This window comes from Myxine glutinosa, chromosome 1 (genome assembly GCF_964187855.1).
Source record: "Myxine glutinosa chromosome 1, kmMyxGlut1.1, whole genome shotgun sequence".
Lineage (NCBI taxonomy): Eukaryota > Metazoa > Chordata > Myxini > Myxiniformes > Myxinidae > Myxine > Myxine glutinosa.
The window spans coordinates 163234287-163365669 of record NC_136261.1 but is presented as its reverse complement, the minus strand read 5'-3'; the positions used below and the strand labels follow the sequence as shown (position 1 = coordinate 163365669).

At 46.2% G+C, this 131383-nt stretch overlaps 1 long non-coding RNA gene across 1 annotated transcript; it reads right to left on the bottom strand.

The window, feature by feature from the left end:
• Positions 1 to 15565: 15565 nt before the first annotated feature.
• LOC137431353 (uncharacterized) lies at positions 15566 to 75292 on the bottom strand. Its single transcript, XR_013622054.1, has 3 exons — positions 75249 to 75292; positions 18275 to 18440; positions 15566 to 15696 (listed from the first exon to the last, which is right to left on the bottom strand). It is a non-coding gene; the product is annotated as an uncharacterized LOC137431353 (long non-coding RNA).
• Between the last annotated feature and the right edge of the window lie 56091 nt (positions 75293 to 131383).

Here is a 131383-nt window from a genome sequence, read left to right as displayed (position 1 = left end):
AAGGGGGCAAGTGGAAAGAATGCAAAGAATGGGAAGAGTGGGAAGAGGATATAGGCTGGTGATGGCACTCAGCTTCACGACTGTCTCTCCTGGATTTTGTGAAATCTGAAGATCTCAAAAATATTGGTATCTCCCATGATAAGGCCAAAGTCAACAGGTTCTGTTGCTCTCATCACCAGGCAGGTCCCCAGCATTATTCCCTCTGCTCTCTCAGTACTTGGTCCTCCGATGCTCCCCAGCAACCCCAGAATGCACACATTGTTCTAGTAACCCCCTCCTGGTTAAACTTCCAAAATCAGGCTGACTGCACACCTCAACTGCTTTGTTACTCACTTCCACTATCTATGGAACCAAATTCCAGAGGCTGTTCTATATCACTCTTTCCTCAAACACTTCAAGCAACCAGAACGCCTCCATCTTTTGTCATCCACAATTATGACCCATGATCATTATTACCCCCATTAACCTTCCCTAACTCACCCATTTTACTTGCTCGTTTCAGTTTTTCCTCCCCTCCTTCCTCTCCTTTTTCCTGTTTGTTCAATCCCATGATGTTTATCCTACTGTTAATTTTAACCTTGCTCTTCCATGAGCCTTGTTCCTGTAAAAACCTATATTATAAAAGGAGCCGTGTCTGTTTGTTTGTTTGCCGTGTTATAACTTGAGAACAGATGAACGGATTTCAATAAATCCAACTACGGTGGATTCAGGTAACTTCCAGGAATGTTTGTGATCCAAAAAAAAAAAGGTTTTTAAAAAGTTTTTTTTATGGGTACATGGACACGCGTGTCAAAACTGCAAATGCCAACATGTGACATTGGTTATCCCTGCACTGAGAGCAGGATCTCCCAGGAATCCTTCTTTGTTAACTTGAGATCGGATTTCAATAAAACCATTCTCAGGAAGTAAACATAATAGGCCATGGGCCACATATGGTCCACGAGCATCCCCCCCACCTCTAAACCAAACCAACTTTTTTTGAAGCCCAGAGGCATACTAAACACGATTCCAAATGTTACCAAGAAAAATTTAGGGATGCAATGCCCATTTCGGCTCAACAAAGTAGGGTACCCTCATAATTATGCCGACGCTCTCCGACGTCGACCGAACTTTGACTACTGATTATAATCTTCCACCAGAGGCCTCAAATAGCTCCTATTTCAATATATGATATACCAAATGAAAGATTATGAGCTGTTCTTTTTGAATATGTGGTAAATGAAACTATTGGGACAACTAGTTAAATAAACAGCTCTGCGGAACACAATAATTCAACCCGCGACTGCTTCTTCAATGAAATATTGGTATTTATTTCACAATCAGATTTTTTAACATTTATTTACATGGAAACTTTTCAATGTTGTATTAATCTCTTCATCGTGTATTACATTTGCTTTCAGGCGATACCTTCATATTTTTTCTAACAAGAGCCAATCTGAAATAACAGCCATTTGAATGTTTTAGATTCAACGTTGTGGAACGTTAACATGCACTATATTGAATCCAGTTATGCAGGCAATACCCATCGGCATGATCCCGTAATGTTTTTATATGCATTGTAATTAATTGATTCACTTTTTAGATCACAAGAAAAATTGTCACTAGCTAGCAAAATCCAAATTTGCCACCAAAAGTGACATGACAGTGCCCTCTCCTACAACTATGGGGATTGTCACTAAAAGAAATGAATATGTAACCCATGCCTATTTTAGTTGCATTTCAGATTCATTTTCCACAAATGAATGTTTTAAATACATAGTTAAGATCTCTCCTCAATATGGAAGAAAACAGGTAACAACCATTTGAATTAATTAAGTTTAACTGCTGTCAATTTACATATTTAAGTTTTCTATTTGCAGATTATACTAATTATAAATAATGGATATCTTGATATATGGATAAATAACCCCTGTTATTAACTTAAGCAAAATAGTAACTGCTTTTTTAATTCTTATTTTATGTGTACTTTCAGATGCGAGTAGGACTTAGACTGCGATGCTGACATCTATACTTGGAGAACCGTGCATCTAACCATGGCTTCGACATCCCACAAGAAGCGAAAGCATTGTACATCTGACACGGAACCCATTTGCATCATACACGTACCAGGGCTGAAGTATGGACCAATACAGCTGATGACGAATGTAAAGGATCCGGAACTGAAGATGGAAAAGTTGAAGGAGATCAAGCGTAGAAGAATGGCTGAACCTCAAGATTCACCCTATCGACTTGAAGAATCATGCAGAAAACTACCTGACATTATTGAAGAAGTGCATGGTTTTCACCGGGAATGCTATCAACGTTTTACGATGAATCTGAACCGCTTAAAAGAAGCAGAAACATCATCTTTGCCAGAATCCCGATCAACCCGCCGATCATCTAGTGATCACATTATCTTCCATGCTGATTGTATCTTCTGCAGATCAGAAGCAAGAAAGAAAGTAAAAATCCAAGGCAGCTGGACAACCGAAGGCCTCATAGACTTTGAACGGGAAGGCTGGAAACATGTCATTGATGTAGCAGAGGTGCGAAATGATGAAACTCTCCTTTTACGCATCAGGGGGCATGACCTCTTTGCATGTGAAGCAAAGTTTCACAGGTCATGTCGAAACAGATACACACAGAACCCTGAAAAATGGCGAAGTGATCGACTTGATGAACAAGAGAGACAGCGTGAAGTAGAAAAAGCTCACCAGATGGCAATGGCAGAAGTGACAAAAGTGGTTGGCAAAGAAATTATTGCTGAGAAGAAAATTATGAAGCTATCTGTCTTGCTGAAGGTCTACACCAATAGGCTTCAGGACAGTCCACACCCGAATCCCAACTTCAGGAGCACCAACCTCAAGAAGAAGCTCGAGAAATATGATGCTTACCAAAGGAGCCTGGGATTTTGTCAAATGGGAGATTTCCAATCATACTTGGTATACAATACTCAAATTAATGTCGATTCAGCTGTTCGAAAAGCCTATCAATTAGCTTCAGAAGACACAGTTGCACTTGTCGGCACACAAATGCACCAGTCAATACAAGAGGCATACAATAACTCTACAGAGGTCAAATGGCCACCAACAGCTCAAGACCTTACCAACAACCAGATAGTAATTCCAGCAGAAATTGAACGTTTCTTACTCTATGCGATAACTGGCAAAGCAGTTCATACATCAGCAAGAGTTCATAGACTTGTTCAGTCAATAGGTCAAGACCTCTGTCGAGCGGCAACAAATGGATCATGGAAGCACCCAAAGCACATACTTCTGTGTATGACTCTTCGGCACCTGTTTCGGAGTGAGAAGCTAGTAACACTCTTAAATCGTCTTGGTCATTGTGAGAGTTACAGCTTTTCTTTGGAGCTCGAGACAGCATTGGCTGAGGCTGTGACTGAAACATCCTCAATGCTGTCAAGTCAGATCGTAAGGTCACCCACAGCACCCAGTGTATTTCACTCAGAATTCGACAACTTTGACCAATTGCTTAATGATATGACTGGCAAGTCCTCTGTCCACACTGCTCATGGGATCATGCTCCAAGATATCGAAGGATCTGAGACAGGTGGTTCAAAACCAGAAATCCCAGCACTACCAAAGAACAAGCAACGATCAATGACGCTGAAGAAACAGGATTCTCTTGCAGACTGTTACGTGGTTAAGCGATTTTTGGCACTATGTGATGGCCATATTGGATAGAGTCACAACTATTGATTAAAATAAATAAACATGTTTGCTTAGTATCTTGTATTCTCAACAAAAGAAATTTAAAATCAGTTTAGTATATATGCATATAAAAACGTTATGTAATATAGGTATTGCTGTGCAACTGGATTGTTAATATAGTACATGTTAACGTTCCAAAACGTTGAATCTAAAACATTCAAATGGCTGTTATTTCAGATTGGCTCTTGTTAGAAAAAATATGAAGGTATCGCCTGAAAGCAAATGTAATACACGATGAAGAGATTAATACAACATTGAAAAGTTTCCATGTAAATAAATGTTAAAAAATCTGATTGTGAAATAAATACCAATATTTCATTGAAGAAGCAGTCGCGGGTTGAATTATTGTGTTCCGCAGAGCTGTTTATTTAACTAGTTGTCCCAATAGTTTCATTTACCACATATTCAAAAAGAACAGCTCATAATCTTTCATTTGGTATATCATATATTGAAATAGGAGCTATTTGAGGCCTCTGGTGGAAGATTATAATCAGTAGTCAAAGTTCGGTCGACGTCGGAGAGCGTCGGCATAATTATGAGGGTACCCTACTTTGTTGAGCCGAAATGGGCATTGCATCCCTAAATTTTTCTTGGTAACATTTGGAATCGTGTTTAGTATGCCTCTGGGCTTCAAAAAAAGTTGGTTTGGTTTAGAGGTGGGGGGGATGCTCGTGGACCATATGTGGCCCATGGCCTAATAACCACTTATCCCTCTCCCTACAAAGATGTTTTATCCACCATGTTGATTCCAAATCGACATGAATCTCCACGAATCCAAATCATACAAATTTACATTAAAATAAAAAAAATCCTCCTCCTTCATCATCTTCCTCACATATAATAATGCCGAGCCTCATTCAATCCCATTTCGCATATCGATTAGATTCAGCAAACGCTTTCTATATTCAATAGTTTTTCTTTCAACATTTCCATTTTAATATCGCCCTATGAAACACCTTTTACGAATATACACCGCCTATGAAAGCATCACAAAGCAGGTCGCTCTACACTCTACAGTCAACTTGCAACACAGGTGAGAAAAACATACGAACAAAAAAGCAGCTCTGATATCTCCTCGAATCCAAACCATACGAATCATACGCATTTACTAGCTGAGAATTGGGAGTGCTCGAGATACGAGAAACCAGAGAGCACACAGACACAAGGGGCCATCAGAGATTGTTTCCTGGCCTGGCGCGTGCCTAATACGTACGGAGACTATTTATCTATCTATAATTCCAGTAATCTCTGTCTGTCTGTCTGTACGTCTGTACGTTTGTCTGTGACCGCTGTTTCTCGACAACCACGGGTCCGATATACTTTTAACTTGCCAGGTATATTGCTGGGGACCCGAGGATGTGCCTTTTCAAGGTTTCATATTAATCGGACAATTACTTACCGAGCTATGTCCAAAAAACGATTCAACCAATCAGAGAGCAGCGAACGATCGCGTGTGCCGAACGTGGCGGGCACACTCTGCCTCGGATGGCACATTTGAGAGCGTATTCATTTATTTCACGTTTGCAAACTATGTTGGCGTTAAACTATGTTTTACAACTAATAAAAACGCATTTGCGATTCATTCGCTTTCCTGCGCGTTTGTGCACGCGATGGCGATTTCTTTACCAAACTCCGGAAGCCGTTCGCTTTGGACCAAACCATTGCATGTAAATAGAGGGGGGGGATTGTCACCACTCGCAAGCCGTTCGCTTTGGACCAAACCATTTCATGTAAATAGAGGGGGGGGATATAATTTTAGATATAGATATAGTACGGGCATGCCCTAGTTTATTCAAAAGAAAGAAACGAGGGGAGAGAGAGGGTGAGAATTTTTTTCATTTTGATCTTCCTCTTAGTGTGTTGTATAGTATATTATTTGCAAATCAGCATCTAAAAAGGCTGTGATGAATATTTCTTTAACACTCTCCCTATACACGTCCTAGTTTTATTTTTTCCAATTTCTTTCATTTAATGTCTTTTTGAACAACAAACAACCACAACCTTCTTTTTTTTCAATTACGCAAAGATTGGTGTTCCCGTCAGCGAAGCGACGGACCTTATATCCTGGTAACAATGAAAGAGGGAGTCGAGTGGGGAAGAGGATGTGAACAGGAGGAAAAGAGGAAGAAAATAGTGGATGAGGAGAAAAAGAGGGGGAAAGAAGGAAAGAGGAGGGAAAAGAGAGGGGGAAAGAAAGAGATCAGAGAGAGGAGGGTAGAGGGAGAATGGCCTGCACAATATCCAACAATATGGCACAAGTAACCCTAAATAAATGCCAATGCAGTACATGAGGTATGACGGGAAAAATCTGGGCACCTCAACAGGAGGATTGTACGGGCCACACAATCGTTGAACGGTCTCCATCACATCTTTTGCATGCAGTTCTCTTCGCTCCGTCCTTAAACCACTCTCTCTCTCATACAAGAGGTTTGTCACTCTCAGAGACCGATGCTCTGCAAGCACGACACATCGACAGTTCTTCACGGCTCACATAGCAAGTTTCGGCCGACATTGAAGGAAATCATATTCCACAACAGCTCTAAACACAGTTGTTTTATACAATACAAGCAGAAGTACCCGGCGTTGCCCGGCGGGGGATGGGAGGGGGGTGGGTGGTGGAGGGGGAAGGGGAGGGGGAAAGGGTAGGGGTAGGCCGGGGTTGGAGGGAGGGAGGGGTTGGAGGAGGGGAAAGGGGAGCAAGGGGGAGAAGGAGGGGGAAGGGGAGGGGGGGAGGGTAGGCAGGAGAGGAAGGGGGTTCATATATCTGCTGGTGGGTGAATGTGGCGTTCATCACGTTTCTGAGTTAAGTGTGTTGCCGATCAGGAAGAGGAAGAAGCCATACTACCAACTTCGTACACTTCCGGAATTGTTTGATTTATTTGTATTCAAATGTCTGGTGATTGTTTTGTATTTATTTATGTGAATGTGTACTCGTATATAACTGTCATTAATTTTTAAAATCTTAGGCACTATCGAGCGATCTTTTTTTTTTAACTCCAAAAAAAGGATCTTTTTTTTTCGGGGAAAGATTTATTTTGCCTAAAACACTCCCAGGCACTCACTGATGAACCTCTGAAAGTTTGACGAAGATCCGTTCAGCCATCTCTGAGAAAAATGGCGACACACAGACAGACAGACATCTCTCTTATGTAGAAGGTTACTAAATGCTACAATTGAAAAGTTGATTCAATCACATTCATGATAAATGGAATGTAAATAACTTTCTAGATTTCGTTTTCTTTTTAAATGTTTTTTTTTTAGAAAACTTTAAGGATAAGGGAATTTTATGCAACTGGGCCAAATATTTTTGGCATTGCATCAAAATGTGCTCATGTATGTTTTTAGGATTGACATCTGTCCATGTGGGGTCTAAGCAAGAAGGATTGAACAGGTATATTTGTAAGGAATGAGAGTCTTCCAAAAAGTTTGAGAACCTCTTTCATGAAATATGCCTTAATTCTACTTTTTGCCATTTAAAACCGTAAATAAAGGCCTTAAGAAGCATCGACTGAGCCCTGGCTATAAATCAATCGATTAAATAAACTTGGTTTGGAAAACCATTGTGAAACGATCAGTATTTATTTTAAATATTTATAGTGTAATAAGTTTAAGTAAGGTGGTGTAAAAGACACTGCATCAATGGCGGTAAACTTCCGGATTTTTTTTTTTGACTTTTAAAATCCTTATTTTATTTAAATTGAATTTTATACTTGAACACTGTCGAACACAAATCACCTTTTTACTGCTTCCAAAAACCTCCAGTTTTGCAGTACTTGCATATCTATGGTAATAAAAGAGAATGTGCGTCAGTCAGTCAGTCAGTTAGTTAGTGTGTATGTCTCCTACATAACTCCAAAACCATGAAACCTAGTGGCCCAAAAATTTGCATGCATAATAAGGAAACTTCAAGGGAGCGCATGAAAGAAAACTGGATGTTTGTGTAAATTTAAACATGCCTTTTGGAGATAATTAACCAGCTTGTTAAATTAAAACAAAAGCAGGCTTTATCCTTGGTCAGCGTGCTATCCCTCCCAGGGGTCTTAAGCTTTATTTCGGCCTGTTCAAAATTGCCTTGCCTTGGAACAGGCCGCAGTGGTTTCTACATGATTAAACTCTCAAATTTTTTTTTTTCACTTTCTCACACATCATTGAATGTCTGATCTTCATCCTTACAAATGACTGCATACATCACTTTTGTCGGTGCTATAGTTTTCAAATTAGGAGCATGGAGTGCTTTTATGCATTATTTGATGCAATTTTCCACAATGACCTCCCACAGACTAATTAAAGTTCACAATCATAATCTGTGTTCTGATTTGAGGATTGGAGCTGGTAGTATGGCAGATAGGTGCAGGAATTGTGCCTTTGATGATACAAGCATGGCATTTGGCACACAGAGTATGTCCTAAGAAAAGTATTTGGCTCTTGGGCCATCGCAGATTTGTCCTTTTTTGAAAAATGGCCGCCATTGTTGTCACAGGACAAATCTGCAATGGCCCTAGAGCCAAATATCTTCCTTAGGGCATACTCTAACTGTGTGCCAACTCTCGTGCTTGTATCATCAAAGTCACAATTCTCCCAAATATTTCACCTATCTGCCGTACTATGGTGGACTAAATAACCTAGAAAATCTGGAGTGAAATCTGTAAAAGTTAAGAAATTAGCGATTCTTATAACTATAGGTGTATTTATGTAAGCAAGGTTGTCATCCCTCATTCTGCACTGTCGTCTTAATTAATACCTCCATAGAATAGGGTGTCATTCTACTGAGACCTGCAATACTTGTGATTAATATTTGAAGTCTTTAATTTAAAAAACCGTCCTTTTTATGACATTTTGTATTTATACTGTATACTGCCAATGTATCCAGGGGTATGTTCAGTTACCAAGCAGCTAGCTAGCCCTTACCATGCCAGCCGTTCCTTATCAACGGTTTTGAATGGAGTGCTTGCTTGAGTACTTTCGCCACTTGGCGAATAAGAAAAAAAAAAGAACCACCTTTGGAGGCCATTTTCCCCCGCAGAGCAGGGGATGGCCTTTTTCGGGCACCGTGATCCCCTTTTTGAAGCAATGTTTTATGTCCGGATGCCCTTCCTGCCACCAACCCTGTTGGTCATCTCTTGCGACACACAGGGAATTATCAGCAAGCTGGTACTCAATTTGCCGACCTTGGAAGGATGACAGGCTGAGTCAACCCCCCTGGTGTTAATTCAGCGATCGACCAAGATTCGAACCCAGGATCCTAGGATCCCAAGCCAGCCCCCCCAACCGCTAAGCCAACACCAGGCCAGCGAGTGCTCGACAATAAACTTGGGAACTGAGCACACCCCATATTCATTACATGGCGACAAGGATAAACATTTATACCATGACTTATTTTGGCCACATTGATGAATTTGACCCTTAGTAGGGAAGATTTCGACATGACACGAGGCAATGACGCAACTTGGGTTGGTCGGATTCAAAAGGTGACTTTAGATAGTCATAGAAACTATTTTGGTGTTAATGGATGTGTGCCTTTCGTCATAATTTGAATATTCCTGCATAATTTATCCAAACATCAGCAAATTTGGTCTGTGGACAATTAAAACATTGCAGAATCACTCTCAGAACTGGACAGATGCAGAGAGTGCAACTGTTTTTTATACAATCCTAAAGGGAAAAGTAGGCCCTCTATCCAATAAAAAAAAACAAAGTCGTATGCCATCATCAGCTTTCGTCTTACAAGGATTGCACATTGAATTCAAATTTGTAGGTAATTGTATAAGGTGTGCCCAAAGACCTGGTTTGATAGTGATGCTTCGCCTGCTTCCTTTAAGGTTTAATGTAACTTCCACTCTGCTTCGCACTCCTTGTCCATCCTCTGAGAAAGGTCGGAATGAGAGGATCTCAGAGCAGTTAACATGATTCAAAACACCTTCATGGTAGTTCTGGGTGCATTCTAACCGTCCTTGAAGGAGCTGCGTCTGCAAATGACATATTTCACACTTTAATAGGACTACCAACTCGATGTAAGAAATAGAATAATACAACATCAATTAACTTCAGTTGAACATACCAATAATGACAAAATACTTCTCCAATTATCCAATGGCACATAAACAAAATTTGCATCACAAATACCATGAGCAACCTCATCTTATAAAGCCAAAGCTAGTTTCTGTTCAATATTAAACTATTGACAAACATTTCCGGAAAAGAAAAGGAAAAAGGTAGTTTCACAGTTTCCACACCACAATCTCCCCCTTCCCACCCTCTTGTCCCGGCCTTCCCCAATGAACAAAAAGATTACCTGAGGTATTTGCCTTAAAAAAACAAACAAAAAAGCTTCCTCTGCTACATTCACAGCACTATTTCTGATCAACACTGACCATTAAACACAAAAGTCATTTCTCCACCTTGACACGAATTTCCACAAATATATATATTTTTCCTTGAGTAATTTTCAAAATCGATGTGTGAAAAGCAAGTCTCTCTTGTTACAATTTTTTCCACTCCTAAAAATGTATTTATGGAATTTACTTCTCATAATAGTGAAGCTCTGAGGTTTGTAACATTCTGCAATCAGAGAAGGTATCTTAATACAACAACAACAACAACAGGCATTTTAAGGCCATTTGCCCTGCAAGAGCGGGGGTTAGCCTTGCGGTCCCCATGACAATGTTCTCCATTTTGCCCTATTTTCTGCATCTCCCCTTGTTAACCCCCTTGCCCGCATTTCTTCTTCGACCATCTTTAGCCAAGTCTTTCTCGGTCTTCCCCGTCCTCTACTTCCTTCGACATTCATTTCCATCACTCTGCTCAACCAGTCACTTTCATCCTTCCTCAACACATGACCAAACCATCTCAACCTGTTCTCTTCACAGCATCCATCACAGGCTCTATTCCCATCATCTTTCGCAATACATCATTTGTCTTCCTCTCTCTCAACGATACTCCACACATCCACCGAACCATTCGCATTTCCACCCTTTCCAGCCTTCGTTGCTGCTATACGTTCATGACTCATGTCCCTCTCCCATAAATCATAACACTTCTCACACATGCAGCATACACCTTTCCCTTCAGCTTCAGCTTCAACGACACTCCCCTCCTCGTCAGCACGCCACTCAGTTCCCGAAACGTCTTCCATGCACATCTCACTCAAGCAACCGTTGCCGAGTCTGATCCACCTTCTCCATTCAGCATGTCTCCTAGGTAACAAAATGTTTTCACACCTTCCAGCTTCATGCCGTCTCCAAGATCCAACTCAACATTTCCTCCATCTGCAGCTCCCTCTGTGCACACCTTACACTTGAATGTAGCTGCCACACTGGTTAATGACCCTCTCAAACCACTACATTTTTGATGAACCCACTCAGCGCACATTGGACATTGAATGAAATTCACTCCGACACCCTTCCTGCACACAGCACATGGCCACTTCCCAGTTCTTTCCACCTCACCACATGCTTTACCACTTGCCATCACCTTCGTTTTTCCGATATTCACCTTCAGACCTTTTGTCTCCATACATTCCTTCGACTTGTTCATTTTCTCCTTCAGTCCATCCATACTTTCTGCAATCAACACCAGATCATCTGCATACAACAACTCCCACGGTAAACCCTCCTTTACGTTCTGAGCAAGCACCTCCATGACAGCTACAAATAGTAGCGGACTTAGTACCGACCCCTGATGCACTCCCACCTTCACCTCAAACTCACCATTGTTCCCGTGCTTCGTCCTTACAGCTGTGCACGCTCTTTTGTACATTGCCATCACTACTCTGATCAAGCATTCCTCCACTCCTAACTTCCTCAATGCTCATGTCACTACTCCACGTGGAACCCTATCGAATGCTTTCTCCAGATCAACAAACCCAAGAAACAACTTCTTCCTCTTCTCATTGAGACAGAAGGTATCTCAATGAAGCAAACAATTCAGAAAATGATGTTCCGAAATGTTATTTTATCAGTCAAGTAGTTTTACATGAAAATTCCCATTCACGTCATCACCAAGCAAGAGGGTGGATTAGGTTGATCAATGAAAATATGAAAGAAACTTTACAATCACTTACCCTGAAATGGCATGTCTTCCATTGTTTTTTTGCAAAAACGGTATTGCAAAAACGGTATTTTTTGTTTTTTGATTAATCAATTATTTGAGGAGTTATTTAATTATTAGCGATTAATTAAGTACTTATCTAATTAATCAAATTTCCTTTCTCTTCTGACCATTAACTCAGGCACCTTTTGAGTTAGGAAGCTGATATTTGGACATGCCAATGACCAGGTGATTTAGCTGCAAAGGCTATTTTTGATTTATTGTACACCGCACCTTTCCTATGCCATCTCCAGGCATTGCAAATCGTCATTGCTGGGCACCGAAGGGGGCTCAGCAGTGACGCACGCTGAAAGGGAGTACTCAGTTTTCACTCTGTTTGTTTGTTGTACACCGCACCTTTCCTATGCCATCTCCAGGCATTGCAAATCGTCATTGCTGGGCAACGAAGGGGGCTCAGCAGTGACGCACGCTGAAAGGGAGTACTCAGTTTTCACTCTGTTTGTTTGTTTGTTTGTTTTCTTGTTTGTTTGTCCGGACGATATCTCAGCCATCCTTTGAGCTAGGAAGCTGAAATTTCGGCACAGTAGTGAGCAAGTCCTTTGTCAAAAACAGTATTTTTGTTTTTGGAATAATCAATTAATTGAGGAGTTATTTAATTATTAGCGATTAATTAAGTACTTATTTAATTAATGAAATTTCCTTTCTCTTCTGACCATTAACTCAGGCACCTTTTGAGTTAGGAAGCTGATATTTGGACATGCCAATGATCAGGTGATTTGGCTGCAAAGGCTATTTTTGATTTATTAATTAATCAATTAATCAATTAATCGATTAATTAATTTAATTATTCGATTAATGACTGAATTTTTTTTTTTTTTAAGTTACAGATTCTGATGAAATGGTGGTGGATGATGTGTTCTCTGACCGAATTGATGAATAATTTAATTTTTTTATGATTATTATTTATTCATTTTCATTATTAATCATTTATTTATTTTCTTTCTCATTTGGCCAATATCTCAGGCACCTTTTGAGCTCAGAAGCTAATATTTGGACATGAGTGACCAAGTGATGTGACTATCAAGGATATTTTTGATTTATTGATTAATCATTTAATCGATTAATTATTTATTGATTAATCGATTAATTGTTTATTGATTAATCAATTAATTATTTAATTTTTTGATAATGACTTATTTAATTAAATTTCTAAAAGATACATCTTCGGATGAAGCACTAGTGGTTTAGTTATGCTATTAGCCAATTGATGAAGAAAATATTTTGTGATAATGTTTTATTGATTGTAATTATACAATTAATCAATCAATTGGTGTACACCTTCCCCCCCCCCCCCCCCCCCAATGCAGCCTCTACGAGCTGCTTTGCGGTATTGCCGGGCGCTCGCGCGCCCCAGCAATGCCGCGCTAGAGGATACTTAATTATTTGGCATGGGGGCAGTGTACTTTGAATGTGTTTGTACTTGTTGTACACCACTCCTTTCCTATGCCATCTCCAGGCGCTGCATAACGTCATTGCTGGGCACCGAAGGATGCTCGGCAGTGATGCACGCTGAAAGGGAGTACTCAGTTTTCACTCTGGTTGTTTTCTTTATTGCTATCTTGTTTTCTTGCTTGATGGCCGGGCGATATCTCAGCGATCCTGCGAGCAATGAAGCTAAAATTTCGGCACAATAGTGAGCAAGGCCCCCCCCCCCCCCCAAAGCCCTCGCCCTCTCTCAGATCTCTCGATGTCTCCATGTCTCTCGGTCCCTGCTCTCAAATGTTGTGTTTGTGTCCTTCCCCCTCTCTCCCCATCTTGTCTACCACTCCCGATGTTATATGTTTTGTGTCGGTTTGTCTTTCTGTTTGATTAATGTTCGCTCTTTCACGAGCCTCGATCTTGTATACAAAAAGTACTTTGTCAAAAACGATATTTTTTGTTTTTGGATTCATCAATTAATTGATTTAATTTTGTTTTTTTGTTTTTTTTTTATAATTATTATTTATTTATTTTCATTATTAATTATTTATTTATTTTATTTCTCATCTGGGAAATATCTCAGGCACCTTTTGACCGAGGAAGCTGATATTTGGACATGACAATGACCAAGTGATCTGGCTGCAAAGGCTATTTTTGATTTATTGATTAATGAATTAATCGATTAATTATTTTTATTCGATGAATAACTTAATTAATTAATTTTTTTTAAGTTACAGATTCGGATGAAATGGTGGTGGTTTATGTATTATATTAGCCAATTGATTAACTATTTAATTTTTTATGATGGTTATTTATTTATTTTCATTATTAATTCTTTATTTATTTTACTTCTCATCTGGGCAATATCTCAGGCACCTTTTGAGCTGGGAAGCTAATATTTGGACATGACAGTGTCCAAGTGATGTGGCTATAAAGGATATTTTTGATTTATTGATTAATCATTTCATTGATTAATTATTCATCGATTAATAGATTAATTATTCAATTTTTTATTCAAGACTTTTTAAATTATATTTCTAAAAGACAATCTTTGGATGAAGCACAAGTGGTTTAGTTATGCTATTAGCCAATTGATGAAGAAAATATTTTATGATTATCTTTTATTGATTTTAATTATGCAATTAATCAATCATTCATTCATTCATTCTCCCTCCCAACAGAGTACATTTGAGCTGCACTGCGGTATTGCCGGGCGCCGGAGGTGCCCCGGCAATGCCGCGCTGGGGGATATTTAATTATTTGGCATGGGGGAGGTGTACTATGAATGTATCTTTACTTGTTTTCTTTCGTGTTTGTTTGTCCGGGCGATATCTCAGCAATCCTTTGAGCTAGGAAGCTGAAATTTCAGCACAAGAGTAAGCAAGTACTTTGTCAAAAACTGTAATTTTTGTTTTTTGATTAATCGATTAATTGATGAGTTATTTAATTATCAGCGATTATTTAAGTACTTCGACATTTCCTTTCTTTTCTTGCCATTATCTCAGGCACCTTTTGAGTTAGGAAGCTGATATTTGGACATGCCAATGACCAAGTGATTTGGCTGTAAAGGATATTTTTGATTTATTGAGTAATCAATTAATCGATTCATTCCTTTTTGATTGATCAATTAATCAAATAATTATTTAATTTTTGATTGATGAATTTAATTAATTTTGAAAAGGTTACAGCTTTGGATGAAACACTGGTTGTTGAGGTATGCTATTAGCCAATTGATTAAGAAATTAATTTATGATCATTATTTATTGATTTTAATTACTCAATTAATCAATCAATTATTGTACACCTACCTCTCCCTCCCAATATCATCTCGTTGTGCTGCATGGCGGTATCACTGGGCGCCGAAGGCAAGAGAGCGAAGGCGCCCCGGCAATATCGTGCTGGATGATGTTATTTAGTTATTTGGCATGGGGGCGGTGTACTTTGAATGTATCTACTTGTTTCTTTTTTTTCAAAATCAAAAAGCAACATTTCTGATAAATCAACACCTCACTTTAACTATTTATTATCAGAAATAACTCTTGTTTCATGATCAAAAGAACACAAAGTATCACAAGCAAATGTGCAATTATTTGCAAGATGTCAGTGGTTAGGCAATGTGCTGAAGCCAAAGACAGAAGCAGTTCAGCATTAAAAGGAGGATCATATTCAAGTTATAGTCGTAACTTTAAGAGATTATAATTGATGCAAAATCGGTGAATAGCTTTCAGTCTAAATAAAAAAGAGCGTTTCACTCTTTAACTACCAAAAGCAAAATCATGTCTTGTCTTGGATATGCTTCCCTTATCAAGGAATGACTTACAGATTTTGTGTCTTGTAGTGAGGCCATCTGCAGGAACGTGTTGGGTAAAGCTCTGGATGAACAGTTCTCCAAGTCTTTTGTCTTCAAAAGTGAATCTCCTTTCTTCTGATAAACGGTTGGGCAAACACCAGAAATATCGACCTGCAGAAATGAGATCACCTTTTGATTTAGCATAGAATGCTTTACAATGGCTGTAGAGTAACTCCTTTCAATCATAATATTGGAGTTTAATTATAAATGGGTGTCATAGTAGAAAAAGCAAATAATAACAACTGTGCTTTCTTTCATTAAAGGCCGTTTTGCAGCTTCAATTACGAATGTATACCCTCCACTTCCTCTGCATTATCCCGACAATCTTTATCTTATTTTACAATAACCGTGTGTATGTGGATGTGTATGTGTATGTGTATGTGTATGTGTATGTGTATATATATATATATATATATATATATATATATATATATATATATATATATATATATATATATATATATAATATATATATACACATACAAACATATATGCAAGCCAACATTCCACACAAATGAGGGCAAATAAAATGTTAATCTACAAGCCAGGTCTATGACTTTTGCAATAAAACACAACATGCTTCAGCTATCTTCATAATCTCTGCTTACCTGATGTTTTCCCCCTGCTCCACCAGGACACGAATGATAATAATGAATGATCGTTTTAAGCCCATTTTCCCCGCTAGAGCAGGAGTTAGCCATGCGGGCCCCATGACAATCATGGTTTCCTGTTTGAGGCAATGTTTTTATGGCCGGATGCCCTTCCTGACACCAACCCTTAGTCGCCTCTTACGATGCGCAGGGATACGGTGTACCTATTCTAAATCGGGGTACACACCGTGATCATTCATCCCAGAAAGCTGGTACTCAATTTGCCGACCTCGGAAGGATAACAGGCTGAGTCAACCCCCCTGGCGTTAATTCAGCGATCGACCGGTATTCGAACCCAGTAGTCTAGTAGGAAGACTAGGTCCCCCTGCACCCCCCGGAGATATACTTCTAATCAGTGTTTCTAGATTGGAAAAAATGTGTAGAAAATGACTAGCTATGGCCCCAAGCTGAAAAAATGTCCCACATACCATTTTTATGCAAATTACTGCTGCAAATTTTATGCAAAATTATGCAAATTTTATGCAAATTTTTGATGAGGAGTAGAGTTGAGGGGTCTTTGAGGGCTTCATCGAGGTGCTCTCGGTTGCAAGACTGGGTCATTCTGAGAAGCACAGCAGGGTCAGAGATCATGATGTTCTCCTCCTCAGTGAATCTCTCCATCAACAGCCTCTCCATTGCCTCACACACTGTTTTGAGGCAAAAGAGGGACTTTGCGTAGGCCTTTCCACTGAGAACACCTTTGAGAGATCCACTTGTTACTAGTTGTGCCTCAAAGAGAATCTCTGCATATCCAGAACCACGCATCTTGTGTCCAGTGAGCATCCCGATGTAGTTCATGGATGTGTGGAAGGGTCCAATCGTTACTACATGACTAGCAAATTCATTTGGCCAGCGCCAGATGATGGGAAGGGCTTTCATGCAGACACCCAGATCAAATGTATTCAGGACCCATCTCTGACCCACCTCAGCAGTTGCTGCCTCGGAACGCTTCAGTAGCTCACGAACAACTGCGTTGTCTGTGATCGGTCTGTGCCTGGTGCCTGCATGGCATGGCAATGGCCTGCAGCCTGTGCCTGGGCTAGGGGGTTTCACCTCTGCAACTGGTTCTCCCCCACCCAGCAAATCAACAGTCGACTACTGCACGCCTATCCACCAACCGATCACAGACAACGCAGTTGTTCGTGAGCTACTGAAGCGTTCCGAGGCAGCAACTGCTGAGGTGGGTCAGAGATGGGTCCTGAATACATTTGATCTGGGTGTCTGCATGAAAGCCCTTCCCATCATCTGGCGCTGGCCAAATGAATTTGCTAGTCATGTAGTAACGATTGGACCCTTCCACACATCCATGAACTACATCGGGATGCTCACTGGACACAAGATGCGTGGTTCTGGATATGCAGAGATTCTCTTTGAGGCACAACTAGTAACAAGTGGATCTCTCAAAGGTGTTCTCAGTGGAAAGGCCTACGCAAAGTCCCTCTTTTGCCTCAAAACAGTGTGTGAGGCAATGGAGAGGCTGTTGATGGAGAGATTCACTGAGGAGGAGAACATCATGATCTCTGACCCTGCTGTGCTTCTCAGAATGACCCAGTCTTGCAACCGAGAGCACCTCGATGAAGCCCTCAAAGACCCCTCAACTCTACTCCTCATCAAAAATTTGCATAAAATTTGCATAATTTTGCATAAAATTTGCAGCAGTAATTTGCATAAAAATGGTATGTGGGACATTTTTTCAGCTTGGGGCCATAGCTAGTCATTTTCTACACATTTTTTCCAATCTAGAAACACTGATTAGAAGTATATCTCCGGGGGGTGCAGGGGGACCTAGTCTTCCTACTAGACTACAGGATCCGAGCATCCCAAGCCGGCACCCTAACCGCTCAGCCAACACCAGGCTTCCACCAGGACACGAATCACAATTAACTCTTCTGACATTATTTCAATACATTCTCCCTTCATAAAAGGTGATTTATGATCCATTTCAATCAACCCATCTGTCACATGATTCACATAAGAGGTCCATCTGTAAGTACAGTCGTAAGATTGTATGGTATGTTTCACTGTGTGGTAAAGTTTACCTCGTCCAGCTTCTCCTGGCCTGTGAAAGGCAGAGAGTTCTGCAATGCACTCAGCAATCCACGTTTCACGTTCAGCACCCAAAAAGGCTCATCCATCAATGGGCAAAGATGTGAAACAACTCCATCTTGGAATGAGAAGTGCAGGGGAAAGTGCTCCAAAGCCTCACTGCAGAAATTGAAAAACAATGCCTCTTTCAGTCATCATATTAATCAGACTAGCAATGGTACCCGCCCTATGGGTGGGGCTTCAATTGGGAAGCCCAAATGAAAAGGAAAAATATGAGAAATTGAAGGCTTTTTTTTATTTTAAACGATTCATATAAACATCCGTTGAATCATATCACACGCAAATCATCAAAATCTAACGAGTACATGGCGCCCATTTTGAAAAAAGATTGAATTCTGCAAAACGGAAGCGGCCGCTACACTCATTCTCAGTCGCACGTTTATGTGTGAAGAGTGCGCGCCGAATCTGTAACACGGAAGCGGCCGCTACACCTGTTTCTCAGTCGCTTTGCACACGCTGCCATGTTACTTCGGAGCCGCACGTTTATATCAGAAGAGTTTGTCAGGAGTCGATCTACTCTATCCTGGTACGTAGAATAAACAGTATTTGTAGAATTTCAACAAAAGCCACATCACTGTTCATATCGGTAAATATTATTCCATCGTGTTTGGAAAAATTGGAAAATTTGGAAAAATAATATAGCCAATTTTACTCCCAGAGGTCCCAGGAATACCCACCCAAAATATCGTTGCGATAGGTTGAGCCGTTTTTGCGGTACCTTCGAACGGACGGACGGACATTTGGTGAATTATCGTAAGATATCTCAGGAGTAAAAATTAAAATGTTTAATTCCAAATATATTACTCAAATTTAATCTTCGTCCCCCCCCCCCCCCCCTACCCTCTACGATCCATTCGTCTTTGCTACTGTTCCACTTTCCTCCCTTCCCTCCTCCTCACTCTCCATATGACACTCGATAAAAGCTGTTTCTCTTGCAGATCAGAGGCAGAAGTGCATTCATGGATTGGCCATTACTCAGAATATATGTCATCACTGAGCTGGTTCACTGCTTCTCCACAACTTTATGTCTCGCTTCTCTTGAAAGCTCCTCATCTCACCATACTCCAAGGGATAATGTGTGACATTAAAATCTTATTTTAACCCGCTCCTGAACGGTGCTTCTCCACCACATTATGTCTGATTTCTTTGCAAAGCTCCTTGGTCTTCATGTTTGCCTTGTGGGTTGATCAAGTCTGTTTCTGGTGTTTGTTCCCCCCTCAATCCCCTCCCTGAAATCAAACGGCGACACAGCTGACACCGCACGTGAAAAAGCCGAATGCCTCAACTCTGTGTTTGCATCAAAATCTTGTGTCCCGAACCCATCTCTCTCTCTGTACCCACCTTTCCCAGTCGAACTCAGCTGCTCCAGGACTCTGTGTCCTTCTCTCCTGACAAGGTGGAGAAGTTTTTGTGAAACCTCGACTCTGATTCTGCAACTGGACCAGACGGCATCAGCCCACCGGTCGTAAAATCCTGTTCTTCTACTCTATCTCACCTTCTCTCTGTTCTCTTTGCCCTCTCTTTTGCTCAAGGTCATCTGCCATCAGCTTGGAAATCAGCCAACATTACAGCTTTACACAAAAAGGTGCAAAAACAGATCCTTGCAACGACAGACCAATCAGCTTGCTCCCAATAATCAGCAAGGTTATGGAATCGATCATCGCTTCTGACATCAAATCCTTCCTCTTCTCCAATGGCTTGATCTCGGAGCATCAATTTGGATTCATACCAGGTCATTCTACTCTGGACATGCCTATTCTGCTGTCTCAACAATGGATGGAGGTCCTTAATGCCAAACAGGAAATCAGAGCTGTCTCCCTTGACATATCATGTGCCTTTGATACAGTCTGGCACCCCGTTCTGCTCTCCAAACTCTCCTCCTATGGTATCCATGGAAATCTCCAAGCATGGCTTGCGGACTTCCTCTCTGGTCGTAGTCAACATGTGGCCCTGAATGGATTTCTCTCATCTCCCCTTCCTGTTCAGGCTGAAGTTCCGCAAGGCAGTGTCCTGGGCCCTGTGCTTTTTCTGGTCTTCATCAATGATCCCTCCGTCTCTCTGGAAAATCCTCTCTATCTCTTTGCTGATGACTCCACTCTATGCCGCTCCATTCCTCAACCCTCAGATCGGCAGTCTGCAGCCTCCTCACTCCCTGCAGACCTGGACAAAATCACAGACTGGTCAAACAAGTGGGACATGTCTTTCAATCCTGACAAATCTCACACTCTATGTCTCTCCGAAAATATTGTCTGGAAAACCCTCCCATCTACTTTCTGAACAATCCTCTCCAAGAAGTTCTGTCACTCAAGCTTTTGGGTCTCACTATCTGCCTTGATCTTTCCGAGGAAAACCACATTTCCACGCTAGCCTCCAAAGCCAGTCGCCGACTGGGCATCCTCCGTCGTGCGAAGTCCTTCCTTGGCACACCTGCGCTCCTCACCACATACAAGGCTTTCATCCCCAACTCAATGGAATACTGCTCTCCCCTCTGGGCTGGTGCTCCTGCCTCACACCTAGCTCGTCTTCACGCTGTTGAAACCAAAGCGTTCAGAATCATTGGAATCTCCCGCGATGAAGCTAACTCCAAGGGCCTTTCACTCACTCACCGCAGGCAGGTTGGTGGTCTTTCCGTCTTCTACCGACTGCTCTCTGGCCTTGCCCCCCCCCCCCCCCCAGCTCTCTCTGGGCTCTGTCCCCCAAATATTCCTGCAGGTCGCACAAGATCTGCCTGCAACCCTCTTATGGTTAAACTGCCAAAATCAAGGCACTCTGCTCACCTTCACTCCTTCATTCCTCTTTTCTCCCACCTCTGGAACAATCTCCCTCACTCTCTTCAATCCCAATCCACCCTCCAGGTCTTTAAAACAGCTGTTCACCACCATCTCTTATCTTCCCCCATCCAAAACCTTGATCTTTCTACCCCTGCTAATTTCACCCCAAATCCACTTTTTTGAAATACCAACTTCTGTCCTGGAAGTCCTTGGTGTCCTTGTGTTTTATACTTCTCCCACCCCCCCCCCCCCTTCCCACGCCTCCTCCCCCCAAGCCCTCTCCCTCCCACATATCTCCCTGCCCTCAAATGTTATGTTTGTGTGCTTCCCCTTCTCTGCCCATCTTGCCTTCCGCTCCCTCTTTTTATATATCTTGTTTGTCTGGTTGATTTGTTTGTGAAATAAGTGTTAGCTCTTTCGCGAGCTTTCTCGATTTCTCGATTCAGTATACAAAAAAAAAAAACATGAATCTTGAACTTGTTCTGTAACTTATCAAAATAAAGTGAAGTACCAAGTTTCAGTTGAATATGTTAAAGGGTATGGGGAAAAAGTTTGGAAAACCACAGGTGGGATGGATGGAGACAGACAGACATATGAACAGACAGAGAGCAAACCTATAGTCCTTTCCGGTGAAACTGGTAGGAGCTAATAATAGGTGCGCATGGGGCCCAACATGATTCTTCCATTTCATGTATGTACAACCTATGATGATAAGGAAAATGATGATGTGACCGACCAGTAAAGCCTGATAGAGGATTATACGAATTCTGCTCTCATGAAAACAAAAGCTTTCTACCATCACAGTTACAATTTGGGAAGGTACAATTCATGGAAGACAATCAAACCAGATTTTGCCTGCCAAAAAAAAAATACATAAAGGAAGATAAAAAATAAATAAACAAGAAGACGTCATGCGTAGCACGATACTTGCAAAATCCACCCCCCCCCCCCCCCAAAAGTTATTTCATGAAGATTAAAATTTACAATCTCGATCAAAGCTCGGGTCAACAGGATGAAAAGTGACGATTTTTCAGATGAAAAATGATGATTTTAGAAGTTTGACCTTGAGTTGACCTTTGACATTTTGACCTCATAAATAATTGGTTTCCCAATTCAGTGAGGCAAAGCACAAATGCAAAAAGGTCAAAACCTTTTGACCTCAAAAATAGTTCATTTCCCAATGTATTGACTCAATATACAAATGTTATTGAATTTTCAACTCAGTCGGATTTAAAATGGCGATTTTAGAAATTTGACCTCCAGATGACCTTTGACCTTTTGACCTCAAAAATATTTCATTTCGCAATGTATTGACTCAATATATAAATGTTATTCAATTTTCAACTCATTCGGATTTAAAATGGCGATTTTAGAAATTTGACCTCCAGATAACCTTTGTCCATTGACCTCAAAATCAATAGGCTTATCAATTGGGACGACCTAGACAACTTGGTGAAGTTTCGTGACGATCGGTTTAGAATTGTGACCTGTAGGCCAGTGACAAACAGACAAACAGACAAGACAGAACCACAAAAGCAATCGACCAATATACTTGAAAAATCTTCGTTTTGCAAGTAACAAATTTCTACCCAAGAATAATCCATTGGTGTTGATGTTGTGATTCCGGACGTGCTGCTATCATCATCGTGCATGCGTGTCGTGCTGCAATGTCTTTTGCGGAATATTCCTCTCAAGTCCTAAAAATCTGAAAAATTATTTACCAAATGAGTGCATAGTAAATATTGCCAAGATTAATTTGTAGCTCAGAGTGAGAAAACTCAAGCAAACAGGTATGCAATACTCTCCAAAAGGTGTGTCCAGCCTGACATGAGACTCTCCAAAAGGTATTTCCAGGCAACGACAGCATTCCTCAGGCATAATGACAAGTCTGAACAATTCAGTTAAACTGCTGCACAATCGGTTATTATTGTGTGAATAGGACAAACAGGTGATGGCTGTTTCAAAAACAAACTGTTCCATAAAAGGTTACGGAGACATAAAATTTAGAAATCGCTCAGATTGATGTACAATCTACTGCAAAAATGGATAACTCCACATCCACATCCTGCTTATTGCGTTAGTTATCTCATTCCATCAAGTCATGTCCAACTTCTGGTGACATTCGTGATCAGATTTCTCCAAACATCCATATCCTGCACTGCTTCCTGAAGCTTTGGGAGAGAGAGCTCGTTTGCAGCCTTGACCCCATCCATCCAGCATGTTCAAGGTCTGCTTCTTCCTCTTCTTCCCTCAACCATAAACAGCATGGTTGACTTATCCAGACTTTCCTTTTCTGCACACATGATGTGTCCAAAGTGCGGCAGTTTCTGTTTTAGCATCAGCGCTTCCAATGCACATGGTGGTCTCATTTCTTCAAGCACCGATTTGTTTGTTGTTCTTGCAATCCATGGGATTTTTAACATTCGTCTCCAAAACCATATTCCAAAACTCTCAATCTTCTTCTTTCCTTTATTTTTCACTGCCTAAGACTCACATTTGTACATCGTCTATGACTGCAATAAATACATTGCAACTGGGATTGAATACCAGAGCATTCGCCTGGCCCAACCTCCTCTTGGTTTGTATTGTCACATCTTTGTTTTTCCAGATCTTTGTCAATCCTGACATTGCTATTCTTCCCAACATTAACCATCTTATGAATTTCTCTTCCACATTCTCTGCTCGCTTCAATCTTAGAACCAAGGAAGATGAAACTTTTCATTATTTCCACACGATTGTCTCCCAATCTTCTCACATCGATCTTCTCAGTTGACAAGATTTTAGTCTTTTCAGGTTTAAATAAAGACCAGCCTTTCCACTTTTCTTCTTCATTGTCTGCAAAAGTTATTTTTACTTTCCGCCAACAGAGTGCTGAGTGGGTATCATAAGCATATCTTACATTGATGCTTAATACATCTTCCTCCAATCCTGACTCCCCCCTCTATGTCATCCAAGTTAGATTTCCCCATGATGTACTCACCATACAGATTGAACAAGTAAGAGGAGAGAATGAACACCTGTCTGACTTCTTTCCCAACTCCAAACCATCCTGTCTCTCCATACTCTGTTCTTACTGTAGATTATTGTTTAATGTACAAGCTCTTATCAGACATATCAGGTGTTCCGTCTGACATCTCCATTTCTCTCAACATAATCCACATCAATTCATGATGAACACAATTGAAAGCTTTGCTGTCTATACTACAAGAAAGATGTCTGTTTGTCTGTCTGTGTGTCGCCATTTTTCTCATAGATGCCCAAACTGATCTTCGTCAAACTTTCAGTGGTTCATCTGTGAGTGCCAGGGAGTGCCAGGGAGTGCTGTAGGCAAAAAAATAAATAATTGCTCCATCGTGCCTAAAGTTTAGGCCCCTAAACCTTTGTGGCGATGTAAACGGTAATGTTAAATGATCCCCTTCCCCATATTCCTTAGTGAGGGGTAGGGACGTGTTTTAGGCACCTGCAAAAATAGAATGTTTTTGTTTATTTCTTCAAAATTCTTTCTCGTATTCTCGTTCTTCAAAGGTAGCCACATATTAATTACTATGTCATTTGTATAGTTTTTATTTTATGTTATTTTTTTGTATACAAGATCGAGGCTCGTGTAAGAGCTAACATTGATCACAAAAAGACAAACCGACATAAAACATGATAAAGGGAACGGGAGACAATATGGAGAGCAGGGACATCGGGAGATCTGTGGGAGGGAGAGGTCTTTGGGGGAGGAGGCATGGAAAGGGGGGGCGGGGGGGGTGGGAGAGGTGAAAAACACATGGACACTGCAAGGACTTCCAGGAAAGAAGTCGGTATTTCAAAAAAGTGGATCTGGGGTGAATTAACGAGAAGACCTTCCATCTTTCTTTCACTTGTGTTTATTATGTCAGATATTTTCCCGTTCTACTCCTAAGGACCCCATTCCTTGACAAAAACCTTCCTGTGTCTCTCTTATCGTTTCGAAAAGATATCTTGTTTTTCCCGCTCTGTTGTCACTTTCTATCCCTATGCACGCCTCTTTGAAATGTTTCTCTGTCCTTCCTAGCTTGTCGTAGGAAGTTGGCATTTATTTGGCAACTTTGGTTTTCATCTCTTCTGTCTGCAATATTTATTGCCTCTTCAGCCATTTATATATTTTTAATAATAATTTTTTTTACAACAGCCATTTAGCTTTTTTCTTTCTGCTTGCTTTTGGGAAGGAGGATTGAGTTTATAATGTATTTTCGCCCCTGTATATTTGTGAACAGGATGTCTCAAAAAGTTGTGCATGGATTCGGACGAAATTTGGTGGAGAGGTTGGGTGTGTGATCAAAAATAATTGACTCGATTTTGGTGAAGATTTGAATCCTGATCCGGTTCAGACAATTTTATGAAGTGATTATTCACCATCGAGTGATCGGGTTAAAACCGATATACAGCAGTATATCGCAAAAAGGTATGGACGGATTCAGAGGAAACTTGGTGGACAGGTTGGGTGTGTGACAAGGACGAATCGATTTGATTTGGGTGAAGATCCGAATCCAGATCTGGATACGAGAATTTTTTGATTTTCACGTGATTTTTCACCATTGACCGAGAAAAGGGTTTAAGATTAATTTGTGTGATTTTTGCTATAAATTCATTCTAAAGCTTGGAAGCTCAATATGACAACTCTTCTCGTGAAAGCCAGACAGTTAATTTTGCATATTTCTTCAGAAATGGCCCAAATTGCTCGTTACCGCTGCCATCCAAATGAAAACTTGCCCCATCACCGACCAAGACATGATCACGAAAAATCTCATCCGATATGATCATCTTCGGGATTTATTGAGCAAATTTATTGCGAGCAGTTTGTTCCAACTCAGTAAACTCATGGAGGAGTTTGTAAGAATGCAGCTTTGCTTCTTTCAAAATCCTAAGGCAAGCATTCTTTGACATGTCCCCGTCGGCAAAGATGCCTGCAGCACTGACATTTTTGAGATGTTCCAAAAGCTCCAAGGATTTGGGTAACTGCCTCGCCAGTGCAAACTGTTTTGGAATAAAGCATTTGCGGTGCAAATCACGATTAATCTTGGAAATTGTTTATATTCAGTGCGAACATATTTATGTCATATTCCTGTCTGAAACAGCACTGAACAACCACAACTGAGTGGATCTCTTCCAATGAAGTGGACAAGCATGGATTTGTCGATCTATGGAAAGAAAAAAATGCAAAATAATGAAATACAAATGCAATCAAGTATTAAGATCTACATTTTAAAGTTATAAAGTTTTGTGGAGTGGAGTGGAGTCTTGTTCTTGTTCTTAAAGTTGAGTCTTGTTCTTGTTCTTAAAGTTGAGTCTTGTTCTTAAAGTTGTTCAAAAATATAATTTGTCCAGTGTTATCTGGGATACCTTTATAGTTTCGTCCAGTGTTATCTGGGACACCTATATAGCTTTGTCCAGTGTTATCTGGAACACCTTAATAGTTTTGTGTAGTGTTATCTGGGATAACTTTGTAGCTGTATATCAAACATATTATTTTCAGGGTTGGCCCGATTGCCTCGAGGTACAGTATGTGCCTCAAAGCTCTCTGTCTCCAAAGGTCTCCAAAGAAGCTCTGTCTCACTCTTTCTCGCTGGACACTTCATGGCTGCACAGTTTCTGCTCGCCCTCCCCCTACGATTACTGTGCCTGAGTCTCGCAAATGGTGGAGGAAGTCGACACCCAACTGCATGCTAAACTGTGACCCTTCCACAGTCAAGGGCAATGTTATCCTGCAAAGGTCAGCCTGCTTCCATGTGAACAATCAATGTGTGTGGGTTTTAGTTCATCTCCTGCCTAAGTTTAAGTTCTAAGTCTTTAAGTTTAAGTTCTAAGTCTAAGTTTTTGGGCTGTCTAAGTTTTTTTTTGGGGGGGGGGGGGGGGGGGGGAGGGGGGGGGATTAATGTTAGCTTTTACACGAGCCTCGATCTTGTATACAAAAAAAAAAGTTTCGTGAATATCTGTCCGTCTGTCTGTTGTCCTGAGAATCAGTCCATTTGTGTTCTGTCCTGTGAAAATAAATCCCTTACTTTATCAAGACGACATGTCTCCCTTGCCTCATCTCGCTGCACTTAAATGTTTCAGTTCATTGGGCTTTCCCTGGAGGAAGAAATCAAATTAAGGGGATGGTCTTCATCTGATAATTACCTGTTCCTTTAGAGGTTGCAAAGGTGGACCATATAAGCGTTCGTTATCATGACCTGCTAATCATCGGCCATCCACATGACCCTCGGGTGACTGGCGTGCATGGACCTATCTATTGGGTGCTAACCCTGGCCCCAGCAGGCCACGCACATATGACACTATTATTTATGTCAAAGTATTACAATATTACTCATGAAGGAAATGCATATGTACTTCCAAATTAATGATGCAGTAAGCTGCCTTGATGCTGTAGACTTAAAGAAAGCCAATTGGAAAAAGCAAAAGCAAACCAAGGGATTGAATAACTCCAGGTGTTGAACTTTGAAGTAATTTTTTTAAACTGTTCCACTCTGAAGTACATGGAATAAAATAATGATAATGTTTCAAATACAACAAGCAAAACATTGTTACTATAACAAATAACTATATAAAAACTATAACAAAACATTGTTATAGTTGACTCTATTATACGAGTAAAAGTTTTACATTTAAAATTGTGGATTACCCTGTTTATATGAAATATTGTCCAGATATATACAGTACATAGATGGATGCATACCAACAAAATAGAGCTAAACCACATTTATTGCAAGATGGAACCTGCTGAAGGTTAGTGGACTGCGGTTTGAAAAGTATGCCAGAAACTCAGGTGGAAGAATTCATGTTAATCCCTGCAGATAAACGGTGAAATACCTGATTCATACAAAAGACAACAAAAAGTTTGAAACTTTATAAAGGGCAACAACAAAATGTTACGACCATCAATATTTTTTAGATTGTGAATGACCCTCTTCATATAAAATGTTGATTAATCGTTGGGTTACAAACACATTTTCCATTTGTTCAAAAATATACTCCAAAAACATAAATATTATTTTTTGTCTTCCAAGAATTGTGTTTTTTGTTTCATTTTTTTAGGAGAGTGTTTCTTAAACCCCCAAGGGAGTGAACCCAAAGGGGGCAATGAGTGGGTTTCAAGAGGAGCCGCGAGCTGTCTGCGCTAATTAGTAACACAAGTCCTAGTCATGTTCCCAACGACTTACCGACTTGCATTCTCAAGCTTAGTAGTGATCAAAACTAAAGGCAGAAACAGGCTGATCGATGTAGACAGTGAGCTACGATGTTCACCGAGTAAGACAAGTCCTCAAATTTACATGTTGTGTGCAAAAAGGAAATAAAAATGGCCAAGGTTCCAGCCTTTTTGTTATTGATCCTGTAGTCCGGGTTGGCACGAATGGGCCCAGTCCAGTTTTCCCAACCTAGTTAAAACCCCCCAACTGAATAAACCCAGTATTTTTCCAGGAAAGTCATGGGTTTTTGTACACCGCACCTTTCATATGCCATCTCCAGGCATTGCAAATCGTCATTGCTGGGCACCGAAGGGGGCTCGGCAGTGACGCACGCTGAAAGGGAGTACTCAGTTTTCACTCTGTTTGTTGTACACCGCACCTTTCCTATGCCATCTCCAGGCATTGCAAATCGTCATTGCTGGGCACCGAAGGGGGGCTCGGCAGTGACGCACGCTGAAAGGGAGTACTCAGTTTTCACTCTGGTTGTTTGTTTGTTTGTTGTACACCGCACCTTTCCTATGCCATCTCCAGGCATTGCAAATCGTCATTGCTGGGCACCGAAAGGGGCTCGGCAGTGACGCACGCTGAAAGGGAGTACTCAGTTTTCACTCTGGTTGTTTATTTGTTTGTTTGTTTGTTTGTTTGTTTTCTTCCTTGTTTGTTTGTTTGTTTGTTTGTCCGGGCGATATCTCAGCCATCCTTTGAGTTAGGAAGCTGAAATTTCGGCACAATAGTGAGCAAGTCCTTTGTCAAAAACGCTATTTTTTGTTTTTCGATTCATCAATTAATTGAGGAGTTATTTAATTATTAGTGATTAATTAAGTACTTATTTAATTAATCATATTTCCTTTCTCTTCTGACCATTAACTCAGGCACCTTTTGAGTTAGGAAGCTGATATTTGGACATGCCAATGACCAGGTGATTTCGCTGCAAAGGCCATTTTTGATTTATTAATTAATCAATTAATCGATTAATTATTTAATTATTCGATTAATGACAACATTTTTTTTTTTTTAAGTTACAGATTCTGATGAAATTGCAGTGGTTTATGTGTTCTATTACCGAATTGATTAATAATTTAATTTTTTAATGATTACTTTTGATTTATTTTCATTATTAATCATTTATTTATTTTCTTTCTCATTTGGCCAATATCTCAGGCACCTTTTGAGCTCGGAAGCTAATATTTAGACATGAGTGACCAAGTGATGCGGCTATCAAGGATATTTTTGATTTATTGATTAATCAATTAATCAATTAATCGATTAATTTTTTAATTATTCGATTAATTACGAAAAAAAAAAATTAAAAATTTCAGTTACAGATTCTGATGAAATGGTGGTGGTTTATGTGTTCTGTGACCGAATTGATTAATAATTTAATTTTTTAATGATTATTATTTATTTATTTTCATTATTAATCATTTATTTATTTTCTTTCTCATTTGGCCAATATCCCAGGCACCTTTTGAGCTTGGAAGCTAATATTTGGACATGACAGTGACCAAATGATGTGGCTATCAAGGATATTTTTGATTTATTGATTAATCATTTGATCGATTAATTATTTATTGATTAATTGATTAATTATTTATTGCTTAATCAAATAATTATTTAATTTTTTATTAATGACTTATTTAATTACATTTCTAAAAGATACATCTTCGGATGAAGCACTAGTGGTTTAGTTATGCTATTAGCCAATTGATTAAGAAAATATTTTGTGATAATCTTTTATTGATTTTAATTATACAATTAATCAATCAATTAGTGTGCACCTCTCCCTCCCAATGCAGCCTCTATGAGCTGCACTGCGGTATTGCCGGGCGCCTGAGGTGCCCCGGCAATGCCGCGCTGTAGGATATTTAATTATTTGGCATGGGGGCGGTGTACTTTGAATGTATCTGTACTTGTTTCTTGTCCTTTTAAAATACTCAATCCTTGTAGGGGATAACATAGGGTCGCGGCGAACAAATACCATTACGTGTGAGTTGTTTGGTAAATCCAGCTGAGAAACACTGTTTTAGTATACCTGTCACATTTCATTTATTTTTTAAACAATATACCAATTTTATTATTTCCAAAATTTATGTATCATCCTCAACCTCTCATTAAGATCACACTCTAAAATTTCCCTTTTTTCAATGCAAGCTATCTTGTTCTCAATCTTAGAACAAAGAGCAAAGCCCAGCTAGGCACAGAAGCATCCTATAAACCGACACTATATCTACTGCATCAATATTTTTACGACAAACGGGTGACCACAACCGATTGAAGCAAGCAATACAAGCAAGGCCTGAATAGATGGATATAAATATCTACAATGCTTATTTTCACTGATCACTTTACAGATGTCTGTCCCCCTTAATAAGGACGATTTCAGTTGGGTTTTAAAGACCAATCTTAAAGACAAAAATGTGTATTCATTATGGTCTATTTTTGAGGATAAAAGAAACTCAAAAAGCATTTTCCATAAAAAGATTAATTATGTCTCTTCCATTGGAATTGTAAACGGTGAATTTCAAACTGAACCTACAGGGCGGTGCACAGAAGCGGTTTTTTTTAATCATAATAAATACAAGGCGCAGGGAGGTTAAATTTGCTGCACATGATGTGCAACGCATGCAGAGTAAAACAAGTGTTCATTTATGTCCGTATGATGTCTAATAAATAAATAAGATATAAGCACACCTGACACTAGGCCGAGGCTTCAGACTTTGGCACGCTCACGAGGCTGCACCGTCGAATAAACTGTTCCAATCCGTCATTTTTGACGGGCTTTTTACTAGTGTGTGTGTATGTACATATATATATATATATATATATATATATATATATATATATATATATATATATATATATATATATACAGACTTGGCATTTAATATGGAATATTTTTTTGTGGGGGTGAACTTACTTTTCAAGATGACTTAGAACCAAAAGTTCATTGGAATTATGTTGAAATTATTCTAGATTTTGTTAATGTGACCTTTAAAAGAAACAAAAACCACATTTGACATTTCGAAGCAAATAAATTGATCCTTGAAAGTGATGTAAACTGATATCGAACTCAATTCATGGACAGTACTGTGTTAAACTTCTGTACCTTTTCCAGAAGTATCTCTTTATTTTGCACATTAGCGAAATTTTTTTTTAACAAAAACAAAAGTTAAATTACGACTGGGATTACGGACAGTAAAATTACAGTTCAGTACTTCGTGTAACCCCCACGAGCATTCAGGAGAGCACGTACACGTTGAGCCATGCTGTTCACGAGATTTGCCAAGGTTTGGACAGGAATCTCTTGCCATGCAGTGACAATAGCCTGCTGCAATTCACGTACAGAGGTCGGCTGCTGGTCCAAGTGGTCAATTTGACGCGTTAATTCTGCCCACAAGTTCTCCATCGGATTCATATCCGGGGACATGGCAGGCCACTCCATATGCTCTACACCACGGTCAGCAAGAAAGTGTTGGATCATGCGAGCACGATGAGGCCGTGCATTGTCATCTTGGAAGACAAAGTTTCCTCGAAAGGCTGCACGAGCAAATGGAAGCAATGTTTCTTCCAGAATGGCCCTGTACTTGAACTGGTTCAGGTTTCCATTCAGAACAACCAGGTCAGTTTTGCCCCCTGCATGAAAAGCAGCCCAAACGGTCACCCCACCACCTCCAGCTTGGACTCTTGGCACAATACAATCTTTGTTGTAGGCTTCATGCACTTGTCTGCACACTCGGATGCGGCCATCTTGATGATTGACCAGAAATCTAGACTCGTCACTGAAGAGCACGTGATTCGAGTGTCCTGGCTGCCATTGACGATGCTCTCTGGCCCACTGCAATCGGCGCTGGCGGTGTTTTCTGGTCAGGCGTGGCTTTCTCAGGGGACGCCTGGCACGATAGCCTGCTTGAACCAGTCGTTGGTTGACTAGCCTTCTGGATGCAGGCACATTTGTCAGTTGCTGCCACTCAGCCCTAAGCCGATTAGCTGACTTGGTACGGCCATTGCGGACTAACCGGTGCAGCTGGCGATCATCCCTCCTTGTGGTTCTGTGGGGACGTCCTGGCCTCGGTATTGGAGTTGGGACACCCCTCTGAGCATTTCGTTTCAGGATCTTTGACACCTGACCTTGAGTGATGCCATACTGCCGAGCAATAGCACGCTGTTTCATGCCGTAATTTCGTAAAGCCACCACTCCATGACAAACAGCATTGTCGAGTTGACAGACCATCTCCAGAGGAAGCGGCAATAACTTTTGGAGACGTGCAGCAGTTGTTTTCCACTAATACAGAACGCAACAACCCTTGTATACCCGACTGTGAAGTCAATCATCAAATGCACCTGTCCGTACATTTTGCCATGCCACCTGTGATATAATCCTGTTGTTGACTTCTTGCTGCGACAGACAATCAGTGACATAGTTCTTTTAACAAATAAATCACCAAAGTGTAAAAGAAACTCACCAGATTGATATACTGAGTTAAGAAAATAAACCCGTCAAGAAAAAAAAAATATTCCATATTAAATGCCAAGTCTGTATATATATATATAATATATATATATGTGTGTGTGTGTGTGTGTGTGTGTGTGTGTGTGTGTGTGTGTGTGTGTGTGTGTGTGTGTGTGTGTGTGTATATATATATATATATATATATATACAGTCACGTGAAAAAGTAAGTACACCCCATGTAAAGTTTTGACTTTTTCAACATATTTCAACATACAGCTATTTGATCTTCATTTCAACAATATTGATAGATAAAGGTGATATAATATAACAAATATAATGAAACATTTACATTTTGTAGTCCATTGTACAATTAAAAATAAACAAAAATGCAAATTTTGCATTTGGAAAAAGTAAGCACACCCCTACATTTATCACTACTTCAAATACCTAAAATTAGATTCAGGTTCACCAGCTCAGGTGCAAATGATGAGAACATCGTTGGAGAGGATCTTGAAGGAACCTGTCTTATTTAAACCTCAGACATTTAGTTTGGTTTGCTCTTTGTTGTTGACGTGTGTGGCGTCACCATACCGAGATCAAAAGAGCTCTCTGAGGCCTTCAGAAAGAAGGTTATAGATGCCTACGAGTCTGGGAAGGGATTTAAAAAGATCTCCAAACAATTTGAAATCAATCATTCGACTGTCCGGAAGATCATCTACAAGTGGAGAAGATTCCAAACAACTGCCAACTTGTTCAGGCCAGGCCGCCCCAGCAAGTTCAGTCCGAGAGCAGACCGCAAGATGCTAAAATAAGTCTCTAAGAACCACAGAATGTCATCACGGGACCTACAGGTAGCTTTTGCCACTGTTGATGTCAAAGTGCACGAGTCTACCATTAGAAAGAGGCTGCACAAATTTGATCGACATGGGAGGTGTGCCAGGAGGAAACCTTTGCTGTCCAGAAAGAACATCAGGGCAAGACTAAATTTGCCAATGAACACCTAGGCAAAAACCAGCACTTCTGGAACAATGTGCTCTTGACAGATGAGTCAAAGGTAGAGCTATTTGGCCACAGTACCAGAAGACGTGTTTGGCGAAAACCAAAGACAGCATTTGACCACAATAACCTGATACCAACTGTAAAGCATGGTGGTGGAAATATTATGGTTTGGGGCAGCTTTGCTGCATCAGGGCCTGGGCAGATCACCATCATAGAATCCACTATGAATTCTTCATTGTACCAGAGGGTGCTTGAGGATAATGTGAGGCCATCTGTTGGAGAGGTGAGGCTCAACCGAAGGTGGACCTTGCAACATGACAATGACCCTAAACATACCAGTAAATCCACCAAGGAATGGCTGAAAAGAAAGAAATGGAGGGTTCTGGAATGGCAGAGTCAAAACCCGGATCTAAATCCCATCGAAATGTTGTGGGGGGATTTGAAACGAGCTGTGCATGCAAGAAACCCCTCAAACATCGCACAGGTGAAAGAATTCTGCATGGAGGAGTGGGCAAAAATTTCTCCCAGTCGATGTCAGAGACTGGTAGACAGTTCTAAGAAATGCCTACTTGAGGTTGTTTCTGCCAAAGGGGGCAACACCACCTATTAGAGCCAAGGGTGTACTTACTTTTTCCACATGCGAAATTTGCATTTATGTTTATTTAAATTATACAATGGACTTCAAAATGTAAATGTTTCATGATATTTGTTATATTATATCACCTTTATCTATCAATATTGTTGAAATGAAGATCAAATAGCTGTATGTTGATATATGTTGAAAAAGTCAAAACTTTACATGGGGTGTACCTACTTCTTCACGTGAATGTGTGTGTGTGTGTGTGTGTGTGTGTGTGTGTGTGTGTGTGTGTGTGTGTGTGTGTGTGTGTGTGTGTGTATATATATATATATATATATATATATATATATATATATATATTTATATATATATATATATATATATATATATATATATATATATATATATATATATATATATATATATACAGATATATATATATATATACATACAGACTTGGCATTTAATATGGAATATGTTTTTGTGGGGGTGAACTTACTTTTCAAGTTGACTTAGAACCAAAAGTTCATTGGAATTATGTTGAAATTATTCTAGATTTTGTTAATGTGACCTTTAAAAGAAACAAAAACTACATTTGACATTTCGAAGCAAATAAATTGATCCTTGAAAGTGATGGAAACTGATATTGAACTCAATTCACGGACAGTACTGTGTTAAACTTCTGTACGTTTTCCAGAAGTATTTCTTTATTTTGCACATTACCCAAAAAAAATTTTTTTTAAACAAAAGTTAAATTACAACTGGGATTACGGACAGTAAAATTACAGTTCAGTACGTCGTGTAACCCCCACGAGCATTCAGGAGAGCACGTACACGTTGAGGCATGCTGTTCACGAGATTTGCCAAGGTTTGGACAGGAATCGCTTGCCATGCAGTGACAATAGCCTGCTGCAATTCATGCACAGAGGTAGGCTGCTGGTCCAAGTTGTCGATTTCACGCGTTAATTCTATCCACAACTTCTCTATCGGATTCATATCCGGGGACATGGCAGGCCACTCCTTATGCTCTACACCACGGTCAGCAAGAAAGTGTTGGATAATGCGAGCACGATGAGGCCATGCATTGTCATCTTGGAAGACAAAGTTTCCTCGAAAGGCTACACGAGCAAATGGAAGCAATGTTTCTTCCAGAATGGCCCTGTACTTGAACTGGTTCAGATTTCCATTCAGAACAACCAGGTCCGTTTTGCCCCCTGCATGAAAAGCAGCCCAAACGGTCACCTCACCACCTCCAGCTTGGACTCTTGGCACTATACAATCTTCGTTGAAGGCTTCATGCACTTGTCTGTGCACTCGGACATGGGCATCTTGACGATAGACCAGAAATCAAGACTCGTCACTGAAGATCACGTGATTCCGGTGTCCTGGCTGCCATTGACGGTGCTCTCTGGCCCACTGCAATCAGCGCTGGCGGTGTTGTCTTGTCAGGCATGGCTTTCTCAGGGGACGCCTGGCACGATAGCTTGCTTGAACCAGTCGTTGGTTGACTCGCCTTCTGGATGCAGGCACATTTGTCAGTTGCTGCCACTCAGCCCTAAGCCGATTAGCTGACTTGGTACGGCCATTGCGGACTAACCGGTGCAGCTGGCGATCATCCCTCCTTGTGGTTCTGCGGGGACGTCCTGGCCTCGATATTGGAGGAGGGTCACCCCTCTGAGCATTTCGTTTCGGGATCTTTGACACCTGACCTTGAGTGATGCCATACTGCCGAGCAATAGCACGCTGTTTCATGCCGTAATTTCGTAAAGCCACCACTCCATGACAAACAGCATTGTCGAGTTGACGGACCATCTCCAGAGGAAGCGGCAATAACTTTTGTAGACGTGCAGCAGTTGTTTTCCACTAATACAGAACGCAACAACCCTTATATACCCGATTGTGAAGCCAATCGTCAAATGTACCTGTCCGTACATTTTGTGACGCCACCTGTGATATAATCCTGTTATTGACTTCTTGCTGTGACAGACAATCAGTGACATGGTTCTTTTAACAAAGAAATCACCGAAGCGTAAAATAAACTCACCAGATTGATATTCTGACTTCAGAAAGGAAACCCAAGTCAAGAAAAAAAATATATTCCATATTAAATGCCAAGTCTGTATATATTGTTGCGGATCTTGACGTCGGCCCTCCCTTATACAAGGGGGGGGTTAATCCCCTTGTCCTTTGATCTGGCCGACAAGAGTCCTGGAAGTTATAACGTCCTTCCCGGCGCGGCATTAGGTAGGGTTTTGTTCGGCCTCGGGATTCACTACTACCTAACTACTAACGCCGACCGGAAACGAGGGAATAACTCCCGCTCGAACCACGGATATGATGGGATATGCTGAGCGGATAGCAATCTGCGATCCGAGCTGTTAACAGGTGACTAAACCCGATTATAGCGGTTCCGAATCGTGCCACACTTACCCAATGAGAGAAAAGACATGCGATCGGATAAGAGGAAACCCGGGAAATAGGAAGAACAAAGCAATTTATTACAAACGTACAGAAGGAAGAGGAAACGAAAGAAATGTACAAGATAGAAAGAGGAAGGAGAAGTACACAGGGCAGTCTTAATTGCAGGCTTAACTTATTCCCTGGACAAACGGGCCTGTCTCACACACACAGACACTTACACGGGGATTGCTGAGATGGTAGGTTGATGGTCACCAGCGCGTCCAGGCTCCAGGCCGGCTCCGGTCCAGCGGATGAAACCCGGCAGGCAGCTCCACGTGTAGTGTGATGCGAACGGATAGTTATAATGACGGGGGGGGGGGCGGGGGTGAGGCTGGTACTAGCGTACGTAATAGGCGCACCACCTGCGTCAAACGCCCCCTCTCCAATGTCCTTCTTTGAACTCCCAATGCCAGCGAGCCGAGCCCTCTTTGATCAAGCTCATATACTCTCGCATTCTTCGTAATCACGACAGTCCTTGGCCGTCCTTCTTTAATCAGCGCCAGCGAGTAAGTCCTCTCAAATGTGCACTCCCAATAAGTCCTTTACCAAGCGCATCCCAAGAAGTCCTCTTTTAATCAATCTTTCACTCGAGTGCTTAGCGAGAGTCCTCTCAAAGCCAACCTTCCAACGAGTCCTCTTTAACGAGCGCTCTTCTCATCAGTCCTGTAAAAGGGCTTTGTGTGCTCGCCTTTATAATCCAGCCAGAGATCGCTCTGCATGCCCAAAAGCCATGCCTGTCAGGCGATGTCCCTCCAGCCCTGGTTGGCTGGTTCTTGCTTACCAGCCCCGCCCTGATGGCTGGGTGACGTGGCCACACCTTCTTCCTGGCGCTCCACCCCCTTTTTCCGGGCCTCACCTCGTGGCTTATGGCGGCGTTGAGCGAGCTTACGGGCAGCTGAGGCTGCTGCTGCTGGCCAAGGAGCGCACCAAATTGGAAAGGGCCATGGGGCACAGACTGGGGAGTGCGCTTAATGGCGTCGATTGGAGGGAGGCTGGCAAAATGGACGGAATGAACGCAAGGGGGGCTATTCTTATTTGATTGACGCAACGCAGATTCAACTATTGGAAAATGCCTTATCTAAACACGTACTAAGGAATAACTGACGTCCTATGGTGGCCTACGTGTTGCTTGTAGCCTATCTATGGGGTGCTACCTTTAACCTTTAATGATGTGATATTTACCAGAAAGTGTGGGTTTTCAAAACCGCAACACTGCACCCCTCCTTTTGCCAGCCTCTATCCGAGCCGAAACATCAGGACTATCTTTTACATCTACATGTGACACTTAGGTGTAGTTACCCTCTACTTTTAACCTCACCCCGAGTGCGACAGTTTTAACACTAGATATGTCCCCCCTGCTGCGTTGTGTCCTACCTAACTGACTCACACCGACAATTAACCGAATTACGGAATGGTTTTCAAACTACACATTTAAGCCGGTGGGGAGCATTATTTACATTACACTACTAATTATTTACACTGTAACCCAGGACCTGTCTTTTGTGGGAAAAAGAAAAGACTTTTTGAAAAGACGAAATGCCAATTGCAATGCACTGCACCGATACACCATACACCCATATGCACAATAAATGCACCATAATAATTTTAAAAATGCATGAAAAGCACAAGCATGAAAATGCACAAAAACAAACATTTTAAAATAATAAATGATGTCTTCTGGTGCTTCTCTGCTAGGCTGATGTATCCTGGCTTGATCTTCTTGCTTGATGTTCTGATTAATAAAAAGGGCACAGACCGCGTCCGCTTTTTTATTTATGGCCAGCAGGGCCAACTCAGGTGGTCCGACTGCTGGGGATTGATGCCACTTAAAACAGTGGTCTGCAAGCCAGATACTGCTGGCAACAATGGTCTGTCCCAGCAGAGGTGCCAGGCCACAGAACGTGTGGTCCATAGGTGCCAGGCCACAGATCGTGTGGTTCAAAGGTGCCAGGCCACAGAACGTGTGGTCCAAAGGTGCCAGGCCACAGAACGTGTGGTCCATATGGTGTACCGGTGCAGGCAGGCATGCAGGCAGCAAGGTGCAGGCAGCAGGAGTGCGGCCGCACAATTCAGGACACCTGCACACTCCCCTCACACAAAAGACAATGGTCCATGAGTGGGGAGGCAGACAAAGCAGAGGGGCAAGGGTACACATCAAAACAAGGCAATGCGACATGAAGGGCATGGGAGAGCGAGCTGGGAAAGCTTGTCCCTAGCCGTACGTCACCCCCCATGTCAGCCTACTCTACCCTTGCCCTTCCCCGTATTTACACTTTTTACAAATCCGTCTCTACTGTCTCGTCCCCCATATCTCCCCTAATGCCAAATTCATTACCAATCCCTCCCAAGAAGGAAGGGATGGAATCACATACAATGTCTCACCCACGTCAAGATCATGCGTCTTTTCCATTCAAACATTTGCCAAAACCTGGTGTGGAGTCCTATCACCTCGGTGAGTGGATGCGGATGGTGTGAAGAGATTTTCTCCTAACTATACTCTAATTGACATTAACACAGTTACACTACCCGGGGTCTTGCCCTGCCAATCCATTGGCCATCATTACACTATGTGGTTCTAAAAACCAATTCCCATTGCCCATACTGTGGTGCTCTCCCAATTTGGGGTCTCACTCCCCCCATTTTTCTCTCTGTGCCCTCGCACAATTTCGGGGCTCGGTCGTGTGGCTCTCCCAGCAGGTCTACTTACCTGCGCACCTCCGCCACTGAACGTCGCCACCCGAGCTTGCCTAGCTCCTCACCCTAATCTACCTGGGGAAGGCCCTCCCTGGCGCTTACCCCCTAGATGCCCTCTCTGGCATTGGGCTACCCGGGTCCTCTCTTTAGGATTCTCGGGCCCCGCTGAACTCTACACAACTCTACCTGGCTCCCAGAGCCGACCTGCGGCCTCACCTGGCTGACAGACTACCAGTGGCGGAGTGCTCATTTAACCATACATTCCTACAGGCTCACATGCCCAGCCATTCCACTTCACTTATGCACCCCTCTAAGCACTTCATTGCTACTACACGCACCACAGATGTCAATATCCAACCAATTTACCTACTCCCTCTACCTAACTTTAAACTACCCTCCCCGGGTATTCGTGAAGGGGTCCCTCCTCCCCCCATCCACTCCTTCGCATCATACACTCCACGCCACGTATTCCACACTACTCACTCCACACCATTCATTCCAGACCATTTATTCCAGACCACCATTCTCCCCTTGCACACCATGCAAGTCAATCACTCAACACAATGACACACATCCTCAATACTCCATTCATACACTTTCACACACACACACATCCTTCTCGAGCATTGCCTCTCAATTCCTCATTTCAAGCCCATGCACACGGTGGTTCCCACAATTACACACACACATCCTTCTCAAGCATTGCCTCTCAATTCCTCATTTCAAGCCCATGCACACGGTATTTCCCACAATTACACACACACAGCATCATCTGACTAGCTATTTCCCCTAATATTAGTGCTTCCCTGTCATCCCTTATACAAGCACATCCCTCGTCATTATCATCCATCTCATCTCTCTACGTCCCCACGACTTGTACAATGTCACTACTTAAATCACAAGTCTCCTAAAGTCATTTCTCTAGATTCTAACATTATCCTAACCCGCCCTCGGCGAGCTTACACTGCCAAACCCCATAAAACTACTGCTCCTTTGCCCAAATATGAGGGATGGTAGAGCTATCATCCCTCTACATCACTATTTCTCTTTGTCCACTACTCTGAGCCTCTCGTGCGGGAATACATTGTCCTTGCAGCTCGGCTTCGCAAAGCCGAGCAATGTATATGGTGGTCTGTCTCCTGTAGGTTGGGTCTGTCCGGCATTTTCGATTCTGGGGAGGAGGCATACTCGGACCGAGGTTCCAGGTGCCATCCCGGTGTGGAGCCCTTCGGTCTCCGGCCCGATGACCCAACCTTTCCCGGTCGGAGCACCGCGCCCTCCAGGGGGCGAAGGTCCGACCTGGCCTTTCTCCCCTGGAATCGTGCCGGTCGCCGCTACGGCGCGGCACCGACCATACAGTGCGGAGCCCGGCCCGAATCGTGCACGGCGCTCCTTGCAAGGGCGCCGCGGCAACGATCCCCGCCGTCCCCCGCAGCACACAAAGCGCACAACGCCCCGAGAGCTCGCGTCGGCTATACGTCGGCCTAAGCGCTGCCCCGGTCAGCGTCGATGCTCGAGTCGCATGCTCACACCACATGTTCCTTTTCTCACTCGCACAGCCCATACACTCCCTTATCACACACTCCTCTGTTACACACCTTTCGTCCACGCACTCCTCCTGTGCACTCTCCCCCGTTACGTACTCCGTAACCACCATGGGTGTGCACTCTTGCATCCACCCACTCAGCGTACACCTACCCACGGGTGTGCAATCTCCTACACACCCCATTATGCGCTCTGGTATGCATCCTCGCACACTCTCCTCATCCATCTCCGGTGTGCATCCTCGCACACTCTCTCCATCCATCTCACTCTCTGTATCACACTCACTCCCACACATACACTCCATTGTGCATTCTCCCTCGCTTCCACACTCTGTAACACACCCGCGCTTCGGTGCACATTTTGTTCTTACACGTGCGCCATTTCCATTCACACAGCGCACCACGGACCTTCCACAAGCGCCCGGGTGTCGCCGGGATACCAAGCGCGCGAAAAATCCTTTCACGCCAAACCGTTTCGCACCATATACAGCCCGGCTTACCTTCGGGATCCTTTTCTCCACACACACCTGCAAACTTTCATTTTGGTTAGGAAGTACGGCATCATGATGTGAATACAGACTTTGTGCATACTACATCTTTTCCTCCTGCGAATGCTCTTCTAAGTCCGCCGTCTTCTGAACCCTGATTTCCATTATAATTAATTCATTTTCCTTTCCCTCGACGACCGCTGGCGCTAATAAAATTTTATTTTCTACTTCGGTGGTCGTCGGCTTCTCCATACCCCGAGTCGCGATTTCTATACCAGTCCACGTGACTTCGCTTTGCTCCAACTCGCTCTCCCCGCGCTTCTCAAGTTGCGCTACCCCGTCGCATACCATTGTGCCCCGCTCGACATGCGGTCAATGTCTCTCCCAAATTTTTGTATGCGGTCGCTCATTCTGCTTCCAAATTTATTTAATTCTCCTTTCCTTTGGTTACTTTGCGCATCCATCTCAATTTTCAATCCCCCTAATTTGGTTTTCCAATCATTTCTCAATCCCCCAATTTGGTTTTCCATATTACTTAACCCTTCTTTCATTTCTTCCCTTGATTTGTCCATCTTTTCATCTATTTCTTTACTTTACACCATGAAGCATGCCCTGATTTGCGCCATGAAGGCTTGCATGTCGCCCACCCCCATTTGCGCAGCGGGCACGGCCCTCGCCGCCATCTTGCTTGCCTGCAACCCCCACTGCTGCATCCTCTTCAGTCTCCTCTTCCATCTCTCCCAATTGTCCCACTTCTTCCCGGGGGTCCTGGATTGCCTCTAACCATTCCTCTTCTTCTACCCCCACCGGCATCCGATCGCCTTGGCTATCCATGGCACGATTCAAATTTGGGTGTTAATAAAAATTTCCGCCGCTCGTAATTTTGACCAAATTTTGTCCAAAAGATGAAAAGATTTGGTTCGGGTCCCAAATCCCACTCCCCGACACCAATTGTTACGGCCAATATGCACAATTGGTGTCCAAAATTTGGTCTAACAAACTTAGTCCCAGGTTACAAATCCCCACTCCTGACTACTAATTGTTGCGGATCTCGATGTCGGCTCTCCCCTTATCAAGGGGGGGTTAATCCCCTTGTCCTTTGATTTGGCCGACGCGAGTCCTGGAAGTTATAACGTCCTTCCCGGCACGGCGTTAGGTAGGGTTTGTTAGGCCTAGGGATTCACTACTACCTAATTACTAACGCCGACCGGAAACGAGGGAATAACTCCCGCTTGAACCACGGATATGATGGGATATGCCGAGCGGATAGCAATCCGCGATCCGAGCTGTTAACAGGTGACTAGACCCGATTATAGCGGTTCCGAATCGTGCCACGCTTACCCAATGAGAGAAAAGACTGATGCGATCGGATAAGAGGAAACCCGGAAAATAGGAAGAACAAAGCAATTTATTACAAATGTACAGAAGGAAGAGGAAACGAAAGAAATGCACAAGATAGAAAGAAGAAGGAGAAGTACACAGGGCAGTCTTAATTACAGGCTTAACTTATTCCCTGGACAAACGGGCCCGTCTCACACACACAGACACTCACACGGGGATTGCTGAGATGGTAGGTTGATGGTCACCAGCGTGTCCAGGCTCCAGGCCGGCTCCGGTCCAGGCTCCGGTCCAGCGGACGAAACCCGGCAGGCAGCTCCGCGTGTAGCGGGACGAGAACGGACATTTATAATGATGGGGGGGGGAAGGCTGGTACTAGCGTACGTAATAGGCGCACGACCCGCGCCAAACGCCCCCTCTCCAATGTCCTTCTTTGAACTCCCAATGCCAGCGAGCCCTCTTTGATCAAGCGCATATACTCTCGCGTTCTTCGTAATCACGACAGTCCTTGGCCATCCTTCTTTAATCAGCGCCAGCGAGTAAGTCCTCTCAAATGTGCGCTCCCAATAAGTCCTTTACCAAGCGCCTCCCAACAAGTCCTCTTTTAATCAATCTTTCACTTGAGTGCTTAGCGAGAGTCCTCTCAAAGCCAACCTTCCAACGAGTCCTCTTTAACGAGCGCTCTTCTCATCAGTCCTGTAAAAGGGCTTTGTGCGCTCGCTTTTATAATCCAGCCAGAGATCGCTCCGCAAGCCCAAAAGCCACGCCTGTCGGGCGATGTCCCTCCAACCCTGGTTGGCTGGTTCTTGCTTACCGGCCCCGCCCTGACGGCTGGGTGACGTGGCCACACCTTCTTCCTGGTGCTCCAACCCCTTTTTCCAGGCCTCACCTCGTGGCTTATGGCGGCATTGAGCGAGCTTACGGGCAGCTGAGGCTGCTGCTGCTGGCCAAGGAGCGCACCAAATTGGAAAGGGCCATGGGGCACAGACTGGGGAGCCCGCTTAAAGGCGTCGATTGGAGGGAGGCTGGCAAAATGGACAGAATGAACGCAAGGGGCCTATTCTTATTTGATTGACGCAACGCAGATTCAACTATTGGAAAATGCCTTATCTAAACACATACTAAGGAATAACTGACGTCCTATTTTGGCCTACGTGTTGCTTGTGGCCTATCTATGGGGTGCTACCTTTAATGATGTGATATTTACAAGAAAGTGTGGGTTCTCAAAACCGCAACAATATATATATATATATATATATATATATATATATATATATATATATATGTATATATATATATATATATATATATATATATATATATATATATATATATATATATATATATATATATATATATAGATATATATATATATATATATATATATATATATATATATATATATATATATATATATATATATAATATATATATATATATATATATATATATATGTATATATATATATATACATATATATATATATATATATAAAGCAGTAAAGTATGTTTGTTTGTTTGTCCTCTTATAACTCGAGAACTACTCATCGCAGAGCAAAACCAAAGGCAAATTCGGAATCAATACGTCTCAGAGCAACTACAGCACACCTTTAAATTTTAAAAACTTCGCGTTTTAAAATTATGACGTCATCAGCGTATTTCAGAACGTTAATTTTTCAACTTCATATTCGGAATCAGTACGTCCCAGAGAAACTTTGTAACGTTAATTTTTCAACTTCATCCGATTGACATGGGACCAACGGATTGTGACAGAGAGTGAAACATTTATTTGACGACAATGACTTCCGACTTTTGGGTTTGGAATGCGGGACCAATGCCATTTGACAGGGAATAAAAAATAAATGCGACATTCAATTGACGACAATGACTTCCGACTTGACTCCCCCCTCCCCCTCGCCAAACGGGGTGCTACCTTTAATGCCAAACGGGCCCAGCCAAGCTCGCCATGGCAAAGGCCGAATTCGACGCGTTGGAGCACCTCGGCATCGTGCGGCACTCCGATAGCGCGTGGGCCTCGCCACTGCACATCGTGCCAAAGCCGGGGGGTGGATGGCGCCCGTGTGGTGACTACCGCCGTCTCAATGACGCTACCACCCCCGACAGGTGCCCGATCCCGCATATTCAGGACTTTTCCACCCGTTTGGCGGGACGGGTCATCTTTTCGAAAATTGACCTGATACGGGGCTACCACCAGGTACCTGTCCGGGCGGCCGACGTCCCGAAGACGGCCGTCATCACGCCGTTCGGCCTGTTCGAATTTTTGCGGATGCCGTTTGGCCTCAAAAACGCGGCCCAGGCGTTCCAGCGCTTGATGGACGGCGTGCTGCGCGACCTGCCGTTTCTTTTTGTCTATCTGGACGACATCCTCGTCGCCAGCACGTCCCGCGCCGAGCACCTCCTCCACCTCCGAACACTGTTCGGTCGCCTCAGCGAGCACGGCTTAATTGTCAACCCGGTCAAATGCCACTTCGGCGCGACGACCGTTGAATTTTTGGGCCACCGCATCACCAAGACCGGGGCCGTGCCGCTGCCGACCAAGGTCGAGGCCATCACCACGTTCCCGTGTCCCCGTTCCATCAAGGCCCTCCAAGAGTTCCTCGGCATGGTGAATTTTTATTACCGATTCGTGCCCCGCGCTGCTCAGCTCATGCGGCCCCTTTACGAGGCCCTCCAGGGCAAGCCGGCCAAGCATGACATTGTTTGGTCCGCGGCCATGGACGCGGCCTTCGCCAGTGCCAAACGGGCCCTCGCCGACGCAACGCTGCTGGCTCACCCGGTGCTCAACGCGCCCATCGCCCTCACTACGGACGCCTCCAACTACGCGGTGGGCGCCGTCCATGAGCAATGGGTGGACGGGGTTTGGCAGCCACTCGCTTTTTTCAGCCGGCAACTCCGGCCGAACGAGTTAAACTACAGCACGTTCGACCGCGAGCTGCTCGGGCTATTCCTGGCCGTTCGCCATTTCCGACACCTCCTGGAGGGCCGCCCGTTCACGGCTTTCGTCGACCACAAGCCGTTGGTCTACGCAATGGCTAAGGTCACGGAGCCGTGGTCGGCCCGCCAGCAGCGCCACCTCTCCGCCGTGTCGGAGTTCACCACGGACATCCAGCACGTCGCCGGCAAAGACAACGCCGTGGCCGACTGCCTTTCGCGGGCCAGCGCGAACGCGGTCCACCTCGGCGTGGACTTCACGCTCATGGCGGCCGACCAGACCACCGACGCCTCGGTGCAGGCACTCCGCATGGCGGACACGGGCCTCCGCCTAGCCGTCATCCCCTTCGCGGGCACTGTCCTGCTCTGCGACGTCTCCCAGGGCCAGCCTCGCCCCATCGTGCCCGTTTCCTGGCAGCGCCGCATCTTCGCCTCCATCCACGGCCTTTCTCACCCGGGCCAGAAAGCTTCTCAGAAGCTGGTGTCGGCGCGTTTCGTCTGGCACGGCCTTCGACGAAACATCCGCGACTGGGCCAATGCCTGCACGGCCTGCCAGCGAGCCAAGGTCCACCGCCACACCCAGGCCCCGCTGGCACCTTTCGCCGTGCCTGAACGGCGTTTCGACCATGTCCACGTGGACCTGGTGGGTCCCCTGCCCCCCTCGCGGGGGTTCACCCACCTGCTCACCATGGTGGACAGGACCACCAGGTGGCCGGAGGCCGTGCCCCTCACCTCCACCACCACCGCCGACGTGGCGCAGGCGTTCATCGCCACCTGGGTCGCGCGCTTCGGCGCACCAGCGGACATCTCGTCCGACCGCGGCCCACAGTTCACGTCTGAGCTTTGGGGCGCGGTCGCCCGTTCGTTGGGGGTCACGCTGCACCGCACCACGGCCTACCACCCCCAAGCCAATGGGTTGTGCGAGCGGTTTCACCGCTCCATGAAGGCCGCACTCATGGCCGGCCTTCAGGACGACGGTTGGGCCGACCGGCTGCCGTGGGTCCTTTTGGGCCTTCGCACGGCCCCCAAGGAAGACCTCCAGGCGTCCGCCGCCGAGCTCGTCTACGGCCAGCCACTCCGCGTCCCGGGCGAATTCGTGCCTGACGCTACCAGTCCCTGGTCCGCCGCTCGCCAGCGCTCGGACCTCCAGGAGGCCGCCCGACGATTTGCCCCCGTGCCGACGTCCCGCCACGGTGGCCCCCAGTCCTACATCCCCCCGGCGCTTCGCACAGCGGAGTACGTCTTTGTGCGTCATGACGCGCACCGGGGGCCACTCCGGCCGCCGTACGACGGGCCCTTCCGGGTCCTGCGACGGGGCGACAAGTCTTTCATCGTCGACTTCGGCGGCCGGCCGGACCGGATTTCTGTGGACCGCCTCAAACCGGCGCACATGGACGTCGACCGACCACCACGGTTGGCCCTTCCTCCGCGGCGAGGCTGCCCCCCGTCCACAGTTCCCCCCGCTCGACCATCCACCACCACGTCAGACCCCTCCCCACGACCCTCCAGGGGTCGCTTCGGCCGGGTCATCCGGACCCCCCTTAAATTGACCCTGCCGGTGCAGGTCGATTCTGGAGGGGTGTGTGTAGCGGTTACCGCTGGATGTACATAATCGCCTTGCACCGGCCAGAACACGGCCAGACGCGCCTCTCCCGGGCATGCCCGGACTCACTGTTCCCGGGCACGCCCGAACCTCCCGGGCACGCCCGGTCTCGTCTTTCCCGGGCATGCCCGCTCTCGCCTTTCCAGGGCTCGCCCAGAGCGTCCGGGCATGCCCGCTATCGCCTTTCCAGTGCTCGCCCAGAGCGCCCGGGCACGCCCAGCCTCGACTTGCCAGGCCGCAGCCAAACACGCCCGGGCAGGTCCAGACTCGCCTTTCCAAGGCTCGCCCTTGATACCCGGGCATGCCCGGTATAGCTTTTGCCGGGCAAACTTCCCGACATAAATGTGTATATATATTGTTGCCCGAAAAACGGGCTTGTCAGAATACCTGAGCTGTTTGGTTTCAATAAAGCAACTCGGACGAATTCCGTCTTTGGTCGCGTCAATTCTTTCGACTCGCGTTGGAGCGCAGTTCCTTCACTGTCACACATGACCGAGTACATGTTCATTGAAAATGACAAGTTCAAATCGCATTTTTACAAGCTTGGCTAATCGATGCGGGTCGGGATAATTGGTGCAAAATGAACGTCAGATGTGAACTTTTCTCAGGAATGATTGGCCTTTATGCAACCACACCTTCAACATGTCCACCTCCCCTTTCAACACAAAGCTCACAGCGGCGGAGCATGCCCTGAACTGCTCGTCTCACCATAGCTGGGTCATTGCGCAAAGCATCCACTTCATGTCGAATACGGCCCTGCAATTCGTCAAGATCACGGGGAGGAGTTACGAACACCTTGTTCTTTAAATGTCCCCAAAGGAAATAACCACATGGTGTGAGGTCAGGTGATCTTGGCGGCCATTCCACTGCATGGTTGAGGGCGATGACTCGGTCTTTAAAGAGTTCCCTCAGTCGATCTCGGAAACGATAAGACGATGTGCTGGGGCGCCGTCTTGGGCCCACCAGAGATATCTGAAGACACCACGAACCTGTCGCTCAAAGTTCTCCTCCAGCTGCGGTAAAACTTCATTATTGATCATCTGCAGATACCTGTTACCATTGACATTCCTTTGAAAGAAAAATGGTCCGATCACCTGACTACTTCCACAAAGTCCCAACCAAACAGTCCACTTTTGTCAAATCATGTTGGTGTTTAAATTAAATTCTGGGGGTTGTCCTGTCGGTGCATATTCAAGAACATTATGGGTATTGACCTTGCCGTCCATGGCGAAAGCAGCTTCATCGCCGATAACGAGATACCGCAGGAAATTGACATCTGCTTTGCAACATGCTATCAACCATCTGGCAAGCACCAGCCTCCTGCCAAAATCCCCTGGTGTAAGTTGATGCCGGATGTGAATCCAATATGGATGTTGGTGGAGGTCCAGTCTTGTGATTCGGTTGAATGTTGCCGAAGGCAATCCCGTCCCATTTCGTCTTGTGCTGATATCCCTAGGATGCTCCAAAACTTGCTGCCTTACTGCTGCCATGTTCATTTCCGATCGCCCAGTGCGCCTCCTTCCAGAATTCCCCTTGTTGCGGTTGAGGCTAATGCCATGCTCTTGGTATTTTCTAACATTCGCCCAGATGGTTTTTGCTGCTGGAGGCTCCCGTTCTGGGAAACGTTCCCTGAACGCATCAAGAGTTCGCTGCAAACTTCCAGTTTGGTGAAAGGTTGTAACCACGAAGGTCCGCTGTTCAGTCGTAAGTTGAACCATCTTTTCAATGACTCAGACTGTCTCTAAACCCATACACTGTAGGCCCATCTTAAATACCCATCTTAAATACCCATCTTAAACAAAGGATGATGCAACCGACGATTACCAGACCAGCTTAACAATTTTACATTATCAACTTGGCAGTCGACAAGTAATGCCTCCATTTAAAACGGTCTTGCACCGATTAGCCAAACTTGTAAAAATGCGATTTGAACTTGTCATTTTCAATGAACATGTACTCGGTCATGTGTGACAGCAATGATGCATGAAAGGCATCAATGGAAAGCTGAGGATCTCCTCATAATTGGTAACCCACATGTAAATTGTCAAACTAAATAACCTTTGCATATTAACCCCTTGAATTCGGATTGCCTTTTTTTGATACGCACTGTATATATATATATATATATATATATATATATATATATGTACATATATACATACATACATACATACATACATACATACATACATACATACATATATCTATCGAAAGCCCGTCCTTATGGACAGAAGGAAAAGTAAGCAGGACTTGGAGTCCGTGTTTGCAATTGTGCCACTGTAAACACAAACAATCTCTTCCCTCTCAAGGATAGTGTGGTGCTAATTCGTTAGGAGTTAGAAAGGAAGGTAAGTTGATGAGAGGAAGCGTACAAGTAGAAAGAAGGTAAGATGAGGTGAAAAGTATGTTTCAATGAAAATATGGTGTCGAGCATTAGAAACAACATCAGAATAGAAATAAGTATATTTTTAAAATGACGATTAAAAATCAGGTTTAAATTCTCATGTTGGGCCTGAGGCTGCTAATGTATAGGCAGTAGTTGTTTTTGGTGAAATATCCGATGTACCTTCATGCAATCTGTTTATGATGATGATACTTTTGATGATGTTTATGGACCCTGTTATGTTCTGTTTACACATGAGCAGATGGTAGCTGCTCCCATGTGTTTTGCGCAAATTTTCTTCACTCAGCACAAGGACAGTTTGGGTTGTGGCCAAAAGCCAATAATAGTGAGCATGTCAGAGCAGCTGTCAAGCAACCCATGCAGGGATTCCAACATAAAATGCACCAAGAGTGGAAAACCTCTACCCAAGCCCCTGTTCTGTACCCTAAGCATGAAATGACTTAAGATTTGCTGTGATCATGTTTGTGGCTCAGGAAGTTCTGGGACATTGTTCACTATTTGTTCACTCTTGCACAAACACAGATGCAGCTGAACAAAGAAGTGAATGAGACATGAAAGAATTTCAAAGTAACCAACCAGACTACAGCGAGCAAGAAGCTGACTCTGAGAAGGCTAATTGACTGGAGATTCCATTAATTCCTAGGAGACATGTTGAATGGAGAAGGTGGATCAGACTCGGCAACAGTTGCTTGAGTGAGATGTGCATGGAAGAAGTTTCGGGAACTGAGTGGCGTGCTGACGAGGAGGGGAGTGTCGTTGAAGCTGAAGGGAAAGGTGTATGCTGCATGTGTGAGAAGTGTTATGATTTATGGGAGCGAGACATGGGTAATGAACATAGAGCAGCAACGAAGGCTGGAAAGGGTGGAAATGCGAATGGTTCGGTGGATGTGTGGAGTATCGTTGAGAGAGAGGAAGACAAATGATGAATTGCAAAAGATGATGGGAATGGAGTCTGTGATGGATGCTGTGAAGAGAAACAGGTTGAGATGGTTTGGTCACGTGTTGAGGAAAGATGAAAGTGACTGGTTGAGAAGAGTGATGGAAATGAATGCAGAAGGACGTAGAGGACGATGAAGACCGAGAACGACTTGGCTAAAGGTGGTGGAAGAAGAAATGCGGGCAAGGGGGTTAACAAGAGGAGACGTAGAAGATAGGGCAAAATGGAAAACATTGTCATGGGGCCCACAAGGCTAACCCCCACTCTTGCAGGCAAAATGGCCTTAAAAGGCCTGTTGTTGTTGTTGTTGTTGTACAGGACCTTCCATTGAGGGAGCAAGAAATACAGTAAAGCACCTATAACACACCAGAAATGAAAACCATACTCCATTGGCCTCAGATGCCTTAGCCTGGTGTTGGGCTAGCGGCTAGGGTGCCAGCTTAGGATCCCAGGATCCTGGGTTCGAATCCCGGTCGATCGCTGAATTAACGCCAGGGGGTTGACTCAGCCTGTCATCCTTCCGAGGTCGGCTAATTGAGTACCAGTTCACTGGTAATTCCCCGCTTGTCGTAAAAGGCGACAAAAAGGGTTGGCGGCAGGAAGAGCATCCAGCCGTAAAACATTGCTTCAAAAAGGGGACCGAAAAACAACAACAACCACGGTCCCCGAAAAAGGCCAACCCCCGCTTTGCGGGGAAAAATGGCTTCTAAATGTGGTTTTTAAAATTTTTTTATTGGCCTCAGATGAAGGCTTTTTGCCAAAGATCAACTCCACACATTTCAGAATGGACTCGTCTCTGTGGAGATTAGCAATGTGTCAACCATGCAACCATAGAGGCTAACTTGTCGAATGTGTTTGCCCAAGATGGGTTCTGGCTTGTTGGGAGAATGACGAGCTCTACACACTGAATGTCACCCAGAAATTATTTCCCCAAGTAAACTTGGGGTCTCAAGGTGATCGTTATGCTGGAAGAGTGTGAAAGATACATTTCAGCTAATTACAGCAGACAGATGTGTAACTATATGAACCTCAATTTTGGCTGAACTACTTCTATAGACTGCAATGGAGAAAAACAGAACGTGCCATCCATGTCAAAAGAATGAGCATTGATACAGTAGTCATGTTTCTGTAGATCTTCCTTCCCTCGTAGATATATGAGAAGTCCCAAGCAATTGTTAAACAAATAGTGTCAGAAAATCCTGGGAATTTTGCTAAATATACGAAAGCTAAACAGAATAGCTTGAAGCCTTTCCACTCACACCCACAAAACCATAAAGGATGAATAGTTGGTGCATGAGGCTGTTAACAACATGTTGGTTGACGTGAAGGCGACACTGCCAAATAAAGAGACAAAAACAAACAAGGCTGATAGTCTAACAATGGCGTAGCCAGGCTTGGATCTGCTGAGTGGAGGATCTGATGAGGGGCGTACATGCAAACACCAGACAGATAGACAAACACTGTTCCAGACAGCATTGCCCTACGGGCTACACCGTAAAAATATGACTGCCAAAACACGTGACTAATGGCATCATCAATTTTTTTTCTTGACCAATTTATCCCGAGATCCCGCTCAAGAAAATTCATACTGATCGGATTAAGCGTTCTACTTGTCGATTAATGACGTCATAATGAAGGAACCTATGACATCATCATAACATATTGTTATGTTTGTAGGGGTTAGGCAATGATTACCTTAGAGCAAGGTAGAATTGTATCGGTAGTGTGTTCCGACTGTCGTGAAGAAGAAGAAACCCCATGTATCATAAGTAGGAAATTAATTTAGACCGGATGTCGTGTCAGTGTATCTTTGTTCCCATCACGAGGGGTGGGGTTATGTTACTTAGTTAGGGATTATGGGTAATTAATCCCCTGTATGTAATGGCCTCTGTTATTTTTCCTCTGTTCATTATGACAATGCAGCACACACACATAGCAAGAAATTGTGCATTTATAACACTAAATAAAAGCGACCGGAACCGGAACGTTGAACCACCGATGATACCGCCGACCTGGTGATCCCAAAGGCACAGCATGTCCGTAAGGCCACACCCTGAAGAGCAGTGATTGGTCCGGGATTGGTTCGAGCAAGGACTGCTAAGATGGGACTATTGGATTGGTGGACCAGGCACTGGCGGCGTCAGATGATGTCAGAGCCTAGAATACAAAGGAGTTGGAGGGCCGACATTTTCTCTCTCTTTTTCTGCGTTTGGTGGCGAACAGTCACATATACAGTGCGCTCTTGAGCGAGGGACATTCATTGAGAACGGTCATGATTTTATATATCTCTCTGCTTCAGGATTTCACAACGAAAGGTCAAAGTTCACGAGCGCTCTTGGCTTTGTCTCGGATTGTGGACCAGAGGTGAACAGTCGCCGATAAGCTCTTGCGTTGGAACATTGCTGCCGCGTAGCCACAGTTCATAGTGCTCTTGCGCTGGGAGACGTGGGTGCTGGTGAGGCGTACGACGAGGACAAGCGTGGCTGAGTGAACAAGGGTGTGCTGAGGCCTACTTCCAGCCAGGGCCTGTGCCGCGCCAGGATTGCGCGCTCGGGGCCTGGACGATCACCGATGAGGTTCAAGAGCCGCTCAGAGCTAAGTGCCTGACAAAAACGCTTTGTTTTCACAGTTATTTTTCCCATTGTGTGTATACGGGTCTGTGTGGGGACGTCCCATTTAGGAATATTATTTTGCCGTGTTTTATTTTGTTTCCGGTATTTCTTCAATAAAGCCGGTATTTTTGTACATTTTAAATCCGTGTCGGTTTTGAGTTAATTGTCGCAGGTGCGAAGACATCCGGTGGACCCATGCAGGTGAGCGCTAACGGCCCTTCCCCCACGCATATAAAGAAGGTCTGCCATTGGATTGAACGCCTCAGAGTTAAAGCTCATTTGGTTATCCGTCACCCTGCAGTGTTCACTACAGGGTAGACACACGACAATATGTTATTCCCCATGGGTAGTACTTTACAATGAGCCACCTTTCAATTTTTTCGATGTGGCAGTTTCAGAGATAGAGGTGAAAAGTTTTTTGGTTTTTCCAAGATGGCGCCCATACCATGTAACCTATGATGTCATAATTATCAATAAAAATTGCACAACAGGAGTCGCTCCTATGGTGAAAATTTTGTGTCAATCTGACTAACGGTTGAGAGAAAACGACTTTTACAGGGAATAAACCCGCAAACTTCGGGCAGAAGCGACATACATACATACATACATACATACATACATACACCAGATGGGCAGTCAAACACTGTTCCAGACGGCATTGCTCTATGGGCTACGCCGTAAAAAAAACTGAATGAAGTCTACTTTCAGACTTGGCTTGATGAAAGAGGAAATTGGAATAACATGACAATTATATCCTCCAATTAAGTTTAGGAAATGAAAACAATGATACGTTCTTGCCCAGTAGTTGACATTGTATTAAAGTCAAGAGCAAAGTTTGTTGGACATTGTTTGATGCAGGGTCATACAGTAGATAACAATACTACCTCAGAACTTTGTGAAAAGCCTCCACCGGGTTCGTCTCTCAAAATCCATGGTTTCATCCCACCTCCACTCATGTGCTCTTTTTTTCTCCTGTTGGTGGAAGTGTCTTCCGAAGAAGATTCAATTGTACTCTTCCCTACGGGACTTCAAGCTAGAGTTGCACCACCATTCCAAGCCATCCCACATCCCCTACCTGCAATGTTTTCTACCCCCATTAAACCTACATAATTGAACTATAACGTCATCAAAACTTCAAACCAATGTATATTATCTCAAACCACTGGTAGTCAACGACGAGATTATTACCTCTGCCACCAAAGGTGGATGGAGGTTATGTTTTCACCCCTGTCTGTTTGATTGTTTGTGAACAAAATATCTCAAAAAGTTGTGGACGGATTCGGACAAAATTTGGGAGAGATGTACCGTATGTGATGTGGAAGTGTAACTCAGTGTAACGTATTGATTGGCCCTGGTAACTCATTGATTAAATCTGGTAACGAAGCAGAATGTGCATGAACATGATAATCCTTTGGAAACACCTGGTCAAGGCCCCAGGCTAGAGCACCCTCCTACTGTGTAAATGGAAAATCACAGCAGGAGGGGAGCGAGTTGATGCCAGGGCTTGGTGCAATACATGACCTCGGGGCATCAGCGGAAGAAGGATTAACGTTTCAGCGGACAGAGGATTAAGTCCAGTTTGTGGATATAAACGAGAGAAAACGTTGAGAAAAGGGGACTTGTCCTCAGAAGCCCTGCCCGACGGAACGATGGAATGAACGAGTACGGCGCTGCGGAAGAACATCAGCCGAACGAAAAGGACCATGGAAAAGAGTTAATCTCAGCCATTGAATAATGCGGTATTATTTGGTAAATGGAATGAAGTGAATAATAAACCAGACCTTTTGTAAACCTGAGTTCGGTCATTGGAGTCCTGTGAGTCATACACGAAATTCTTCCACAATATGGAGGCACCGCTGAAATCAATTGTACAAGCAAGTAAAAGGTGAGTGTGTCTTGTTTAGTCCAATATGATTTACGAACTTGGAAGTTATGTGTACATACATGGGGGAGCAGGTGGTCTGGGGCTTCTTTGCGCACCGATGCCGCGATATAGGTGGCGTGAGCCATCACGAATGGGATTTCGATAAACGACTGTAGCAATTTATTCGTTTTTTTACTAAATGATTTCTGTAAATACGTATTTTTGCGCTGGTTATTAAAGGGCCTTACTGTGACCTGGAAGCAAACGGAGCAAGTGTGCACCTTGCGACCGCTTGCTTCCAGGACGTGTAAGGCCGGTACACTCGTTTACCCACCCGCACACGTATAAAGTACTACTTTTTTTTTTGCACTTGTTCGAAGCACTTGACTTGCTCGGCGCTCGGCGAGCGACAGGGAACCGGGAAACGGAATTATATTTATATATATATATATTTCCAATATGGTACACCGGCCACAACGATTTTAGCGATTATCCGAGTTTTTTTTTTAACGATTTCTGTAAATACGTATTTTTCCTGCGCTGTGTAATTCTTCTGACACGCGCCACGAAGAAACGCACCACTGATGTGCATGAAGCGACTTGTTTGCCGGTTCGGTAAGGTCCGTCCGTACACGTGTACAATCGTGTACACCCGTTTTAAATAAATATTTTTTTTCAGTTTTCCCGCCATGCCTATAAATTCATGACAGACAACCCCCCCTCATGCCGGTCCAGAATTATGATGAAAGATGGCGATGGAGAAAAAAAAATTGCATAAAATATAAAAAATTGATCTGCTTGATGTTAGTTTAAGGGCTGTTCCAAATTTATCCTGATTATGAGAGATAATTACAGGAAATGTGTACTGTTCTTGTTTGGAGATTATAAGACAAAAACAGCAGAGTGGGAATCGGCAGACAATGGAACAGCTAGCGACGAGTGTTTTGTGAGTAGCAACCACTCTCTGGTCGAGGCTCATAGAAAAAAAAAAAATTGATACTTATTGATTTGGCACGCTTACAATAGATATTAATTGCGAGGGTTCTGTGGTCGTTCGCTTTGGCTCTGCGGATGGACCGAACCATTGCATGTAAATAGAAGGGGGGTTCTGTGGTCGTTCGCTTTGGCTTTGCGAATGGACCAAACCATTGCATGTAAATAGAAGGGGGGGTTCTGTGGTCGTTACTGCCACGTGGTTTCAAAGTTTTGTTGTTGTTGTTTGCACGCATGTTTTTTGCAAGCACGTACGGGCGAGCACGTACGTGCGGGCACGCGCTAGTATATATAAATTGAGGTAATATTAAGTTATGGAATTAATTGCTTTCAACAATGCAAAGGGTGACAAAATATGGGATTTTTAATGGGATTTTTTAATGGGATATTGGTTTAGGAATGTTTAGAGGTCATTGCAATGTGATAATGACTTGTGACCATTTGCTGTTGGAACTTGTTGGAACTTGTTGTTGGAACTTGCTGTTGGAACTTGTTGGAACTTGTTGGAACTTGTTGTTGGAACTTGTTGGAACTTGTTGTTGGAACTTGCTGTTGGAACTTGTTGGAACTTGTTGTTGGAACTTGTTGTTGGAACTTGCTGTTGGAACTTGCTGTTGGAACTTGTTGTTGGAACTTGTTGTTGGAACTTGCTGTTGGAACTTGTTGTTGGAACTTGTTGGAACTTGTTGTTGGAACTTGTTGTTGGAACTTGCTGTTGGAACTTGCTGTTGGAACTTGTTGTTGGAACTTGTTGTTGGAACTTGCTGTTGGAACTTGCTGTTGGAACTTGTTGGAACTTGTTGTTGGAACTTGCTGTTGGAACTTGTTGGAACTTGTTGTTGGAACTTGTTGTTGGAACTTGCTGTTGGCACTTGTTGGAACTTGTTGGAACTTGTTGTTGGAACTTGTTGTTGGAACTTGTTGTTGGAACTTGCTGTTGGAACTTGCTGTTGGAACTTGTTGGAACTTGTTGTTGGAACTTGTTGTTGGAACTTGTTGTTGGAACTTGCTGTTGGAACTTGTTGTTGGAACTTGTTGTTGGAACTTGTTGTTGGAACTTGCTGTTGGAACTTGCTGTTGGAACTTGCTGTTGGAACTTGTTGGAACTTGTTGTTGGAACTTGTTGTTGGAACTTGTTGGAACTTGTTGTTGGAACTTGTTGTTGGAACTTGTTGTTGGAACTTGCTGTTGGAACTTGTTGTTGGAACTTGTTGGAACTTGTTGTTGGAACTTGTTGTTGGAACTTGCTGTTGGAACTTGCTGTTGGAACTTGTTGTTGGAACTTGCTGTTGGAACTTGCTGTTGGAACTTGTTGGAACTTGTTGTTGGAACTTGCTGTTGGAACTTGTTGGAACTTGTTGGAACTTGTTGTTGGAACTTGTTGGAACTTGTTGTTGGAACTTGCTGTTGGAACTTGTTGGAACTTGTTGTTGGAACTTGTTGTTGGAACTTGTTGTTGGAACTTGCTGTTGGCACTTGTTGGAACTTGTTGGAACTTGTTGTTGGAACTTGCTGTTGGAACTTGCTGTTGGAACTTGTTGGAACTTGTTGTTGGAACTTGCTGTTGGAACTTGTTGGAACTTGTTGTTGGAACTTGTTGTTGGAACTTGTTGTTGGAACTTGCTGTTGGAACTTGCTGTTGGAACTTGTTGTTGGAACTTGTTGTTGGAACTTGTTGGAACTTGTTGTTGGAACTTGCTGTTGGAACTTGCTGTTGGAACTTGTTGGAACTTGTTGTTGGAACTTGTTGTTGGAACTTGTTGTTGGAACTTGCTGTTGGAACTTGTTGTTGGAACTTGTTGGAACTTGTTGTTGGAACTTGTTGTTGGAACTTGTTGTTGGAACTTGTTGTTGGAATGTTTTGGGAACATTCAAATGTTGGGTTTTGCTAACGTTTCCACAACGTCGCCACAACGTTTCACTTTCGTTGTTGCAACGTTTTGCTCCAACGTTTTGGGAACATTCAAATGTTGGGTTTTGCTAACGTTTCCACAACGTCGCCACAACGTTTCACTTTCGTTGTTGCAACGTTTTGCTCCAACGTTTTGGGAACATTCAAATGTTGGGTTTTGCTAACGTTTCCACAACGTCGCCACAACGTTTCACTTTCGTTGTTGCAACGTTTTGCTCCAACGTTTTGGGAACATTCAAATGTTGGGTTTTGCTAACGTTTCCACAACGTCGCTACAACGTTTCACTTTCGTTGTTGCAACGTTTTGCTCCAACGTTTTGGGAACATTCAAATGTTGTGTTTTGCTGACGTTTCCACAACGTCGCTACAACGTTTCACTTTCGTTGTTGCAACGTTTTGCTCCAACGTTTTGGGGACATTCGAATGTCAAGTGAATCGAATGAGAAATCAGGAATTATTTCATTATTAACGATTAATGAAGTACTTATTTAATTAATTACATTTCTTATTACATTACAGTAATTACATTACAGTAATTACCTGAGGTAATTACAGTAATTACAGTTCCGGTAATTACAGTAATTACAGTAATCATTACAGTAATTGCAGTAATCTTATTACAGTAATTACATTACATTAACTCAGGCACCTTTTGAGTAAGGAAGCTGATATTTGGACATGACACTGACCAAGTGATGTGGCTGTCAAGGAAAATATTGATTTATTGATTAATCATTTAATAAATTAACTCGTTGATTTATAAATGACTTATTTAATTAAAATTCCTCAGAGATACATCTTCGGATGAAATACTTGCAGATTGGTTATGCTATGAGCCAATTGATTAAGGAAAATATTTTGCGATGGCCATATTGGCAATTTCGTGGCCATATTCGTGGCAACTCAGTTAGTGCCACTGCACCTTTAAAATGCATCCCTGCGTTCATTTTTTCGATCGATTGAGTTGAAATTTTGAACAATCAGATCTGGACTGTCGTTGTTAACGACTCTAGCACGCACTCGTCCAATCAGGATGGAGCGGTATGGTCCCCGGATCATCACTGCCCGCAGTTTTTTAATTAATTTTACCTTTTCTCTTGGTCATATAATGTTGAAGACATGCATGTCATGATAGAGGAAATGTTTGTTCTGTTGAACGGAATAAATGTTGTTTATTTGTGTGGGTGTGTATTTCTTGTGTATTTTGGATATATTTTCACGACTAATTCCAGTTAACATCCTGCAAAATTTGCTCGTTTGCTGGCCGAGTCGAAATTGCGTTGAGTTTCTATGGCATGCGCCATTAAAAGCGCTGTGTAATGGTTGAGCTCCTTTTATTTCGGTTTGGTCATGCGGATGAGCAAACAAAGTGACAAATGCTGCGGCTGGAGCAGTAGAAGCGATGTTTTTTAATGGAAACGATGTAATGAGTAATTAAAAGTGGGAGGGGGCAACACCACGCATACCTCTTTTAAGGTGTGTATAAACCCTGGAATATTTCAGCAATCAATACAATGCTGAAACTATGTAAGTTAAGTTAATGAGTAATTTACTGAGTAATTTAATGAGTAATTTAATGAGTAATTTAATGAGTAATTTAACGAATAATTTAATGAGTAATTTAATGAGTAATTTAATGAGTAATTTAATAAGTAATTTAATAAGTAATTTAATGAGGAATTTAATGAGGAATTAAAAGTGGGAGGGGGCAACACCACGCATACCTCTTTTAAGGTGTGTATAAACCCTGGAATAAACGTGGGAGGGGGCAACACCACGCATACCTCTTTTAAGGTATGTATAAACCCTGGAATATTTCAGCAATCAATACGATGCTGAAATGATGTAATTTACTGTGTAAGAGGGTCGACCTTGGGTTTGTTTGGGTTTGTTGTTTATTTTGTGGATGTGTATTTTTTGTGTATTTTGGATATATTTTCACGACTAATTCCAGTTAACATCCTGCAAAATTTGCTCGTTTTCTGGCTGAGTCGAAATTGCGTTGAGTTTCTATGGCATGCGCCATTAAAAGCGCTGTGTAATGGTTGAGCTCCCTTTATTTCGTTTTGGTCATGCGGATGAGCAAACAAAATGACGAATGCTGCGGCTGGAGCAGTGGAAGCGATTTTTGAATTGTTCAATGATTATTCGATATTGTTATGACTTATTGTCAATAGGTATACTGAGTGGCCATGAGGTAGCCTGTTGCTATGTACAGTTTTATTCTATTGTTGATTATACCACATAATTGTGGTGATAAAGGAAATGTTCGTTTTAAATAGATGATTATGATATGACCATGACTATAAAATCATGATGATTATTATGAATGATATCATAGGGTTCAAATGCAGAATGATTGCATGAACTTGGGAAAGAACTTTCAAGCCCTATGGGATAAATTGGGTGTTACAAGCAATGGAGCTTCAAAATTTAGCATGATTGAAGGAATTTTACAGTCTTATTTCAGTAGTTTTACGAAATTTAAATTGCCAAGAGATTTTGGGTACTATTAAAGGAAAAAATGATGAGATATTTTTTCCAATGAACTTTAATATCTGCCATCCATTTTGGCTGTCTCACGAATGAAGGATGAGTTGCCTTTAGTGGTTGCAAAGAAAATTTGTGGAGACCAGGCAAAATGGGGAAATATGTCAGATATGACCCTAGGACAGGACGGTGATTCATCAATTGACATGAGGTACGAACCAGAGGTGACGACCGATGAGTCGATCTCAGTCAATGGATGGACCTGTCCTGACATCATTGGGGAAAGGGCTTATGCAAGGAGTCATTCAAAATGATTAATTTGATTTATTGATGAATATTGATGAATTAATTGAAATTGAATAATTGATTGAATTGTTAATTGATTGAATCTAATTGATTGAATTTAATTGCATAAATTGAACTGAATAAATTGAATTGAATATATTGATTGTTTGATTGATGAAAATGCGGTCTCAAGAAAGAAGCTTTGATATCTTTGCGAGATATTATCAATGTGGAGACAACCTGGGAAAATTGAGCAAGGTGGTGAGTTTATATACAGATATGTATGTGCGGTTACCATTGTGTGATTTCCCCGTCAAACAGAGCGGACACCTGAGGATTCACCCACTTCATACTGACCCTCCGGCTCATCTGCAAATACTGATCTGTGAGATTGGATTGTGCAAAAGCCACAGCTGAGGGAGATTCTCTGGAAATCACCGTGCGAACAGGTGGAGAGATCCTTCCTGGAGGTACGAGTGAAGCTTTAGAGGAACCTGGAACAAGCTACAACACATCCAACGCTACTTTTATAAAAGGCAGAATGGGAAATGGAGCCTGCAAGAATACACAAGGACAACCAGAAATTCCACAAAAAGGTACTTGTACACATCATATGTACGACCGTTATGGTGCCGAAGCTATAAGGCAGGTCGAGAATTGGTATTTGTGGACAAAGGGACATGATGAGGAGTTTCCAAGAGATGGTACATTTGAGCGAAGTCGATTGGAAAGATTGGAACAAAGATTGAAAGCCAGGAAGAGACAGAATCTAACGGTAGACTGGCTTGCATTCCATCTTTGGGATGGTGAATCCAGACAACGGGAACAGCAAGAACGGATAACGGATCTAGAACTTAAAATAAAAAGGATACAGGATACAGTGGAGGAGACAAATGCACAACTGCCCTCGAAATTAGGAATGAAAGTGACAGTTGTCCCATCAGATTTCCAGTTGTCTCCCCAAAAAGGACGGTACAGAGAATTTTTTCGTGTTTCAGGAGATAACGAGAGATTGCAGTGGCAACTCAGGGATGTAGAGATGCAGCCCAGCAATACAAGTGCACAGGTGCACAGATCAGACAACGACAGAAACCGGTGTTTCAAGTGTGGACGGATGGGACATTGGAAAAGAGGATGTCCGTATACCAAAAGGAAGACAAGTTAATAGGGTAAACCAAGATCAAGGGTACCAGTGCTGACCGATACCTCAGACAATGATTAGGCCTTCATTGCGACAAATCCCAAATGACGATTGGCCTCAACAAATTAGATTACTGGACAAACATGAATAACTGTCGATGATTCTTGGGTCTGAAAAGTTTTCGGAGCAAGAATTATTCATTTTTCTTTTGCTTGTAAGCAAATTAGTAATTAATTGATCAAATGCCAAAATTGGATCTTCTATTTTGGGCACAGCAATTTTAAATTTACAAAGTTTGGAACAATTGCGTTGCAATTGTTGGCAAACCAAGTAACAAGAGTCACATGATGATCAGGTGGGAATTTCGGACTATTGTTCCGCACAATTGATAGGTCAATGGTCGACTGACATGCAAATGGGTGTGTAGTCAAAATTTGGATAGATTATTGTGAAGGCAGAAAGGGTAATTTCAATTTGACATCATAAAGGTTTTCTAAGAATGGACTTTTGGTTCATTTGTCTATAAGCATTTTGAATTTGATTGACAAATTTTATGAAATTGAAATAAAATTGACACCCATCTGATCTGTAAATAATGGTTCCAACGCAAACAAATATGCATAATGCATGTGTGTGTGTGTTTTTGTGTATCAATCTTACAAGATTGTTGACACCGACAGTGTGCCTGTCTGGAAATGGATAGTTATATGTGGATGGGATTGGGATATGTGGATGGGATTGAATATCCAGAGAATCCGTAAAATAAAATAGAAATATAATTTGATTATGAACATTATCTCTTTTGTCAAGGGAAATGGAATATAAAAAATTTGATGTGCTGGGTTATGAGCAGCCATTAATTAATAGTAAAATTGTGAGTAATTTTGGGATTCCATTTTTGATAGAATGTATATGAGAATAACATCTATTTATGGATATGAGCTTCATAAAAGGAAATGAGGAAGTACAAAATCATCCAAATTTGGGAGAGGTCTTACACTGACTTCCCAGAATACTCTGCTCATGGATTTTATATATATAAACTTGAATTTTATCAGCATATAAATTGTGCTGTATGTATGGATGTGTTTTAGGCATAGATGATATGGGAAAAGAGTAAAGAAAATTTTGCTGGTTTGAACTATTGTGGGTTTTCAGTTCTGGAGTTTAAACAAAGTCACTGGTTAACAGATGAGAAAGGATAGTAAATAAATTATTCTCTGCTGGGCAAATTAAGTACGATATTACTAAGACTTATGAGAGCTATTGTTCCGCCTTACAGCAGTGGAAAATTATTGGAAAAAATTAGATCCAACATAATGAATCTATAAAAGAATGTGATAGGGATAATATCCTCAATTTGTACTAATTATTTGATTGTGGGTAAAGGAATTAAGTCATCGTAGTGGATTGTTAACAGCAGCCTGAAAATGTCCTGAGAGTGTGCATCCATGTAATCAGAAATCCCAGATTTGTTTTTACAAACAACATTTTGGTAGAGGTCTTGTGTGGAACACTTCCTTGGTAGATAAAAAACGGTACTGCATGCTGGCAGCCACTTTTGCGGCCAGTTAGGCCAAACAAATTGAGAGGAAATTGTAGTTAAATACGTAAGTTACACATGGCTATTTGTAAAAAAGGAAATTTGTTGAGATGGGAAACATTTTTTCGAAGGTTTATTAAGGTGTTATAATATGACATGTGGCAAGGCAAACTATTGGATGGGAAAATTAGATCTGGCTATAGAATAAATTTATTGACCCCTTGAAGTTAATCCTTCGAATCATTGTTTCACTGGCATTTTTGTTCAAATTGGAAATAGTTTGGTAGAGCTTTGGTTAAAACCTTTGGTTGCGGTATCTTGGAACGAATTGATAAACCATAGGAGATTGATAAGAATAGAAACAAATATGGACCCAAAATAGAAAGTTGGATTCATGCCCCTCATTGCAAACAAGCACATGGGGCTAAGGTGGACGATCCCACAGAAAATGAGGCTGCACCTAGCAGCCCAGCAGAACATTCAGTGGTAGATAAATGATAGTAGTGATTTACAGTCATTTGAATTACATTTTAACACCCCTTGCATTGATAAACACTACATTTTCAACATGTGATATTCCTACTTGGGATAGTGACATTTATTTGCCTACATGACATACAATTACCTGCTGATATTAATACAACATGAGTGAAAAAAATGTATCACAACTACACTCATGATCAGGGGATTGAGTTCAACCCCGGGAGATAGGGGGATCATTTGTAAGACAAATAATCTGATTATGTTACATATTAAGGGATTTTCTTTATTTACCTTTTAGGAAGCTTGTTAGTTTGGTATATAATGTCTACAAAGAGTAGCAGACTTGTTTGTTGGTTTAGTAGTTATATTGGCAATTGTTTTAGTGGTGGCTTGCTTGAAAGCCTTAGTGACGGTGTGTTTGAATAAGGTAACCAACAACACGATGATAACGCATGAAGTGACAAATGAGGAAAGAAATGTGGATCCAGAAAAGGAAGACTTTTATGGCGACATAAACAGTAGAATTAAGATAATGGCATAACGACAATGTTATGAGTTGTGTCAATTACAATATCAGTGAACTCATATCACCACAAGTGCCACACTGTTAAGGGAAAAAGAGGGAAAATAAAAAGTGGAGAGGAATTATGGTAATAATACATTATGCTTAATTTGTTGGTTTGGGAAAATTGTTGTTGGGAATTAGGTATTCCCGTTTGTGATTGTAATCATATACAATTGATTTTCTTAGAGTAGTGCTAAAATACCTGCATGAGTTAATTTTTGAACTATATTAACCTGAAAGCAATTGTGGATGCTATTCTTAGTTTAGTAATAAAATACATACCTGATTGAATATTATTTGTGTGACGCATATAAATGAATATAACTTTTGTGTTAAGGAAAAACAGCAAATTGTTGAATGTGAAACTATCGGAAGATATACATGATTATGCTGATTTCATGGTAAGATGTACCCTATCTGATTCAGTGTGTGCGGAAAGCAGATTCAGATGTGACTGAGCATAAGGATAAGACGAGATCACATTTTGAAGGGAGTGCTAACGGAATTGGGAAGAAGTTCGAGAAAGAAAATTTGTGGCTAAAAATGAAGTTAATCATGGCATACACCCTCTTTCTCAAAGAATGATGAAGACATTCTCCCGTGTAACTTGGAGATGAATGCTTACCTTCACCAAGGAAATTTATGTGACCATTTGCCTGGATCACACTGCAACATATGAAAGAAAGGCGATCACTTACTCTTGTTCGAAGGCTTCGAACATTCATCACATCAGAAGTTGCAGGACAACGACATTTTACCTGCAACCTCTGTGAAATGCGGGGACATATGTTATTACTTCACCAACGCCCGGGGAACCAGCATGGAGCTGCAAAAAAAACGGCTGTGCCCTTGTCACAACAGCTGTGCACGATTCTGCTGGTTGCTCCTGGTAAGGACCATGAATGACCTGAACACCATGGTCCCAACATCATTGTGGATGCATCCGGCATCCCTGTTCCACATCTTGCTGGCCAATCAACGTCACACCAATACTGGCTGCCCACTCATAATGAGGGAGGAGGCAAGTCGACTACAACTGGGCGAAGGCCTTGTTCAAGGAATCATTATGGTTCACAGCAAAAAGTGGCAAGAATGCTACATGGAGAGAAGGGTCAGTCTATGACTCCGCAGTGTTACCACAACAGCGAAATCCTACACGAAGTAGTGCAGGAGCTATGAAGACATTAGGAGAAAATGTTTCATACCTGGATTCAAACACAAGTGATCAGCCCTTCCTTTCAAACAAAGTCAACATGTGTGTGGAGGCAAACGTTTTTCCAGATGGTGCAGATGCTTTACAAAACTTGAAAATGAAGTGAAATTGTTGTATCTTGGTGATGGTGAAGTGTTGTTTTGAAAATATATTTGTGATGCAAATGCAATAGATTGAACAATATGGAAGAAGTCAATGACCAACGAAATGTTTTGTGATCCTTGCAGGATGACGGTGTATGCCTAAGGGAATTTGATTACCAAAGTGATTGATTATTTACTTATACTTGTAATGATGTTTACTAGTAGTGATTGATTATTTACTTATACTTGTAATGATGTTTACTAGTAGTGATTGATTGTTTACTTATATTGATGTTTAGATTAATGGTTAATATAAACAAAAACAAAAAGATGAGGGAATTGTGGAAGTGTAACTCAGTGTAACGTATTGATTGGCCCTGGTAACTCATTGATTAAATCTGGTAACGAAGCAGAATGTGCATGAACATGATAATCCTTTGGAAACACCTGGTCAAGGCCCCAGGCTAGAGCACCCTCCTACTGTGTAAATGGAAAATCACAGCAGGAGGGGAGCGAGTTGATGCCAGGGCTTGGTGCAATACATGACCTCGGGGCATCAGCGGAAGAAGGATTAACGTTTCAGCGGACAGAGGATTAAGTCCAGTTTGTGGATATAAACGAGAGAAAACGTTGAGAAAAGGGGACTTGTCCTCAGAAGCCCTGCCCGACGGAACGATGGAATGAACGAGTACGGCGCTGCGGAAGAACATCAGCCGAACGAAAAGGACCATGGAAAAGAGTTAATCTCAGCCATTGAATAATGCGGTATTATTTGGTAAATGGAATGAAGTGAATAATAAACCAGACCTTTTGTAAACCTGAGTTCGGTCATTGGAGTCCTGTGAGTCATACACGAAATTCTTCCACAGTGACAAGGACGAAATGATTAGATTTTGGTGAAGATCCGGATTCGGATCCAGCTACTAGAATTTTAAAAAGTGATTCTTCAACATTGAGAGACAGGGACAAAAACGATACGGAGCTGGATATCTCAAAACGTTTTATGGACGGATTTGGACGAAACTTGGTGGACCGGTTGGGTGCTTAACAAGGACGACTCCATTCGATTTTGGTGAAGATCTGAATATGGATTCGGATATGATTAAAAAAAAATTTTTAAAGTGATTCTTCACCATTGGGAGATCGGGCCAAAAACGATACATAGCAGGAGCATACAGTCATGTGAAAAAGCAAGTACACCCCATGTAAAGTTTTGACTTTTTCAACATATTTCAACATACAGCTATTTGATCTTCATTTCAACAATATGGATAGATAAAGGTGATATAATATAACAAATATCATGAACATTTACATTTTGTAGTCCATTGTATTATTTAAATAAACATAAATGCAAATTTCGCATGTGGAAAAAGTAAGTACACCCTTGGCTCTAATAGGTGGTATTGCCCCCTTTGGCAGAAACAACCTCAAGTAGGCATTTCTTATAACTGACTACCAGTCTCTGACGTCGACTGGGAGAAATGTTTGCCCACTCCTCCATGCAGAATTCTTTCAGCTGTGCGATGTTTGAGGGGTTTCTTGCATCACAGCTTGTTTCAAATCCCCCCACAACATCTCGATGGGATTTAGATACGGGCTTTGACTTGGCCATTCCAGAACCCTCCATTTCTTTCTTTTAAGCCATTCCTTGGTGGATTTACAGGTATGTTTAGGGTCTTTGTCATGTTGCAAGGTCCACCTTCGGTTGAGCTTCAACTTTCTGACAGATGGCCTCACATTATCCTCAAGCACACTCTGGTACAATGAAGAATTCATAGTGGATTATATGATGGTGAGCTGCCCAGTCCCTGATGCAGCAAAGCTGCCCCAAACCATAATGTTTCCACCACCATGCTTTACAGTTGGTATCAGGTTCTTGTGGTCAAATGCTATCTTTGGTTTTCGCCAAACATGTCTTCTGGTACTGTGGCCAAATAGCTCTACTTTTGACTCATCTGTCCAGAGCACATTGTCCAGAGCACAGAAGTGCTGGTCTTTGCCTAGGTGTTCATTGGCAAACTTTAGTCTTGCCCTGATGTTCTTTCTGGACAGCAAAGTTTCCTCCTGGCACACCTCCCATGTAGATCAAATTTGTGCAGCCTCTTTCTAATGGTAGACTCGTGCACTTTGACATCAACAGTGGCAAGAGCTACCTGTAGGTCCCTTGATGACATTCTGGGGTTCTTAGAGACTTTTTTCAGCATCTTGCGGTCTGCTCTCGGGCTGAACTTGCTGGGGCGGCCTGGCCTGAACAAGTTGGCAGTTGTTTGGAATCTTCTCCACTTGTAGATGATCTTCCGGACAGTCGAATGATTGATTTCAAATTGTTTGGAGATCCTTTTAAATCCCTTCACAGACTCGTAGGCATCTATAACCTTCTTTTTGAAGGCCTCAGAGAGCTCTTTTGATCTGGGCATGGTGACGCCACACACTTCAACAGCAAACCAAACTAAATGTCTGAGGTTTAAATAAGACAGGTTCTTCCAAGATCCTCTCTAACGATGTTCTAATCATTTGCACCTGAGCTGGTGAACCTGATTCTAATTTTAGGTTTTTGTAGTAGTGATAAATGTAGGGGTGTACTTACTTTTTCCACATGCGAAATTTGCATTTATGTTTATTTAAATTATACAATGGACTGCAAAATGTAAATGTTTCATGATATTTGTTATATTATACCACCTTTATCTATAAATATTGTTGAAATGAAGATCAAATAGCTGTATGTTGAAATATGTTGAAAAAGTCAAAACTGTACATGTAGTCCTTGAGCCAACTGGCCATATTTTGAAGTGAATGCTCCGGCGGGGGGAGTAATTCTCATTATGATTTTCCATTAGACCAATGTCTCAAGTGTCAGAAAAGGTGTGATGGACATCTGAGAACGGTAGCTTAGTGCCCGGATGGACGCCATCTTTGAAACCACCCAGCTCGAAAATGCCCATTTGGTGGGGTACATTGTTGCACGTGTATCTGGACTTCTATACTAGCTATCGATGTGCGGTTGACGACTAAATATACGTCCGATGTGTACCGTCTAAATAAAAAATAATATGAAGCATTTTGTTTTAGATTAATTATTATAAAAATCAATTATCGAAAAAAAATCATATATTTTTCAATATTTTATTATTAGACTTGTACTTTTTTTAGTGAAACAACACTGGTATGATTTTCCAAATTATGCATTGTGCTACACCGTTTATCTGTCTATAAAAATAACTCAAAAACTAAAACATATCATCCACCACGAGTTTACACAAAAAATATATGAAAAGGCATGCACTTTCCACAAACCGAAACTATGTCAGTTGGAATTTCCCGCCGATAATCAACCCACAGGACCCAGTGCCGAAAGTGACGTCAGTCTATTCTATATCTATATTCTATATTCTATATCTCAGTCTGAGATTTGTTGCGGTGACCTGATTAATTTCTGAGGGGGGGGGGGGGGGGTGGGTGGCTTAAGAACTAAAAGTGAACATGTTAGATGGCGCCACATACAACTCTATTATAGAGTTGTATTGTGGCGCCATCTAACACGTTCACTGACTTGGATGAGTATGTCTATGTAAGCTGGCGAGCTTTTCGGATATCGGAGTAATCTAACGTCAGTCTTTTTGTTCTTTCAGCTGAGATGGCCGGTGTCGAGGCGAAACGGGCGAAGATTGAACCTGAGTCCGGAACGTGCATCCTGTGCAGCAAGAAGTCGCCACTCTCTGAACTAAGCAAGGCAGCGGGCAACAGTTCTTGGAAGACATTGTGTGACGCAGCCGCAGTTAGAAACTTTTATCCAATTCTAAAGCTAGTCCAAGAAGGCGCAGTTGAACTTCCTAATATTCCAATATTATACCATAGGGCTTGTAGATCAGACTTCACTCACAAAAACCACCTAGCTACTTTGACCAATGCAACTAGAAGTTACAGTACCGGTAATACAGAGGTCATCAGAATATTGAATCGACTCGGGCACGGATGTTCGTACACAGTTCTGGAAGAAATCGAGACAGCGCTATGCATAGACAAATTAGCAAGTGTGGAGAAAGATACAGTACCACTTCCGTCACATGTGCACCCTTCGGTCCCGACTGTATTAGCATTCGATAACATCGACAGGCTAGAGGAATCGCTGAGTGGTGGCGGAACATCGCATCGCGTCAACGGTATCATCGTCCAACCGAAGTCGCAGTCGTGTTTGCCGCCCCAACCTCCATCGGCAGTATCCAAAGCAGATAAGAAGCGATCTATCCCGTCATCCAGCGATTTAGTTCCAATATACAGCGGTGGGAAACGAGAGGGCCCACCTGCAATCAAGCCTGCAGATCTTTCTGACACTCTTGCAGGCGCAACATCCCTTGCGCAGCGCCGAAATCACGTATGGATTATGACTCGCATGCTGGAACCATGCGACCAGACAATCAGTTCGTGGACTGGTTTCAACATCATGACTAGAGATCGTGTTCAGGTGACGGAAGATGTAGTTGGCTACCTGCCGACTATAAACGCGCCTGCCACAGATATGGCAACAGTGCAAGAAATCCTCAGAGAAGCTCTGAACATCATGTCATCACTTCAGCTTGAGCGTATACCGGTGGTGCTAGACCAGGCACTATTTGCTAAGGCGACCGAAATAGCATGGAAAGATGTCGATCGATATGGAAGAATCGTGCTCATGATGGGGAACTTCCATACCATCTGTAACTTCATGTCGAGCATTGGGAAAATGTTTGGAGATGCAGGCCTTCGGGATGTAGCTGTTGAGTCAGGAGTAATCGCTGAAGGTTCCATCAACAGGGTTCTGGAAGGCAAGCAATACAACCGTGCTGTGCGACTCCACAAGTTGATGTACGAGGCACTAATGCGCATCATTTGGAAGGGCTTCCAGGTGTGGATAGAAAGCAATCATCCTGACAAGGAACCCCAGATTCGAAGCACTGACCTCAAAATTCGCAGCATCAAGGAGGATGTTTGCCACGAGACTCTCGCTGCTGCTCTCGATGATGATTCATGTGTACAGAGCTTTGACATGTTCGCGAAATACCTACATTTTCTGCAAACCAAACATGGAGACCTGGCTCGCTTCTGGATGATGTATATTGATATGGTAGAGACCCTGCTGGGGTTGATTCGTGCGGATAGAGAAGGCGACTGGATGCTTCACTTGGCTTGTGTCAGAAGAGTGATCCCTTGGTGTTTCGCAATGAACAAGGTGAACTATGCTAGATATCTACCAGTGTACTATGCACAGATGACGCAACTCCACGAAACATGCCCCGAGTTGTACAGGCATTTCAATCAAGGCTACTTCTCCGTACAGCTTAGACCAGGGAATCCATTTGCCAGAATCGCTGTTGATCAGACAACAGAAGAAACAGTAAACAAAGATACGCAAACAGCTGGAGGAACACGAGGTTTTAGTCTTCGACAAGGGGCTGTGTCACGATACTATCTAACTGCAGAAAATCGGGCTACTGCACTGAGGCAACTACGAGAAACTATCCTTGTGAATGGCAGCGACACATCTCACGCCAAGCACCCTGACTTGTCTACTTCTCGCATCAAACGTGATGAGTCTGGCGTCACAGCTATCTGTGATCTACTGGAAAATGACTGGACCAATCCATTCGCCGATGATCCGTCATGTCTTCTCAGTATATCTACCGGAGCGGCTGCGAGGGAGGACGTTTCTAATGACCTACTCAACACCCTGCAAAAGGGGGAAGCGGCATATCAAAGCTTCCAGAAACGTCTTGAAGAGGGAACAGGCTTTCATGACACATTGAACAAGCTAAACTTGAAGACCTTTGGTAAGATCAAGCAGAAAGTTGTGAAGGGCACAAACAAGGAGATCGTCCTGAGAGCTGACAGACAACTGTTTGCCACCATGATACTCATCGCCAAGACAAGGAACCTCGACATGCAACATGTCCTTTGTCACCCACTAGGGCCGTTACCATGGTCTTTGGCAAACGTTGATGGGTCAATGAAAAAAACGAACAAAGCTGCACTTGCGAAACACATGGAAGGTCTTGTGGAACCAGCCGAGAACGTTGACAAGCGAAGTGCAACAATAATTGATGCGATGGCTCTCATACAAAAGATGCATGGTGAGAACGACACGTTCGAAGAACTATCTGACCGCATCCTTGCTGCAGCGCTTCACGCTGGTCAAGGCAGTGAGCGCATCGATGTTGTCTTTGACACATACACAGAAGAATCCATCAAAGCAGCTGAGCGTGTGAACCGCGGTTCAAATGAAGGCATCAGTTTCAGCGAGATCAGACCCGCACACAAAATCATGAACTGGCGGCGTCTCCTTGCTTGCAGCCAGACAAAGGAGAAACTGGTTGTGTTTCTGGCGGAGTCGTGGAAACATGAAACAAATCGCGAAAAGCTAGGCAACAGAACACTGTATGTCACCTGTGGTGAAAAATGTCTGGTACTGACCCGCGATAGGTGGAAGTTGGTGCAAGCACTCGAATGTAGCCACGAGGAAGCAGACACGCGTATGTTTCTCCACGCAAAGCACGATGCTACCCACTACAAGACGATCATCTTAGTGGCAGATGACACCGACGTTCTGATCATCAGTCTTCATCTCAGCAGAACCATCGATAGTCAGCTCTTCATCAGACGAGGAACAAAGGTTCGAGTCAGAATGATCGACGTTGGAAAGTTGGCTGCGGTATTGGGGTCTGGAGTTTGCAGTGCATTGCCAGGGCTTCATGCATGGAGCGGGTGTGACACTGTGAGTGCTCTGGCTAGCCAAGGAAAGATAAAGGCTTTGAAGCTTGTGCAAGCGAATGAGCTGTATCTTCAAGCATTCACAGATCTGGGATCTTCGTGGAATGTACCAACAGACGTCTTCAATAGCATTCAGGCCTTCACGTGTCAGCTGTACGCCAAGAACACGAAGATCGTCGGTGTTAATTCGCTCCGTTATCACATGTTCTGTGCAAAGAAGGGCCAGATCGAATCTGGACAATTGCCGCCTTGTGAAGACTCCTTGATGCAGCATACGCTTAGGGCCAACTATCAGGCGGCTATCTGGCGACGCAGCCTTGAAAACCTACCAGACGTCCCAACACCATCAGCAGGACATGGTTGGGAACTCGATGATGGCGGTTCGCTCACAATCCGATGGATGGCGGGTCTACCAGCTCCAGATGTCGTCTTGAATCTCATCTCATGCACATGCAGAAGGACGTGTCGACCGTCAGATTGCTCCTGCATACTGAATGGGTTGAAGTGCACTGTTGTGTGTAAGCTGCAGGGATGCTCCAACATGGTGCAGGATGATGCTATCGTGGCTCAGGATGCCAATGACTCTGATGGCGACTCTGATGATTAACTTTGTGTGCACTGTATATTGTATAGCATATGTTGTTCTCTATTATAATGCAGGCCAAATTGCCTGAAAATCTTTATAGACAGATAAACGGTTTAGCAAAATGTATAATTTGGAAGATCATACCGGTGTTATTTGACTAAAACATGACATGTTCAATGATACCTCCGCTTGCTTATTAGGAATATACATCGTATGGTGTTAAAATCAGCTCCATACGTCTTTCCAAACTCTAGTAATGAATAATTAATATAATTGGCGGCCATTTTGAAATCCAAGATGGCCACCAAAGTGCAGATTTCCTATGTAACAATTTCCGCCTGCTTATTAGATATCGTATGGTGTTAAAATCCTCTCCGTACGACATTCCTAACTTGCGTTATCGTCAGAATAGATAATGCCAGCGGCGGCCTAAGTCATTTTATGCCTCTTTACATTTATTTGTTGTAAACTCGTGGTGGATGATATGTTTTAGTTTTTGAGTTATTTTTATAGACAGATAAACGGTGTAGCACAATGCATAATTTGGAAAATCATACCAGTGTTGTTTCACTAAAAAAAGTACAAGTCTAATAATAAAATATTGAAAAATATATGATTTTTTTTCGATAATTGATTTTTATAATAATTAATCTAAAACAAAATGCTTCATATTATTTTTTATTTAGACGGTACACATCGGACGTATATTTAGTCGTCAACCGCACATCGATAGCTAGTATAGAAGTCCAGATACACGTGCAACAATGTACCCCACCAAATGGGCATTTTCGAGCTGGGTGGTTTCAAAGATGGCGTCCATCCGGGCACTAAGCTACCGTTCTCAGATGTCCATCACACCTTTTCTGACACATGAGACATTGGTCTAATGGAAAATCATAATGAGAATTACTCCCCCCGCCGGAGCATTACTTTTGGTCTGGCTCAAGGACTAATGGGGTGTACTTACGTTTTCACGTGACTGTACATACGATACATACGATACAAACATACAATATACGATAAACATACAATAGCAGTTTTTCTCAAAAAGTTATGGATGGATTTGGACAAAACTTGTTGGACAGGTTGTGTGTGTGACAAGGAAGGATATTCAATTTTGGTGAAGATCCGGATCCCGACCTAGCTGGTAGAATTTTTTCGCGATTCTTTACCATTGAGTGATATGGCCAACCAGGCATAGGTTTGCTCTCTAATGAGTGCCGTTCTAGTTTTTAAATGTCATGTACGTAGTGTGTTCAAAAAGTATCCGACATTTATTTTTCGTGCGTAAAAAAAAAGAAGCTAGGGAGGCGTTGATTGGTGCACGTATGTAGGCGATCCTAATGCACACGCGTGAATTTTTTCCCACCTGCAGAAGCTGTCATTCGACGGCAGACCGCCGATGAGTGAGGACATGTAAGTGAGCGCCGTCGGATTTTCGTTTTTGACAAAATGATGGAAAAACTTGAACAACGCTACTGCATCAAATTTTGTGTTTTTTGGCCTCGGGGATGTTGGATGCTTCCATTGTGATGACTGCAACTTGGTTTCTGGGTCGTACCCATAAACCCAGGACTCATCGCCAGTGATCACTGTGTTGAGGAAGCTGGGATCGCTGTTCACAGTCTCCAGCATGTCCTGTGCGATCTCCAAACGGAGTTGCTTCTGCTCAATCGTTAGCAGCTTTGGTACGAACTTCGCTGAGATTCTCCTGAAGCCCAAATCCTCCTTCATAATGGAATGAACGGTGTTGAATCTTGCGGATCGTTTCCACTTGGGAATCGCCAAGCTTTACACAAAATGATAATTTCATTTGATAATTCACAACAAAATTTGTTGAAATCAGCTGGACACCGATTTCAAGATTTCAAATTTGACAATTTCAAAATGAGTAGTATGATAATTCACAACACACTGTGGAGTACAGAACATATCTTTTCAATGCTCAGCTTAATCATACCCGAAACTTTCTGAGTTCCTTTTCTTGTCTCCCACTGATGTCACTGCCAGAATTGTCATGTTATGTAGCTGGAAAAAGAAAGGGAACAGAAAACAAAGCCTGTCAATACACAAAAATCATGGACTAATAAAATAATATATTGTAGTGCGGTGCTATGCGCATGACTTGCCTTGCCAATGAAGGAAGCAACAACGAACGTAATCAAAAGAGTCTTTATTCTAAGGATCACACTATAGCACTGCCGTGCTCGGGGCTGTGTGCCCCGTGTATATCCCGAGGCCACGCCTACCCCTCGGGCGTGGCCGACACCCTCCTGGTGCGCGGAATGATGTCATCGCGCCAGCGAGCCATCGTGTCCGCCACACGCGCCCCCCCAGAATTCCCGCGCACCTGAAGGGCCAGTTTGCGGGGCAAACGGATTACCCGGCCGAAGCGCCCTCTGGCGGCTGGCGGCGTGTGGGATGCCGGGATGCTACCGGCTGTCCCTGGGATGGGTGCGGGGCCGGGGGGCGGCGTGCCGGCGGCCGTCCGGAGGCCCAGCAGGACCCAGGGGAGCCTGTCGACCTAGCCGCCGTCGCGGAGGGTGGCCCGGAGCGCGGCCTTTAAGGAGCGGTGGAACCGCTCGCACAGGCCGTTGGCCTGGGGGTGATAGGCCGTGGTACGGTGCAGCTGGACACCGAGCCCCCGCGCGACCGCCTCCCAGAGCTCTGAGGTGAACTGGGGGCCGCGGTCGGACGAGATGTCCGAGGGGGCGCCGATCCGGGCAACCCAGGTGGCGATGAACACCTGCGCGACGTCCGCCGTCGTCGCCGCCGCCAAAGGCACGGCCTCCGGCCACCGGGTGGTGCGGTCCACCATGGTGAGGACGTGGGTGAAACCCCGCGAGGGGGGCAGAGGTCCCACCAAGTCCACGTGAACGTGGTCGAACTGACGTTCGGGCACCGTAAACGGGGCCAATGGGGCCTGGGTGTGGCGGTGCACCTTCGCGCGCTGGCACGTGAGGCATGTCCTGGTCCAATCGCGGACGACCTTCCGGAGGCCATGCCAGACGAACTTGTCGGCGACCAGCCTCTGGGAGGCCTTCGTGCCTGGGTGGGACAGGCCGTGGATGGCGTCAAAAACCCGGCGCTGCCAGCCCGTGGGCACGATGGGGCGAGGCTGCCCGAGGGAGACGTCGCAAAAGAGGGCCATGCTCGCGCCGTCGAACGGCACCTTGGTGACACGGAGGCCCATGACGGCGGTCCGCAAGGCCTGGACGTCGGGGTCGGTGGTCTGGTCCGCCGCCATCCGGGCATAGTCGATGCCGAGGTGGACCGCGTGGACGACGGACCGGGAAAGGCAATCCGCCACCGGGTTGTCCTTCCCCGCGATGTGCCGGATGTCCGTTGTGTACTCGGACACGGCCGCGAGGTGACATTGCTGCCGGGCCGACCACGGCTCGGCGACCTTGGCCATCGCGAAAACCAGGGGCTTGTGGTCGACGAAGGCCGTGAACGCACGGCCCTCGAGGAGATGGCGAAAGTGCCTGATCGCCAGGTGAAGCCCGAGCAACTCGCGGTCGAAGGTACTGTACCGGCGTTCGTGCAGGCGGAGCTGCCGGCTGAATAACGCCAGCAGTTGCCAAGCTCCGCGCACCCATTGCTCGTGCACCGCGCCCACCGCGTAGTCCGACGCGTCCGTGGTGAGGGCGATCGGTGCATCGGGCGCCGGGTGCGCGAGCATGGTGGCGTTAACCAGGGCGAGCTTCGCACCCACGAATGCCGCGTCCATCTGCTCGGTCCAAACGACGTCACCTTTGCCCGGCTTCCCCCAGAGGGACTCGTGCAGGGGGCGCAGGAGCTGGGCGATGCGGGGCAGGAAACGGTGGTAAAAGTTCACCATGCCCAGGAACTCCTGGAGCCCCCTGATCGTGCGGGGGCGCGGAAACCCCTTGACCGCCTCCACCTTTGCTGGTAAGGGGATGGCCCCGTGCCTGGTGACGCGGAGCCCCAAAAAGTCGATCTCGGCGACGCCGAACCGGCACTTGGCGGGGTTCGTGATCAGGCCATGCTGGACCAGGCGTTCGAAGAGCGTGCGGAGATGGCGGAGGTGCTCTTCACGGGACGCGCTTGCGACGAGGATGTCGTCCAGGTAGACATAGACGAAATCCAGGTCGCGCAAGACGCTGTCCATCAGACGTTGGAACGCCTGAGCCGCATTCTTCAAACCGAAGGGCATCCGAAGGAATTCAAAGAGGCCAAATGGCGTAATAACGGCTGTCTTCGGGATGTCCTCTGGCCTGACGGGGACCTGGTGGTAGCTGCGTATGAGGTCCACCTTGGAGAAGCAGGACATGTTCGCCAACCGGGCGGAAAAGTCCTGGATGTTGGGGACCGGGTAACGGTCGGGGGTGGTGGCATCGTTGAGGTGGCGGTAGTCCCCGCAAGGCCGCCATCCCCCGCCAGGCTTTGGCACGATGTGTAGCGGCGACGCCCAAGCACTCTTGGAGCGCCGCACGATGCCCAGCCGCTCCAGCGTAGTGAACTCCGCTCTCGCCACCGCGAGCTTCGTTGGTTCGAGGCGGTGGGCCCGGGCGTAGACCGGCGGCACAATGGTGGGTATGTGATGTTCCACACCGTGCTTTACGGCCACCGCCGAGAAGGTGGGCCGCGTGAGGGCCGGGAAACTGGCGAGGAGGCGGGTGAACTCATCCGCTGCCGGGAGGGTACAAACCAACCTCGCCGGGACCGAACCGCTCAGCAAGCCGCTTGGCGAGCCGCTCGGTGAGCCACTCAGTGAGCCACTCAATGAGCTGCTCAGCGCGCAAGCAAGCGAGCTGAATGTTTCGGCCTGGACGAGGCGTCTGTTCTGTACGTCTACCAACAACCCATTTGCACAGAGGAAGTCCGCACCGAGCAATGCCATGGGCACGCTGGTGGTTACGAACGTCCACATGAAGCGTTGCCCTCCGAACCGCAGGGAGAGGCAGCGCTTCCCGAAAGTGCATATGGGTGTTCCGTTGGCTGCAAGCAACGCGGGGCCCCAGCCTGCGGTGTGCTTGTCGGACGTAGAGGCAGGGATAACGCTCACCTGTGCACCCGTGTCGCATAGGAAGCGGCGCCCGGACAAGGTGTCCGTTATAAAAAGAAGGCTGCCGGAATGGCCGATGCTCAGGGCCGCTACTGAGCGCCGACTTGGCAGTTTCCCGACTTGCCGAACGAGCACGGCAGGCGACAATTCCTCGCCTTGTGGCCAAACCTGGCATGGAAATGGCACCAGGTTTGCGGCGAAGGCAGAGGCCGCGGTTTTCGTGGTGGTGGTGGGCGGGGCGTGGCGGCGGCCACGCGGTGTGCATCAGCCTCGGGATCCACGAGGTGTGGTGCATCAGCATCAGCATCAGCCCCGTGATCCGCGACGGCCGCACCGAAGCTCGCCCGCATGTCACACGCCGCGAAAAACTTGTCGGCTTCGACGGCCAGCGCGCGGGGCTCCTTTATCTTGGAACCGGCCAACGCGAGGCGTACCTAGGCCGGTAGTTGGCGTAAAAAGAGCGCCCGGAATAAAAAATCCAATGCTTTGTCCCCCAGTAGCGACAGCATATGGTCCATTCGGACTGATGGTCGCATGTCGCCGAGGTCGGGAAGGTCCAGGAGACGGTCGGCCCGTTCGTCCTCTGTGAGGCCAAACGTGGCGATGAGGCGACGCTTGAGCGCCTCGTATCTGTGGTCGGCCGGTGGGTTCCGCAGGACGGACACGACGTGGACGGCTGTGCCGGGCCTGAGGGCGGCGATGACGTGGAAGTAGCGCGTCTCGTCCGCCGTTATGCCACGAAGTTGAAACTGGGCTTCGGCTTGCAGAAACCATATCTCCGCCTGAGCTTCCCAGAACTCGGGGAGTTTCACCGCGACCGCATTGCTGCTCGTCATGGCGCGTTCTGTAGTTCAGCGTCGGCGGAACTAGTCGAGGTCACCAATGTAGTGCGGTGCTATGCGCACGACTTGTCTTGCCAATGAAGGAAGCAACAACGAACGTAATCAAAAGAGTCTTTATTCTAAGGATCACACTATAGCACTGCCGTGCTCGGGGCTGTGTGCTCCGTGTATATCCCGAGGCCACGCCTACCCCTCGGGCGTGGCCGACACCCTCCTGGTGCGCGGAATGATGTCATCGCGCCAGCGAGCCATCGTGTCCGCCACAATATGTTCATTTGATTTAGAATAATTGCTTGTATGAGCAATAACTGTTGGAGCATGCTTGTAGCTAGATTTCCACTTTGTCTTGTGCTTTGTATACAATCTAACTGTATTCGTCTCAAGCCCACACATCATCTTTCTTAAAGCATATATAAATTATGTAATCTACTATACAAGAGAGCTGTTGGTCTGTCTGTGTGTGTCTGTGTGTCTGTGTCTCGCCATTTTTCTCAGAGATGGCTGAACAGATCTTCATCAAACTTTCAGAGGTTCATCAGTGAGTGCCTGGGAGTGTTTAGGCAAAAAAATTTGATAAAAGAAAAGTTCGTGTTTTTGGATAATAAAAAAAATAAAATAATAATAATAATAATAATAATAATAATCGCTCGATAGTGCCAGTCATTTTTAATTAATGACAGTTATATACAAGTACACATTCGCATAAATAAATACAAAACAATCACCAGACATTTGAACACAAATAAATCAAACAATTCCGGAAGTGTTCGAAGTTGGTAGTAAGGCTTCGTCTTCTTCCTGATCGGCATCACACTTAACTCAGAAACGTGATGAACACCACATTCACAATCATATATTCAACGAAAAGGTGATGAACCCCCTTCCACTCCCCCCACTCCCTTCCTCACCCCTCTCTCTCCTGCCTCCTCCCTCCTTCCTCCCCGCCCGGCAACGCCGGGTACTCCTGCTAGTATATCAATAAGGAAAGGGTATAAGATGCTTACTCTCCCTGCCATGCATTTTTTGTTTTGGTATACATAGTCGAGGCTCGTGGAAGAGCTGGTACAGTGAATGGATCAGGACGTAACAGGGAACGCAAAACACACATGCATGGGGTGGACAAGATGGACAGAGAGGATGCATGGGGTGGATAAGATGGACACAGAGGATGCATGGGGTGGACAAGATGGACACAGAGGACGCATGGAGAGGACAAGATGGATACAGGGGATGCATGGAGAGGACAAGATGGATACAGAGGACGCATGGGGTGGACAAGATGGACGCAGAGGACGCATGAGGTGGACAAGATGGACACAGAGGACGCATGGAGTGGACAAGATGGACACAGAGGACGCATGGGGTGGACAATATGGACACAGAAAAATATTCCAAGGAGATAAAACTGAAACATTGGAAGGAGGATGGATTTAGGTGGGATTGATGAGGATAGAGAATATCATGGTTTGGATTAGGGACGATCTGAGATGATGGTGAACAGATGATTTTTTTTTCTCTCATGTTATTCATCCCCTACATATCATTTGATGTTGCATTTTTTATTTGCTGTTGTTCTCTTGTTGCAGTGTGATACAATGTAAGATGAACTAGAATGACACTCGGTAGAGTGCAAACCTCCACCAGGATTGTTTTGTATCCCACCAATAGGCCGAATTTGGACGGGAACCAAAATCTAATCGGATTGGTATTGTCACCTAACAAACTCATCCACCTAGTTTTGTCATAACTCGATATATAGCATGATATTTTTTAAATTCAGAAGTGATTCTTCATCATTGAGAGATAGGGCCAACAACGATATATAGCATGATATTTCAAAAAATTAGGAGCAATACCCCTGGGTGCTCACCTGGTAGAACAAAGCAGTATACTACACTGACGAAAGGTATTTTAAACAGTATCACAGTATTGTAAACCAATTTCAATGAATTTTAGGGGGTCAAACCCCCTCACATCCCCTTAAACCCTGATTTATTTATGCTGTGAACAAACGTCGGTATATCACGGGTGATGAACAGAATGTTGTGGTTAGGTTTCATCGGAATTGTATGTGTAGTTTCTGAGAAGAAAGCAAATACCTATTTTGGAGGGGAGGGGGGGGGGGCAAACCTGGACCCACTTATACCCCAGGTGGACCCTCTTAGACCCGATTGTAATGCTGTGAACAAACTTTAGTCACAGCATAACAAATATCATTTGTGCCAAGTTTGGTCACAATCCTATCAGCGGTTTCGGAGAAGAAGTTGCAAGTGTTTACGGACTGACGGACGACGCGCCATTGCATAACCTCCCCTGAACTACGTTCCAGGTGAGCTTAAAAGTTATGGATGGATTCGGACGAACCTTGGGGGATAAGTTGGTTAAGTGACAAGAACAAGCCAATGAGATTTTGGTTCAGATCTGGATCCAGATCCAACCTATCAGTGGGATGCAAAACGTAAACTGTTCAGCTTGGCGGAGGTTTCTGCTCTACCGAGTGCCCTTCTGGTTGACAATGAGGAAGGTCTGACCAACGCTTCTCAACCTGGAATCCAAAAAGGCAAATGGTCCCGATGGCATCCCTGTAATTGACAATTGAAAATGCATCCCTGAACTGACTATTGTTATTCAGCTATATAAACTTTCCTAATCCACAGCGATCTTTCCCACACCTTGGAAACACGAATAAATATTCCAGATGACTAAAACAGTCATCCATTGAATCGATAGAATCACTGCCCTTAATAAGCCGACATTGGCAAGGCACAGGCAACTCTCCAAAACACAGACAAAAGCAATAAATGTCTATTATTCCTTCATTCCTCCCACTGAAAAACTCTTATATCAACTGCCTTTTTCTGTTTCCCTAATAGCTGAAGCAGCTCAAGACCCAGATCAATAATCCCACCCTGATCTAGCCCTACTCCCTTTACTTCAGTTCCTTCATGACAGGAGGTTGTAGCGGTTACCGCTGGATGCACACAATCGCCTTGCACCGGCCAGAACACGGCCAGACGCGCCTCTCCCGGGCATGCCCGGACTCACTGTTCCCGGGCACGCCCGAACCTCCCGGGCACGCCCGGTCTCGTCTTTCCCGGGCATGCCCGCTCTCGCCTTTCCAGGGCTCGCCCAGAGCGTCCGGGCATGCCCGCTATCGCCTTTCCAGGGCTCGCCCAGAGCGTCCGGGCATGCCCGCTATCGCCTTTCCAGGGCTCGCCCAGAGCGTCCGGGCATGCCCGTTATCGCCTTTCCAGGGCTCGCCCAGAGCGTCCGGGCATACCCGCTATCGCCTTTCCAGTGCTCGTCCAGAGCGCCCGGGCACGCCCAGCCTCGACTTGCCAGGCCGCAGCCAAACACGCCCGGGCAGGTCCAGACTCGCCTTTCCAAGGCTCGCCCTTGATACCCGGGCATGCCCGGTATAGCTTTTGCTGGGCAAACTTCCCGACATAAATGTGTACATATATTGCTGCCCGATAAACGGGCTTTTCAGAGTACCCGAGTGTGATACATTTATTAAACCTACTCGGACGAATTTCCATCTTTGGTCGCGTCAATTCTTTCAACTCGCGTTGGAGCCCAGCTCCTTCATTGGTGACCTACCGACATGGATACGGCAGTGACGCTTAAACTGCCTACCTTCTGGGAGGCTCACGCGGCTGTTTGGTTCGCTCAGGCGGACTCTCAGTTCGCCCTGCGAGGCATCACCACGGACGACACCCGCTTCCACCATGTTGTGGCGGCGCTCGGTTCCGCCACCGCGGCCCGCGCCTTGAGCCTCCTCCAGCACCCGCCGGCTGCTGACAAATACGACGCGCTGAAGACACTCCTCCTCGACGCTTTCGCCCTCTCACCGGCAGCACGCGCACGGCGCCTGCTTGACCTGCCCGAGCTCGGTGACACGCGCCCGTCCGAGCGCATGGACTATATGCTCTCGTTGCTCGGTGAGCACTCTCCGGATTTTCTGTTCCGCGAGCTGTTCCTTCGCCAGCTGCCTCACCCGGTACGCCTCGCCCTGGCTGGCACGTTGATCACGGATTCCCGCGCCCTCGCCAGGGAAGCCGATAAGATCTCCTCGGCGGGCCAGCACATCGGCGCGGTTACCTGGAGCCCGCCGCCGTCCGAGGCGACGCCGACGACGCCCGAGCGCCCTGCGCGGTTGGAGGCCGAACTGCCGGTGCAACTGGCGGCCACCACGCCGCACCGCCCGCTTCCGACACGACGGCCGGGGCCTCCACCTGACCGGGCGTGGTGTTATTACCACGCCAGGTTCGGACACAAGGCTCGGAAGTGCCGGCCCCCGTGCACTTTCGGCAGGTCGGGAAATGGCCGGGCCGGCGTTCATTCCCAGCCATGAGCGCCGGCCACTCGGGCAACTTGCTGTTTATTCGGGACAAAGCGTCTGGGCGGCGTTTTCTGTGCGACACCGGCGCCCAACTGAGCGTCATACCCGCCTCCGAGCAGGACAGGCTGGACGCAGTTTGCGGCCCCTCTTTGGTCGCTGCTAATGGCTCGGCCATACGCACTTTCGGCCCACGCGTCGTCACCCTCTGCTTCGGCAGCCAGCGCTTTCAATGGACTTTTGTTACCGCCAGCGTCCCCGTGGCTTTGCTGGGCGCCGACTTCCTCTGCGCGCACGGGCTGCTGGTCGACGTCAAACGACGTCGCCTTGTCCACGCCGAGACCTTCAGCTCCCTGGCGTGCACAATGAGCAGCCCCGCACCGACCGAACTGGCGTGCGCCCTCCCGGCAACGAACGAGTTCGCTCGCCTGCTCGTGGAATTCCCGGCCCTCACGCGGCCGACGTTTTCGGCCATCGCGGTGCGGCACGGGATCGAGCACCACATACCCACTACGGGCCCGCCGGTCTACGCCAGGGCCCGCCGCCTCGACCCAGCCAGGCTCGCCGTGGCGAAGGCCGAATTCGACGCGTTGGAGCACCTCGGCATCGTGCGGCGCTCCGATAGCGCGTGGGCCTCGCCACTGCACATCGTGCCAAAGCCGGGGGGTGGATGGCACCCGTGTGGCGACTACCGCCGTCTCAATGACGCTACCACCCCCGACAAGTACCCGATCCCGCATATTCAGGACTTTTCCGCCCGTTTGGCGGGACGGGTCATCTTTTCGAAAATTGACCTGATACGGGGCTACCACCAGGTACCTGTCCGGGCGGCCGACGTCCCGAAGACGGCCGTCATCACGCCGTTCGGCCTGTTCGAATTTTTGCGGATGCCATTTGGCCTCAAGAACGCGGCCCAGGCGTTCCAGCGCTTGATGGACGGCGTGCTGCGCGACCTGCCGTTTCTTTTCGTCTATCTGGATGACATCCTCGTCGCCAGCACGTCCCGCGCCGAGCACCTCCTCCACCTCCAAACACTGTTCGGTCGCCTCAGCGAGCACGGCTTAATTGTCAACCCGGTCAAATGCCACTTCGGCGCGACGACCGTTGACTTTTTGGGCCACCGCATCACCAAGACCGGGGCCGTGCCGCTGCCGACCAAGGTCGAGGCCACCACCACGTTCCCACGTCCCCGTTCCATCAAGGCCCTCCAAGAGTTCCTCGGCATGGTGAATTTTTATCACCGATTCGTGCCCCGCGCTGCTCAGCTCATGCGGCGCCTTTACGAGGCCCTCCGGGGCAAGCCGGCCAAGCATGACATTGTTTGGTCCACGGCCATGGACGCGGCCTTCGCCAGCGCCAAACGGGCCCTCGCCGACGCAACGCTGCTGGCTCACCCGGTGCTCAACGCGCCCATCGCCCTCACTACGGACGCCTCCAACTACGCGGTGGGCGCCGTCCATGAGCAATGGGTGGACGGGGTTTGGCAGCCACTCGCTTTTTTCAGCCGGCAACTCCGGCCGAACGAGTTAAACTACAGCACGTTCGACCGCGAGCTGCTCGGGCTATTCCTGGCCGTTCGCCATTTCCGACACCTCCTGGAGGGCCGCCCGTTCACGGCTTTCGTCGACCACAAGCCGTTGGTCTACGCAATGGCTAAGGTCACGGAGCCGTGGTCGGCCCGCCAGCAGCGCCACCTCTCCGCCGTGTCGGAGTTCACCACGGACATCCAGCATGTCGCCGGCAAAGACAACGCCGTGGCCGACTGCCTTTCGCGGGCCAGCGCGAACGCGGTCCACCTCGGCGTGGACTTCGCGCTCATGGCGGCCGACCAGACCACCGACGCCTCGGTGCAGGCACTCCGCGCGGCGGACACGGGCCTCCGCCTGGCCGACATCCCCTTCGCGGGCACCGTCCTGCTCTGCGACGTCTCCCAGGGCCAGCCTCGCCCCATCGTGCCCGTTTCCTGGCAGCGCCGCATCTTCGCCTCCATCCATGGCCTTTCTCACCCGGGCCGGAAAGCTTCTCAGAAGCTGGTGTCGGCGCGTTTCGTCTGGCACGGCCTTCGACGAAACATCCGCGACTGGGCCAATGCCTGCACGGCCTGCCAGCGAGCCAAGGTCCATCGCCACACCCAGGCCCCGCTGGCACCTTTCGCCGTGCCTGAACGGCGTTTCGACCACGTCCACGTGGACCTGGTGGGTCCCCTGCCCCCCTCGCGGGGGTTCACCCACCTGCTCACCATGGTGGACAGGACCACCAGGTGGCCGGAGGCCGTGCCCCTCACCTCCACCACCACCGCCGACGTGGCGCAGGCGTTCATCGCCACCTGGGTCGCGCGCTTCGGCGCACCAGCGGACATCTCTTCCGACCACGGCCCACAGTTCACGTCTGAGCTTTGGGGCGCGGTCGCCCGTCCGTTGGGGGTCACGCTGCACCGCACCACGGCCTACCACCCCCAAGCCAATGGGTTGTGCGAGCGGTTTCACCGCTCCATGAAGGCCGCACTCATGGCCGGCCTTCAGGACGACGGTTGGGCCGACCGGCTGCCGTGGGTCCTTTTGGGCCTTCGCACGGCCCCCAAGGAAGACCTCCAGGCGTCCGCCGCCGAGCTCGTCTATGGCCAGCCGCTCCGCGTCCCGGGCGAATTCGTGCCCGATGCTACCAGTCCCTGGTCCGCCGCTCGCCAGCGCTCGGACCTCCAGGAGGCCGCCCGACGATTTGCCCACGTGCCGACGTCCCGCCACGGTGGCCCCCAGTCCTACGTCCCCCCGGCGCTTTGCACAGCGGAGTACGTCTTTGTGCGTCATGACGCGCACCGGGGGCCACTCCGGCCGCCGTACGACGGGCCCTTCCGGGTCCTGCGATGGGGCGACAAGTCTTTCATCGTCGACTTCGGCGGCCGGCCGGACCGGATTTCTGTGGACCGCCTCAAACCGGCGCACATGGACGTCGACCGACCACCACGGTTGGCCCTTCCTCCACGGCGAGGCCGCCCCCCGTCCACAGTTCCCCCCGCTTGACCACCCACCACCACGTCGGACCCCTCCCCACGACCCTCCAGGGGTCGCTTCGGCCGGGTCATCCGGACCCCCCTTAAATTGACCCTGCCGGTGCAGGTCGATTCTGGAGGGGCGTGTGTAGCGGTTACCGCTGGATGCACACAATCGCCTTGCACCGGCCAGAACACGGCCAGACGCGCCTCTCCCGGGCATGCCCGGACTCACTGTTCCCGGGCACGCCCGAACCTCCCGGGCACGCCCGGTCTCGTCTTTCCCGGGCATGCCCGCTCTCGCCTTTCCAAGGCTCACCCAGAGCGTCCGGGCATGCCCGCTATCGCCTTTCCAGGGCTCGCCCAGAGCATCCGGGCATGCCCGCTATCGCCTTTCCAGGGCTCGCCCAGAGCGTCCGGGCATGCCCGCTATCGCCTTTCCAGGGCTCGCCCAGAGCGTCCGGGCATGCCCGCTATCGCCTTTCCAGGGCTCGCCCAGAGCGTCCGGGCATGCCCGCTATCGCCTTTCCAGTGCTCGTCCAGAGCGCCCGAGCACGCCCAGCCTCGACTTGCCAGGCCGCAGCCAAACACGCCCGGGCAGGTCCAGACTCGCCTTTCCAAGGCTCGCCCTTGATACCCGGGCATGCCCGGTATAGCTTTTGCCGGGCAAACTTCCCGACATAAATGTGTATATATATTGCTGCCCGATAAACGGGCTTTTCAGAGTACCCGAGTGTGATACATTTATTAAACCTACTCGGACGAATTTCCATCTTTGGTCGCGTCAATTCTTTCAACTCGCGTTGGAGCCCAGCTCCTTCAAGGTCATCCTGAATGACTATGGGTGTCACCCTCCTCCTGTAACGAGTTTAAAAGCCACAATAATTTAAAAAGGTGGAGATTTTATTGAGTGATACAGAGGAGGCTCTTTATTATCACAGTTCTACCTCAATTCATCTCAAACTACATGAGTGTTGCTTGTTCCACAAGCATGCACAAATAACACTCATCTTCACTATCAACTAGCATAGAGGAAGGTGGGCTGGGAGTGAAAGTGAAGTGCTCCTGCAAAAGAACACGATGTGCAACCAATCAATGCAAATGCAAGAAGAATGGTTTGAACTGCGCAGACCTTTGCAGCTGTTCTGAGGATTGGGAGTCATGTGACAATTCAGCAGACACAGTTCTTACAGATGACGAAGAGTATCGTGACACCAAAGATAAACCATTTTAGATATATAATCCACCAAACAACTCTATCAACTTTCCATATCCAGTAATCACAGACCTAACACTCTTCATGCTCATCCTCCATCAGAGGGACCATATAGAGGTGTCCGCAGTCACCAGCTTGCTTGCACTTGAATGAGAAGATACGAGAATGCTTAAAATATCCCGGTTTGGACAATTTGGATCAAACCCCACACCTCCACCACTCTCCCCCCACCCAAAAATATAAATCTAAGGTAAGCAATTATTGTTACAGTTGTTTACAACCAAACGCTTTCTGTGCTTAAATCTTTTTGCTGCATAATTCCTTACCACCTTTATAAATATGGCGGTTATTACAATACATAACTCTTTTCGAAAGGACACACAACTCAAAATGGCATAGGTATGGCTCACCAATCACATATACCTTACTCTGATCATGTCAGATGTATGTTTTACTACTTCCTTGTCATGGTAAATGTAGGTTTTGCCACCAAAATCAGCTTTATACCACATTCGAATCCAGATTTATTAAAGAAATAAACCTTAAATGGCAGCCATTTTGAAATTCAAGATGGCTGCCCCCGCAACACTTTCAAATTTGCCAACATGATTTTTTGTGTTCTCTGGTCCCTATAAAACATGTTTAGACAGGTGGGATCTTCTTATCATTCAGTGCCCACGGGATGACATAACCCCCCTGACTATGAGGGGAGTTAGCATAATTGAGGATTTTGAATGTCTGGTGGGTGAGTATCTTGGTGTGGAAAGAGTAGCAAATGTGGACGACACATTGGAAGGACAAAAGGAGACATGGATGAAGGGGTGAAGCAAGACATGTGAAAAGCTATTGACATGGAGGCATTTCAGATGGACTGTAGGTGGGAAACAGGAAAGCCAGAGAGGAGGGGATTGCAGTTGAAAGGGAGAGAATTGATGAATGCATTAATGATGGCGGATGATATTTTTGGGGATGTTGTGATTGAACACATGAGTTGGTTGGTTGTTGAATATGAGTAACATCCACAGAGAAGATTAAAATAAATAAAAACACTTTCAACCATTTCATCAATTTATTACATGAGTCTTGTTACAGTAATCTGATGAATCTTCCACAACCAATATATCGAAAGTAATTTTCAGACTTTAATCACAGTTTTAACTCATTCAATAAGTACAAAAAAGTTACAATAAATGGAAGGTTGAACCTACCTGCAGAGCCAGGTGACACTTGTCCAGGACTTGAAGCTCTGCATTGCCGGTCAGGCGAAAGCCACCACCACCGCCACCGTTCCCCATCAGGTCAGTCATTGTGGTGGTGGAGTAATCAAACACATATGTGAGACCAGGACTGTACCCGAGCTCGTCACTGCCTGCATGTGGAAAGAAAATAACCCAATATTATCTCTACACACACTACACTCATTTAAAACAAATAAGTAAAAATCATTGCCATCACCCAAACAAAATGTTGTTTTCTTTCGGTCATCATCGACAAATTGTTTCAACATGTCGGTTTAAAGGCAATACATTTTTAAGGGTAATTTTTGGCATTCCACATTATGTTCAGCCTAAGGTTATGGCAGGAATTTGTAATTTGGTCTTGGTGGCGACGATAGCTCGCCGACTCTTTCTGAAGGACACCGTGGGATCATAAACGTCCACCAACTAATGCTGACAAATGGGACGCCCAGCTCAACGTCCATCCGAGAGACTGCATTGACGAATCACCCTGTCTGTCAAACACCAGCATGACAGGTTATTTCTGGGTTGGGATTTCAACCGAGGCTGGCCAGCTCAGAGGCAATTGTGTATGTATGTATATGTATATGTATATGTCTGTATGTATGTATGTATGTATATGTATGTATGTACATGTATGTATATGTATGTATGTATGTATATGTATGTATGTATATGTATATTGATGTATGTATGTATGTATGTATATGTATGTATGTATATGTACAGTCACGTGAAAAAGTAAGTACACCCAATGTAAAGTTTTGACTTTTTCAACATATTTCAACATACAGCTATTTGATCTTCATTTCAACAATATTGAAAGATAAAGGTGATATAATATAACAAATATCATGAAACATTTACATTTTGTAGTCCATTGTATAATTTAAATAAACATAAATGCAAATTTCGCATGTGGAAAAAGTAAGTACACCCCTACATTTATCACTACTTCAAATACCTAAAATTAGAATCAGGTGCACCAGCTCAGGTGCAAATGACTAGAACATCGTCAGAGAGTATCTTGGAGGAACCTGTCTTATTTAAACCTCAGACATTTCGCTTGGTTTGCTCTTTGTTGTTGAAGTGTGCGGCGTCACCATGCCTAGATCAAAATAGCTCTCTGAGGCCTTCAGAAAGAAGGTTATAGATGCCTACGAGTCTGGGAAGGGATTAAAAAAGATCTCCAAACAATTTGAAATCAATCATTCGACTGTCCGGAAGATCATCTACAAATGGAGAAGATTCCAAACAACTGCCAACTTGTCCAGGCCAGGCCGCTCCAGCAAGTTCAGCCCGAGAGCAGACCGCAAGATGCTGAAAGAAGTCTCTAAGAACCCCAGAATGTCATCACGGGACCTACAGGTAGCTCTTGCCACTGTTGACGTCAAAGTGCACGAGTCTACCATTAGAAAGAGGCTGCACAAATTTGATCTACATGGGAGGTGTGCCAGGAGGAAACCTTTGCTGTCCAGAAAGAACATCAGGGCAAGACTAAAGTTTGCCAATGAACACCTAGGCAAAGACAAGCACTTCTGGAACAATATGCTCTGGACAGATGAGTCAAAGGTACAGCTATTTTGCCACAGTACCAGAAGACATGTTTGGCGACAACAAAAGACAGCATTTGACCACAATAACCTGATACCAACTGTAAAGCATGGTGGTGGAAATATTATGGTTTGGGGCAGCTTTGCTGCATCAGGGCCTGGGCAGATCACCATCGTAGAATCCACTATGAATTCTTCATTGTACCAGAGTGTGCTTGAGGATCATGTGAGGCCATCTGTCAGAAAGTTGAAGCTCAACCAAAGGTGGACCATGCAACATGACAATGACCCTAAACATACCAGTAAATCCACCAAGGAATAGCTGAAAAGGAAGAAATGGAGGGTTCTGGAATGGCCAAGTCAAAGCCCGGATCTAAATCCCATCGAGATGTTGTGGGGGGATTTGAAACGAGCTGTGCATGCAAGAATCCCCTCAAACATCGCACAGCTGAAAGAATTCTGCATGGAGGAGTGGGCAAAAATTTCTCCCAGTCGATATCAGAGACTGGTAGACAGTTATAAGAAACGCCTACTTGAGGTTGTTTCTGCCAAAGGGGGCAATACCACCTATTAGAGCCAAGGGTGTACTTACTTTTTCCACATGCGAAATTTGCATTTATGTTTATTTAAATTATACAATGGACTACAAAATGTAAATGTTTCATGATATTTGTTATATTATATCACCTTTATCTATCACCTTCACCAACATGAAGCTCACTCTGTTCAATACCCGGTCCCTCAACAACAAAAGCCTCATCCTGAACGACTACATTCTGGATAATAAACTGGACTTTCTCTGTCTCACTGAAACCTGGCAACAACCTCTGGACTACTTCTCACTCAACCTCACTACACCCAATGGATATTCATACATCAATAAACCACGCTCTGAGGTCTGAGGTGGTGGAATTGCCGTAATACACCGACAGGACATCAAGACCAGCCTCATCTCCATCTCATCTGCTCCATCATTTGAACACCTGGCTTTTAAACTCTCTGGTCACACGTAGTCAGTCATGGCTGTCGTCTACCGCCCTCCCAAACCACACCCATCATTCCTGTCTGACTTCTACTACTTTCTGACCCACCTCTGTTCCCTCTCCCCCTCAATCCTCCTCCTCGGTGATTTCAATATCCACATGGACTCCAATGACTCCACAATAACCACTGACTTCACTGATTTACTCACCTGCTTTAACCTCACTCAACATGTCAACCTTCCTACCCATAACTGTGGGCACATTCTGGACCTTGTCTGCTCTACTGGATTAATTTTGCACCATCTCTCTGGCTCCGACCTCACCCTCTCTGACCACTTAGCCATCACTATGACCATCAACACCCCCACCCCAGCACCAAGGCATTATCGCACTATCAACTTCCGTAAGCTAAACTCTCTTTCACCTACCTCATTCTCATCCACCCTCTCTGAAAAAATGTCCACTTCTCCCTTCGTTGACCTCCACACCCCTTCTGACCTCACTGACTACTACAACCACACTCTCTCCTCCTGCCTTGACCAGCTTGCGCCTATAAAAACCAAATCAGTTTCTTTCACCCATTCTGCTCCCTGGTTTACCCCTGAACTCCGCCTGATGAAAACTCGTGCTCGCCAACTTGAAAGACTCCCCAATAAAACAGGTCTCACAATTCACTCCCAAGCCTACAAGGACCACCTACAGCACTACAAAGATGCCCTCTCCCACACCCGCTCCGCCTACTACTCTCAAATTATCCACTCTGGCTCTGGAAACCCAAAAGCACTCTTCTCTACAATAAACAAACTCCTCAGCCCCCTGAACACCACCACCCAGTCATTCACAGTAGAAAACTGCATCTCCTTCCTTTCATTCTTCTAAAGCAAAATTGACAACATCTACAACAGCTTAACCACCACGGCACCTGCTCCGCCTCAAACCACCTGCCCCCCCTTATCCTGCCAACCCCTGTCTCAGTTCTCCCCTGTCTCCCCTACTGACCTCTCTGAACTCCTCATAGGAATGAAAACTGCCACCTGCACTCTTGACCCCATCCCCTCCAGCTTTGTCAAGGCCGCCCTTCCTGCTCTCTCTCGACTTATCACTGCAACAATAAACTCCTCCCTGTCTACAGGCATCGTCCCACCATCCCTCAAAATTGCTGCTGTTACCCCCATTCTGAAAAAACCTGGACTAAACCCTGACACCCTAAACAACTTCAGACCCATCTCCAACCTACCCTTTCTGTCAAAAGTTTTGGAACGCGCTGTAGCCACTCAACTCAAACATCACCTCTCTGCCAATAACCTGTATGAAACATTCCAATCCGGATCCCGCTCCAACCACAGTACTGAAACTGCTCTCCTCAAAATCACCAACGACCTTCTCCTCTCCTCTGACGCCGGCAACCTCAACATTCTCATCCTCCTCGACCTCAGCGTCGCCTTTGACACCATCAATCACACCATCCTCCTCACCCGACTTGAAACCACCTTTAACATTACCGGCACTGCCCTCTCTGGGATCAAATCATACCTCTCTGACAGACGCCAGTTCATCTCCATCAATAACTGCAAATCCCCCACTGCTCCCCTCCCCCAAGGTGTCCCCCAAGGTTCAGTTCTTGGCCCCCTCCTCTTCATCCTGTACCTGTCCCCCCTTTCCTGTACCTGTACCTTGGTCACTTAATCCGCCGTCATGGTCTCCAATTCCACTGCTTCGCCAATGACATCCAGCTTTTCATCCCCACCAAGTCCATCTCCACCACCACCCACTCTATCCTGACAAACTGCATCACTGAAATAAAATCCTGGCTTCAAATCAAATTCCTCAAACTTAACTATGATAAATCTGAAATAATCATCATTGGCCCAAAAACGCTCACCAAATCCAACCATAACTTTGCCCTCAACATCGACGGTTTCCCAGTATCCACCTCCCCTCACATCCGGAATCTTGGCATCATCTTTGACCAAACCCTCTCCTTCGAGAAATACACTAAACAGATCACAAAGACAGCCTTCTTTCACCTGAAAAACATCGCCCGTCTCCGTCCATCCCTCTCCTCCACGGCTGCAGAAACCCTCATCCACGCCTTCATCACCTCCCGTCTGGACTACTGCAACAGCCTCTATGGTTCACCCTCAATAATCACCAATAAACTCCAATACATTCAGAACTCCGCTGCCCGTCTACTCCCCCATTCCCGGACCCGTGACCACATCACCCCCATCCTTTATAAACTTCACTGGCTCCCCATCCCCCAGAGAATCCAGTACAAAATCCTCCTCTTGACCTACAAAGCCCTCCATAACCTGGCCCCATCCTACCTGACTAACCTCCTTTCCAGACACACTCCCACCCGCAACCGCCGCTCTGCTGGCACCAACCTCCTGACCCCCCCCCCCCATCCGGACCAAATTCAGATCCTGGGGGGACAGGGCCTTCTCCATCGCTGCTCCCACCCTCTGGAACTCACTACCTCACACCATCAGAGACTCCTCCTCACTCACCACATTCAAAACATCACTAAAGACCCACCTGTTCAACACTGCATTGAACATTTAACCCACAGCATTTAACCCCTGACTATCTCTTCTCCTCTCCTTCCTTTTGCTTTGATTATTTACCTATTGATTTTTGTCTTTTTGCACTTGTTTTTTGTACTCTGTCAAAGTGCCTTTGGGCTTCTTGAAAAGCGCTATATAAAATAAATGTATTATTATTATTATTATTGTTATTATCTATCAATATTGTTGAAATGAAGATCAAATAGCTGTACGTTGAAATATGTTGAAAAAGTAAAAACTTTACATGCGGTGTCCTTACTTTTTCACGTGACTATGTATGTATATGTATGTATGTATGTATGTATGTATGTATATGTATGTATGTATGTACATGTATGTATGTATGTATGTATATATATGTACATGTATGTGTATATGTGTATGTATATATATATGTGTGTGTGTGTGTGTGTGTGTGTGTGTGTGTGTGTGTGTATATGTGTGTGTGTGTGTGTATGTATATGTATATGTATATGTATGTATGTATGTATATTGTTGCGGATATGGGATTTGCATCCATCCATATCCGCTTGTAAATATTCCCCTATTTCCTCAATACTTCCCAACTCTCCCCAATCCCCCATTCCCTAGTCCCATTTTCTGTAAACAACACTCTGTAGACCCGACCTCCCCCTATTTCCCCCATTAAATGTCGCATCCAGGTTCACCGCATCTCATGTAAGACAACTATAGGACATCTTGCTAGTTATTCTTAGTCTATGTCAGTTTTATGTAACTTATTCTATGTATGTCAGTTTATTGTCAGTCATGTAAGACAATTAACGCCAGGGGGGTTGACACAGCCTGTCATCCTTCCGAGGTCGGCAAATTGAGTACCAGTTCACTGGTAATTCCCTGCTTGTCGTTAAAGGCGGCAAAAAGGGTTGGCGTCAGGAAGGGCATCCGGCCGTAAAACATTGCTTCAAAAAGGGGACCGAAAAACAACAACAACCACAGTTCCCGAAAAAGGCCAACCCCCGCTTGCGGGGGAAAATGGCCTCTAAAGGTGTTTTTTTTAATTTATGTCAGTTAAGGATTCGTTTCCATTAATTCTGACCCTTCGTTGCACCAGAATGTGATTGTATGGCACCGTTAGGAAGTTTAGGACCTCCCAATACCTCCCCGCAACTCTTCCTCACAGTTCAGCAACAACAACAACAACAACAACGAGCGCAGGGAGTGCGCGTCCTCACTCCGGCTTGGTTGGTAGGGGTGGTGGGAGGGCACCAGGCCTTCCCAACGAGCCGCCATCGGACATGTGCTCGACGGGGTTACCAAACAGGGGCTCCCTGTCGGCTCCTTGTCAAGGGCGGAGCCCGGTAACCCCCGCACCCAATGGAAGCGGCGGACCGCCCCAGTGGGGCGGAACCAACCAGCCGAGGGCGTGTCACTCCCCGCTGAGCATGCGCAGTGAGAGAGAGGTGACGTCAGATGCGTGCTGAGCTTGGAGCAAGCAAGACCACCTCCGAGCGCTGTGAGACCTCCCTGCATCTTTTGAACCGTGCTTTATCCTGTCCCCGAGCCAAGGTGCACCTTGTGCCATCGACCTACCTGTCCATTCCTGCCATCAATCCCTGTGTAAGTCTACCTTGTCCGTTTGTCCGTGGTCTGTCTGGGTTTAGATAAGACGGTATTTAAGTGCCCATCTCTTCTGTGTCTTTACCTCACTCTGCCTTGTAATCTACCCCCTTTTCTCCACCACTGTAATTATACCCTCCTCCGGAGGTCTTGAGAACTGTACCCCCCTTGCGTCGTTTCCTCTTTCCCAGTCGTCGTGTCCTTTCCATCATTGATTTAGCATAGCGCGATTTGGCCAACGTCTGGGTGAATCGGGTGAGTGTAAGGGAAGAAACGGGAAGCAACTGTTCGGCCGCGGTTACCTCCGCTCGGTAAATAACATCCAATCCGCGGTCCGTAACAACTGGTGTCTGGGAGTGAGATACGAGGCCCGAACCAAATTTTTTTTTTTTAAACATCGACAAAATTTGGTCAAAATTATAAAGTACCGAAATTGCTTTTGTTTAACAAAAACCCGAATTTTGAAAGTCGCGCTATGGGAGATCAAGACGGCTGGGTTCCGGTAGAGGAGAGTGAGGCAGGGTCGATCCAGGACCAAATTGAGGGACATGAGGAGAGCGAAGCAGTGAGGGCGGCAGGTTCGCAAAATGGCGGCGCTAGGCATGGGGAAGAGGAGCGCGAACAACAGGTCGGCGCCGCGCATGGGATTACGGTAGCGGTACCCGTGCCGCCGATGGACATGCAGGTCCTCATGGCGCAAATAGGGGCCCTGTTGGCCCAGAATAGCGAGAAATTGAGGGAGGACATGGGGGCCAATAGCCAACGGTTAGAACAAAGGATGGGGGCCAATAGCCAACGGTTAGAACAAAGGATGGGGTCCAATAGCGAGAAATTGAGGGAGGACATGGGGGCCCAGATCGGAGGGTTAGGGAGTAGAATAGAGGGATTAGACAATAGATTAGGGGAAATACAGGAGGGGTTAACGGGGGTAGAAAAAGAATGGCCGCTCAAGAGAATCAAATGGAAGGGATGAAAAAGAGGTTAGAGGGGTTAGAAAACAGTATGGAAGGCAAATTGAGGGACATGAGGGACCAAGCGGAAAGGGAAGTTAAACAAATGGGGCAGCAGATAGAGGGGGTCAGAATGGGGGTAGAAACTAAATTGGATGCTCACAGGGAGGAAATGGAGCAGATGAGGGTGGCATCTGGGCAGGAGATGCAAGTGATGGGAGGGGAGATCAGAAGAGGTGTCAGTGAGGAGGTCGGAGGAGTGCGCGAGGAGGTGAGGCACTGTGAGGAGCGCATGGAGAAGGAGGTGAGAAAGGGGACTGTAAAATTGCAAGGTGGTATAGAGGAGTTGACGCTGGGAGTAGAACAGCTGACAGTGGGACAAAAGGAGTTGGGGGACCAGGTAAAGAAGAACACAGCGGTAATAGAGGGTTTAAAATCAACACAGAAGGAGATGAAAAAGGACGTAGAGGTAATTAAAAAAGAGTGTCAGACGGTACATGAGGACCTGACGAGGAAAATGAACAAGGTGGTAGAGGTGATGGAGGTTAAAGAGCGGGAGGTGCGGGAGCACATAGAAAAAAATAAGGTGGAGTTAGAGGAAGAACTTAAGGGGGTGCACGAGGAGATGAAGGAGGTGAAGCAGAAATTAGAAGAAGTGGAAGAAGGGGTGAGCGAAATTAAGAAGCGACGGAGAGAGGATTAGAAAGAGATAAAAGAGGAAGTAAAAGAATTGGTCCAAAGTCTGTGTTCGGATCGTGATGATGTGCTCATTAACCGGATGAGGGATTCGCAGGTGATGGAGGAGAAGCGAAGAGAAAGAGGACCCGGTGTAAGTGGTGACCAATATGGTCGTGCGTATGATGCGCCAGGTGATTTAATAAGCTTGGGGGTCGAGATGGACCCGGATGTTCGTGAGAGGCCACGAGTGAGGTGTATGGCTGGTCCGGAGTGTATGGAACGAGGGCGCGAGCAAGAGGGTCCGGTGATGGGAGAGGTGCGAGGTGTGAGTGAGCAAGGTTGTGGTGGTATGGAATGGGTAGCGGGTTGCGGAAGCGTGACCCATGCATCGACACCAACAGGGGTAGTTTTTAGAGGGACAGGGGAGGCACGGGAGCCCCTTGGGGGTAATGTACTGTGGGGGCCCGGCCGGTTCGGCCCCGCGCTGACCCCGCAAGGGGCAACGCACGGGGTCCGGCAGGCGGGCAACGACTCGCATACGAGGTGGTCCCACAAGGTCCCACTTGCGCCGTATGACGGCAAGAGTGATCTACGAGCGTACCTGGCGCAGTTTGACTGTGTGTGTAAGGGCAACAGTTGGGGTGAGGACGAAGGTGGAGTACACCTGGTGGCCGCATTGCGCGGCGGCGGAGGTGCTGACAGCATTACCACCGGGTGCTCTCACCCTCCCAGCCCTCCCCGACGCCCTAATTAATCGATTCGGCATTGAACAGCAGAGCGAGCTTGTTAAAGCTCAGCTCGCGCTGCGAAAACGCAAGCCCCAGGAAGCCATCGGGGAACTTGCCCACGACATTCGCCGCGCAGTGGGGATCGCACATGCTAACATGGCAGCGGATTCCCGGGAAAGCCTGGCGCTGGACCATTTTATCCAGGCCCTCCCGGATATTGAGCTCCGGCAACAGCTCGCCATGTAGCGCCCGCAGACTCTGAGCCAGGCGGCTGACGCTGCAGCCCGTTGGGAAGCAGCGAGGCCCCTGGCCCGGGGGAGCGAGCGTCACGCAGTGGCGGTCCACCAGGTGGGACCCCCGATGGAGGGAGGACCCCTTAGGGGGCCCGCCCCCGACATGAGTCCTGACCTGGTGGGCATGGTCCGGAGGCTGGTGGACCAGCGCCTGGTGGGATCTGGACCATGGCAGGCGGCCCTGGAGGTGGCCCGCGGTGGACCACGAGCGGGTAATCCAATTCGGACCTTCAGGGGGGGGAATTTGGAATTCCGGAGACAAGCACCTTATCAGGTGAGGTGCTATACTTGCAACCGTCTGGGTCACCTGGCGCGGCACTGTCGAGCCACGCGCCGGGATGATCCCGGGCGGTTGAGGTCCTCAACGCCGCCCAGGGGGGAGCGGGTTAGCCGACCCCAGACACCCCCCCGCCAGACCCCGGGAAACTAGAAAGCCTTACACCGGCGAGCAGGCGCCCCCGTGGATTGCCTCGGCTTTAGATGCCGAGGCGGGACCCAGTACCTCTGAATAAGGGGGGCTTATTAGTGCCAGAGGACTGGGGGATTGATGAGCAATGGGCCCGGTGGGTAAGGGTGGCATCCCTGCCACCCTTCCCATGATGGGGGCAAATGCGCTATAGTTTATGGGGTGGCTATGACAACCGAGCCAGGGAGGGCTTGGTTATATTGATAGGGACTAGAGGTGACTATAGGTGACAAGATTTAAGTAAGAGACTTGGTACCTGTAGTGGGGACGACGACGTAGTAGCTTAGTGTTTGATAATGACGTGGGAGCGCTGAGTGTAAGGGAAGACGGAGGAGCGCGAGTTTTAGAAGGGAGTAAACAGAGCAGATGATGCAGTATGAATGGAAGTGCTGGTGAGCAGCTTCAAATGAGGCATCGGTGAGGCAATGCTCCGAGGTGTGTGTGAGTGTACAAGTGATGAATGAGAGAGCATTGCAGATGAGTGTCATGGTGAGTAGTTAGTGTTGTGGATCAGCGCGAATGCGCTTGGGGGAGCGAAGGGTGCAGGCGGCACTAAGTATGAGAGCACAGGTGTGCAAGTACAGGTGTGTGGAATATATGGAGCAGAGAATGAGTGGTGTGGAGAGAGTTGGAGTAAGTGGTACGGAGTGGTGTGCGTGGTGCGAAGGTGTGGATGGGGGAAGAGTGGACCCCCATCACGGATACCCGGGGCGGGTAGTGTAAGTGTTAGGTAGAGGGTATAGGTAAATTGTGGTTGGATATTGGCATCTGTGGTGCGGGTGGAAGAATGATGACGGGATGGGTGCATTAGTGTTGTGGAAATGGCTGGGCATGTAGCCTGTTAGTGTGTGTAGTTGGTTTGGGCACTCCACCACTGTGAGGATGCCGGCCAGGTGAGGCCGCAGGTGGGCTCTGGGAGCCGGTAGTAGGTGTTGTGGATGGGGCCCGAGGATCCAGAGGACGGACCCGGGTAGCCCAGTGCCAGAGGGCACCGAGTGGGGTGACAGAGCCAGGAGGGGCCTTCCCCAGTTAGTTAGGTTAGGGTGAGGAGCTGGGTAAGCTCGGGTGGCAACTGCAGTGGTGGAGGTGTGCAGGTGGGTAGACCTGCTGGGAGAGCGACACGTCGCAGCCCAGAAATTGTGCAAGGGCACCGGGAGATGAATCGGGGGAGTGAGACCCCAAATTGAGAAGCACCACAGTTTGGTCAATGGGATTTTGGTTCTTCGAACCACATAGAGTAATGAGGGCCAATGGTTTGGCAGGAGAAAGACCCCGGGTAATGTAAAGTTGTTAAAGTCATTTAGGAAATAGTTATGATTGATGAACCTGTCGCACCATACGCAGCCACTTACCTGAGGTGATGATGATGACTCCACACCTGTGTTTTCTTTGTTTTGTGTTGCAGGAAATGAGAATTGCTGTTTGGATTTGTGAGACGCATCACGACGTGGATGAGACATTGGGGTGATTCCATCTCTCCCTCCTTAGGAGGGACTGATGATGAATTGGTGATGGCAAATTTTGATGTTGAGTTGGAGATGGCAAATTTTGATGAGAGTTGGAAATGGCAAATTTGATTGGTTAGGAGGGAGAGAAGACGAATTTGGTTTATGGGAGGAACGGGGAAGACAGTAGGGACGTTTGTTGATGTGTAAAGTAGATGTTTATGGGTAGTGTTGTGTTTTGTGGATACAGTAAGGGGTAAGGGAGGGGCAATGTAGGTTACCTGGTGGGGGGGGGGGGGGGTACGGTAGGAACGTACCTGTCTCACCTGGTTCCCATGTGCCCCCAGTGTGCATTACCTTGTATTGCATGCACTTTTGCGCCCTTACCACCTTACTCACTTGTCTTCTTTTGTCTCCCACCTCCGAGGATCTGGCTTTGGGGCAGAGAGAGAGGAGAGAGAGGTGCTGGCTCCGCAGTTGTGGGCCTGTACTTCCACTGCTCGCTGCCTGGATCAATACACCATATGGACCTCAATTTTTGTGGCCGCCCACAATGGACCGCAGTTCTTTTGCGGTCAAGCACCACCCGTTGATGGACCTCTGGGTCAACGTGGCACCTATGCCATACAGGTGAACCACTTTTAGTTGGCCCCCCTGACGGCCACAATTCAGAAATGGACACGGTTGGCGCCTTTCTTTATTTCTAAAGAAGCCAGAAGGCCAAGTGCACTCCTTGAAGGCAAGACCAGCGGCAGAACATCGGGCGGCTGCGACACCACCGGTGACCATGGACACTTGATTGTGCATTGTTATTGAACACTGTATTGGTGCACCGGATGGTGCTGACTGTGCATAATGGGGTGGTGCTTTTGGTGCTTGGAAGGGGTGCTCTGCACATTATTAAAGGCCGTAGGGCCACAGGGCACTCGTGGGTTGGTGTATAGATGCTGGCATGTGTGCTCTCCCTATGCATAACATCTGCATGTGTTCCTCAAAGAACAGGTCCTGGATCGTAGTGTAAATATCAGTGTAGTCTTGTATAAATGATGCTCCCTACCGGCTGTATGTTTAGTTTGAGGATGCTTTCCGCGATTCGGTTATCCTGTGGGTGTGTTTCTGTTAGGAGAAGGGTGCAACGTCGCAGGGGGACATATTTACTCATTTGTGAACATCTGTAAAACTGTCGCACTCAGGGTTGAGTTAATAGTAGAGGGAACTACATCTGAGTACCACACTAAAGTTGGTAAAAATTTAACGGGTCGGGACGCCCCGAGGTCGAGAAGGGTGCAGTGTTGCGGATATGGGATTTGCATCCATCCATATCTGCTTGTAAATATTCCCCTATTTCCTCAATACTTCCAAACTCTCCCCAATCCCCCATTCCCTAGTACCATTTTCTGTAAACAACACTGTAGACTCGACCGCCCCCTATTTCCCCCATTAAATGTCGCATCCAGGTTCACCGCATCTCATGTAAGACAACTCTAGGACATCTTGCTAGTTATTCTTAGTCTATGTCAGTTAAGGATTCGTTTCCATTAATTCTGACGTCAGATGCGCGCTGAGCTTGGAGCAAGCAAGACCACCTCCGAGCGCTGTGAGACCTCCCTGCATCTTTTGAACCGTGCTTTATCCTGTCCCCGAGCCAAGGTGCACCTTGTGCCATCGACCTACCTGTCCATTCCTGCCATCAATCCCTGTGTAAGTCTACCTTGTCCGTTTGTCCGTGGTCTGTCTGGGTTTAGATAAGACGGTATTTAAATGCCCATCTCTTCTGTGTCTTTACCTCACTCTGCCTTGTAATCTACCCCCTTTTCTCCACCACTGTAATTATACCCTCCTCCGGAGGTCTTGAGAACTGTACCCCCCTTGCGTCGTTTCCTCTTTCCCAGTCGTCGTGTCCTTTCCATCATTGATTTAGCATAGCGCGATTTGACCAACGTCTGGGTGAATCGGGTGAGTGTAAGGGAAGAAACGGGGAGCAACTGTTCGGCCGCGGTTACCTCCGCTCGGTAAATAACATCCAATCCGCGGTCCGTAACAATATGTATGTATGTATATGTATGTATGTATGTATGTATGTATGTATGTATGTATGTATATGTATGTATGTATGTATATGTGTCAAGTAGTAGATTTGTTATTGCCTAAAGTTCAGTTATAGACGTTGGGTGCTAATGTGTTATGATTTATATGATGTCTAAAAATGCTATTTCATAAAGTAAATAAAGGGTTTTTGCTTCGTTTTAGTTTTGGATGAGGAAAGGCTTAAAATGAGGTCATGCTGAACAAATTGTATACGTGTGCTTTTTTCGAGGCTGGTCGTAAAACCACGCCCACATGCGCTTGTTTTTGCGTAATGCTAGTAGAATGACATGATCGTTAACCATATATATTTTGTTTTAATCTCAGCAACGCATGACTCTGTATAAACATGCTTTGGATTACTCATGTACACAAACCCATAAAATATATGGGTTTGTTTGGCTAAGCATACACTCTTCTCTTTGTGAGTTACAGTTCTGTTTTCTCGGAGCCCAGAGAAACAATTGGTCCAAATGATAAGGAAAGGCTGACTCCCCCGAATGATAACGGTGGGAGGGACTCTCGCCAGTCGCTTCGTTCTCTCGGAGATTTTCTGATAAATCGTATTCGTATATAAGTGAATGAGAATCAATGCGTTTTCAGGAAGGCTTGACGTGGCATGAGACTGGCTCTTGCTATAGATGTCTTGGCCTCCTCCGGATCTGTATAAGTTGGTTTTTAATAAACTGCGTCATTTTTCAGGCTATTTGTGGACTTCTTTTGCAAACGAAGAGCTGATTCTTCACAGATGGTACCAGGAGTGGGGTGTCAACAGACGCGGAGGACGGGAAACGGAGCCCGATGGACAGGAGGAAGGCTGACCTGAGGCCGGCGCCGGCACGTTGATTTGATTAAAGGTGGGAGTTGTTTTATATCAGAGGGCTATTATTCCAAATTCGTACCTTCCTCCTTCGAGCGGGTTCAGTCTCCTTGTCTTCCGCGCTGTCTGCACTCGAACAGAAATTGTAAGTAAAGGCTCATTTAGGCCTCAGAATGACGTAGCTTTGTTAAAGCCAGGATAAACAAGTAAGGATAAACCAGTAAGGACTTAACAGTAAGCTTAAAGTTACAGTTAGCACCAGGAGGGGAAAATGAGGTCGGACAGCCATATAGGTTGAAACCAGGTGGCCAAGATTTTTCCAGGAAGGAACAGCCCAGAGACAAGATGGGGTATGCCATTGCATGCCAGGGAACGAAGGGCTGTGGCTAAACTTAGATAGAAAGCCATAGGAACATAGACGGCCAAAGGGACATGGCCAGGAAGGGTGAAATGCGTAGATACCAGGTAGGTTTGACAAGAAGGTAGTGACAACTACGAGGTCAAGCCAGGAAGCTCTAGACTAAGTTCTAGACAAGAGGTCCAGATAAAGCAGGCCAGGATCTGGTGGACAAGAGAAAATAAATAAGCTCACAGGAAATGGGCCAGGTGGCCACAGGGTGAGAAGGACAGGTTAGGTTTTGAAATATTGAAAATTGAAGCAGGAGCTGCATTGTAGGAATTTGAAGCTTCAGAGCCAAAGGAAGCAAGTTCAGGAAGCAAAGTTCAGGACAAAACAATTAAGGAGGTAGTTAAACAAGTAAAACAGCGAGTGATGCCGCTGGACCAGATACCAGACCAAGACCCCCCACCCCCCCCAAGACCTGAGCTCAGTCCCGGGGCTCTAGGCAACACCCCCCAACCCCCCAAGACCTGAGCTCAGTCCCGGGGCTCTAGGCAACACCCCAACACCCCACCCTGCCTTCCCTTTTTTTCACCTCAACCCACCCCCCGTCCAAACCCGTCCCAAAAAATCCTTTTCCTTGAATGAGAGACGTAACATGAATGAGGAATGAATGTATATTGGGATGTTAATTGACGTGTGTGTCTGGCCAATGTGTTTGTCTGTGTGTCATGTGCAAAGCAGAGGGTTTCGGTGTGAAACTTTGTAAGCGATCTGCTCGACTTGGGGGAAATTCAGGCCGGGAATGTCCATTTTAACGTCTATCCGAGAGAACAGGCGAGGTCCTGAACTGAGTCCGGATTTTCATCTGTTTGGGAGTTGTTTGGGAAGCGAATTGATATAAATCGGGTCAGGAAAGCACCCGGAGTGCCCTTGTCGATCTACTGTTGATATGAAGCGGTTTCTTGGAGATGGTTGCAGAATTCGAATCAATATGTGTGTTTTACTTGAATTGAAGAGTTCATTCAATGGCAGATATTGTGTATTGTATGTGTGGGATGTATCGCTGAGGCAGCTCACCTTTGGAATTGGTGTCATATAGTGCATTTTGGGTCAGAGAGGTCAAGCGTCGGAGATCCTGTTAGCTAGGGATGAGTTCTGACAGCTCAATGTTCTGACAGCTCACATGTCAGGTCGTAGATTTGTTATGACAGCACTTTGTTATGACAGCCGACTGCATGTCCCAACGCGAGGTAAACCCCGCCGCGAACGCGAATAGAGCGGCGTGCAGGGAGTGTTGGGATTCGTGTGGAGGCACGAGGGTGCGCGCCAAGACGGGGGGCGGCGTGGCGTCGTCGCGTTGAGATGGTTGTGCCAGGTCGATCGGCGATCTCTGAATTTAAATCGGATTTTTGTCATGTGTGTTGTGAAATTAAACGTCTATCCGAGAATCCTGGCAATGTTCGTTTAATTATCTGCTCAGAGTGCCGGCGATAACTCGCCCACTCTCAGAGGAGGATGTGTGCCCAAATGCATTGTGGGTCATTTCGACTTTGCTGGATGTCGGACGTTCACATGTCAGTATCTTGTCAGAATCTTCTTCTTCATGTCATGTCCTTCATCCTTCATCTTCTTGTCAGAATTAGACATGAGTCATGAGCCATGTCGGAATAGTGGCCGGCTGCGACATATATGCCAGGCAATGTCACAGGACGAATACGTTATTTAAGATGGATTTATAAGATGGATAGATGGATGGATTTATTTAAGATGGCTAAAATAAACGATTTCAAGACAGAGTAATTAATTTCCGGAGTCAAGTTCCAACAGGAAGTCTTGTTCATACAGTAAGGTACAGTGCGGAGTGGCGGCTGGAAGATGCATCGAAGCATTTGGGATGATCGATGCGCCGGACAAAGGGTATGCTGGCGAACGATGCTGATAAGGTTAAGTTATTAAAACGCATATGGGTCTGGAGGCAGATAATGTGGGACAAGCTGCCTCACGGGCGCTGCAGGGAGAGTATTTGGAAATTCAATAATTTGAACAGAAATGTCACGTTTTCAACAGAACGCTGATCCGAGGAAGGAGGACGGTTGAGGTTTCAACTGTCGGTATGTGGTGTGGCTTGTGCCAAGGTGTGGGCGCGAGGAGGTGTGTTGATGAAGCGTTGTGCGAACGAGGAAGGATGTGCGAAAGGTGTGCACCAGGTAGAGAGGTGCTGCATTGTAGAGCACGTACGGAAGTCCCTGGACGGATTGTGACGGTTGTTGGATTCGTAGGAGCTAGCATTTTGCGATGTAGAGCCTCAATAAGGGTCATTTGTCTGTCTGGATGTGGTTCTTGCAGGGAATGACGCCGGACTTGTATTATTTGCGGAAAAATAAAACGCTGGTTACCCCAATTCGAAGTTTGACCTTTTAAAGTTTAGTTGACCTTTGTTCGAGATATGCAAGGGAAAGGTCAGAGGTAATTCACTAACCTTGGAAGAACGACAGGCGGAGTCAGTCTACAGGGTGTTGCTTTAACGACAGGATATAGAACCTAAATCTGGAAGGAAAGGACATTATATTGTTGGTTAAACTGAAGTCATGTACGTAATTAATGAACAGAGAATATCGAGTCCTGTTTGTCTTTGTAATTGTCGTTGATGTCCCGATTCAGGGGTCTCAAGAAATAAACAGACTTCCGGTGCCGACCGGAAGCGTTAGGTACAGTACGCTTGGAATTTAATTTAACCGGGTCGAGTACAGTGACGTGTTCGATCGAGCTGTGGGGATTTGAGATGGATTTGAGTCACGTTAAATGGAGGACATTTGTGAGGATGAAGAGATGCAAGTAACGTGGATTAAATTGTGGTATCACGAGTTGGGTGCCAGAGATATTGTGGTTATTATAACTCACTGAGTATAGGGGGCGCCGGGCGCACCGAGTACAGATCGGGTTGCATGATGGAGCACGCATGCATGGATTTTGGCTTTGCGAGGCTCCGGATAGAAATTGGCATTTCGATGCTGTGGATTATATTATGCCTGCCCGGAAAGGGGATGTCCTGTGCTGGGGCTGGCGACATGCCTCTGTTATTTGTCTGTCTGTCGGTCTGATTGTAAGTCTTTGGTACTGGGAGGGCTAATTGAGTGCTCAGGCGTCATTGTTCCATGGAGGCAGGAGCTGTGAGTCACAAAATGTAAATGTAACACAGAGAGATGAACAGGACAACAATGGAGTTTATATGGACGGGTTTGGGGATGCAACTTCGTCCGGGGGTTTTGGTCCAGCCTGCAAGGAGTCCAGGGGCTTGTTTTAGGGCTGGGTCGCCAAAAATGGGATGCTGTGCCCATCTGGATGTAAAATTATCCATCAAGGACGGGGAATAATGTGCAGTGTGATTGGGTAAGAGGTAAAGGCCATAAAACACCAACCCCATGAGGAACGAAATAAATGGAGAGATGTTGGGATCACATGATGGTTGGGATTGAAGAACAACCTACTGGGATTTCAAACCTGTGTTTGGGTCTGGGGCAACTGGGTGATGGGCAACAGTGTATGAGTGAGTAATTATGATCTGTTTAAGTGTAAGAGGCGGTGGAGAAGAAAGGGGTGATGAAAAGTTATTTGTTTTAGTGTGAAGTAGGTTGGTTGCTTACTTGTCACAAAAAGATGAGAGTTGTGTTTTTAAGCTTGGTCTTTGAATGAATTGTTGCTTGGAATGTGTTGATTGGAAAAGTGATTTCTGATCGCTGATCCGATCTGGTTTTGAATTGTTTGATTTAATTTTGAATTGATTGGAGGTAATAAGGATTTGTGTTGATTTCCTGATTTGAGTTCATCTGGAAACAAAGACAGATGGGATTAATGTGTATATCAGGAACAATTTGGAAAAGAAATATGGATATATGACATTACTAAAATATAACCAAGCAATTGAGAGTTCTTGGGTTAATGGGATATAAATAAATGCATCTACAAGTTGATGGTTTATAAAAATTTAGTTCTGGATGATACTTAAACGATGAACAATGTTGGAAATATACAAAGAATGTGACTTGTTTTTTGGGGGGCAAAGTTATGAGTGGTTGTGGGCAAACGAAGATTAATTTAGATTTATCATAGTTAAGTTCGAGGAAGTTGATTTGAAGCCAGAATTTCATTTGGATGCCAGAAAGGAGAAAGGAGATGCTGAAAGCCAGAAAGGAGATGCTGTTGTCTACTCTGAATGACAGGTGGCGGTATCCAGGGCACTGAGGAGTTTGTTCACGTTGTAAAGTTTGTTTATTTAGTTTGTTTATTGTAGAGAAGAGTGCTTTTGGGATTCCGGAGCCAGAGTGGATAATTTGAGAGTAGTAGGTGGTCCTTGTGGGCTTGGGAGTGAACTGATTTGGGTTTAATAGGCACAAGCTGGTCTAAACAGGGTGAGGAGGATGGTGTGATTGATGATGTCAAAGGAGGCGTCGAGGTGAGGAGGATGAAAATGTTGAGGTTGCCGGCGTCAGAGGAGAGAGAAGGTCGCTGGTGATTTTGAGGAGAGCAGTTTCAGTACTGTGGCTGGAGCAGAATCCGGATTGGGATGTTTCATACAGGTTATTGGCAGAGTGGTGATGTTTGAGTTGAGTGGCCACAGCACGTTCCAAAACTTTTGACAGAAAGGGTAGATTGGAGATGGGTCTGAAGTTATTTAGGGTGTCAGGGTTTAGTCCAGGGTTTTTCCAGAACGGGGGTGAAGTTTCACGAGTTTTGGGGAAATCGGTATGTGAAGCTGGATTAAGTTGGAACTGCTTGATGAGCCATGGAGATGGATTGGGTTTTGTTGTTGGTTGTCTGGGTGTTCGGTTGTTGCATTGCCAAAGGTTTCTGTGTGGTGGACACACTCGTTGGCTGTTGTCTTGTGTGACGTGGATGGAGATGTATGTGGCTGTGTGTGGCTGCCTGGAGGGGAAGGCGGCTACAGTGGTTGATATTGGTTGTGGGTTGTCCGGGGTGCTTCGATTTGCATAAGGGGTGAAGATTGGGATATTACATTATTTTAAGTAAGTATTGGTATGAGTAATTACAGAAGTAATTATGAGTTATTATGAGTAATTAGTGGTATGAGTATTAGTTATGAGTTCCAGGTGTTGAGCTAGTTATGCTAGTTATCCAGCTAGTTATGAGTAAGTGATTATTTTAGTAAAATTACATGTTTCGCTGTGTTGTTGATCTGGGGACAAGCTAGTTTGATGGGTACCCTGGGGTCTTCAGCGTGTCTATGTGTTTGTCTGGCTGTTACACTAGACTCTGGGATGTGTTTTCATGAGACGAATTTCAGAATTGATGACAATTCAGTGAGTATGGTGGACAACGTGAAGTGGCTGGTGTGAAGGAAGGGGTTGGGAAAGATGGACCCCCTTCACGAATACCCAGTAGGGTAGCTTAATTTCAGACATAACAGTGAGAATCTATTGTGAGCGAATCACAGTGGGTGAGGAAAACATTGTGTGTGACCAGACACCAGAACTGACCAGAATTGAAATTGGAAGTAAACCAGGTTATTTCTATTATTTGTTTATTCGTGAAAATAAATAAATAATAGGGGGAGGTTAATGGAGGTTAATGGTGGTTTGTTTGTGTTAATGGAGGTTAATGGTGGTTTGTTTGTGTTAATTCTAGTTGAAACTCTCGCTGAAGTAATTTTCGTTTATTTTTATTTTTTGATTCGATTTGAGAGTTGAGATGATTGATTTTTTATTAATTTTATAATTTTATTTCTATTGATGTTGGAAACAGGTAATGGGATGCTGAGAGAAGGATTGAATTTAATTTGAATTGGACTGGATTAAATGGGATTGAATTTAAAAAAAAAATTGAATATTGGATAAAATTGGATCCACTTGAAAAAAGTGGATTAGGAAATTGGAGACCTGTAGACCAGGCGCTCCCAGGAGACTTGTGGACCAGGTGTTCCACCAGAGGAAAAAGACCAGGTGTTCGTGGAGCACTTCACCTGCAAGAACGCCTTGGAACCAAGGTGGAAGGGACCAGTCCAGGTGTTGCTGACTACACCAACGGCAGTCTTTTGCGAGGGCAAGACTTCATGGATCCACGCCACGCACTGTAAGTTGGCCATACAAGCACCAGACACTACACCACAGCAACCACAGTAAGGATGGGCCTAATCATAGGTACAATACTATTGATAGCGACAGCAGCTAGGGGAAACTCCGATTCCAATAGATGCGAAAACGAAACCCGACACCTCACCGTAACATGGGGACAAAGAGTATCACTACCATGTTTCGAACAGAAAGCCCTGCACACAAATTGGGTGAACATAAATTGGCTAGCACTGTCGGCAGGGCCTGGACGCGTTGGCATGGTACTACAAAAGCAACGAGAGTTCCGGGAAGACGGGCAAGCTAGCATTAAGACCTTGGCCCAACCAGGATACCAATGGGGAACCCCTGATTTGAAGCTACAAACACGCACGCGCCTAGAGAAAGGCATGACTATGCAGGTCCGGTGCAGCGTCTGGACCCCTGGCGCGGCCGGTGGCGAAAAGAACTACATACCATGCATCGAATACATACTCACGCCACAACCCCAGAATAAGGCCCCAAAGAAGGGTGAAAACACATATTGGAAAGTGGCCAGGGAAGTGGCAACAATTCAAAATAGGACACACTGCTGGTCGTGCATGCGCTTTCCCCAAGCAGGCACCACAGGAATACACATGATAGTGCTACCTCTGTCCCTCAATGACCTCTGCTCACAACCTATCGATTCCCCATGTTTAGTCACCACGCTGGAAAGAGAAGGGGTTGACAACGGCAAGAGTTGCAATCGACAATTTAATTATCGCCCGTCAATGATTGCCCATGTGGCCGAGAGGCCTGCCCCCGTCTGGGTCAAACCACAGAAAGGGAGGGTCTGCCTCCAGGGTTCCGGCCACTTGCGTATGGGAGAATCAGAATGCGCCTACACTCTCCCCGGGAAGCTGGGACAAGGGAGCTCGGGGATTACATTACGAATAGTACTGCAAGATAAACGCAACCACAACATAACGGCTATAACATTCTCTAGGGGGGTTAGTAGGATTAATGGGGTGGTAAAGGGACTCCAGTGCTTATCCACCCACCTGGTCCCACCCCATGGGACAATGTTTATATGCGGCGACAAGGCTTACCCCTATTTACCAAATAATTGGGGGGGCACATGTTATCTGGGTTCAGTTCTTCCTGACGTTGAGATACTGGATGAGCTAGACCCAAAGTCCTTGGACAGGCGTTATAAGAGGTCAGTCATGAACGAAGATGGAACCACTAAACTACACGGGAGTCTATGGGAAAAGGTGTTTGGTTTCTTCTTCCCAGGAGCGGGCACAGTCATGGATAGTTTCCGGATAGATAAATTGGCTTTGGCCCTAGAAAAGGTGGCAAACGACACCGCTACGGCTCATGACATACTATTGGATCGATCGGATCGCGCGCGAAAATTCTTATACATTTAGCTGGCTCACTGACTGGTTCCAGGGATGGACGGGCACCATAGTGAAGTGGTTATTGACCGCACTGGCTGTGATAATCGGGGTAGTAATTTGGGGGGCACTAATGAAATCTCTAGTCCTCCTCTGTATGAGAAAGTATTTTACAGGATGGAAAGTGAAAAAGCCGCCGACAACGACTATGGCTCTGACCACTGAGGCCGTCGACCTGAACGGGTCCTTCAACAAGGCAGTTGCGACCGGCGCTCCAGAAAATTGCATTGAATTTTGTGGCAACTGTGATACTTGTGTGGATCCCATGTGGGAACTGGCTGCTGCCTGTAACGGTGTATGTGATGACTGTGATACTTGTGCTATAAACCCCTTGCGTGTACTGGCTAACGCTGCTTATGTATTACAAGCTGACAGCTGCACGCCCCCTTTAAACCCAACTATGGATCTGATTGCGACGCTGGGTCTGGCGGTCGAGGGACCCGACGTGGATATCCTAGACCCGCAAGCCGACCAGGCGCCCATGGGAGACTTTGACATAAAGGAAGTCCCTCTCTTTTCTTCAAATGTTCCGGATCTCTTTGATCCAAATGTTTCGGATCTCTTTGATCCACATGTTGCGGATCTCTTTGCTTCAAGTGATTCGGATTCGGATTTTTACGCTCTGTACCCTGACCAGGAAATTGAGACACAAGATACTGATGACATTTTGTATTCCCCAGAACAGCAACACGTGAGGGACCTCATGGGCATGACCGTTGATTAACTTCGAAGATCTGCAAGGACTGCGTCTGCAAAGGGTGGGGGGAGCCAGTTCCGCAGGGGAAGTGATGCACCCTCTGGCGGAGCAGAACCTCATCTGGACCAGACGTCTTCGTTGTGGATCCGAAACGTTAATGAACTTTCATGTTTTGAGCCCTCAGGCTCCGAGCACGCACCACACGACACGTTCGCCAAATGCACGGGCGAGGCGCTTTGGGCGCACGATATGCGCTTGGGAGATACCCGCATTACAATTATTTTTTTCAATACCCGCATTACGCAATTATTTTTCAATAAAGCCCGATGTGGCACGTTGTCTCTTAAGATACTTTGTCTCGACGAGACAAGAGGAAGGAATGTCAAGTAGTAGATTTGTTATTGCCTAAAGTTCAGTTATAGACGTTGGGTGCTAATGTGTTATGATTTATATGATGTCTAAAAATGCTATTTCATAAAGTAAATAAAGGGTTTTTGCTTCGTTTTAGTTTTGGATGAGGAAAGGCTTAAAATGAGGTCATGCTGAACAAATTGTATACGTGTGCTTTTTTCGAGGCTGGTCGTAAAACCACGCCCACATGCGCTTGTTTTTGCGTAATGCTAGTAGAATGACATGATCGTTAACCATATATATTTTGTTTTAATCTCAGCAACGCATGACTCTGTATAAACATGCTTTGGATTACTCATGTACACAAACCCATAAAATATATGGGTTTGTTTGGCTAAGCATACACTCTTCTCTTTGTGAGTTACAGTTCTGTTTTCTCGGAGCCCAGAGAAACAATTGGTCCAAATGATAAGGAAAGGCTGACTCCCCCGAATGATAACGGTGGGAGGGACTCTCGCCAGTCGCTTCGTTCTCTCGGAGATTTTCTGATAAATCGTATTCGTATATAAGTGAATGAGAATCAATGCGTTTTCAGGAAGGCTTGACGTGGCATGAGACTGGCTCTTGCTATAGATGTCTTGGCCTCCTCCGGATCTGTATAAGTTGGTTTTTAATAAACTGCGTCATTTTTCAGGCTATTTGTGGACTTCTTTTGCAAACGAAGAGCTGATTCTTCACATATGTATGTATGTATGTATATGTATGTACATGTATGTACATGTATGTATATGTATGTACATGTATGTACATGTATGTATATGTATGTACATGTATGTACATGTATGTACATGTATGTATGTATGTATGTATATGTATGTATGTACATATATGTATGTATGTATGTATGTATGTATATATATGTGTACATGTATGTGTATATGTGTGTGTATATATGTGTGTGTGTGTGTGTGTGTGTGTGTGTGTGTGTGTGTGTATGTGTATGTGTGTATATATTGATGTATGCATTTACGTATGTGTATGTATGTGTTTACGTATGTATGTGTATGGTGTGTATGTATGTATGTATGTGTGTGTGATTGTGTTTATGTATGTGTGTATGTGTGTATGTATGAGTGTATGTATGAGTGTATGTATGTGTGTATCTGTGAATATGTGTATATGTGTGTATGTATGTGTGTATGCATTTATATATGTGTATGTATGTGTTTACGTATGTACATGTATGGTGTGTATGTATGTATGTGTGTGTGATTGTGTTTATGTATGTGTGTATGTGTGTATGTATGCATGTGTGTGTGTGATTGTGTTTATGTATGTGTGTATGTATGAGTGTATGTATGTGTGTGTCTGTGTATATGTGTGTATGTATTATGTGTGTGTGATTGTGTGTGTGTGATTGTGTTTATGTATGTGTATGTGTGCATGTATGTATGTGTGTGTGATGGCGTTTATGTATGTATGTATGTGTGTATGTATGTATGTGTGTGTGATTGTGTTTATGTATGTGTATGTGTGTATGTATGTATGTGTGTGTGATTGTGTTTATGTATGTGTGTATGTGTGTATGCATGAGCGTATGTGTGTATGTATGTATGTATGTATGTATGTATGTGTGTGTGATTGTGTTTATGTATGTATGTATGTATGAGTATGTGTATGTGTGTATCTGTGTATATGTGTGTATGTATGTATGTATGTATGTGTGTGTGTGATTGTGTGTATGTGTGTGTGTATCTGTGTATATGTGTGTATGTATGTACGTGTGTGTGATTGTGTTTATGTATGTGTGTATGTATGTATGTGTGTATCTGTGTATATGTGTGTATCTATGTATGTGTGTATGTGTGTGTGATTGTGTTTATGTATGTGTGTATGTGTGTTTGTATGAGTGTATGTAATAATAATAATAATATTTCATTTATTTTGTATAGCGCTTTTCAAGAAGCCCAAAGGCGCTTTGACAGAGTGCAAAACATAATGCATAACAATACATGAAAACAACAATTGCAAAAAGACAAGAATCAATAGGGAAATATTTAAAGCAAAAGGAGGGAGAAGGAGAAGTGATAGTCAGGGGTTAAATGCTGTGGGTTGAATGTTGAATGCAGTGTTGAACAGGTGGGTCTTTAGTGATGTTTTGAATGTGGTGAGTGAGGAGGAGCCTCTGATGGTGTGAGGTAGTGAGTTCCAGAGGGTGGGAGCAGCGATGGAGAAGGCCCTGTCCCCCCAGGATCTGAATTTGGTCCGGATGGGGGGGGTCAGGAGGTTGGTACCAGCAGAGCGGAGGTTGCGGGTGGGAGTGTGTCTGGAGAGGAGGTCAGCCATGTAGGATGGGGCCAGGTTATGGAGGGCTTTGTATGTCAAGAGGAGGATTTTGTACTGGATTCTCTGGGAGATGGGGAGCCAGTGAAGCCTGTAAAGGACGGGGGTGATGTGGTCACGGGTCCGGGAATGGGTGAGTAGACGGGCAGCGGAGTTCTGAATGTATTGGAGTTTATTGGTGATTCTTGAGGGTGAACCATAGAGGAGGCTATTGCAGTAGTCCAGACGGGAGGTGATGAAGGCATGGATGAGGGTTTCTGCAGCCGTGGAGGAGAGGGATGAGCGGAGACGGGCAATGTTTTTCAGGTGAAAGAAGGCTGACTTTGTGATCTGTTTAGTGTATTTGTCGAAGGAGAGGGTTTGGTCAAAGATGACGCCAAGATTCCGGATGTGAGGGGAGGTGGATACTGGGATACCGTCGATGTTGAGGGCAAAGTTACGGGTGGAATTTGTGAGCGTTTTTGGGCCAATGATGATTTTTTCAGATTTATCACAGTTAAGCTTGAGGAAGTTGATTTGAAGCCAGGATTTTATTTCAGTGATGCAGTTTGTCAGGATAGAGTGGGTGTCGGTGGAGACGGACTTGGTGGAGATGAAAAGCTGGATGTCATCGGCGAAGCAGTGGAATTGGAGACCATGACGGCGGATTAAGTGACCGAGGGGGGACAGGTAAAGGATGAAGAGGAGGGGGCCAAGAACTGAACCTTGGGGGACACCTTGGGGGAGGGGAGCAGTGGGGGATTTGCAGTTATTGATGGAGATGAACTGGCGTCTGTCAGAGAGGTATGATTTAATCCAAGAGAGGGCAGTGCCGGTAACGTTAAAGGTGGATTCAAGGCGGGTGAGGAGGATGGTGTGATCGATGGTGTCAAAGGCAGCGATGAGGTCGAGGAGGACGAGAATGTTGAGGTTGCCAGCGTCAGAGGAGAGGAGAAGGTCGTTGGTGATTTTGAGGAGAGCAGATTCAGTACTGTGGTTGGAGCGGAATCCGGATTGGAATGTTTAATACAGGTTATTGGCAGAGAGGTGATGTTTGAGTTGAGTGGCTACAGCGCGTTCCAAAACTTTTGACAGAAAGGGTAGGTTGGAGATGTGTCTGAAGTTATTTTGGGTGTCAGGGTTTAGACCAGGTTTTTTTAGAATGGGGGTAACAGCAGCAATTTTGAGGGACGTTGGGACGATGCCTGTAGACAGGGAGGAGTTTATTGTTGCAATAATAAGTGGAGAGAGAGCAGGGAGGGAGGCCTTGACAAAGCTGGAGGGGATGGGGTCAAGAGTGCAGGTGGCAGTTTTCATTCCTATGAGGAGTTCAGAGAGGTCAGTAGGGGAGATTGGGGAGAACCGAGACAGGGGATGGCAGGACAAGGGGGGGCAGGTGGTTGGAGGGGGAGCGGGTGCGGCGGTGGTCAAGCTGTTGTAGATGTTGTCAATTTTGCGTTGGAAGAAAGAGAGGAAGGAGATGCAGTTGTCTACTGTGAATGACTGGGTGGTGGTGTTCAGGGGGCGGAGGAGTTTGTTTATTGTCGAGAAGAGTGCTTTTGGGTTTCCGGAGCCAGAGTGGATAATTTGAGAGTAGTAGGCGGAGCGGGCGCGGGAGAGGGCATCTTTGTAGTGTTGTAGGTGGTCATTGTAGGCTTGGGAGTGAACTGTGAGACCTGTTTTATTGCGGAGTCTTTCAAGTTGGTGAGCACGAGTTTTCATCAGGCGGAGTTCAGGGGTAAACCAGGGAGCAGAATGGATGAAAGAAACTGTTTTGGTTTTTACAGGCGCAAGCTGGTCAAGGCAGGAGGAGAGAGTGTGGTTGTAGTAGTCAGTGAGGTCGGAAGGGGTGTGGAGGTCAACGAAGGGAGAAGTGGACATTTTTTCAGAGAGGGTGGATGAGAATGAGGTAGGTGAAAGAGCATTTAGCTTACGGAAGTTGATAGTGCGATAATGTCTTGGTGTTGGGGTGGGGATGTTGATGGTCATTGTGATAGCTAAGTGGTCAGAGAGGGTGAGGTCGGAGCCAGAGAGATCAGACAAGGTCCAAAATGTGACAACGGATATGGGTAGGAAAGTTGACATGTTGAGTGAGGTTAAAGCAGGTGAGTAAATCAGTGAAGTCAGTGGTTATTGTGGAATCAGTGGAGTCCATGTGGATATTGAAATCACCAAGGAGGAGGATTGAGGGGGAGAGGGAACATAGCTGGGCCAGAAAGTAGGAGAAGTCAGACAGGAATGATGGGTGTGGTTTGGGAGGGCGGTAGACGACAGCCATGACTGACTGCGTGCGACCAGAGAGTTTAAAAGCCAGGTGTTCAAATGATGAGGATGAGGCGATGTGGATGAGGCTGGTCCTGATGTCTTGACGGTGGATAACGGCAAATCCACCACCTCGGCCCCCCGAGCGTGGTTTATTGACGTAGGAATATCCATTGGGTGTGGTGAGGTTGAGTGTGTAGTAGTCCAGAGGTTGTTGCCAGGTTTCGGTGAGACAGAGAAAGTCCAGTTTGTTATCCAGGATGTATTCGTTCAGGATGAGGCATTTGTTGTTGAGGGACCGGGCGTTGAACAGGGTGAGCTTGATGTTGTTTTGAACAGCAGGGATGAATTCAGGTGATTTAGCCAGGGTTCATAGGCAGGAGGTGCGATTGTGTGCGTTGCTGTGACCAGGTGCGCTGGGACGAAGAGTGAGAGTGCGCTGAGCCGACCAGAGGATGGGGATGGAGTGACCTGATTGCAAATATACAAACTTACGACCGGAGCCACGGAATGTACCTGGGTCGTCGGAGGAGTCCATTTGATTTGATGGCAGAGATGCATGATGGGGTGGAGCGGGTATTGAGCAGAAGGAGCCTTGCGGCGGAGTACCGCAGAGCCATGCCAGGCAGGAGCGGAGAGACGAGACGGGGCCAAGGTTGAGGAGGTTAAACAATGGTCCCAACCCACGGGAGCGGGCCCGAGGAAACGAAGGAGCCAGGTAGGTGAAGCCAGGAGCAGAGCCGGGACCAAGCAGAGGGCAGGCAGGAGCAAAGAGACGATCACGAGGCCAAGGTTGATCACGGCAAAGCAGCAAATGCAGCGGCAATCGACCGCCGCCGCTACAAATCAAGATCACGGCGGGAAACCACCACCAAACCGCTGCGATGGTCACAACCCACGAGAGTGCGCCCGAGGAAACAGTGAGCAGGCGAAGGAGCCGGGCAGGCGAAGCACGGAGCAGAGCCGGGGCTATGCAGAGGGCAGACTCAATGGCCAAAAAATCCGCACGACCACCAAAAAAAGCAAGCAATTGACAGTGGCCCGGTCGAAGAAGCGGCGAGCATGTGACGCCTGCGTCCTCTTCATACCGGACCGGAAGCCGATGCACATGCCGATGCGATGCACATGTATGTGTGTATCTGTGTATATGTGTGTATGTATGTATGTATGCATGTATGTATGTATGTATGCATGTATGTATGTATGTATGTATGTATGTATGTATGTATGTGTGCATGTATGTCGGGCAGGAGGAGGGGGAATGGATGGCCCAGCCACGTGACCCAGGGCACCTGAGAAATATATATATAATTGTCTTTCTTTTGCTTGCTTCAAAAAAGCTAGATTCAATGCAAAACATGTTGTCCCACGGCTCGGTCAGATCCAGCCTTGGAGACGTTTTTCAACATCTTCCAAGGGGAGAAAATTATGGGAATAGTTGCCATTTAAATCTTGTTTTGCTTTCAGTTAACCTCGAGCAGAGTATGAGTTAATATGTTTCCTTTGATTTGTATGTGCCTGGCTCAATATGTTTTACTGCCAAATGTAACACAAGGTTTCTTGTTTATGAGAACGCATCGCCGGGCCTTGTAAGCCCAGCTTGTTTGGAAAAAGAGCTTCAGAAATATCTTACTTTCACACACATCTGTGCCTTCAAACTCAGCCCTCTCTTGTCTGAGGTCACTACTTCAGCGGAGACTTTCTTAGACTGTTTGATTATATAAGGAATCATGTTTCAGAGTATTTTCAGTGCGGCTCGGATTTGCACTCCCTTGTGTGACAAGGCTTTGCGATTTCAGGACGTGCTCCAAAATTGTGTTTGCTCGATTATTAAACCACACTTGCTGCTTCAAAGGTGCCTCTTCTTGAGTTCCAGGGAGGAATCCCGTCATGTATGTGTATGTGTTGAATCAATGTGAGTAATAATTAAGAGATCACAAGAGGTATGTATAGAGATAAGCAAGCATAACAATGTGTGTCACATCATGTGGAATGTTTCACACGTTTGACGTCATTAACGCAGGACAGTGTTAATTATTAACGCAGATTGTTATGAATTTTGGGATCGAGCGATGTATAGATCAGGTATATCTGTGTAGGGAGCATACTCCGACTGTCGTGAAGAAGAAGAACCATCTCGATGCACATCAGCAGGGACCTGTCCAGCCCGGATATCGGATTAAGTGTATCTTTGTGATCATGCAACGGTGATCCTTGTGCTAACTAGAGTAGGGATTATGCTAACTCCCCTGTTCGTGAGACCTGTGATTTATCCTTTGTCCCATATGGCACTACACCATAGATACAAGGGAAGGCCCATTAGCACACACACTAATTAAATCCTCCCCCCCCCCCCCCCCCCCCACAATAAAAAATTCAGCGGAAGCCAGTTCGGGGCATTGCCGATGGGGCCGCAGCCAGCTACATCATGAACTGGCACAGCAACACTCATTGCACAGGCAGGCTGGGAGCCACGCCCAGAAGGACTCGCAATTGGGCAGGAGTCGACCAACCAAAGGCTAAAGTAAGGAAGGACTGGTGATTGGCTGGGGGGGGGGGGCAAGAAGCTTCCCTCGGATTGGTGGAAGGAAGGTAGCAAGAAGCAACATACTGATTGTCGACGGACCGACGGCATGAGAGAGAAGTGATGCGGCCATTGGTGTGGAGTGCCGGTGACGTCACGAGACGAGCGATAAAAGCACTCGCTGGCCGGCATTTTCCCTTCTCGTTTTTGGATCGCTTCTCGTTTGGACCTCCCTCTCGTTTTTGGATCCCTTGGTGCCTGGACCTCATTCGCTCCTGCCCTCATGATTCCTCTGCTCCGACCTCTTGCCCTCACACCTTCCTTCACCCTCGACCCTCTCTCCCTTCTGACCCGAATGTTTGGTGCATCACAGTTCCGTGCCAAATCCGTGAGGGCATTGCACGGCAGAGGAAGCGGGTTACACGCTCGCTCGCTTGCTTGCTTGCTTTGCGCGGGAGGCCTTATCGAGGTCCAGTGAACAGGGCGCATCGAGGCCTGGTTCAAGCCAACGACCGGGCGGCCTTCCTCCGGCCAACACCGGAGCCACGTCCGGACTGCAAACTACCAGCCTGACGATCCCTGACACACCATCCGATTGAGCTAAGCCCACGCACACACGCACAGCCTTTATTTTTGATATATATTCCCTTGTTTGTTTTAGATGTCTGGTGTGGGAGTGCTCCATTTTAGAATTGCATTTATTTACCGTCGCGTTCTTGTTCTCGGGTTCCGTAAAATAAACGTGTTTATTTTTGTACATAAAATCCGGTTCGTTTGAGTTACTTTCCTGCACGATCGAAGGCTGAACGTGGGACCGACAGGTGAAGCTTCCCGCTTCTTCTTCTTCTCTCTTCTTCCAGCATGTAGATATAACATCTGCTATTGAATAACGCCTCGAATAACACTTGATTTGCAATCCGTGATTCCCCTCTGTGAAGACTGGGGAATGTTTCATATCATGGGGAATGTTTCACTCGTTTGACGTCATTAACACAGGACAGTGTTGATCAATAGACACAACATATACACCTACCAATAATCTGACAATGTTGAATTATTTATTTTAAAACCTTTCTTGTAGTTGCAATTTAATACGAAATCTCGTTTGAGATATTTTTTCGACTTCCATAAAAAATAAAGGTTTTGGATTATTAAAAGGAGATCGACCATAGAAAGCATCCTTTGACAAAGATTTGTCAAGATGTATGGGACCAAGTCATGGCGGAATTTTTTTTTTTCGAGTGCGACAATACATTTTATGGTCCAACTCAGATTTTTTCCATTTATTTTCTCCCCATCTATTTTCCTTTGGAGAGCAGCGGATCAAATAAGAAATCGAGTCACTGTGTTGGGACTCGAACGTGGGAGCAAATAAGGGGGAATAAGTGCGAGAGTTGCTCTGAATGAATATGGTGGCTCATCTTTGTTCATTTCATCAGCTGCTCTTCTCAACAAAAGCAACTTCACAGGAGAGCGTACAGAGTGGTGACACAATAAGAATATTAAAGCATTCTCAATTATTGGAGAAATTTAAGGAACGGATTTAAGGCAATGGCAATTTCAGACGAGGATATCCGGCCAAAGCAAAACTTTCGAGGTTTAGAAATATTTACAGCAATCAGTCACTAAAATGTACCAGAGATATGATTCAAATAAGTAATATTGCCAGCGACAGCAATCAAAGCCAATCTTGGATTATTGGAGAAATTGTTGGATTAATTATTATTGGAGAAATAATTATTGGAGATTATTGGAGAATCAATTATTCAATTATTGGAGAATCAATTATTATATAATCAATTATTATATAATCATTATTATATATTATATATTATATAATATAATCATTATTATATCGTATTATATATTATACATTATATATTATATAATCATTACTATATATTATATATTATAATTATTATTATTATTATGTATTATATATTATATAATCATTATTATATAATCATTATTACATATTATATATTAGAATCATTATTATATAATCATTATATTGTAGCGGTTACCGGAAGCATACACAATCACCTTGCACCGGCCGATGACGCAACCGGCGAGCGGTTACTTGTCCGGACTCGCCCGGACGTGTCCAGACTTGCCTTTCCCGGGCGAACACTTGACTTGCATACCATGCCCCGTTGAGAGGCGTGGCTTACCTATTTGCATACCACGCCCCGCCTGAGAGGCGCAGCTTTTGTGTGTTGAACTTGACTTATAAATTGCCGCCCGTTCGATCGGCTGATTCAGTGCTTTTGAGTTCTTTCGAGTGAGCTGGAAATAAATAGCTCAGTGAAACTTCATTCCTGGCGTTGTCCATTTTGTCCGGTTTTATCGTGCGAGCATAGCTCCCACAATTGGTGACCCCTTTTCAAGAACACGGCGATGGAGTCATCTGCAGCTTTGAAGCTTCCTGGCTTTTGGGAAGCACACACAGCCGTCTGGTTCGCCCAGGCGGATTCTCTCTTCGCCCTGCGGAACATTACGGAGGACTCGACATGCTAACACCATGTGGTTTCCGCGCTCAACGCCTCCAATGCTGCCCGGGTCCTGAACTTCCTACAGAACCCGCCGAACGCCGATAAATACGGCACGCTCAAAGGCCTACTCCTCGGTGCGTTTGGATTCACGGAGACCGAATGCGCGTGACAGCTGCTCGACCTCCCAGACCTGGGTGAGGCCCGTCCATCCGAGCGCATGGACCACATGCTGGCGCTACATGGCGACCACAGCCCAGATTTCCTCTTCCACGAGCTGTTCCTCCGGCGGCTACCCGGGCGGGTACGGTTGGCTTTGGCAAACTCGCCCATCATGGACCCTCGCGCCCTGGCCAGGGAGGCCGATAAATTTTTCTCGGCCGGGCGATACGTCGGAGTGGCCGCCTGGGACCCTGGGCCGACCGAGGCAACGCCCGCGCCACGACCGGCACCACCACCGGCCGAGTTAGCACCACTGGCGGCAGCGGCCGCCGCGACGCCCCGTCGACCGATCCCGACGCGACCGCCAGAGCCTCCACCAGAGCGGACCATGTGCTACTACCACGCCAGGTTCGGGCAGAAGGCCAGAACGTGCCGTCCACCGTGCACTTTCGGCAGGTCGGGAAACGACCAGGCCAGCGCTCCCTGCCTGCCATGAGCGTCGGCCATTCTGGCAGCCTTCTGTTTATTACAGACACAGCGTCCGGGCGGCGTTTTTTGTGCGACACCGGCGCTCAGCTGAGCGTGATACCCGCATCGGTGCAGGACAAACAGGCCGCGCTTTGCGCCCCGCCTTGGTCGCCGCAAACGGCTCCTCCATCCGCACCTTTGGTTCACGCGGCGTCGCATTCTGCTTCGGGGGCCAGCGCTTCAGGTGGGACTTCATCACGGCGAACGTGCCCATGGCCTTGCTGGGTGCAGATTTTCTTTGCGTGCATGGGCTTTTGGTCGACGTCAAACGGCGTCGGTTCATCAATGCGGAGACCTTCAGCTCGTTCGCTTGCTCATTGAGCGGCTCCGCTACGACCAAGCTAGCCTGCGCGCTCCCGGCCATGGACGATTTCACCCGCCTACACGCCCGCCCTCATGCAGCCGACGTTTTCGGCCATTGCCATCAAGCACGGCGTCGAACACCACATCCCGACCACAGGTCCACCGGTCTACGCCAGGGCTCGCCGCCTCCACCCGGCCAAACTCGCCATGGCGAAGGCGGAATTCGACGCACTGGAGCGATTGGGCATTGTGCGGTGCTCGAATAGCGCGTGGGCCTCGCCCCTGCACATCGTGCCCAAACCGGGTGGCGGATGGCGACCATGCGGCGATTACAGCCGCCTCAACGACGCCACCACCCCCGACCGGTACACGATACCACATATACAGAACTTTTTCGCCCGTTTGGCGGGGCGGGTGATCTTTTCCAAGGTCGACCTCATTCGGGGCTACCACCAGGTACCCGTCCGGCCGGCCGACGTGCCAAAGACGGCGGTAATTACACCTTTTGGCCTCTTCGAGTTCCTTCGCATGCCGTTCGGCCTTAAGAACGTGGCCCAGGCCTTCCAGCGGCTGATGCACAGCGTGCTGCGCGACCTCACCTTCCTTTTCGTCTACTTGGACGACATTCTCGTCGCCAGCACTTCCCAGGCGGAGCACCTCATCCACCTGCGCACGCCTTTTGAGCGCCTCGGCCAGCACGGCCTCATCATCAACCCGGCGAAATGCCAGTTTGGCGTAATGGCCATCGACTTCCTGGGGCACTGCATCACGAAGCGCGGGGCCGTTCCGCTGCCGACCAATGTGGAGGCAGTCACAGGTTTCCCGCGCCCCCGCTCCATCAAGGCCCTGCAGGAATTTTGGGGGATGGTAAATTTCTACCACCGGTTCATGCCTCGTGCCGCCCAACTCATGCACCCCCTGTACGAAGCCCTCCGGGGCAAGCCGGCCAAGCACGACGTCGCCTGGACCAAAGAAATGGACGAGGTGTTCACGGGCGCTAAGCTGGCCCTCGCCAACGCGACCATGCTGGCGCACCCGGCGCTCGACGCACCCATCGCCCTCACCACAGACGCTTCCGACTACGCAGTGGGCGCCGTGCATGAACAGTGGGTGAACAGGGCTTGGCAACCGCTGGCCTTATTCAGCCGGCAGCTTCACCTTAAGGAGCGCTGGTATAGCGCTTTCGACCACGAGCTCCTCGGCCTTTACCTGGCCGTTCGCCACTTCCGCCATCTTTTAGAGGGCCACCCGTTCACGGTGTTTGTGGACCACAAACCCCTGGTCTTCGCCATGGCCAAGGTTACGGAGCCGTGGTCGGCCCGCCAGCAGCGCCACCTCTCCACCGTGTCCGAATTTACGACGGACATCTGGCAGGTCGCGGGCAAGGACAACGCTGTGGCCTATTGCCTCTCCCGGTCCGGCGCGAACGCCATCCACCTGGGTGTGGACTTCGCCCGCATGGCGGCCGACCAGACTGCTGACCCCATGGTGCAAGCCCTCCGGACAGCGGACACAGGCCTGCGGTTGGCCAACGTCCCCTTCGAGGACACAAGCACAGTTCTCCTGTGTGACGTTTCCCTGGGCCAACCTCGCCCCATCGTGACCCCCGGATGGCAGCGGCACATTTTTGACGCCCTCCACGGCCTTTCCCACACAGGCCGGAAAGCATCGCAGAAGCTCGTGGCAGCGAAATTCGTCTGGCATGGGCTCCGTAAAGACGTACGTGACTGGGCCAATGCCTGTGTCGCCTGCCAGCGCGCGAAGGTCCACCGGCACACCCAGGCCCCGTTGGCACCATTTGGCGTGTCTGCGCGGCGCTTCGAACACGTCAATGAGGACCTGGTGGGACCCCTTCCTTCCTCGCGGGGCTTCACCCACCTCCTCACGATGGTGGATAGGACCACCAGGTGGCCGGAGGCCGTCCCGCTGGCATCAACAACATCCGCCGACATGGCGCGGGCCTTCATTGGCACTTGGATTGCCCGTTTCGGCGCCCCCTCGGACATCGCCTCAGACAGAGGCCCGCAATTCACCTCCGAGCTTTGGGGCGCAGTCGCCCAGGCCTTGGGGGTCAAGCTTCACCGCACCACGGCCTACCACCCCCAAGCCAACGGCTTGTGCGAGGTTCCACCGCTCGATGAAGGCCGCTCTCAGGGCCAGCCTCCAGGATGACGGTTGGGCCGACAGGCTCCCGTGGGTCATATTGGGCCTCCGAACGGCCCCTAAAGAGGACCTCCAGGCTTCCACCGCCGAGCTGGTCTACGGCCAGCAACTGCGCGTGCCGGGCGAGTTCATCCCTGACGCCACCGGCCCCTGGTCTGCGGCTCGCCAACGCTCGGTCCTCCAAGAGGCCGCCAGGAGATTCGCCCCCATGCCCACGTCCCATCACGGCTGCCCCCAACCCCAAGGCCCCCAGCACTTCACAATGCGGAGTACGTTTTTATCCGCAACGACGCACACCGGGGACCGCTCCGGCCGCCGTACGATGGACCTTTCCGGGTCCTGAAGAGGGACGACAAGTCGTTCATCATGGACATCGGCAGCAAACCACACCACATCTCCATGGACCGCCTCAAACCGGCCCATTTTGACCTCGACCAACCTCCACGGTTGGCCCTTCCTCCACGGTGGGGCCGTCCCCCGTCAACCAAGCCCCCCGCCCGACCATCCACCGCCACGCCACCTACCACCCCCACACGAATCACCAGGGGTCGTTTCAGCCGGGTCATGAAGACCCCCCTCAAACTGACTCTCCCGGTGCAAGTTAATTCTGGGGGGGCATATGTAGCGGTTACCGGAAGCATACACAATCACCTTGCACCGGTCGATGACGCAACCGGCGAGCGGTTACTTGTCCGGACTCGCCCGGACGTGTCCAGACTTGCCTTTCCCGGGCAAACACTTGACTTGCATACCACGCCCCGTTGAGAGGCGTGGCTTACCTATTTGCATACCACACCCCACCTGAGAGGCGTAGCTTTTGTGTGTTGAACTTGACTTATAAATTGCCGCCCGTTCGATCGGCTGATTCAGTGCTTTTGAGTTCTTTCGAGTGAGCTGGAAATAAATAGCTCAGTGAAACTTCATTCCTGGCATCGTCCATTTTGTCCGGTTTTATCGTGGGAGCATAGCTCCCACAATATAATCATTATTATTATATATTATATAATCATTATTATATATTATATATTATAATCATTATTATATATCATTATTATAATTATTATAATCATTATATATTATATATAATTATTATAATCATTATTATTATTATTATAATCACTAGGGCATGCCCGTACTATATATATATCTAAAATTATATCCCCCCCCCCCCCCCTCTATTTACATGAAATGGTTTGGTCCATTCGCAAAGCCAAAGCGAACGGCTTGCGAGTACGGTGGCAATCCCCCCCCTCTATTTACATGAAATGGTTTGGTCCATTCGCAAAGCCAAAGCGAACGGCTTGCGAGTACGGTGACAATCCCCCCCCTCTATTTACATGAAATGGTTTGGTCCAAAGCGAACGGCTTGCGGAGTTTGGTAAAGAAATCGCCATAGCTCGGTAACTACTTCTCCGATTAATATGAAACCTTGAAAAGGCACATCCTCGGGTCCCCAGCAATATACCTGGCAAGTTTCAAGTATATCGGACCGGTAGTTGTCGAGAAACAGCGGTCACAGACAAACACACACACACACACACACACACACACACAGACACACACACACACACACACACAGACAAACACACATACACACAGAGATTACTGGAATTATAGATAGATTAACTTCCGGGTCATTCGCCTAGCAGGCTGAGCTGAGTCGGTCGTCCTGTGTATTTGATTGATTCTGTTGGATTTAGCATGTGCTGTCGTGTTGTGCTTTGTGTGAATGATTGGGATGGATCACTGTTTCGTTTCCTGGCTTATGGCGGCGTGTCTGCCCGTGAGATTTGCAGGACTTTGGTTTTTACTCGCCACCAAGTTGAAAATTTCGAACTGTATGTACCCGCCATGTTTTTTCGTTGAGCCTCACGCAGCCCCGGTGTGCGCCTCTCAACAAGACAGTTCTTTTCCCCATCTCGCCCCATCGCTCGCCCCACCCCTCGTCCCACCGCCCACCCCACCCCACCCCTCGTCCCACCGCCCACCCCACCCCACCCCTCGTCCCACCGCCCACCCCACCCCACCCCTCGTCCCACCGCCCACCCCACCCCACCCCACCCCACCCCTCGTCCCACCCCTCGTCCCACCCCTCGTCCCATCGCTCGTCCCATCGCTCGTCCCACCGCTAGTCCCATCGCCCGGCCCATCGCCCGCCCTATCGCCTGCCCTATCGCCCGTCCTATCGCCCGTCCCACCGCCCGCCCCATCGCCCGTCCCACCGCCCGCCCCATCGCCCGTCCCACCGCCGCCCCACCTCTCGTCCCACCGCTCGCCCCATCGCTCGCCCCACCGCTCGTCCCGTCGCTCGTCCCGTCGCTCGTCCCACCGCTCGTCCCACCGCTCGTCCCACCGCTCGTCCAACCGCTCGTCCCATCGCCCGTCCCATCGCCGGGCCCACCGCTCGCCCTATCGCTCGTCCCACCGCTCGCCCCACCGCCCGCCCCATCGTCCGTCCCACCGCCCGTCCCATCGCCCGGCCCATCGCCCGTCCCACCGCTCGTCCCACCGCTCATCCCATCGCTCGTCCCACCGCCCGCCCCATCGCTCATCCCACCGCCCGCCCCATCGCTCATCCCACCGCTTGCCCCACCGCTCACCCCCATCGCTCGCCCCACCTCTGCACGCACCGCTGCATGTACCGAGCTCGACTATCCGCTCTAACTCCTCTATCCCGAGGCCTATTCGCTACACTCGGCAAAAACTTTTGTCTTTAAACAACACCACTCGATTGACTCCTGGACTCGTGTCAGGCCTCAGAGAACTTGAAATCGGCATTGGTCTCCCGAGAAAACGCACAAAGCGAGGCGGGAGGAGAAAGCAGAGAAAAATATCGATTGTGATTTCTCTTCGCGACCAGCGACGGCCCGGCCCACATTTTAATAATTCCTGCGAAACAGTTCCCCCTGTCAACTTCAATAACCTCATCTATACCAGTAGAACATACACAGCACCAAAACAACACCGTTCTGACCTGTCTCTCGTCTTATTCAACGCTCAGTCTGTAAGTAGTCCTGAAAAGCGAACCGAAATTACCTCTTTTATTCAAGATAACGATATCGACGTGTTTTTTCTGACCGAAACTTGGCTCCGACCCAGTGGCGACGAAGCGAGATGTGCTGATCTCATCCCACCTGGATACACCCTGCAGTCATTTCCTCGCTCCTCTAGGGTTGGGGGCGTGGCTGTTATTTACAGAGACAACTTCTCTCCCTTTGTCTCCTTCACCACGACTTTTTCGACGTTCGACCATTCATCCTACGAGCTAGCCCATGTCACCTTCACTCTGTCAGAAAACACTCTTCATTTCTTCTGCCTCTACCGACCTCCACCTAACCGGAAAAACAAGCTTACTGACTCTATGTTCGTGACCCAGCTTCCTAATCTGCTTGACCACTGCAATACTCTTCCTGTTTTCGTCTTAATTCTTGGAGATTTCAACGTCCTCTACGACCAACCACAACATCCTCTCACTTCAAAGATCATTGACCTCCTTTCTACTTTTAGTCTGTCTCAATCTGTCTCCCAACCTACACACATTAAAGGATACATCCTGGATTGGTTAGTGCACAGATGCGATGATCAGTTGGTGCAGTCCACGTCAGTGACCTGTGCTATCACCTCGGACCACTTCTGTGTCACCAGCCACCTGAGTATTGCTGTTCCTCATCTTCAGCCCACCTTCATCACTGCCCGCAACATTCATGCCATCGACCGTTCCGCCTTTAAAGAGGACCTTCACACCCGTCTCTCTGGCCGTTCCTATGTCACTGCAGAAGACCTCGACTGTTGCCTCCGCACAGCGTTGGACTGTCATGCTCCAGCGACACGGCGCGCCGTTCCCAGATGCAGGAGTACTCCGTGGTTCAGCGCAGTCAGCGACGAAGTCAGGGCTGCCAAAAAGGAACGACGACGTGCCGAGACACAGTGGCTGAAGACTGGCCTCACAGTCCATAAACAGTTGTATAACATAGCTAAAAGACTCGTCATAAAAATCATTCTGAAAGCAAAAACGTCAGATATTTCTGATCGGATTACTAGGAGCTCCTCCTGCAAGCAACTGTTCAGCATTACCAACCGCCTGTTTGCCACCAAAAATAAATCCGTTCTTCCCACTGTATTTCCTCAAAACGAACTACCCCAACGCTTCCTGCATTTCTTTCACAATAAAATTCAGTCAATAAGAAACAATCTTGACAAGCAGTCACTCCTTTCCTTCGATGATGCTGAACACTGCTTTCACGGACGACCTCTTAGTTCGTTTACCCCTGTTACTGAGGAAATTGTCAAATGTACAATCCTCAAGTCAAACACAAAAACATGTGATCTTGACCCCCTTCCCACCGATTTGTTTATTGAGTGTTTGGACATCCTCCTCCCATTTATTACTGCAGTTATCAATGATTCTCTGACTACTGGTTCATTTCCACCTCTCTTTAAGCAAGCTCTTGCTAAACCACTTCTTAAAAAGCCCACCCTTGACCTTAACGTCATGAAAAATTACCGTCCTATCTCCAACCTGTCTTTCCTGTCAAAGATCACAGAAAGAATTGTGCTACAGATGAATGACCATCTAGTTTCAAATAATCTTTTCAATTCTCCCCAGTCAGCATATAGACCAGGCCATAGCACCGAGACCGCTCTCCTAAGAATAACCAATGATCTTCTGACCTCTCTTGACTGTGGTAAGGTTTCCATTCTTGCTCTTTTGGACTTGTCTGCCGCCTTTGACATGATTGACCATAGTGTCTTAATTCGTCGTCTTGAAATCACATTTGGTATAACTGGTACTCCCCTTTCTTGGCTGATGTCCTATCTTACTGATAGAGTGCAAACAGTTGTTGTCAATGGCCAGAAATCAGCCCCTTCTCCGCTTTCCTTTGGCGTTCCCCAGGGCTCAGTCCTGGGACCTATCCTCTTTCTTTTGTACACTCAGCCTCTATTTGATCTTGTTGCCAGACATTCAGTTGATCACCACGCCTTTGCGGACGACAATCAGCTGTACAAAGGAAGCACGATTCAACAAATGGTGCCCACTGTTGTAGTGTTAGAAGGCTGTATTGCCAACGTGAAGGCGTGGATGACCCAAAACAAACTTCAGCTGAACGATGCTAAAACAGAGTCTATGATTGTAAGATCGCACAGATGTCCTCCACAATGTTCACCTCCTACCACTATTCATGTTGGTGAAACCGATGTAAACTTTGTTTCGTCGGCCAAGAACCTTGGTGTGGTTTTCGACTGTAACATGACATTTTCCAAGCAAGTACTTCAAACTTGCAAATCAGCATACTTCCAGCTGCGAAAGATCGCATCCATTCGCCACTTTCTTACTCCTCAAGCTGCTCTAACTCTGGTCTGTGCCCTTGTCCTCTCAAGGCGAGACTATTGTAATTCTTTGTATGCTGGCTGCCCTCAGTTTCTCTTGGATAAGTTACAAAAGGTTCAAAACTCTGCCGCTCGGCTTGTCTGAAAGGCGAAGAAGTCTGACCATGTTACTCCGCTTCTTGAATCTTTACACTGGCTGCCTGTCTCTGCTCGTGTGCAATACAAAATTTGCACCCTATGTTATAAATCATTGTGTGGAACGGGATCTCACTATCTCTCCGATTTGCTCACTCTCTATGAACCTCGGCGACGGCTTCGTTCAAGCGACGACTCTATGACCTGAGAGCCGCCGCGCACCAGCACCAAGTTGTTTGGCGAGAAATCCTTTTCCTTTGCTGCACCTCTGCTCTTGAATGACTTGCCTTCCTCTGTTCGACATGTTGACTCTCTTCCTGCCTTTAAAACCTCCCTCAAAACCTATCTGTTTCACAAGTCTTTCAAAGTCTAAGTCCTGTTTTCCCTTTGGTTTGAAGTGGGACAGAGATCGAGAGTATGTCTGTGTACATGTGTGGGGGAGGGAGAGGAGGAGGAGGGGGAGTACACATCTGTGGGTTTTGAATGGGGAGGGAGAGGAATAGGGCAAGAGTGAAGGTGTGTCTGTGTGTGTGTATGTTTGTGTATGTGTGTGCGTTCACATGATAATGTAAAGTGCCATGAGGATCGTTTACTCTGCTTGATGGGGCTATATAAGACTCCTTTATTATTATTATTATTGTTATTATTATTATATATTATGTATAATTATTACAATCAATTATTATATAATCAATTATTATAATTATTATATTATTATATTATAATCAATTATATCAATTATTGGAGAATTATCAATTATTTGTAGATATTAATTATTGGAGAAATTGAAGGAACGGATTTACGGCGATGGCAATTTCAGGTGAGGATATCCAGCCAGAGCAAAACTTTCGAGGTTTAGAAATATTTATAGCAATCAGTCACTAAAATGTACCAGAGATATGATTCATAGACGTAGTATTGCCAGCGACAGCAATGAAAGCCAATCTTGGATTATTGGAGAAATTGTTGGATTAATTATTATTGGAGAAATAATTATTGGAGATTATTGGAGAATCAATTGTTCAATTATTGGAGAATCAATTATTGTATAATCAATTATTATAAACATTATTATATATTATATAATATAATCATTATTATATCGTATTATATATTATACATTATATATTATATAATCATTACTATATATTATATATTATAATTATTATTATTATTATTATT